Genomic DNA, 144,179 nt, shown 5'->3' with positions numbered 1-144,179 from the left:
GAGAACAAAAGAAATGTTAATCATGATTCCATAGACTCTAATGTTGGATCGAAGACCCACCGTATTCCAAAAATCGATATGAGGAAGTTTGATGGCAAGGACCCCACAACATGGATATTACAGATGTAGCAATTTTTCGATCTCAATAATGTGCAAAACACACAAAAGGTACGTATTGCAACTTTATATTTAGAACCAAATCAGTTTGTATGGTTTCAATGGCTTTGCTCTCGTAAAAAATTATCACTTGGGAAATTTTTACAGAAGAATTGACAACACATTATGAGGACACAAAAAGCAACACTTTTTTTAGCCAATTGATAAGTCTCAAACAAAAGGGTTCAATAATGGAGCACATTGAGGAATTCCAAAAATTGAACATAAGATTAAAAAATATTCCAGAGGAGCATAGGATTGATGTGTTCATAGGGAATCTAAAGGATAATATCCAACATGATGTTCACCTTTGGGAACCTGATTCATTAGAGAAGGCATTCAAGTTAGCAAGAAAAATGGAAAGCAAAATTATGGCAACCTGGAAGCATGCCAATCACAACTATAGATATGGAAGTGTTGTTACCCCTAACCTTCCACAACCTATAAGGTTGACACGACAAAAATTGGAAGAAAAAAGAGCAAAAGGGCTTTGTTACAGTTGTGATAGAAAATACACTAAAGGTCATAAGTGTGCTGAGAAGAAATTATTCTACATAGATTGTGAAGAGGAAGAAGAAAAGGAGCAAGAAAGGTCAAAAGAAGAGGATATACTCCAGGAACAAAGCCTAGATAAAGAAGAAATGATCCAACCATATCTTGTAATGCATTGGCTGGAATTACCACTCCTCAAACCATCAAGATAGAAGGAAAAATCAAGAAGAAAAAGGTAATAGTGTTGATTGATTCAAGAAGTACCCACAATTTTATTCATTGTAAGGTAGCAAAAGAATTGAATTGCTTCCTATATCCAACACTAGAGTGTCAAGTGATGGTTGCAAATGGAGGAATGATAAATTTCTCTGGAAAGTGCCATAATATCAAGCTATCCATGGGAGAATATGCATTGACTAGCCAAATGCTTTCCATTCCAATGGGAGGTGCTAATGTTGTACTAGGAGTCCAATGGCTACAATCCTTGGGTACAATAGCTTTTAATTTTCAAGAACTTTTCATGAAATTTTTTGTGGAAGGAAAGGAAGTTGAATTGAGGGGTATTGCAGGGAAACTGAGAAAGATAATCAGCTCTAATGGTATGACAAAGCTTCTAAAAAAGGAACAAAGAGGTGTAATTGCACAATTATGTTCGCTAGATGTTTCCACATCAGAATCATCTATTTCTCTAGATCTCCAAAAGGTCTTGGACAATCATTCCAAGGTATTTGAGACTCCCAAAGGTCTCCCACCTATTTTCGATCATGATCATGCTATTCATATAATTCCAGGAAGTGTTCCTCCAAACATCAGGCCGTACAAATATCCCTATGCCCAAAAGAGTGAAATTGAACATATGGTTGCAGAAATGCTAGAGGCTAGTATAATTCAACCTAGTCAAAGTTATTTCTCTGCTACAGTAGTATTGGTGCACAAGAAGGATGGATCATTGCACATGTGTCTGAATTATAGGGAGCTCAACAAGCTCACTATTAAAGATAAGTTTCCCATTCCTGTCATTGATGAATTACTGGATGAATTGCATGGATCAATTTACTTCACCAAGTTGGATCTTCATTTAGGATATCATCAAATCAGAATGAAGACTGAAGACATTCTAAAAACAACATTTAGAACTCATGAGGGTCATTATGAATTTTTGGTCATGCCTTTTGGCCTTACCAATGCACCTTCTACATTTCAAGGTTTGATGAATTCCATTTTCAAACCCTTCCTTAGAAAATTTGTGTTATTATTTTTTGATGATATACTAATCTATAGCAAGTCTTGGAAGGATCATGTTGAACATGTTGACAGGGTGCTACAACTATTGGAGGAGAAACAATTATATGCAAAAAGATCCAAATGTTTCTTTGGAGTACAAGAGGTGGAATATCTGGGTCATATTGTATCTCATGAAGGAGTTAAGGTAGACCCTAGCAAAATTAAAGCCATTAAGGAATGGAAAATCCCCACATCCATAAAGCATCTGCGAGGATTTCTCGGGTTGACAGGTATTATCGCAAGTTTGTTAAGAATTATGGGAGAATAGCAGCACCTCTAACAACATTATTGAAGAAAGATGCATTTTCATAGACTCCAGAAGCAACAAAGGCCTTCGAACATCTTAAAGAGGCAATGTGCCAAGCACAGGTCTTAGCTACACCAGACTTCACAAAAACCTTTATTGTGGAAGGTGAAGCTTCAGGAAATGGAATTGGTGTTGTTTTAATGCAAGATGAAAGACCCATAACTTTTGAAAGTCATCCAATCAAGGGAAAGTTTTTACACAAAGCTATTTATGAGAAGGAAATGTTGGCAATACTACATGCACTTAAGAAATGGCGACGCTCCCTAATGGGAAGACACTTCAAGGTAAAAATGGATCATGATAGCCTTAAATACTTTTTATAACAAAGATTATCCTTTGAAGAGCAACAAAAGTGGGTCACAAAGATGTTGGGTTATGACTTTGAAATCATCTATAAAAAAGGGAAGCAAAATGTGGTGGCAGATGCACTCTCAAGAAAGGATGAGGATGTGGAAGCATTGTTGTGCACTATTTCTATTATCCAACCAGATTGGATAAACGAAGCAAGGGAGGAATGGAAGAATGATGAAGAAGTGTGGGAACTTATTCGAAAGTTACAACAAGATTCTAGTACATTTGATACATTTAGCTAGAAAAATGATTCGTTATGGTACAAAAATCACTTATACCTTTGTAAGAATTTCCAATTCAAACAAAATATTCTTATGGAATTGCACACTTCTCCCTTAGGAGGGCACTTAGGATTTTTAAAAACTTACCACAGGGTTAAGAAGGAATTTTTTTGGGATGGCCTTAAATCGGATATTCAAAATTTTGTGGGGGAATGTTTGGTTTGCCAACAAAATAAAGTTGAAACAATTAAGGCCCCAGGTCTATTACAACCTTTATCCATTCCAAGCCAACGTTGGGTGGAGGTTTCAATGGATTTTATCACAGGTTTACCCAAGTCTGAGGGAAAGAGTGTCATCATGGTGGTAGTTGATAGACTTACCAAGTATGCACACTTTTGTGCATTATCACATCCATTTAAAGCTAGTACAGTTTCTACTGCATTTATGGAAACAATTCAAAAGCTACATGGAAACCCAAAGATTATTGTAAGTGACAGAGATCCCATTTTCACTGGAAATTTTTGGACAGAATTATTTTCTTGTCTCGATACTCAGTTAGCTCATAGCTCATCTTATCATCCTCAATCTGATGGGCAAATTGAGATAGTAAAAAAATGTTTGGAAGGATATCTTCATTGCTTTGTATTTGATAAACAAACACAATGGGTCAAATGGTTGCCTCTGGCTGAATGGTGGTATAACACTTCTTTCCATACAGCAACAAAAATGACCCCATTTATGGCACTTTATGGATACTAGCCACCATCCATCACATCATATTTAAGAGAAAATTCTAAGGTTCAAGCAGTGGAACATCACATCAAACATCAACAACAAGTCCTCCAACTCTTAAAGGATAACCTCGTGTTGCCACAGAATAGAATGAAACAAGAGGTAGATCAACATCGCAGCGAAACAAGTTTTAATGTAGGTGATTGGGTATTCCTATGGGTACAACCATATAAACAAATGTTCCTCAAGCAAGCTAAGAAGGATAATAAATTATCACCAAAGTATTATGGTCCGTACAAGGTGTTGCAAAAGATTGGTACTATGGCATACAAATTGGAGCTTCCTGCAGCGTCTCGAGTGCACCTAGTTTTCCATGTTTCATGTTTAAAGAAGGTTATAGGTGACAAGCTTCCAGTTCAAACAATATTTCCAGAACTTGACGAGGAAGGAAAAATTATATTGGAACTGGAAGCAGTCACAGAAACAAGAACTCAACAACTATGAAATCGATCAATTTCAGAGTTTCTCATCAAGTGGAAGAACTTATCCATTGAAGATTCCACATGTGAGGATGAGAATTTTATATAGAAGCATACAGAACTACTCAAGCTTTGAGGACAAAATTTTTTCAAGGAGAGGGGCATGTTAGGTCCCTATAATACTAGCGATTACCCCATTACTGTTGTAGTTGTATCCCTTATTAACATTGTTGCACCCCTATCGTCCCGATATTTTTATTACTGTGCCCTATAAAATCCCTTTATTGTTATTTTTGTGGCCTTATATTATTATTGTTAGGTGGGCTGGGTTATATTGTGACTCCTTGGACTCCTATGTATAGAAAGGAGGTTTTTTCATTTGAATCATCCAAGAATTGTTCATTTGTGTTTTATAAAGGAGGTTTCCCCCTCGAAGAGGCTGAATTCTAAGGAGTTCAACTATCTTTTCTATCTTTTTGTGAGCTGGTTTCATAACAGCATATGCCTCCAAGGAAAGGAAAGGCAAAGATTACAAAAGACCCGGACCCTAAGAAATTTACCATTTCCACAACCTTGCTGCCTGGGAAGGTGCCTTTTGAAGGTCCGCGACTCACGCGAGTCCCCTTATTGAAGATGGAGGACTAGGACCTAGTGTATCACACTAAGTTCCCTCACTTAATGACTAACAAATACATTTGAGAGTGTATTATGAACACACATGTGTTACAACACTGGAAACAGAGGAATGGGTTCACGGTGTTGAGCAATCAAGATTGTGCAACTTGCTATGGGTGCCACATTACCACTACACCCCCATTAATACAATTTACATATGCCAGCTGCTCACTTTCATGCATGATGGGTGTTTATGGCTAGAAGGGCCTATCCCCATCACTGACATGCTGATTCACAGGATTATGTACTTGTGTCATGAAGGTATGAATTCAACCAAGGAGTTTGGCGGAAAGACAGGGGAGAATGAGTGGGTAGAGTGAATGAAAAAAGATTATGAACTTGTGAAGAAGGCGCTAGGGCATTCCATCCTCTCAATAAATGACTACACAGTTCATTTGGCCACTCAGATATTGGCTGGAAAGGTGATGAGAAAATATTGCGTGGATGAAGTTCCAATGCCTGTAATATATCTAGCGGCTTAGTGTACGAAAGGCATACTATTTAATTAGTCCAGATGCATATGCCAAGAGTTCCTCGTGAACTACCGTGAGGCCTAGGATGAAACCAAGCTATCTCATTATGCTTGGTTAGTGCTCTCCATTATGTTGGTTGCATGGGAGCTGCCAGAGGACAGTTATTTTCCTCCATTGGAAGAAGGATTTCCAAAGGTAGTGTAGTTTTCCTCCCTATGGGATACAAAGGATGTCGCGCACGTCACAAAGACAGAAATCTTTTGGGTCCTGATGGACGCTAGTCTCCGCACGGCAATTAACCAAAGCCCAAGGTTGTCCCCAACCTTGTACACACAACTATTAGCCTACACAACCTTCAAGGCCGACTTTCATAGACTATATATCCAGGCGTGTAAGGATCCAGTATAGAAGTGGCATAATTTTCCATACTTGGTGACGGAGACCGATGTGTAGGAGATAGTGGTGTGCTAGCGAGCCGAATAGCGCGCCCCTTCAGATCTAGTTATTGGGCCAAGCATAGGTACGGAGAGTGCATCCACAAAGAAAAGGAAGGAGGAAGCTTAGTAGGCTACAGAAAAAGAAGGATGTTGTAGAGAAGGCTAAGGTCGAGAAGAATGTGCTACCAAGGAGAAGGTAGAGTAGGAGCAACGCGAGACGTAGAAAGGTGACAAGTCAACTTTGATAGAAAATGAAACCGAAGAGCTTACAAGGCAAGGCGTTGGAGGCGAGGAAGGGTATCCAACCCCTTTCAAGCTAAAAAGGCGAGGATTGGAACAACAAGCTAGATTGAGGAAGAAACAAAAGGATTAGAAAACACAGATTGAGCCCCTGGTGGTCACAAAAACTAATCTGGATGAGATTGATGATAAATTTAGGGACATCACCATAGAAGTAATGCAGCAGTTGGAACATCATTACATTCAAACCTTGGGAGGAGTTAGAAGGATCTTTGGGAGTTGCAGCTCCAAACAACCAAGATCCAAGAAGATGTTAGAAAAGTGAGTGGCATACAAGGTAGTTCAGCGCAGGGTCAAAGGACAAGTGTGGAGATAATTCCATGGCCATCGATGGATGTGCGAATCTTCCCCCTGCCTGTAGGTTTAGTCCACATTGACACCGAAGAACAACACACCCTCCTTGATATGGTCCCAAAGATGGGCCTAAAGCTTTCGCGATGCAATTGGTGTCATTACATGTGATATTACAGGGAGTCATGGAGGAGCTTCACATTTGGGAACAGCAAGAACTAAGCGCTGCCAATGAGATCAAGGTTATTAATTTGTAATTATTCACCATGAAGATGCAGATTCTAAAGGAAAAGAAGGTGCTCTAGGTGCACAGTTCACGACTGGAGTTAGAAGTTGCGGAGGCATGCTGAACAATACCTCAGCTTCATATTCCTGAAGATGCACAACCGAAAGAAAAGATTAGGAATTTTTCCACTGGTGTGCACGAAGCAAAGGCAGAGGTTAACAGAGTTCAATTTGAACTCAACATGAATATCACTGAGCTGCAACTAAATATGCAGCCATCAACTCCGCAGAGGTCTAGGAGCAATGCAGAGCCACAATTAGGGAAGGATTGGCCACTCTGGATGCCACAATTATAAACTACACAACATTATTTGAGCAGGCAATGGAGTTGGTGACAACTCTATAGGAAAAACCAAACTTTCAAATATTAAACATAGAGGTCAGGGAGGTGCAGAATCAGTATGATGAAGTTAGAGCAATGAAGCTGTCTATTGCCCCAGTGCAACGCCTAGTCAAGTTGCAAGAGGGGAAGCAACTCCTCGCGCAAGTACAAGCAACACAAAATAAGTAGGCTTTGCTTAAGGCCAGGCTAGGGCCTTGGTTAGACAAAGCTTACCAGGTCACGACCAACATTCAGGAGAAGCTAACGGGCTTGCAACAGACACAACAAACAATGAGGCTAGCCGTAGAAGGACCAGCTACAGAGAAGCTAGTGGAGGAGATCAAGCAGGCAACCACTCAGAGCGCTGCCAAAGTTGTTTTAGTTTAGGTGGAGCTGGGGGATCTTTGCAGCAAGACTGCAGTGCTAACCGAGTGGCTCGAGGGTGAGTCACGATCTTTACGTTGGGGCATGTTGGGATTAGGTCCAATGTGTTAGTTTTGGGTTAAAAACCCAAGTTTTGATGTATAATTTGTAAATGTTGTAAAGTCTCTATGATTTGTGGATGTAGAGTGCGTAGATGGTTAGGAGGGAAATGGGTTTTAGCCCCTTGTTTATGTAAAATTTGAACTAGTTTTGAGATCCACCCTTGGTCCATGGAACATAGAATTGTATGTAACAAGCTATAAATAGGTGTGTCTTAGAGAGTCTAAGGCAAGTCACGATGGATAAGGAATGAATTCCTATAAGTCTTAGTGTAGATAAGTGGGTTAGATAGGAGAGAAAGGCTCTATAGCTAAGTGCACATAGGCCTAGGTAGGATCCGCAACTGAGTGCATAGACCCCTGCAGCTGAAGGCGTAGGGAAGTTTTGAGTTTGTATTCTAAACTAGAAATCAATAAAGAAGTTGTTTCTGGAAAAATCTTGTGTATTTTTGTTTACTTCCATTTATAACTTATGTTGTTGATGAATAATATGTTTATGAAATATTGATCTAATGATGTAGGATTCTATTGAATAACTATTAGATGATGTACGCAATCATGTTGATGTAATTCCATGAATAATTTGATGAATTACATAATGTTTAATAATAACACAATCTTATCTATGCGAGCCTAGTCTAGAGGTTCTCTCTGATGCATGTAAGTGGATAAACAGATTGATAAGGGTCTGCAAAGACCGATAGTGGACCTTCGCAAAGGTTTGAAGGTTGTTTTAGTAGAGTTATAGTACCGAGCCTTAGGGGCTTATTGGTTTGCACGAAGGTAGATCTCAGGTGCTAAAAGACATCACACTCATATATGGATGTAGAAACTTGATTCTTGCATCCCCCCATACTGCTTCGGGTGAGACTGCAGCTTGTGCTACACGGGTTGTTGCCGAAAGGGCCCAGTGGTGTAAGGATTTGATGGTTGGCGCAACTAACTATGAACCTGGGTCATGACCCCATAAACAACCATAACATCAGACCTTATAGATATCCCTATGCCCAAAAGAGTGAAATTGAATGTTGTTCTCAGAAATGCTAGAGGTAGGTATAGTGTTGGCTTATTGGGGCCTGACCTAGGTTCAGAGTGAATTTAGCCAAACAAATCCTTGTACTAGTGGCCATTTCAGCAATATTCTATGGAGTGTGGATTCAGGTCTCACCTGAAGTAGTATGGGAGGGTACTAGAACCAGGTTTTCACACCCTGGAGATGTTTGAGGAGTTCAAGGGGTCTCCGGTTTGACCCTGCGCACAGGTTGCTTCACGCACTTTCTTGCACCTCGCAGCCTGATATACTGCCTTCGTGTGGCCCTACCCAGGGGCTGAATGTCGTGCTTTGTGTTATTACCCAAGACCTTACTGGTATTCCAATGTTAGATGATTATCTTAGCCTACTTGCGTGCTTTAAGTTATACTTAACAACATAAACCATTCATACAGGTGCGCGTAGTAAATAAACAATATATTTTCCAATTATATCAAACATGCATTAACCCAAGAACAATTACACAGAATTATGACAAAAATTATCTTTATTAATTCCTTCCTTAGTTACAGACTCAACTCATCCTGTGCACTCAGCGATAGGGGTCCGTGCACTCAACTACGGACTACTAGGCCTCTGTGCACTCAGTTGTAGAGCCTTCTCCTCCTCTACGACCCAAAGACACACTTAAACTTGCGACTCAATCACTCAGACTCTTTTTCCTCTACTTCTTTCTTTACACTTAGAGCCTCGCTCTATTTATACAATCCCATGGTCCGCAGACCATGGGTAGGTCTATCCAGTCTACATTACATTACAAAACTAGGGCGGACAACCCTGTGACTCTATCCTACTTTCGCGCCACACACTCACAATTCGCGGAGCTTTACAACAAGATTTTGTCAAAACTTGGGCTTTGAGCCCCAAAACATTCCTTGGGGGGATTGCATGCCAAATAGGCCCCCAACACAAACATTGTGACTCACCCTCGAGTCACTCTGTCAGTGTAGCGATCTTTGCACAGAGTCCCTCCAACTGTTCTCGAATTGCGTAGAGGTCAGCGACGCACTGAGCTGCTGCTTGTTGGATGTGCTGAATATGCTATTCCAAGACCTCTGTGTTGGGAGTGCTTCTTTGTATCAATGTGTGCATCCCCTATATGTGTGTGAGCTTTCCTTCGATGTCTTCCATGATGGCAAAGGCCTCGTTGGTCCAAGGCTAGATGCGCACTTTTAGGACTGCTTCCTTATGTCATGCAATGTCCACCTGTTCCTTCAGTGCCTTAGCTTGCTGCATCCGTGCAAGCCTCTGGGTGAGGACCACCATCTACGCAGTTCCTCGGACACTATCATACTGTTGTTGGAGTTCTCACACCTTTTTCTCTAAGCACTGGAGGTTGGGGTCCTCCTGCAGATTTGTGAGGACCTGTAGTGATTCTTCCAACATGCTGGTGCAGTCTCGCGCTGCACCTATGATTTCCTCCAATCCAACTATGATAGAGCTAGTGCGTTGTTCTCTGACTTCTAGGGGAGTGGATGGCTGTGCCTTTAACAACAGCTCAACGATCTAAAGATTCAGCTCCAGCTGAACCTTTGTCATTTCCTCCCTGGCCTCGTGGACTCCTGCTGCTAACTTGTGGATCTGCGCCTCCACTGGTATATCTGCTGGGATGGCCAACTCCGTGATGCTTTGAAAAGCATCATTTATCACCTGTACCAACTGTCGATTTTGTGATACCAATTCATCGCGCTGCAAGCTTAGCTATTCCATATTTATTTTCTGCTCACTGAGGACCTAGAGCGCATGGCTCTCCCTAGCTCGCAGCTCTGCAGTTATTCCATCCTGCAACACATATAATGTCTCGCAGGAGAGGGCTACTAGATTAACACTGAGACCTTTCAGCGCACTAACCGTAGGCCTGTTGGCCTCATTTGATGTCACTAGTGCCCCTTCCTGCAATACTATTGTGTTCGTCATCCATGCACACAACATTTGCTCTACTGCCATGGATCCAACCTGAGGGGGGCGCGCCTGTAATTCCTACAATTGTGCTCTAAGGGCCCCCAACACAATCTAGTTCTCCTGCATGAAATATTGGAGAGCCTCATTGGTGACATCATGCACCATCTCGCTGATGTCATGCAGATCACCCTGGGTTAGGGTGATCAGGTCAATGGACAATTTAGAGGCCTTGACTTTCTTCCATAACATTGCCCACTCTGCTGGGTGTTAGAGTTTCAATTGTTTTGATGTGGTTCATGGGTCCACACCTCCTTCTTTTGTTTCTGCTTCCTCTTCTTCCTATCCATGCGAAGGCGTTGTTTGGCCCTGACCCACCTTCGTGGCTACTTCCTGTGTTATTGTTACTACTGTAGCCTTTTCCTACTTCGCTGCTTTCGGTGCTGTGTCCCATGCTGCCCGCACTTCTGCTACTACTATTACCTTCATTTTTTTTTGTCCAACTGTGCGATGTGCAGCTTGGCATCTTCTTTTTTCTTTTGTTCTATCGACTTCTCGATTTCTGCAATGTTTGGGGCGCGCCATTCTGGTGGCCATGCCTCCAAGACATTGAAAATGACATCATTGGTGGCTACAAAGGGTAGCTTTGTCCACTGCTTCGTTGGGTCCTTGCACGCCCTGATATATATTTTATGCATGTCTACCTTAAATTTTTCATAACTTTGCAGACTGTTGTAAACCGTGGGTGACAACTGCGGCTTATGGTTGATCCACATTCTGATGTTCATCTCCATGAACAACCATAAGATCTTGTTGTCGCCTATTCTTTTAGCATCCTTTGTGGCCCAGAGTGAAGCGTATTTCATGGCCTCTAATAAATCTCTATCAATTATGGGGAATTGACTATCCTCCTGCAATTCCCTAGCTACAAGCACTCTGGATAGTGACAACCATGCATAGTGGAACGTTTTGCCCTGTTCCTGGGCTTCGTGACATTTCTCTAAAAATCCAGTGTAGAGGAATTTGGACTAGTTAAATTGGACTCCCTTTGCGCACTTCTCGGCCAATGTGACCACTAGCACAGGTACCTCGTTTACGTGACACTTGCGCATAACTTTACCTATGAGGATTTGGGTTGCCACGTGTACTGCTTTGTCCTTGATGTCAGAGATGGTGTATCCCCTCTTCTTCTTTTCCAGATTGTACTTCTTCTTCATGGCCTCTGTGATGGACAAATCACTGCCCTTCCCTTCCGATATGGTTGTGGGGTCCTCTCCTTTGTATGGAAGCTGGGAGACACGATGAATCAAGTTTTCCATGATGGGGATGGGTTCCTCCATCCATAGACACCCATCAGGCACCAGGTAGAGTAGCTGCCTAATGACGAAAATGGTTATTGGGGCATGGTGGAAATGCCGCACCCAGAGTAGGTTTAGCAACCCAACCTTTTCCACTCCATGCAACCACTTCCGTAGCTCTAATGCTATCACCACCCCCATAGTGATATACTTCATGATGTTTTTGGTCTCAAGGTGAGGGAATTTCTCATGGTCAGTGAGGTCCCAATCTTTGAATTTCAGGCTCAGCACGCGGCCCAGGTGCATGCCTTCAAAAATAATTCCATCTGGGAGGAGCAAGGTCTAGAGCAAGCTCTTGGTCTCATCCAAGTCCTTGGGCACTTTGTCCTTCCCTTTTCGTGGGGGGACATAGGCGGGTAGTTTTGTTGCGGAGTGCATAGGCTGAGTATCCACCTCCATGCCTTCATCTTCATCTTCTACCATGATAATACCTTGCAGAACTTCTTCTTCTTTGTCTATTTCTATAGTGAAAACTTCCCCTTTCTCCTCCATTGACAGTTTGCTGTGCAGCGGGTTCTGCGGGGACATGCATACAGGAGCCATTGTTTGTTTGTCCTTCTTGGGTCTTGGCGTGTGCGGTGATTTCATGATTTCTGCCACAATCCCGACACCTTTTGGAACATCCCCCAGAGTTACGGCCTGTGTGGCCTCCTCGTTGGTCATTTTAGTTATGTCCATAACATCCTGGGTAGTTGCCATCATACTCATCCAGAAATATAGCACTTGTGAACTCAGGGGCTTAATCAATGCTCGGCTCACAACACTCAGGGCTCTACTCAATCATTCAATTTGTAAATGACCAAGTGTTGTTTGCTGGGAAGCCCTTTGTATTTTATAGTGCTTTTTGAATTCGAATTCGACCATTCCCCCCAATTCCGATTCATTAATGCTTTCTTGGTAGCAAATTTTCCCAAATATTGCCCATAAAATCGTGTCTTAAATGCCTACCGCCCACTCCATTTGGCCTCAAGTCAAGTACCCCATCGTGAATAGTGATCTCAATGGTTATTTTCTGACCAACCCGAGCGACAACACAGCCCCCCATGCATGGTCGCGAACCTTGAGACTTTTTGTGTTTGCGTGCAAATTCCGGGTAGAGTAGTTTATAGTCCTGCACTTCCTTTCAACTGCTTGGGGCACTAAGACTGTACTTCCTTTGGCTAGTCAGGTGGTCGCACCACTCGTATAGAGTTGCATCCTGTCCTCTGTAATGGTTCCTAAAGAATCCCCACATTTTATTGTTACGTTCGGCATCGTGCACTTCACCTTTTGTAACATGCTACCATGGTAACTATGCTTAGCAATATGTGGTCCAAGCCAAGGAATTAGACTAACCAATTCATGACAATATGTCTCGAACTTGTCAGCATGATCATACGCACCTTGTCTTACCATCCTAGTTTTTTGGGCCATAAAATCTCCCTTTATCTCATCCTCCAGCTTCTTGACTTCCGCGTCCACCAGTGCACTTTTTATTTTTAACCATACCCTTTCTTATTCAAGTTCTTGGAGTCTAAGGTTTCCCTGTTGGATTTTGGCTTCTAAGGTTCCGCGAACCATCATCCCTACCAGGGCTGGATTAGGCTTTTCAAGTACTAGAGAGCTTACAACATTCATCTTATATTCCATCCTTAGCGGTGCCTGCGTGGTCAGGTTCTTGCACGTGGTCATATATGCCCATAGAACTGCTAGTACACACAGGTCCCAGTCAGTTTGTTTTGCATTGTGGACCCTGTTTAGTTCTTTGAACACTTTGTGAAAGGCTTCCACGTGGAGAACCTTATGTGCACTTGGTCTTATCATACCTCTTGGTCCCAAATGGACGGGTTGTTCACACCAATGTCTTGTCCACTCCTGCTTCCCGATCGTGTTTCCTACCGTGCGGATGGTGTGCCATCGTGCAGGTTGCACACCATATGCCTGTATCCATTTGGGAAGGTGGGCGCATGGGTCATTTTTCTGGCATACTTGGCTTTTATCCGCATCTAAGGCTTCCCAAATTGTAGGTGCATCATCCTTCTGCATTCACACTAGTCGTCAAAATTCTACTGGTATGTATGCCACCACCTTGTGGGCATGGTGCACAGTACCCATTTCAGAGTGTCAAAACGCCGCTGTTCTGGTACTTCTCTTTCAAAAATTTTCAAAAAATCATCCACCTCACTCAACCCATCATACATAGGCAAATCTCTTACCTCAGTTTCCACGCAGTGCAATGACCTTGTCATCATGTTATAGTTGAGCGTGGTTACCTCGTGTAACCGGTTTTTCCATCATTCTATTTCCTCGTCCGAATCTGAGGTACAAGATCTTTTGTGCTCCCATGAGAGTCTGCCATCCGCTGTTGGATTTATCCAGTCCTACTCCTGTGTGGTTATCTTGTATATACAGTCTACATCATTGTCACTATCGTAGTCACGCACTGGCTCTGTGTAGCGCGATCCTTCCGCAGGGTCTAAAGGTACCACTACACACAGTGACTTTTTCTCAAAAATCATCTTGCGCTTCTTTAGATTTATTACTCCATTCATGTCAGTCTCCCAATATATTCCCAGTAGCATGGGATAGGGATTGCTATCATCAACAATCTTTATCACTTCAAAATCTTCTAGTGCGCTCGCACCTTTGATATCTACCGTTATTCCCTGCAATATTCCCATAGGTAGGATCTTTTGTTGGTTCACCATTCACAATTGAATAGGAGACCATTGCAACGCAGGCCTACCCATGCGCTCCCATGTCTGCTTTGGCAGGATGTTCATGTCCGATCCTAGATCTAGAATCACTTGATCCATCTCATATTCCCCGATCTGCACAGTGAATCTCATCTCTCTTCCTATTCGCGTTGTGTTCTTCCCAAGCTTCCGAACTACGCGCGGTTCTCCTAGCGCGATCCCAACACATATAGTTATGAGTTCTTGGAGCCCCTTCACAGCCTTGCTGTCGCATAAAAGCTTCATTCATATCTCTAAGAATGTATTAAGCATCAATGGGTCCATTTCTAGGTCCAGTTTTTCTTTACTTCCTGAAGTCGAGGCATTCGTGAAGCTCCTCTTAGCTTCCATGAATGTTTCTTTAGCGCACTCTATATCAAATTCTGGTTCCTTTGTTGGAGCCCTGTGAACCCAGGTACACTCTTTGAGCTACTTGTCTTTGTCATGTCCTATCGTGATACTGCTTCAGAGCATGATATTTACATTTGGGTCTTCCTCGTGCGGCTCAGACCTCATCATTTGCAGGTTCTAAGTCAGGGGAAGTTGGATTGCTCCTTTATCACACAACCTCACTATCAGCGTGGGACAATCCTCTATCTCATGATCAAATTGGGTACAATATAAGCATGGTGGTCTTGTCGGATTTTTACAATCGCGGGCATAATGGCCTGGCCCTCCATAATTGTAAAAAATCAGGTGTCTACGACCTCTTCCTGGTCCCATTCTAGCTTGACCTCGTTCGTGCCCCTGAAATCCAGTGTGTGCCATACTTGCATTTTGATCGAGGTCTTGTGTTTCGGTCTGAACTCTATAGGTAGGAGTCCGATCCATCATCAGTTCATAAGTTCTATAGGTGCGCTCATCGTGACCTACTGACCTACAAAAATTGTAGAACAACTGCTACGAATTCTATGTATACTTCTGTAATAGATGGAAATTATTTGTAGCATGCTTCCCTCCTATTTGAGAAATTTCACACCATAATGTAGGCGCCGCGCTCAGTCCTGCTTGTGCCTCCGGTCTCAATGGCATTTGTCCTCCTCCCACCAAGTAGTTCGCAAAGACAAGAAAATGGTCCTTGTCATGTCCCTAGCCTTTGCATGTTACGCACCATACCTCCTCGTGCGCTTCTAGGCAAGCTTTCCTATCTCGTTTCAAACTATGCATCTCAAGGAACAAGTTTTTCAACTGTGTGTGGATCTGTTGAACTCCCAGGTTAGGATATTGTATCGGGGTCTCGTGTAGTCTCATTGTGATCTCCAAGGCCTCAACCTAAGTGGTTAGCTTCTTCTATGACAACGTCTTCCCTAGATGTGGCGTTAGCGATGCTACAAACCATGCATGGTGTTGTCCTTCTGTCAAGGTCATATTGGCTTCACGAATTGTACACTTCAGTCTCTGATCCAGCTCCTGGGGGGTCTCACTTGGAAGCATCATGATTTCCTTAAATCCAATGTTCGATTGTGTCTCTGATTTTGGCCTGCTAAATTCCTTGTTTAGCACAGCTTGGATATCTGTGATCCTTGCATTCAGATTGTCATTGGGATGCTTAATGTACCAAGTTAGTGCCCGATCCTGTAGAGCACTGATCAACATTTCTTTCTTTATATTGTCATATGTGACTACCTACACTTCCTAGACAACCCTTACCATGACCCAAAACTGGTCCGGATCTTCATTCCTTGCTCCTTTGAACACCAACAACTTTATCGCACTTGCCATATTAAGCTGTGGTGGTGGCAAAGGTGGTGTGGGCAAAGACGGGGTTGAAGATGGTGAAACTAGTGATGGTGTAGGTGAGAGTGGTATGCACGGAATTCCCTGCTTTATCAAACTAATTGCACTTCTTGGTGAAACCTTCGCGAGCTCTTCCTCACTTTCTCGTGAAGGTGAAATCAAGGGGATAGTTTCTAGTTTTGTGCTACCTTAATTTCTGTTGTTCTTCCCACTTCATGTAGCCCCAAACATCGATTTATTTGCATAACCTGCTTTTCACACAGTAGCATTTTAATTCAATTGTTCAAAGATTTAACGTACCTACCTCATGGTCCTTTGAGGAAGTGTCGTTCCACCTTGCTATAGCTAACTGAAGTATCTACCATGAACTCGGTGATAAATCCTCCTATAATTCGATCGAGCTAGTGATTCATAGTGCACGCGATCTTATCTTCCGATGCTTCCAGTATATGCACCAACTCTGGAGTCCACACAATAGGTTTGTCGAGCCTACATCTTCCTTAACTGTCTTCTAGGTTCGCGATCCACTTGTACAACTTAGAGGAGAAGGATCCAAAGAAAATTTCATGGACTTTTATATATAAGTAGCAATCTAACAACTCTTCCTTTGATAATCGTGGATTCCTATTTTCTTGTGCTGCGAACTCGTGAATATTTCTTTCCAACCACTCTTCAATTCCTTTCTTTGTCAGATTCCAGTGATACGACATCAAACATCTCTATGCAGATCCCAGTCGCCGCAACGAAACCATTTGTTTGCTTATTGAGGCCTGACCAAGGTTCAAAGTGAATTTAGGCAAACAAATTCTAGTACTACTGGTCCTTTCAACAACAGTCCACTGAGCACAAACTGAGGTCTCACCCGAAGTAGTATGGGAGGGTGCTAGAACCAGGTTTCTGCACCCTGGAGATGTATGATGAGTTCAAGGGGTCTACGTTTTGACCCTACGCACAAGTTGCTTTGCACACTTTCTCGCACCTTGCAGCATGATATAATGCCTTTGCGCATCCCTACCAAGGGGCTGAACGCCATGCTTTGTGTTATTACCCAAGAACTTACTAGTATTCCAATGTTAGATGATTATCTTAGCGTACTTGTGTGCTTTAAGTTATAATTAACAACATAAACCATTATTTTTTTGGTTAGGTAAGCACCCACGGGAGATTTGAACCAGTGACCTATTGCAAGGAGTGCCTTAACAGTGCACCCATTCATCATCAATCCAAAGTCCCATGGGCTTAACAACATAAACCATTCACATAGGTGCATGAAGTAAATAAATAGTATATCTTCCAAGTATATCAAACATGCATTAACCCAAGAACAGTTACATAGAATTATGACAAAACTTCTCTTTATTAATTCCTTCCTCAGTTATAGACTCGAATTGCCCCACAAACTTAGCTGTAGGTGTCTGCGCACTCAGTTGCGGACTACTAGGCCTCTGCGCACTCAGTTGTAGAGCCTTCTCCTCCTCTACGACCCAAAGATACACTTCAACTTGCGACTGAATTACTCAGACTCTTTTTCCTTTACTTCTTCCTTTACACTTAGAGCCTCACTCTATTTATACAATCGCATGGTCTGCAGACCATGTGTAGGTCTATCCAGCCAACATTATATTACAAAATTAGGGTAGACAACCCTGTGACTCTATCCTACTTTCACGCCCCGCGCCCGCAATTCATGGAGATTTACAACAAGATTTAGTCAAAACTTGGGCTTTGAGCCCCAAAACATGCCTTGGGGGGATTCCATGCCCAACATATAGTTCAACCTATCCAAATTTCTTTCCCTTTTCCAGTAGTATTGGCACACAAGAAGGATGGATATTGGTGTATGTTTCCATATTATAAAGATCTAAATAAGATCACTATTAAAGATAAATTTCCCATTCCTGCCATTGATGAATTTTTGGATGAACAACATGGAGAAACTTATTTCACCAAGTTGAATCTTCATTCAAGATATCATCAAATTAGAATGAATACATAAGACATTCTTAAAATAACATTCAGAATTCATGAAGGTCATTATGAATTTTTGGTCATGCCTTTTGGCCTTACTAATGCACCTTCCACGGTTCAAGGTTTGATGAATTCAACTTTCAAAACATTCCTTAAAAAAATTGCATTGGTATTTTTTGATGATATACTAATCTACAACAAGTCTTTGAAATATCAAGTTCAACATGTTGTTAGGGTGCTCAAACTATTGGAGGAGAAACAATTATATGTAAAACCCTCCAAATGTTTCTTTGGGGTATAATAAGTGGAATATTTGGGTCATATTGTATCTCATAAGGGTGTTAAGGTAGATCCTAGCAAAATTAAATCCATGAAGGAATGGAAAATCCCCACAATACTAAGACATATTCGAGGATTTCTCGGGTTGGTAGGGTATTATCATAAGTTTGTTAATAGTTATGGGAAAATAGTAGCACCACTAACAATATTACTGAAGAAAGATACATTTTTTGGACTCTAGAAGCAACTAAGGTGTTTGAACATCTTAAAGAGGCAATGTGTCACACTCCAGTCTTAGCTACACTAGAGTTCACAAAAACCTTTATTGTGGAATGTGATGCTTTAGGAAATGGAATTTCTTTTGTTTTAATGCAAGAAGGAAGAACTATTTTTTTTGAAAGTCACCCAAGCAAGGGAAAGTATTTACAAAAACCTATTTATGATAAGGAAATGTTGGAAACAATACATGCTCTGAAGCAATGGAGCCCTTACCTAGTGGGAAGACACTTCAAGGTAAAAACAAATCATGATAGTGTTAAGTACTTCTTGGAACAAAGATTATGTTTAAAATATGTTAGGTTATCAATTTTAATCATCTACAATGAAAAGGAAAGAAAAATTTTGTTGCAGATACACTCAAAAAGGGATGAGGATGTGGAAGAATTTCTCTGTGCTATTTATATTATCCAACCTAATTGGATAAGTGAAGCAAGTGATGAATGGAAGAATGATGAAGAGGTGTGTACAATCATTCAAAATTTGGAGCAATATCCCAATGCATATGATACATTTATCTAAAAAAATGATCACTATGGTACGAAGATCGCTTATATCTATGTAAGAACTGCCAACTCAAACAAAAGGTTCTCTTGGAATTGTACACCTCTATTATAGGAGGATACTAAAGATTTTTAAAAACTTACCATAGGGCGAGGAAAGTTTTTTGAAATGGTATTAAATCTGATATTTAGAAGTTTGTGGTAGAATGTTTGATTTTCCAACAAAATAAAGTTCAGGCAATTAATACCTCAAGTATTTTACAACTGTTATCCATTCCAAGTCAACATTTGGAGGAGGTATTAATGGATTTCATTACAAGTTTAACCAAGTCAAATGGAAAGAGTGTCATCATGGTGGTAGTTGATATAATTACCAAGTATCCACACTTTTGTGCACTATCTCATCCTTTCAAAGCTAGTACAATCGCTACTACATTTGTGGAAACAATTCAAAAGCTACATGGAAACCCAAAGATTATTGTAATTGATAGAGAACCCAATTTCAGTGGAAATTTTTGGATAAAATTATTTTCTTGTCTTGATACTTAATTAGCTCAATTCCCTCTTGTATTGATAAGATAGGAACCCATCAGTAATATAACCTATGAACATATAGTGTAGTATCTTTCAGTTTACGAAGATCCTAGTTGATTATTTAATGTTGAATCTTTAAGAAATTAAATTGATCGACATTTTTTGAATCATTTATAGGGAGATACTAAGGAGATTTCTACATTGATGGTTTTTTTATATTTAATTTTTGCAATCAGTTGTGCGAATTTATTTTAGCACTAGCATTCTACGTCCAACAATTTATGTCTTGGTTATGAAAGCGATGTTAGGACTATGAATAGGGATATAATTATAGACATTACGAGTATATTTACAAGAAGAGAAAATTTAGTTACTCTTAATAAGAAAACCCCCCCAAATTTGGACCTACTGGAAGGTACATCAAAAGGAAGAAAAGTAGGAAGAAATCCATTATGAAATCCAACATTTAGGGAAGGTAATTTGAGGATCCAAAAGAAAGCAGTTGGGGCTAGAAATTTCACATTTCAAAGGTTAACAATTAAGACCATAGTATAAGTTCCAAAGTGGGAGTCTCATAGTCCAAAAATCCAGAAATTCAAAACAAGAAGAGACATAGAACCTGTGAACCTTCGGACAAGACCCATAGTAGATGAAACCATTATAGGGAGTCAACTCTAGTTGTAAAAATTGAAATAAAATCTAACCCAAGTAGATATTTGGAGACTCCTCCAATATACATGAAGCTTAGATATATTGGAGGGATGAATAAGGAAGGAGGAGGTGAATTCCATATTTTTGCAGACGAGGACATGTACAAAAAATATGAGGAAGAGGTAAACCGTAATATTTGGATTTCCTATTGTAGACCCTATTATGCATGTTTAAATGAAAAATATACCCCCATGAATTTTGCGTCATTTTCACGGTATGGTCATTGAAGACCTTGAAGAATTTATCTTTGAATTTGATATTCATAGCTATGATTATTCTAATGATGCAAAAAAAGTTAACTTATTCCTTTCCACTCTCAAGGAATCTACCTTGTTTTGGTTCATGGGATTGGGAGAGAATACCATATAAGCATGGGATGAAATGTGTAACATGTTTCTTGGAAAATATCAAGATTAATATAAAGCTAGCGACTTAAAAAAATATATTTTCAAAATGGGAAAAAAAGAATGAAGAAATTATAGAGGATTATCTTGAAATATTCTTGTATAATACTCAATGATATAGAAAAAATAATCTTGACCAAGTGTTGGCTTGAGGGGCCTTGGACCCAGGTTCAAAGGTAGTTGTGCTAACCAACAAAACCCTACACTATTGGCCCTTTTGGAAACAACCCAAGTAGCATAGGTTGCAGTCTCACTCGAGGTAGTATTGGGGGATGCTATAACTAGGTTTCTGCATCCAACGGACTATGTGACATGTTTATCTCAAATTTAGGGTTTTCTTGACCTATGCAAACCCTAATCCTTAAAACCGAAAATTGAAGTAATTAATAGTTAGCAGATTTATGCCCTTCGCCGATTACACTAAAAATTCATAACATTATATAGATGCACATATTTAAGTCGTCACGAATGTATTAAGTTCTTTTCATGATTAATTTAATTCGATGGATCAAAACATATAGTAAATTCAAAGATAAACAGTGAAACACATATACATAGATAATTATTCAAAACAACCTTATTACGCTTAGATCCTCAATTACAGTACTTTCCAACCCTGTGAACATAATTGCAGGGGACCGCACACTCAGTTGCAGACTTACCAAGGTCTCCATGCACACAGCTACAGGAGCCTTCCCCTTTGCTCAAGTATAGGATAGAAAAAACATACCCAAAACGTTTCCTTCTATGCTCTTCATTCCCTTTCTATGACTCTTCTATGATGCATTTTTATATGATTCTTCATTACAATACCATGGTCTACAAACCATGGGTGGGTCACAAAATAGCTTGACTCATAACTAACTAAGGGGATTTGACCTTCTAAAATCCCCTTTGACTCCTAGCGACTTGCGCTACTCACGCTCCACTCCTCAAAATGCAGATACTTTACAATGTTTAAAAACACTTTAAAAAATTTGATCCCAGGGGACCCCATCCCAAGAGACCCCAACACAAAGTGGTGACTCATCCTGAGTCACTCTGTTGGTGTTGTCTCGATCTTTTCTTGCAAACCAGTAAATTCGATCTTCAAGGGTTGAATATCCGTTGTTCCCTATGCGGCGGCCTGAGGAAATTCTTCAACTAATTTCTTTGTGGGTGGGCCTTCAGCTGCAAGGCCCATAGTTCTCTATGTCTATTACAAAGCCTTTAACTTTCTCTAGACTATCTGTGATAGCCAACTTGCTTCATCAGCCTAGGGCTGCGTGCTTGAGGAGATAATGGAGGCATTCTGATGCAACTCATCAATCTGGGTCTAGATGAGCTTTCCCTCCTATAGTCTGGTGAACCTTTGCACAGGTGCTAAGGTCTGCGATGTTGCCTTGATCTCATCACACTGAAGTTTGTTTTCATGTATCTCTGCTTCAATTTTCTGCAAGTGTGGATCCTCTTACAACAAGGTCCACATCTCCATCGTCTACTCAAACAATTGGCTACAATCCTTGACTGTAGGTTCCAGGGTAGTCATATCTTCTTTAATAGTAGCCTTAGTCTTCTCTCTGACTTTTGAAGGAGTGGTTGGGTGTAGCTTAAGTTGAAGTTATGATATCTGCAGTTGTAGCTCAAAGCGAACCTTTCCAATTTCCTCCTTGGACTCCTTCACTGCAGCAACTAACTTCATAATTTTCTCTGCTGAGGCCGCCTCTACTGGAATTTGGAGCTCAGGGTGTTCACTGCATAATTGGTTGAGGGTGGTCTCTGGATATTGATTTTTTTGTATTCCCTCATCGTGGGCCTGCAAGGCCTACACCTTCTCTTCAAAAATCTATTGATTATTAGTTTTGACCTCGTTGATAATCAACAATTATTTCTTCTCCCAGACGTGGAGCTCATCTAAAATGCCCTAGTGTAGCTCATGTAAAGTGTGGATTGGTAGTGCTGCAAGGTTGAGGCCTAGGTTCTTCCAGAACTATGCATGCTCCTGGTATCTAGTTGTCTCAAACTAGAGAGAACCCCATGGTAGTGATACTTGGCGAAGCCTGGACATGATTTCCACTGCACTAATGCTCAACAAGCTCGCTTGACCAGTGGTCACGTCCCACGCTCGCTTGGATTACCCCTTCCTGGACCTACAATTCCTTCAAGTCTTGTTGTACCTTATCCAATACTTGATGGTACTGGTCCTTGATGTGTCCCCAGATAGTTTCAGTGGTGTTGTGGATATCATCCCCTATCTCATTAAGGTCCCCCTTCGCGAGGACCAATAGTGTCGCATTGCAGACTTATCAAAATTCTGCTTCTGGTGAGCCCTAGTGTTGTTGGGAAAAGTATCCAATACGGAATGACCCTATCCCACTCTAAGGGTGATAGTACCTCAGCAACAACTGAATACAAAGCTATTCAAGATTACTTCTTTATGAGATGTAAGAAAGAGGAGAAAGGGATCCACTAACCGTTATCTTCCGCTAATGGTTGATCCAATCTTCCCTCTTTGCTGCTTGCTCCTAGCTCCTTGCTCTTTCACCGGCCCAGCTACACAAAGATCCTGTAAAAGCACAAAGAAAGGAAACTACAAGAAGCATACATCCATAACTGATTCAAGGATTAGAATAAATCAAATATACAAGCATCAATTCACCATAGAGACACATGCATATAGAAGAACCTCAAATACTTTATTAATAGAAGAAGTAAAGTTCTAAGAGTGTTACAACCATAATAGGCCCAATCCAGCAACACCTCCCAGCAGAAAGAAATCTCCTCTTCACCTCCTTCAAAGAAATCACCCAATAGTTCTATGCACAAACCAACAGCACTTCCTTACATTCACAAGATTCCAGCCTCCCTAGACCTCATGAGAGAGCTCTATATATAGGAGTTTTGGAGAAAGGATGAGTCAGCTTGAGGCTGGCATGAAGCTGACTAGTGTCCTCTCCCACTTCAGTTATACTTCAGTTCTTGAGTCCACTTGGAGTTTCTTGCTTCCACTTGGAGATCTAGATCCTCTTACTCATCACAAGGCGAATTCCCTGATCCAAGTGTCATTTTGGAAGCTTCCTGGGCATTTGACACCTTGCAGAATGATTGTGCCACTTGGCCAATCTCGCCCAGCGCAGGTAGCCTTCATTTCTTTTGACATTCAGCACAGGTACAGAGTGGAGCAATTGACATTCAGCGCAGATGCTCAGTGGAGCAGCTGACATGATCCAGAAATAGCTTGTTTTTGAGTGTTTTCAGGTGGAGAACTGATTTTCAGTGCTGTGGTTTGCTGACCTTGTTCCTCTAGGGGTAGGAACAACATGTTTAGGGACTTTGGATCCCTCAGATTATCGACATTTCATGCTTCATGCTGTAAGGCACAAAAATGTCTATAACAGTTGCCCCCTAAAGTATGAGGTCGTTTATCGGGTGAAATGCTTTATCAGGAGGATCCGAAGTTCATTCAATCGCTGAGAGGTGCCCTGTAATAAAATACAATACGATACATTATTTTTTCATTCTGCTTTCATGATCTAGCTGAGGCGGGCATTCCCATGCTGAGCTTTATAAATTCATTTTGGTACATAGAACAGATGATCGTCTGATGGTAGACTGATAATTCTCTGCTGAAATTATCATCCTTTGAGTAGGATGATCATCTGTTGCAATTATGTACATAACAAATGTCTTTATATCCTGAATATATATATCGTAGCCCGGATGGATGAAACTAGATCCGGGGTCTTCAAACTCGTTCGATCTTCACTCTAAGTACAAGTCGATCCATGTGAGAATTGCGCTGAAGTCGAACATGGAAAGACATCGCTTGATTACCGGTCAATAATGTAAACCGTTAACAAGCGCGAGAGGAATCACCAATAATGACAATGACCCTCAAGGTACTGCAGTACAATTCACGTGGTGTGAATAAAGGACTTGGCGTCGAACACCACGCAAAATCTTCTGGTCGAAGGTCATTGATGTATACCTGTCGCCGGAAGTGAGAAACTTGCCATTGAGGCATGCAAGCTTCAAAGTACTGGGGGGGTGTGTTCCTAGATCAACTTCTTGGATAATGAGCTGAAGTCGACAAGAAGCGATCCATCAAAGGAGGGCCTTAATGAATCCCACATCAATGACACGGAACGGAGCTAATGATTTTAGTGGAGGTGAAAACAATCTGTGAAATATGATTCAGGGTGGCGATCATGGGTGGATGAAGGATAATGTATGGCAGCGGATGGGACACGGTTGACTCTTTCTGAACAACATCTCTTGAACATATAACGACACTGATGTGATGGATCGGTAGCATTACCCCAAATGTGGATGGTTTGGCGAGGACCATGGTGATGAGACCGGTGAATGAAACAACCCAACCCAATGTGATACGGAGGACAAAGTGTCATGTTCAAGAGCGACTTGCTACCATTAAAGCTTTGAGGTTCTCCCAATTTTTCCCCAGTCATTTCTGACCAGTACCTCTTTATTTTTGTCAAGCTTGAGGAGCATAACATATGCTTGTTCTATAACCTGCCCTTCGGGCAAGCCCATCGCTATGTTTTAACGAGCTTAGCGATAGGGAAACTCGTTCTCGTCTAAAGACAAGTTTGTCGCTATTTAATCATTTTAACGAGTCTAACGACAAGGAAAACTCGATCCTTTTCATTTTTAGAGAGTCTGAAAAGGCACAGAAATTTAACTCCAAAATTCCTTTTTCGTCATCTAATCCCTTAAGTCCGAAAAAGTATAAAACAATACAGAAGGGATGAGTTTTCGACAACTTTAACGAGCCGAATAAAACAAGCGCTCGACCTTTTTGTGCAATAATCCCTCAGGTCCAAAAAGATTAAAATCTAGAGGAGGGATAGCTCTTCCGGTCACTTTAACGAGCTGGAAGGCCAAAACTCGGCAAACTTTTCATATTTTACGAGTCAGGAGAAAAGAGCTCAAAGAAGACTCGTCTTTTGAGGAACGAGTGATAAACAGGGATAGCAGCGGATTCCAGGTACAGGTTGGAATTTGTCACACGGAATCTGTCAAGGGTGCGGACACGACACTTTTCATTCACCTGGGTTGGGAAATCTTTTACCTCACAGTTGACCAAATCACTTTGAAAGTCTTTAACCGGGTTCCAGGGGTTAACTTTGAGTTATACGTCACCAAGCCATCTGTTGTGTCGTTATGTGTTCAAGAGGTCTGCAAGCAAAAACTTTCATCTGCAAAATACTTGTCATCCATTTGACCATCCCTGAGTCAGTCCTTACAGCAACATTTCTTCAACTTGAACAATGATTTCGTGTTGCGGGCTTGCCTGCAATGGGTCGCTTTCTATCGACATCGACACATTATCTAGAAAGATGACTTAGGAATCGACAGTACCTTGAAGTCTGCATGCATCAATGGCAGGTTTCTCGCCTTTGACGTCAGTTTACATCATTGACTTTCGGTCAGAGAATTCCGTGAAGTGTTCGACATCAAAACATCTATTCACATTTCACGGGTTGTGCTTGGTACTTTGAGAACCATTGACATTACTGGTGGTTTCTCTCACGCTTGTTAACAGTTTACATCATTGACTGGTAATCAAGTGGTTTCTACCATGTTCGACATCGAATCATTTAATCACATGGCTAGAATCGTACCAATTCGGGAAGTAGAAGTGAAGACCCTGGATCTAGTTTCTACCATCCAGGCTGCGAGGAGTTTTGTATTCATTATCTATGTAGACTAATCATAAACAGATGGCTGCGTCCATACTGTGTCTACAAAAGTCTATAAAAATGATGTACTGCAAGATCATTCCTGTATCAGAATAGTTAGTCCATTAGTTAAAGTTTTGAATCTGAGTATGGGAATGCCTACCTCAGTGATGATATAATCTTATCCATGTATTTTGTGTTGAAAATTGCAGGTTCCAACCAGGCCATCCACAAGGCAATCCTTGAAATGATAAAGCGCTTCACCCTTCCTAGAATTACAAAACCCTATTCTATTCCAGGCTTCGCACTTTAGGGGGCAATCTGTTACACTAAAAAATGTCACCTTGACTACTTACAGTTAGTATGGCTCAAATCAACAGTCATGCTACCCTCTTAGGCAAGTCTCATGCCTCTGTTATCCATCTCAAACTCAAAGAAGAGAGAAAGTCTTGATCTTTAAAAAGTATAAAATAATACCTGGGGGAACCGCTTGATCTTGCGACCAAGGAGTACTTTCATAATAGTGTCGTTGACCTGAAAAGTAAAAAGTGATCAAGGACACGTCGTTTTATTTCCTTATCGAGTTTGAAACGACAAAAACCCGGCAATCTTTTCCTGATTTTGCGGTCAGAAAAGAGCTAAAAGGGGACCGTCTTTTAATTCCGTTTTAACGAGTGTAAAAGAAACGCTCGGCAATCTTTTCATGTTTTAAGAGTCTGAAAAGGGCTTAAAAGAGAACTCCAAGGTTTCACTTTTTCGTAAGTTTTAACGAGTTCGAAAAAGGGATAAAAATGTACTCATGGTTTTCACTTTTTCGTAAGTTTTAACGAGTTCGAAAAAATGATAAAAATGTACTCATATGGCCGACTTTCAATTTAATTTACGAGCAGGAAAAGACGGAAAGAACTCGGCATTTTCATTTGTTTTACGAGAATGAAAGATAGCAAAATAATCTCGAGATTTTCATGGGTTTAACGAGTCTTGAAAACAACTGAAATTGACTCGAGATAGGTTTCATTTTTACAAAAGCTTGAAACAGATAAAAACTATGCTTCAAATTAGTTTCATTTTTACACAAGCTTGAAACAGAGATAAAACTGTGCTTGATGCCCCCTAAGCATAACTGTTAGAGCACATGCCCCCCAGCTTCATTTCATTCAACTAAGGTGGATGAAATGAAGGTTCAAGAACGAGATCATTTGAAAGACTCGACCTAAAACTGTAAGAAAATTATGCAAAAACTGAAATAACTAACCTAAACGTACAACCTAACATCTATGAGGTCTAGTCAAACTCTCGACTCAATTAGAGGAGGATTTGTTTCATTTTTTAACGAGCTTGACACAGGAAAAGAACTATGCTCGGATTCAGTTTCATGTTTATGCAAGCTTGAAACGAAAAACTATGCTTGTTATAAGTTCACATGCCCCCAGCATAATGACGCAAAACGAGGTACATGCCCCCCAAGCTTCATTGCATTCAATGAGGTGGATGGAATGAAGCTTTATTTTCAAGATCTTGGAAAGACTTGTGGGAGTTGTTTCATTTTTTAACGAGCTTGACACAAGACAAGGAACTATGCTCATAACTACTCTCTACAATCTACCTAACAAGAAACTCTACTCTAAAAACCTTGATTCATTTTTTAACGAGCTTGACACAAGACAAGGAACTATGCTCTAAAATCCTTGATTCATTTTTTAATGAGCTTGACACAAGACAAGGAACTATTCTCTTGACTACTATCTACAATCTACCTATTTAACCTACCCTTGTTTCATTTTTTAACGAGCTTGACACAAGACAAGGAACTATGCTCAAAAAGTTCGCATGCCCCCAGCATAATGATGCGAAATGAGGTACATGCCCCCCAGGCTTCATTGCATTCAACCGGCTGGATGAAATGAAGGTTTACTTTCAATATTTAACTTGAAAAGGGAGTTGTTTCATTTTTAAAGAGGTTGACACAAGAAAAGAACTATCCTCATACCTGATTCATTTTTTAACGAGGTTGACTCAGTAACAGGAACTATCCTCAAACCTGATTCATTTTTTAATAAGGTTGACTCAGTAACAGGAACTGTCCTCAAACCCTACTTTCTACAATCTACCTACATATCCTAAAATCTAGCTGATTCATTTTTTAATGAGGTTGACTCAGTAAAAGAACTGTCCTCATTACAGCCTATTTCATTTTTTAACGAGGTTGATACAGGAAAAAACTATCCTCGTCAACTGATTCATTTTTTAACGAGGTTGACACAGTAAAAGGAACTTTCCTCGGAACTAGCCTGTTTCATTTTTTAATGAGCTTGACACAAGACAAGGAACTATGCTCATGACTTCCAGTTTCATTTTTTAATGAGGTTGAGACTAGAAGAAACTATCCTCACTACATTGATCATGGCTTTCAACTGGAGGAAAGACATGTCAATGGACACACCTTGATCATGGCTTCCAAGAGGTCTTCATCCGAAGGAAGAATACTTCTTGGGAAGGAACACATGTCAAGGGACTCAAAAGGGATAAGAACATCGTGTTCAAGTAATCCCATAGAGTTTTCCATGTCAATTACCGGAGCTAAATCAAAGGAAGATGAGCAAACAGTGAGAGGCTCACTTACATCGGTAACTGAAATCATGGGACCGGTTGCCACATAATTAACCCGTGGCAGGGTAGATACCACTTTAGAATCAGGAACATTTAGGGGTGTCATATTATTGGTAGTTGAAAAAAGACTAGGGAACGAAAGCTGGTCTACAGTCACAATACTGCCATTGTGAGGGAAAGACATCACGCGAAAGAGTGTCGATACGACAGCTTTCATTGCATAAACATAGTCTCGCCCAAGGAGTAAATTGAAATCCAAGGGACCTCGAACTACCATAAGATCAACACAAACAGTTTTACCTTCCAAGGTAATAGAAAACTTAGGAAGGATCCCTAAAGGTTCACTAATTGTTCTGTTAAAAGCTTTCAGATTCTGCGTAATAGGCGCAAGCTGAGGGGAACCCAAAGCTTTCCAAACAGCTGAGGATAAAATACTAACAGAAGCACCTTCATCTACCTGAGTACGATGTATGTCCCTACCACCAGCCTTGACAATGATTTGGAAAGGGATGGAGGAAGGAAGACGAGGTTCTGTCAGTCTATTCCAATCAAAGGAAAAGACCTCAGTACTTGGAGGGGGTTCTGTAGAAACAGGTGAAATACCCCCCGGCATAGAAGAATCCGATGTAACAAGAAGAACTTGAGCGGTATGAAGTTCACTCTCTAAAGTGAAAGTGGGATCGACTCTTTGTGAAATTGAATCGACCACTTGATCAACTAATTGATCATCAACCGGAGTGACATGAGTTTCACTCTCCAATGGGAGAGTGTGATCGACTGTACTTGAATTTAAATCAATCACTCCGTCAGTTGACGGTAGGTTGGGAGAAACTTTACGGTAACCAGTTGGAAATTCTTGCTGTGGAACAGTAAGGTTTTCCAACAATGTTGAGGCTTCATCCATGTGAGGGCAAATGTGAGTTTGATGACTCCCTTTGCATAACTTACAAGGAAACCTAACTTTACCCTTTTTCCCAGGAACCTGACTATCACTGGTTGATGGATCAACGGAAAGTTGATTAGATTTTTCTGACCATACTTCCAAGACCTTTGGAATGCCAGGACAATTGACAAGGAAGTGGTCACCCTTACAAAGCCTGCAAGGGTATTTGGGTTTACGATGCATGTCGGAATTTTTCTCAACACAACTAACATTTACAACCGTGGTTGGTTGGTTGACTTCTTTCTTAGCTTGCTTCTTCTTCTTCTTCTTCTTCCCTTTCTTCTTCTTCTTAGACTCCTGGTTACTAGCATCAAGGCTTTTACCAGGCGAAGAGGAAGAAATGGAGGAAGAAAAATTAGGCGAAGAGGGTAAAGGGTCAACAGAAGGTTGGTGATGTTGAGATGGTGAACTCTGTTGAGGTGAAGCATCCGGTTGAGATGGAACAATTGGAGTATTTTGGGCCAACGAAGTTGAAAATAACCATATCGGTAAACCTATTGTAAATCCAGGTAATGACAAAGTAGCCATATAAGGAGGACCAACATTTCCAAAGTAAGGAAAAGTACTAGGATTCTCATTAGGAGGGGTTCCTAGGTTGATAAATTCCGAAACATTTGCCATTATATTCAACTTCAGTGAATTTTATTAACAATTTAAAACTAAAATTAACAATTCACAATTCACACTTAACAACTAAAATTCACAATTCACACCTATGGTCTCTAAAAGTAAAAACAAACAAATTAACACGCGCTATCAAATCTAGGAGTCAAACCACACACAAACAGTAAGCTCTCCGGACCGAAAACACTAGTTGGTGATGAAGCCCAACCTCGCAGAATTCAGTACAGAAATGGCGGGTGGAACAGTTACCTCGGCAACCTGCTTAATGAATAGACCGGCACAAGTTCCTCCACTTTAACCGTCTCGAAGTGAAGTGAACCCCCCGGAAAATCCAAGTGAGTATAACCGACGTCTGCTCCAGGTACAGTGGGACCTTCCCTCCACCGTCACCTCGGTAGAACCCTAAAGATTATGGTCACTAAGGTCACCAACAGTAACAAATACACCTGGGGGAACAGTCTAAACTCCGACAGCACGCAAGGGCAGAGTAGCAAGCTCAATCCCCTTACCGGCTCCTTGACAACAATCCAAGGTTTACCGATAAGTGACCCCTGGCTCCTCGACAATGGTTAATCCGAGGTTTACCGTTTGTAATACGTACTATCTGGCGTCGTTCCCAACGAGGGGGGAATGATCCCCTCACTGGTTCGGACACGAGCTCGTGCTTCTCCTTTAAGAGGAGCTTTCCCAGAGTGCAATTGAAACAATTGGATTTATTCTACTCAAGATAAACTATCTGTTTGGTTTTGTAGTCTTGGAGAGTTAAGTACTTACCTACTCCAAGACCCTAGCCTAAGCTATGTTGGTGTTTCAGAGCCCTAGAAATGTAAAAATTACTAGATGAATTTTAATTCAGCGCTGTGTTATTAAGGCTGTTATTACTCAAATGGGTAAATGGATATGAAACCAATGGTGTTATGACCCGACTCAACTGAATGCAATCGAATATGATAATGTAATCTTTTCAATTCGATGAATCCTAACTAAAGTAAGGAGAGAGTTTCCATTCACTTCCAACAATGCAAAAATTGATCACTAAGAGAAAATATAACAAATTCTCTAATGCACTAATTTCATCAAGAAAAACTAATGCAAATCAATTCCAAACCATTTTTTATTTTTTTATTTTGTGTAAATCCAAATCAAAGAAAACTGATCTAAATCTACAATTGATTTTTCAGAATGTAAACTATGCAATTGTAATCTATGCACAATTCACTTGAAAAGTATGCAAATGTAATCTATGCACATTTTTCAATAATATTCTGAAAATGAGAATTCTAATTGTGCAAATGTGATCTATGCAAAAGAATTCTCAAACACAAGACGATTCTAATGTGATCTAAGAACCAATCAAGTGCAAATTGAGAAAATTGGGTGAGAGTTCCAAAGATCAAAACATAAAAACACTCAAAGGCGATTAACACTCATACACAATTTAGCCCCCCAAGACTGAGACAAACCTCCAAGTAATGATCAAAGGAAATCAAATCAAGAATTTCTCAAGAAAGAGACTCAAAACACCCAATTGATGAAAGCTAAGAGCAGGAACAAGCTTAGGTGAAGATTCTGGACAAGGGACTAATGAATCTGGGCAGAAAAAACTAAGAAAAAACAAAATCTAAGAGCAAAAAAGGCAAAAAATGGAATTTTCTCAAATTTTGGCAGGGGACGCAGGCAACCCGTTAGCACAGGTGCGGGCCCGCTCTGTGCACGCAGCAAAAGTGCGTCCAGGGACGCACTGTGCAGCACTCAGAGGGTGCGTCCGTCTGAAAAACTCAAGAAAAACCAAAATAAAACTAATCCTAAGCTAACCCACCCAGAGACAGAATCACAGAGCCAAAACCAGAAAAATAAACCAATTTTCTCAAAGCAAAGTTCACATAAAGGAAAAGACTTTTCTCATCAATGGAATCTATCCCCAGTGGAGTCGCCAATTTGTCACACGGAATCTGTCAAGGGTGCGGACACGACTGACCTTCCTAGAAGTCTAAGACATTCTAATGACAAACAAGACAAAATGGAGTGATCTTTCTCTAAATACACCTTTTACAACATGAAAACTACAAGTGTTTAGGCTTACCTTATTCCAAAACGTTGTTGTTGAAGTCCGTTCTTGACGATCCGGATGAGCTCCTCCTTCAAGTCAATTCCTGCAACCACAAACAATCAAACAATTACCAAGCACTTGCATTTCATATAATAAAACATATATTCAACATGCAGACCAAGGAACACATGAAATAACTCATTAACACAAGCTATTGAGAAAAATAAACCAGTTTGTATTAATAACGAAACAAAGAAACTCTTACAACCTGGCCTTGGTGTTGTGCAAGTTCCTCCCAGGGTCCATCAAGGGTTTTCCTCTACTTTGACAAAGCTCACCCTCTCCCAAGTAGAATCAAGTGAAGACAATCTCTCCTCACAAAGGTTCTAATGGAAGACCTAAATCCTGCAGCATTTACCCAAAGAAAATGTATAGCTCCAACCTCCCCTCCTTCTGGCTCAATGCCTTTATTTATAGTGCTGTAAAGAGGTTATTCAGGTCCACTATCAATGGGATCATCCCCCTCTATGGGTGGGATAGCTCCCTTATTGATGGGATAAGTTCCCCTTTAATAGAGATACATGAACCAACTGGAGGCGCATCCATTTCATCAAACCGACCTCTAGAATGTTCCAGAAGTAACCACAAGTAACTTTTTCAAGATAAAACTCGCGCATTTTGCCTTTTACAGAGGGACGCACCTGTCCCTTAACATACAGAGCGTCCATGGACGCAGATTTTGTGAACATGGTCAGCGTCCCCGCAGGTAAGGCTAGAGAGAACCTGCGACCCCAGAGATAAACATAGTTTTTACAAGACTTTCTCTCTTCTTTGAGTTTGAGATGGATAACAGAGGCATGAGACTTGCCTAAGAGGGTAGCATGACTGTTGATTTGAGCCATACTAACTGTAAGTAGTCAAGGTGACATTTTTTAGTGTAACAGAATTTTCCAATCACGGCAGTGTCACAAGGATGGCTAAGTGAAATCACTCTTCGCAGCTGTTCCTCAAAATGGGTAAACAATCATATGGAGGTGAACGATTGGCCAAATGAAATGGAGGTGGCGGGTGCAAACACGACCAAGGCTTTTATGGCTAATAAATTTACGATCACAATGGTTATTTACCGGTACTGAGTTCATTTTTTAAAGAGCTTGAACACGCCAAAACACTACTCAAAAGCTTATGTTTATTTTTTAACGAGCATGAACTATGACGCTAAAACTGCTCGGATCTCGCTTTTCTATTTTTTAACGAGCATAAATTCCGCGGTAAAACTGCTCGATTTATATGGTCAAAATTTTGATTTTTACCATTACTAGCTTTTCTCTCTTCAAATATAGTATTGCTTTTTCAATTGCTGCAACAAAATTTGTTAGAAATGAATAATATTTGCATGAAAATGAGATTATAACCCTAATATTTCACTTTAAACTATGTAAAAAGCCATTAAAAGGTGTTTTTACCTCTCATTTACCATTTCATTTGCATTTGGTTTGTTGGAGCTCTGGAGGTGCCTCTTCCCCCTTGATTTTCACCAGCTGATTCCGGGAGATTCTGCGGACGATTTTCGGTGCCGTCTAGACCAGGTAGGAGCTAAACCCTAGCTCTTTCTTTTCATGGTTTTCTTTTCTTGTTTTTGCCTGTTTTCCGGTCTTTTTAAGCCCCTGGGGTTTTGCCAGGGCGCCCTAGGATCAGCGCAGGTTTCCCTTTCGAAACCTGCGTTGAAGGTCAAGCTGCCTTAAGGCAGCCTGACCGTCAGCACAAGTGGGAGACTTCCTGCCTGCGCTGGGCTCAAAAGACTGAGCTTTTAAGGTTATTTTTGATGAATTTTTCGCCAGTTTTTCATCAAATCAGGAATTCACTCTTCCTCTTGTTTGCTTTGCAGGGAACCTTGAACAAAATTTCCCTTATATGGCGAGAACGAGAACATGAAGAGGAGGACATGATTGCCCTCCATGACTCGGTCACGGTGAACGCGCTGCGGAACTGTGGCCTGCTGAAGTTCTTCCGTATCTCTAGCATGAGAGCACAGATTTCTTTACTGCAGTATATGCTTGATGCTTGGGATCCTATTAACCAAGTGTTCCAGATTAGGGGGAAGACCATCCCCTTGACTATAGAGGACATGTACTTCTTGACTGGGTTGTCAAGACGAGGTGCCCTCATTTCCTTATCAGGTACGGCCCGGGGGACTGATTCCACCAGAGATTATGTCCGCCAGTATTACAGGGAAGGTTCTCAGCCGAGCAGAGACGGCAAGATTGTTATCCGTGAGATTACTGATCGGGCTCTCAAGTCCATTCTGTTCACTATTGGTAGGATGGTCGGCAGCGCAGCTTTACATGTTGCCAACAGGTCTTATATGCAACACGCCTTGGAGTGTCTCCAACCGAAAGTATTCAACTGGTGTGATGCAGTACTTGTTCAGATGAAAAGTCAATTGACCAAGGTAAAGGACGGGAAGCTGAAGAACTTTGGATTTGGTTCTATTCTGACTACCTTCACCTTGGAGAAAATCCCACTGATGCAGCCTCAGTACATCATACTTGACTTGCCTTCTCCGACCGAGCCACGCATGCAGAGGTGGGTTGACCACATGTCTAGGCATGCAGGTCAACCTCATATTACTTTTACTGAGGCCTTCTTTAGGTGGTTCGAGCGTCAGGAGATGGCGCTTTCTGAGTATCCATATGTGGGTATGGATTTCCGAGGTGATCTGGATTTGGTGCTACCAGATGGCAAGCAGTGGAGTGCCATTGGTAAACTCTTTGACCATATTACTATTTATTGTTCTTACTCATAATGTTGTTGTGCTTTATTCTATCAAGACTTTTAATTGTACTCTTGGGTGCATGCAGATATTGGTCCTGTTCGTCCAGCAGTTCGTCCGAGATCGCCAGCTGCTGCCCTGGCAGGGGAGCCTGCTAGGAGAGTTGTTATTCGCGATCTTGATGACACCGAGACCCTTACAGCTGTGCAGGAGTAGGTTGAGAGCCTTACTCGTGGCCTTCCGGATGTACAGATTGACGAGTTACCTTTACAGATGCAGCGGCATACCATTGGTGTGCCTAGACGATGGACTCGTCTCTTGCGCATGATTGCACAGGCCGTGACGTACTATCATGAGCACCACTAGGCTAGGGTGCCCCCTAGCATCTTTTTGAGTTCTTAGGTCATATGACCAATTTTGTCTTGGTTACAGAACATTATGTATGAACTTATATAAACAGCTTATATATTTTGATTTTCGGGTTTTATTCTGGTTGATTTACGTGATCCATATGTACAATTTTGGTGATGTGTCCCCTTTTTTTTTTATAAATGTTGCAAATGTCTATCTAACACATAGTTCACTAATGAGTCAGTTAATGTGTTTAAGTTTCTTGAAATATGTTGATATTGAATTGAATCAAATCGTCTTTCCAAGATCTTAACCCTTAGGAACATGCGATAAATAGCTAGATTGCGAACATAATATATACCATTGAGTTGCAGTATTACGAGCTGTGAGTCTAGCCTGACAATTAGTCGGTGTATGCCACGTGTGATGGCATCAGAGAGTAGTTCTATCAACGCGCTATACTCAGCGATGTTATTCGTTGATTGCCCAATACATACACCTCTGAAACTTACTAACTCGCCGCTTGGATAAAAAATGGCCCAGGCTGCGGAGGACAGGTTCCGCGAACTACGACTCGCTCCATCGGCATATCCAACACATGTCTCCAGAAGGTTCGACATCTGCAATGGAAAAAAGGTGGATCACTCGACCAGAACAAACACTTTAGCGAAAACAAAATACAACAAAAGCATGCAGGTTACTATTTAAGCATAGTAACGCTTGAGGTACAACCCGTTGCGGGGCTGCGCGAGTGGAATTCCATCGTAATCCATTAACTCGTAGGCTCCTTTTGCTAACACCCTTTTAACAATATAGGGGCCCATCCATAAGGACTTGAATTTACCTGCTCCCAATTTATCGGATTCTTGGTCATAAAGCAAGACCAAATCACCTTCTGAGAAGACACGGGGTTTGACATTTTTGTCAAACTGAGCCTTGACTCGTTTCTTATGAGCTTCGTTAGCCAAAGCGGCGTCACGACGGGTTTCATCCAACTGGATTAATTCCAAGAAACGAGCCTCTTCTTCTGAGGTTCCGGGGAGAAGATCAATTGCGAGTTTAAGCGACGAAATTTCGCACTGGATCGGTAAGATTGCTTCCAGGCCATACACCAATTGAAAAGGTGTGAACCCGGTTGCGTTCTTTACCGACGTTCGGTAGGCCCACAAGGCTGAGTACAGGATTAGGTGCCACCTTCTTTTGTGAACCCCGATCATCCTTTGCAACATACGCTTTAGGACCTTGTTGATTGCCTCAACTTGTCCGTTGGCTTGCGGATAGTATGGGGTAGAGCTGTCGTGAGATAGCCCTAGCTTGGCAGCTAATTTGACCATCATGTGATTGTGAAAATGCGACCCATGATCTGTAACAATAGCCTGTGGTACACCGAACCTGACGACTACATGATTAAAAAAGAAAAGGGCGGCTATTTCACCAGTGTTATCCAATGTAGGCATTGCCTCGGCCCATTTGGTAAAATAGTCAACAGCGACTATAATATACCCATGCCCCCCGGTCGAGGTGGGGTTACATTGCATGAAATCGATGCCCCACTTGGCGAAGGGCCCAACAGCAACTATCGGCTGTAAAGGTGCGGGTGGTCGTCTGGTTTTGCTATCAAAGATTTGACAAGCATGGCAACTTCTGACTGCGGTTATGCAATCTTTGAACATGGTTGGCCAGAAGTATCCTGCTCGTAAGATTCTTTGTGCTGTTGCATATCCAGACTGATGCCCCCCACACGCGCCTGAATGACAATCATTCAGGGCTTTTTCGGCCTCCTCATGGGTAAGGCACCTCCTCAGAACTGTATCGACACCACGACGGTAAAGTATCCCCAGCGGAGTCGCCAATTTGTTGTTGGGAAAAGTATCCAATACGGAATGACCCTATCCCACTCTAAGGGTGATAGTACCTCAGAAACAACTGAATACAAAGCTATTCAAGATTACTTCTTTATGAGATGTAAGAAAGAGGAGAAAGGGATCCACTAACCGTTATCTTCCGCTAATGGTTGATCCAATCTTCCCTCTTTGCTGCTTGCTCCTAGCTCCTTGCTCTTTCACCGGCCCAGCTACACAAAGATCCTGTAAAAGCACAAAGAAAGGAAACTACAAGAAGCATACATCCATAACTGATTCAAGGATTAGAATAAATCAAATATACAAGCATCAATTCACCATAGAGACACATGCATATAGAAGAACCTCAAATAATTTATTAATAGAAGAAGTAAAGTTCTGAGAGTGTTACAACCATAATAGGCCCAATCCAGCAACACCTCCCAGTAGAAAGAAATCTCCTCTTCACCTCCTTCAAAGCAATCACCCAATAGTTCTATGCACAAACCAACAGCACTTCCTTACATTCACAAGATTCCAGCCTCCCTAGACCTCATGAGAGAGCTCTATATATAGGAGTTTTGGAGAAAGGATGAGTCAGCTTGAGGCTGGCATGAAGCTGACTAGTGTCCTCTCCCACTTCAGTTATACTTCAGTTCTTGAGTCCACTTGGAGTTTCTTGCTTCCACTTGGAGATCTAGATCCTCTTACTCATCACAAGGCGAATTCCCTGATCCAAGTGTCATTTTGGAAGCTTCCTGGGCATTTGACACCTTGCAGAATGACTGTGCCACTTGGCCAATCTCGCCCAGCGCAGGTAGCCTTCATTGCTTTTGACATTCAGCGCAGGTACAGAGTGGAGCAGTTGACATTCAGCGCAGATGCTCAGTGGAGCAGCTGACATGATCCAGAAATAGCTTGTTTTTGAGTGTTTTCAGGTGGAGAACTGATTTTCAGTGCTGTGGTTTGCTGACCTTGTTCCTCTAGGGGTAGGAACAACATGTTTAGGGACTTTGGATCCCTCAGATTATCGACATTTCATGCTTCATGCTGTAAGGCACAAAAATGTCTATAACACCTAGAACTTCTCTTCTACCTCTTCCTGACCCTAAAGGGGGGTTCCAATTCTGTGCCCCCTTCCTCTTCACCTTTGGTCTCGACCTCAATGTCGGTGCACTCCATTTTAGGTTCTTCGAGGTAAATAGTGACCTGCGATGTTGCTGCAACTTTCTCCTTTGGAACTTCCTTCTCTTTTGCAGTAACCATTTCTTTCGGCACTTATTTATCTTTAACATAGGTGTTTTCATGCTATTCTTCCCTTTCTTTCTGCACTACCTTCTGTTTCTGCACAACCTTTCTTTATGCACAACCATTTCTTTCTACGTGGCATTTTCTTTTGTAGAAGCCTTCTGTGCTTATTTGTCTTTGTCTTTCTTAGCCACTATAAGAACTACGCCCTCATCATATGGGGCGAGCCATTCACTTGACCATTTGTTGATGACCCCTACAATTTCTTCCTCTATGACCAAATATGGCAACTTATGCCATGTTTGTGTGGCATCCTTCTTTGCATATAGACAAATTGTGAAAATATGCCTTGAAACTTGCAATGTTTGAATACTACGCATGTAAACTCAGTGATAACCACCGTCGTTGGTTGATCACAATATGGTACTCTATCTCGAATAAACCCAAAAGATCTTTGTTTCCATGACTCGATCAGGATCCTTCGTTTCTCATAGCGAGGCAAATTTCACAGCTTCGCACAAATATGGATCCTGATTTGGGAAATGGCTCTCCTCAGGCGTTCTCCATGCCACCAGTGTGATCAATAGAAGTAACCATGCATAGTGGGATGCCTTTCCATCTTCTTGGGCTTCATGGAAATCACCCAGGAACTCATGACAGAGATACTTAGCCCAATTTTATTGGACCCCTTTGCTGCACTGCGCAACTAGAGATACTAGTAGTGCCAACAATTCATCTGCGTGACACTTCCTCATTATTTTTCTAGCCAAAATTTATGGAGCAAACTAGACAGTGCCATCCAATATGAAACTAATGGCATAGCCGCACATATTCTTCACCAAGCTGAAGTCACTCTTCATTTGATTGGCTAGCTTCTTCTCATGCAATTTCTCCACAAAGGCACCTGCAGGGTTCACAGCTTGATAAAGAAACAAGGTAGTTCGGTGGGTCAACATGTCATCAATGGGAATGGGTCCTCCCAGCTAGAGGAACCCATCATGAACCGTGCCAACAATTTTTGCACATAGATAGTAATAATTATGCTTCGGCTAAAGTGTGGTAACCACAACATGTTAAGAAATCATGTGCACTCAATCCTAGCCACCCACTTCATTGGATCGAGTCTTGTAACAGTCGACTCTTCATGGTATACCATCTTCAGATATTTGCTCCGTTCCAACTGTGGGAACTTCACATCATCTCTTAGATCCTAGTCCTCCATCTTCAAAAAAGGTACCTGGGCCAACAAATCACCCTCCATAGGTATGTCCTCTAGTAAGAATGGTGTGAATACCTTATATTTTGGTGAGTCTGGGTCATTAGTCACTTTGGAGTTGGATTTTTGAGGGGATACATAAGGTGGTAGCCGAGTAATCAAAACTACTTCCTCTGCATCAATATCTTCAATCCCCATATTCAATTCTTCTTCATCCAAATCCAAAGGTTCCATCAGTTGCTTTCTTCTGTCCATCCGACCCTTTTGTCTAACCTCCACAGTGATTGCCGCACCAACGCTTGTTGTGGTTTCTTTTTCTTCTTTTCTCCTACCACGAAGGCAGTGGGTTTAGGCCTTGACAACCTAGGCCTTTATGGTAGGTATTGGTAGTGTTGCAATCATTCTTTCCAAGAATATTTTCTTCTATCACTTAGGTGAATTCACCTCCCACCCAAGTCCTTGCGGTGAAAAATTCTCCCTTCTCTCTTTCCTATCTCGTCTAGACATGAATCAATTGTCTTGGCACAAACTAAGGCACAAAAGCTCAAGGAAATTTCTATGGAAGCAAAGTGTTCAAATGTGGAGTGGGATGTTGTATTTATAGCCTATTTTGAATTAAAATCCATATGTACCCTCCAAATCTCCTTTACTAATGCTCTTTTGGTGGTAGATTTCTAAAGATATGCTCCTTAAATGCTCCCCCCGCTCCCTTTAACGGAAAAATAGCCATCCAATCATCTATAGTGTTATCAAAAGTTACTTTTTGGCAAGGTTGCATGATACCTACCATGCTAGCACAACTCCTTCATCATTGCTCACCTATGCACCATTCTTCTAATCGTCACGCAACCCCGTCGCTTCCCTAAAATATTCTTCTAGCAGTGTAGTTTATAGTCCTGCACTTACTTGATATTTCCTGAAGTACTAAGACTGTCATGAATCCATATAGTCATTGCATAGGGGCGGGATCACCCCTATACAATTTCAATCGATTCCCATTGAGTTTTCCTGGAAATAACTCCCCATTCAGCTTTGCGATATGAACTACACCTCCATCCATAATATACTTGATGATGTATGGTTCCAACCAATGCATCTGAAACTTTCCTAGAAACTTCATAAACTTGTTATCATACATTAGTACCAAAATCTCCATTTCTGAAGGTGCGCTACTTAATGTGGTGATCATGCCACACCTTTTGTCAAGCCTTCTACACATGCTGATGAAAACCTTCCAAGAAGTGATCTTCTTTAACTCAACTATCTGCACGAGGCATTCTTCCATGGTATCCTGATCGACCATCTCTATCACTGTAGCAATCCTCAAACTAGGCACAATGTACTACATTGGCATCACTGCTTCTTGTCCATAAACCAACCTAAATGGTGTCTGTCTAGTCAAATTCTTACAGGTATTTCTATACGTACAAATAACAGCTGGTATGTGCACATCCCAATAATTCCTATCTGCATTACAGATCTTCATCAAAGAATTCTCCAGGATCTTATTAAAGGCTTTAACTGTGCCATTTACTTGAGGATGATATAACATGATTTTTTGATGATACATCTGGAATTCTTCAAGCAATGCAACAATTATTTCATTCAAGAAATGTGAACCCCTATCTGTCATCAGAATCTTAGGACAACCAAAACTAGACAAAATATGTTCAAATATAAACTTCGCAACTATAGTCATGCTGCAATCCTTCATGGGCTACGCCTCAACCCACCTATTCAAGTATTATGTTGCTGTGATGATGTATCGTGCTCCTATTTTTTTTTCCTGGTGGTTGAATAGGTCCTGCAAAATCTAGTTCCCATTTATTAAATGGTTGTAGTGAGACTTGGGGTTTAGAGGTAATTCATACCTTCGCGATGACCTCCCAGTCCTTTGACAGACATCACACAGCCTACACTATTATTTGGAATCATTGTGCATAGTAGGCCACCATAGCCTAGCCCGTAGGATCTTCTACACAGTCACTCTTCCCACATAATGTCCTCCAACAACTCCTCCATGCACTTCAGTGAGGATACTTTGTCTTTCATAATTCGGTACATACCTGCACAAAACTTCATCTGATCCAATTTTATGCAGATGCCCTGCAAGGATAGAGAAATCCGTAGCTTTGACTAGAAATTCTTTCTTCTATTGCATCGTATATCCTTGAGGAGATGTACCTATAGATAGGAATTGGATTATATCTACAAAGTGTTCATCTGCAATGCGCACAACAAAGATATGTGCATCAGGCAATCCTTCCTCAAGACTTGTAGGATTTTGACCATCCTCAATCCTAGAAAGGTGATTCGATCCAACATTTAATATTCCTGGCTTCACAGCTACCTCAAAGTCATACTCCTGGAATAACAATAACCATCTCCAAAACACCCCCCCCCGCAACATAGGCTTGTTGACAAGGTACTTCAAAGTTGAATGGTCTATGTACATTTTGAAGTGCGCACCTAACAAATAATGCCTAAAGTTCTGGAGCGCATATACCATCACCAACCCTTCACGCTCCATGGTTGAATAATTCTTCTCTACCTAAGCAACTTTTGGCTCGTAACTGAAATTGGATGGTCGATATCTCCCACATCTGGTTGGGTTAACACTGCTCCTATTTCTATGCAAGACACATCTACATGTACATTGAATTATTTTTTCCAATCAGGGAACACTAGAATAGGTGTTGTAACCATTTTTTCCTTCAACACATCTAAGCTTTTCTAGCAATCATCATCCTACCAAAACATCGCATCCTTTTTCAATAAATTTTCCATGGGCGCATTGATCTACACATATGCCTTGATGAACTTCCTATAGTATCTTGTATGGCACAATGTTGCGTGCATCTGTTTTACATTCCTAGGAGGCTCCAAATTGATAATCACCGCGATCTTAGCAGCATCCACCATCAACCCTTGCTTACAAACAATATGGCCTAAAAGTATCCCATATGGTATGAAAAATATGCACTTCTTTAGATTAAGGGATATCAGATACTTCCTACAAGTGTCCAGCATTAGGTGAAGACTTGCAATTTTCTTTTTCGCCAACCCAAATACCGTCAAATCATCGAAGTAAACCTCCAAAAACTTATGAATAGATTCTTTAAAGGCCATGAATACCACCCTATAAAAGATCGCAGGGGCATTCTTATGTCTAAAGGGCATAACTGTATACTGAAAAGAACCCCATTCTGTAGCGAAGGTAGTCCTACTTTGATCTCCTGGTGCAATCTTGATTTGGTGATATCCTGAGAACCCATTTGTAAAAGAGTAGGCTTCTCGACCACCAACGTTATCCAATAATTAATCTGTGAGCGGTGTAGGGAATGGATCATGTACACAAGCATCGCTTAACTTCCTTAGATCTATGTAGATTCAAATTTCGGCCTTTGTCTTTTTCTCCTGAACAACCATAGGGATAGCCTAGTCTGATTCTTCTATGGGCTCAATAATCTCTGCTACAAGCATCTTATCCAGTTCTTCACACACTTTTTCTTTGTATTTAGGATTCAACCGGTATGGGCGCTGCTTTACTGACTTCGCATTTGGCTTCAGATTGATCTTCATAACACCCAGATCACCTACTATCCCTTTTTAGATTAGATAATTTTGTTGGAAAAAAGTTGTGATATTCCCGCAATATCTCCACAACTTTGTCAACTATGTCCTCATCTTAGTATTCACCTATATTCACAAACTTCGGCTGCACTTCCACTATCCCTTTTTAGATTAGATAATTTTGTTGGAAAAAAGTTGTGATATTCCCGCAATATCTCCACAACTTTGTCAACTATGTCCTCATCTTAGTATTCACCTATATTCACAAACTTCGGCTGCACTTCCGACCCAATTTTTACTTGCTTGGTTTTCAATGGCTTTGAGATGTCAAGGACTTCTACCTTAGGTCCAATGACTTCATGTTCTCCCTCTGACTCAGGGATACAAATATTCCTGGGATTCGCCTCGCCTTATTCTATGGTAACATTGTAGCACTCTTGAGCATGGCACAATTGTGTACTCCAATTTGGTTGTCCCGATGCAACGGGTTATATAGGAATTCTGAATATCATAGCTTTGATTTCATGTAATGCTTAATCAATACATACGAATCCATCCTCAAAGCTAAATGTCAACATAAATATTTCATTCAAAACATCCCACTCTGTGATTCCATGTCGCAACTCTGTTTCTAGATACCAATTCATTGAAAGAGTACCAAAGTGTGGCAGAATATGTGCACCCATTCAGGCTATGGTTCCTATCCCCATGCTTTTGTCCAATGATCAAATGCTCGCGCGGATCATCCTTCCCTGTATACTTTTTAGTAATGCAGGTATTGGCATATCCAAACCGTAACTTCATCATCCTACGTACTCCTTCCAATTTGCAAAAATATTCTTATGTGTACCCCACCATCTGGCAGGCGTAGCTCTCAGTGTGATGTCCAATTCCTGGAACCAATGGTCCTCCACTACATCCCTTTCAAATTTATTAAGAAACAAATTTACATATTCGAAGGCATCATAATATGTTAAATTGCGTACCTCAATGGATATAAATCAGAGTGATTTAGTAAGCATGTTGCATCACATTGTTGATACTCCATGCAATCTATTCTGCCGATGCTCGATCTCCTCCTCAAAATATGAGTTGCATGAGATGTCCTTTCCAGAAAAGTAATTCTTCCATCCACCATAGGGTTGATTCAATTCTCATTCCATGCATTAAGCTTATGTATATGCTCAATATCATCCTCTTGATAGTAATCCCAGACTGGTTTAGTATATTGCACACCCTCTACTGGATCTATTGGAATAATGACTCTCAGTTCCTTCTTCTCAAACGTCATACTGTGCTTCAGGTTGAAGACTGCATTCATATCAAATTCCCAATAAATTCCAAGCAACTCTAGGTATGGATTACTATCATCCACTATTTTGATTACCTCAAAATCAATGATAATGAGTGCCCCATAGGAATAATATTTTGTTGGTTTCCATTTGTAGCTGAATTAGAGACTACTGGAGTGCCAAATTTCCCATTCTTTCCCAAGTCTATTTAGGAAAAACATTCACATCAGATCCCAGATCAAGGGGCACCTGGTCCATTTCAAATTCCTTGATTTGTGTAGTCAATCTCATCTCTCGACTAGTCCTTTTCTTACCCTTGTCTACTTTATGCATTGTGTGTTGTTCAGGCAGTTACTTACCCTTGCCAGTTCAATTGTCTATCAAATTTTGCAGTCCCTCTACTTCGTTCTGGTCCCTTAGAAGCTTCATGCAAGCCTGTAAGAAGGATGTTAACACTGAAGGATTTTTTTCCTGCGCACCAATGACCTCTTCAGGCTGCTCTGTTAATGTACTATGAGCCTTTGATGTTGAAGCACCTGGATCCGCACAACTCTTCTTTGCCTCCATAAAAGTTTCCTTTACGTTATGAAGATCAAATCCATCATCTTTGTTAGCAACCTTGCACACCCATATATATTTTATTTTATTTATTTTTTTAAATTTTTTTTTTATTTTTAATTTTTTTTTTTTTTGCTGGTTGTTTCCATTTATCATCCCTGGTAGCTATACTTCTTTGCATAAAGATATTAACACTGGGACCACCTTTTCATGGTTCTAATCTCATCATCTAGATGTTCTGGGTAGGTTGCTGGTTCTTCTTTTCTTGCATATTTACGATGAGCACAAGACAATCTTCTATAACGCGGTCAAACTATCGGCAATATTGACAAGAGGGGTGTGTCGGGCTCTAACAATCTCACACAAAGTCACCTGGTTCACCACAATTGTAACAAATAATCTATCTGCAACCTCTTCCAACTCCTCCCCCTCGTCCTCTTTCTCATCCCTAGAATCCTCTGCGCACTGCAGGTGTGCCTTGATCCTGCTAAGGACGTGTCTCAGCATGTACTCTATATGTCAGAGTTATGTCCATCATTAACTCATAGCTTCATTAATTGCACTCATCATGGCCTACAAACTTAGAAAAATTGCAGAATAGTTGTTGGGGAGTCTGTACAAACTTCTATAACAAATGGCAATTGTCTGTTGTATGTTTTCTATTATTTGGCATATAGTGCACCATGGAACCACATCGGTGCTCAACCCAACGTTATTTTCTGGCTTCAGGGGGATAGGACCTCCCCTAATTAGATATTTTTGATACAACGGGCGATGATCCTTGTTGTGACCATGCCCCTTGCACTTTAAGCACCATACTTCCGTGCGAGTCTCATTTTGTACCTCTTTCCCCTTTTTGAGATCCTACAACTCCATATGCAAGCTAGCCAACTAAGACTGAATTTGCTGCACTCCAAAATTCGTATCCTAAATAGGTGAAGCCTCCAACTTCATAGCAATCTATAGTGCTTTAGCCTGCGATCCAACCTTCTGCTGTGACAATGGTAATCTCAAATGAGGTAATAGCGAAGAAGTATACCAATCCTTATGTTGCTCATCTGAGATCTACAAATTAGTCTATTTTAGTAGACATTTCAACCATTAATCAAAATCCCATGCAGATTCATTCACCTTCTTCTTAATTTCTTTGACCTCAATCACACACTAGGCTTGATACTTAAGCTTTCTGAACTCATTATTCAATGCATATTTTGTGTCTTTCAACGATGCAGCTAGATGAGTCGTACTATACTTAATATATGGTCCAACTCAGCACTGTATCTTGCAATGTTGTGACCAACTGTGATTTCTTCAAATCGACATCCATGATCTACTGTGACTTCCACAGAACATCTGCTACAAACCAGAATTATTTAGGGTCTTCTATCCCTAGACCCTTGAATATAGGCATCTTCATAGAATTCGCCATACTGAATAGCGGAGGTGGAGGTGGAGGTGGAGGTGTAGGTGTGTGAAGTGGAGTTGATGGTGGAGGTGGAGTGGGTGGATGTAGTATTCCTGAAATACCATAATCTATTGTTTGTGGCACACCTTGAGGCGTCTTTAGAATATTACTTTCTTCGTCACTATCAGATGCTCCCAACAAATGACTGTACTCAACACTTGAATCTAGATTTCTTTTGAATGGTCTCCCACTTCGTGTAGCTCCCGTTGAGTCTCGTCTAAACATCAATTTAATGGCATAACATGTTTCTCACACAATAGCATTTTAAGCCAAGTTTTCTGAGAATTCAGATACTTGCCTCTTGGTCCTTTTGGAAAACTGGTGTTCAGCTTCACTATAATTGATAGATGTATTAATCACTAATTTAGTAATAAATCCACCTAAAATACTATTGATCCAATAATCAACAACCTTCGTGACCTTGTTTTCTCATCCTTCCAGGTGCTTCACTAACTCTGGAGTCCACATAATAGGGTTATCCAACTTCCACATAGGTTGATCATCTGTTGGGTAGCGGAGGTCCCGCGTAACTGTTTTGGGGCTTAAAACCTATAGGTTAGGATAATAATATTGTAAATCTTCGAAATATGTGGAGCACGAAATGTAATAGATCGAGTCAAAGGGTTGTCCGCCCAAGAAATAATATAGAATAATAGGAATTAAGTCGGCCTGCCCATGGTCTGCGGACCATGGGAATGTATAAATAGAGCAAGGCTCTAAGGGTAGAAGGTAGTTCGGGGTTTTGGTGGATCTTAGTGCTATGGGTTTGTGAAGAAAGTATTTTCTGCATCTGTAAGTCCGAGTCAAGGGTGTTGGTAGGTAGATAGAGGCTCTACAGATGTGTGCAAAGAGGCCTGGTAGAGTCCGCAGGTGTGTGCGGGGACCCCTACGGCTGAGTGCACAGGGTAGATCTAGTTGTATTGGCAAAAGAATTGAATAAAGATAAATTGGTTCTAAAATACTATGTTTATTCTGAAATATTGTGGATTTGGTTAATTTATGGTTTATATATATGTTTGATTTGTGCGCTTAGTCTTATGTTCTGAGTTTATGCAAATCTATAACATTTATGGGTACACGCTCTGGTTATCTCTAGTAAATGTTTTCTTAAAGACTGTAAGAAGTTGATCTGATCTATAACAAACTCATTAATAATAAGTATTAAGGAATTGCCTTGTTCCAGATATACACAGAAGCAGAGTGGCACGAGGCCGTAGAACGGTGTGCAACCCCTCCAGACCCCATCAAGACATCCCAAGGGTGTGGAAACCTGGTTCGAGCACCCTCCCTTGCTACCTCGGGTGAGACCTTATTCCACGCTCTGCGGGATGTTGCTGAAAGGGTCGGTAGCTATGGCATTTGTTTGGATAATAACTCTTTTGAATCTAGGTTGGACCCTAAAGCGCCAACATCATCAACCAATTTAGCCAACCATTCATATAATTCACACGTAAAATAGCAAAATAAAATTTTATGTTCCTTTGTATACAAGTATCTCTGCAACCAATCTTCTTTTGACAGTCACATATTCTTGTTTTCTTGAGCTGCAAACTCATGAAACTTTTCATCTATCTAGTTTTCAATCTCTTTCTTAGTTAGTATCAACTTGGACCACATCACACATTCCTTAGATAGATCCCAGTCCCACCAATGGAACCATTTGTTGGCTTGAGTGGGCTTTGACCCAGGTTCAGAGTTAGCTGCGCTAACCAACAAAGCCCTACACTACCGACCCTTTCGACAACAAACCACGTAGCGTAGTTTGCAGTCTCACCTGAGGCAATATTAGGGATCCTAGAACTAGGTTTCTGCATCCAAATTACTATGTGATGTGTTTCTGTCAAACTTAGGCTTTTCTCGACCTTTGCGAACCCTAACCCTTAAAACTCAGAAATTGCAGCAATTAACAGTTAGCAGATGTATTTCGTTCACCAATTACACTAAAAATTCATAACATTATATAAATACACAGACCTAATTCTTCACGAATCTATTAAGTATTTTTCATGATTAATTGCATTGGATGGATCAAAACATACAATAAATTTACAGATAAACAATGATACATGGTTACATAAATAATTCATCAAAACAACCTTTATTATGTTTATATCCTTAATTAGAGTCCTTTCCAACCTTGCACACATAGATGTAGGGGCCCATGTACTCAGCTGTGAACTTACCAAGGTCTATGTGTGCACAACTACAGGAGCCTTCCCCTTCGCCCAAGTACATAATAGACAAAAAAAACCCAAAAACTTCCCTTCTATTCTCTTCATTCCCTTTCCTTGACTCTTCTATGATTCCTTTTGATATGATTGTTCATTACAATATCATGTTCTGTGAACCATGGGCGGGTCACAAAACAACTTGACTCTTAACATGCTTAGGGGATTTGACCTTCTAAAATCACCTTTGACTCCTATGGACTTGCGCTACTCATGCTTTTCTCCTCAAAATGCAGAGACTTTACAATATTTAACAACACTTTACAAAATTTGACCCCAAGGGACCCCATCCCAACACCAAGATACTATTAGAACCATATTGTTGAGACAATTTTCTGATGAATCAATTAATGTTATTAATATGATGGGATCAAGAGATGTGTTGCAACTAATCTATGAAGGAATTAATGATATTTGTAGAAGACACTCAAGGATTCAAGCTAGACCTAGTAAGGGAATTCGAGAAACCTTTTTAAAATTTATCAAAGAATATTTAGGATATTTATTAGAAAATTTAAAAAATAATCTTCTTGGAACTCTTAGTATGAATTTGGATACCTCATAACTTAAAATAAGAAACAAGAATATGAGAAATTTTCTTTTTCTATTTTCTGTCCTAACTGAAGAAAAAAAATTCACTTGAAGAATGCCCTTTAAATAATATTAATGTTTGTGTTATTTTTATAGATAAACATTTGATAGAAATTTGTCATTCTCTACCTCACTAAAGGAAATATACCAAGGAGAGTATCAAGTAACTAGCCATTTCTGTACATTAGCACCAAAGAGGCCTTATAAGTTTAGAACCTCAGGTATGATCCCTTAACCTATGCAATAATTTCCTTCTTATTATCATCAACAATATCCATCTTCATTTTATGATTCTCTTCTATCTTGGAAAGCATGACCACCACATCTAGTTCCACACTATCCTTGGAAACATGTATAGTGAGGTCCTAAAGTTTGAGGTATGCATACATATCAATACCATATGAAACCTAAACAAACTTACCCTACATAACCACCTCCAATATTGCACCAACAACCACACTATTTACACAAACAACAACCCAACCATTGGCACAACTATTGCTATCTCCACATGCCACAGAACTACATTTTACACCTACTCAACCCCAAAATCCAAAGAAATTACTTTCCCATCCATTAAACAATTCAAACAAGAAGGTGACTCAACCTGCATATAATGTTGAGCCATCACGCTTTCCTACCTACTTAATTACCCCTTGTAGAGTTGTAGGATGTACACCTATGGTCATGAAGGGTTCTTAATAAAAAATACCCTATAGTCATTGAGGAACAATATAAGGAGGATACCCTCATATAAAAAATTAATAATGAATTCAATGCATTCCTTCAACATCGAAACCCCCACAATAATCTAGTTGACCTCCTCATCCATAGAGGCTAAGCTTCGAAAATTCCATTAAGCAGACAAAAAATGTGTTGAAAATAGAACTAATGAATAATTTCATCTAGGTTCCCTCACTAAAATCCATTATATATATCCCCATTTATGCCAAAAATATTAGGAACCTCTATATGAAAAAACTAGGAGCGAGAAAGGTTGAACCTAAAACTATCCAATTCGTAGGGAAAGCAACAAATTTAATGATAAGACAACCCTTTATTGAGAAATATGTAAATCCTAATAGTACCATTTTTTTAGTCCATATTAATGGATTCCTCATCTCAAATGTTTTGATTAATCTAAGGGTAACCATTAACATAATGGCTAACTAGACCATGGAGAAATTCCAACTACTTAATCTTTATCCCACACTAACTATTTTAGAACAAGATTTTAACTCTAAAATAAAACCTAAAGGTGTGTTGGATGATATCATTGTTTCCCTCGATTCATGGGAGTACCTTGTGGAATTTATAGTATTGCAACCTAAAATATCCATAAGAGAACACTCTGTAATCTTGGGTAGATCATCTGGAACCCTTAAAAGACTATGATTCCCATGATTTCTCACATTTTCACGAAAATTTGGATCCTCATAATTAACCATGACTATTAGTGATTGCATCATAAATGGAAACTTCCAAATATTTTCCTATAACTATAAATATTGGTCAAGCCAAAAACCTCTACATAAACACACAACATTATCAGTCCCAACAGGAAGAATTAATCAACATGTCGTGAAACCACACTAGTACACTTTCATATAACTACCATGATATAGGTGGAATTCATCCCAATACATGTACACATCGCATATATACCTACGAGAGTGCTCACCCCATTAGACAACCAAAAAGAAAAATTAACCTAACCCTCAAAGAAATAGTAAAGGAGGAGTTGCAAAAACTATTGGATGCCAATTTTATTTACCCTATTTTTAGATAGCCAGTGATTTTCAGCCCTGGTTATAGTTACTAAAATGAATGGAAAGTGGAGAATTTGTGTGGATTACAAAGAATTAAGTAAGGCCACTTCAAAGGACTATTTTCCCCTTCCTTTCATTAAACAAGTTTTGGATACTTTTGTTGATAAGAAGTACTTCTCATTTCTTGATTGTTTTGTTGGATATAACTATATACATATAACCATAAAAGACTTGGAAAATAACACTTTTACATGTCCTTGGGGAAATTATTCTTACCGGGTGTTACCCTTTGGGTTATGCAATGCTCCTGCTACTTTTCAAAGAATTATGTTAGCCTTATCTTCTGATCTTATTCACGATTGTGTTGAGCTTTATATGAATGAATGTTTTATGTATGGTAAATAGTTTCATGAAGGCTTAGAGAATATTGATAAGATTTTAATTAGGAGTCAAGAAATTAACCTTTCCTTGATAAATATAATTTTTTTAATGATGTATACTATAGGGGTTGTTCTTGGAAACTATATATTTTATTCAAGAATACATGTTGATCCCACGAAGATTAAATTTATTACCATACCACCAACTGCAAAATATCCAAGGGAGGTGAGAAGATTTTTAGGACATGATATTTTTTATAGGAGATTTATAGAAAATTTCACAAAAATAGTTGATCCTCTATTTAAATTACATGCTAAAGATGCTAGCATTTCTTGGGATTAACATTATCAAGTTTCCTTTGAAGGGTTGAAAGATAAGCTCACCAAGACACCTATTTTAAGGGGATGTAATTGGTCCCTCATGTTCCATATTTTCATGAATTCCTTAGGTATAACCCTTTGAGCTGTCTTAGGATAATAGGAAAGTAAATCATCTTATGTAATTTATTTTGTTAGTAATAATTTAACACCTGCTGAGATGAATTACATAGTCATAGAGAAAGAATTGTTAGCAATAGTACATGTATATTATGGAAATTTACACATAACCACAGGAGTTATTTCTCCATACTTGTGGCCTTGACCAGATTACTAGATCGAGGAGTATATGGAAAGAAGTGAAGAACTAAATATATCCCTAAACCATACAATCAAATCAATCCTTCATGCATAGAATTCTCTATCTAGGGTTTGATTTTGGTACCTAATATCCACGGATGTTGATGGCGAGTGTTGGAATTGATGCAAAAAATTCTTACTTGAGCCAAGAGGTCTTGTCATCTACAAGAGATCTGAATCCTGCACACAAGCATCACCAAACAATGCACACAAATGGTTGTTTGTGGAGGACCGTAAACTCAAAAAAATAACATGAACATGAATAAATGATCATAAACATAGATTTGATGGAAATGAACCTTCAATTATATTAATCTTGAAATGAAATGAGTATAAAATGTATTATACCATCATATGGATCTTCTCCTCTAGATTCTTGCAGAGTCTCCCCTTCTCTAAGAAATATGACCTTGAGAAAAAAAAGGCTCACAATTTCTCACTGAATCAAAATAGCAACATGAATCTATAATTCTCCAAAACTCTCTCTAGCTTGACCCTAAAGGATGGACCAATATATAAAGACTTGGAGGGCTTCCAAGGAGAATGAATGTAGATGCTTAGGGTGAAGATAAGTTAGGAAGCATATGTAATAATTCACCCAAGCCAACTCGAAGGGATAAGATAAGATATGGTTTCAAATTGATCTCCTTGGGAAGGTAGGCCTATATAGCATAAGCCAAGGTCATGGGGACCAAACTACAAAAGTTTGACTCCATTCACTACGAAGATAGGATGCACCTTGTGGGTGGGGAGCTAGAACCACTATGTCAGACATGAAGTCCGAGTGGTTGTGGATAAAACTAGGTCAAAAGAAGGGTCGAAGATTAAGAAAGTGGAAAATAGTAAAAGGATTGATGAGTACTGACTCTAGGGAGAAAAATAGGCTAATAACAAATGCCCCCTAATGCCTAAGGTTTTTATTATCCATCAATGGATGAAATACATTACAATAAAACTCAAAGGTCAAAATTGGAGGAAGGAGACAAAACCAAAGAAACATATTGGAAGAATCCAAATGTTTGAGTCTCATATGTGCTAAAAATATCCGTAAGACAGGAATACCCATGCTCAGTCATAAAGAGATACTAAAAATGGATACTAAGCATACACTACAAATCCATGACATTAAATGCAAGGACATGGCCACCAAAAATACATAATCGATCCACGTGACTCATCATAAAGATCATAGCCACCAACAAATATAGTGTGGATCTGTCACAATATACATTAGTAGGACTATGGACACATAGTAGATAGAAGGTGCCCCTAATTAGTCCTTAAAGTACATAAAGGAATACGTAACTCAAACACAACCTAGGAAGGTTGCCTTATAACAGTGAAATGTCCATAACCTAGGGTCTTTGACCAAACCCTCATGGTATGAATCTACGACATGTGAATTGATGAACTAAAGTAAAAAATCATGGTAGAAACCATTTGATTATTGGTAAATGAGGTATACGATTAGTAGACGGGAGGAGACACACCAATGATGAAAATGGACGCCAAGGTACCTACTACAATCCACTATGTGTGAATAGATGAGCTGATATTGAAAACTCACGGACTCAACTAATCAGGAGTCAATGATGTAAACCCACTTTTGATTGTGAGGAAACCTGACAATAAGATCTGCAAGCTCCATGGTACTACTGGCTCCTAGATCGAGCTGATTGATAATGAGTTGAATTCAAAAGGAGAATATCTATCGAAGAAGGGCCTTGATGTATCCCCCATCAATTAACATGGAACAAACTGCGAGATTATGTAATGAATGGATATAGTTGTGAAGCAATGAACTACAACATACATAGGGATGACCAACTGAAAAAGGTCAACAAATAATTGTTGATGGCTGACACAAGCTGAGACTTCCCTTGAATGTATAATGGCATGACACAAGAGTGACTTGGCAAAATGACTAATGAGAAGCACATGATACTGTGAAATAATGTAGGAGTCATTGAATCACACTCCATAGTGATTGGAGTAGTAACTAGTCGTAGGAGTAGACATACTGATATGTATGGTACGAATCCTAGATAGGCTAAAACCTAACTATAAGGTAATGATGTAGATAGGTGCCATATTTAATGGGGATGTGATTGATGGTGCCATTTTGATGACTAAAAAAAGCAAAGGTTCCCTTGGTTTTCTCTTTTTAATATCCTTCATGGTTTAATAAGCGTGAAAGAGAATACAAGTATGCTCAAAAGGTTCCTTTTTCATAAATTTTAACGAGGCCAAACAAGAGTTAAATTTAAACTCTTGCCCTTCTCACGGTTTAATGAGATTTGAGAATGGAAACGATATTGCTCATTGAATTTTGATTTAATTAATGAGTAGGAAAAGATGAAAAGAACTTGAATTTTTCATGTAGGTTTTACAAGCATGAAAATATGGCAAAATAAGCTTTGCATTTTCATAAGTTTAATGAGTCATGAAAAGGGGAGAAAAATGATCTCAACATTTTCATTGATTAATGAGGATGAAAACAAGACTAAAAGGAGATTGATGCCATTTAAGGTTTAATGAGCATAAGAATCACACTAGGGAAGCTCATATTGAATGAATGAGTAGCATAATAGGTGGTAACAAGTTCCGATATGATGGAACTGCTCGAAGCATAAAAGGGAAAAGAGGATAGAAAATAAGACCACTCATTACAACAATTCCTCCAAGAAAGGGTAAACACCAATATAAAGTGGATGATAGGCCAAGAAGATTATGAAAATGGAATTAAGAAACCAAGGCTCATCATGCAGAAATAGGCTAATAGAATGTGGTAATCACGAGGGATAGAGTGTGGAATCCTCCTAGTTTAAGGCTAAAAATATGATAAAGAAGAGGACATGAGGCTCAAATTCTAGGTAATGGAGTGTCAGAAGGAGGGATTATGTAAATAAATGAGATATTACATGGACACCAAATGGCAAAGAGGTGCTACTCTAGGGCATCCATGATCATAAAGGATCTACTGCCAAGCTATGATATGCATCGAGAAGAGTGGCCATTGCCACAACTTGAAGGCCTCAGACCTAAGGCACGACGATAACACTGACAATCAATAATCCATTGATGATGGTGATATGTGACCTATCCCTAAATTTTAGTAATAGATACGTACCTCAAAGTTATTGATGGAAATGGGACCTCGAAAGAGAAACTAATAAAAAGAAAATTCCCCATACTCTAGTAAATAGGTTGTTGGATTAAGGGGGCCTGACCCAGGTTCAGAGTTATTCATGCCAACCAAAATAACCCTAATTGTTGGCCCTTTCGAAAACAACCTATGTAGTGTAGGCTGCAGTCTCACTCAAAGTAGTATTAAGGGATGCTAGAACTAGGTTTCTACATCTAGAGGCCTGTGTGATGGTCTTCCTGAGGATATTATAGCTTAGATCTTCCTTTGTGTATATCTATTCCTTCTGACTATCAACTACGAAACACTTTCAAAGTAACCTTCAGACCCTCGTGAGGGTACTTGAATGCAATCAACATGCATAAAGGATTCAGATTCACTACTTTCATGCAATAAACTATATATTCTGAAACCCTTATGGCCTAGATCTTCCATAGTGTAGATCTACCCTTTGCAAAAAACTAACTACTGCAGATCTATCTAATGAATTCTTGATCTCCATGAAAGTGGTTAATTATACTCGTTGTGCATAAACATTACAAATCTATCTATTTCGTGCAGAATTGTAGCATTAATTCACATAAAATAGATCATAGAGCGAAGATACATAAACTTAACGGAAATAAATAAACAAGGCATAGATTCATCTCAAAAAATCTTTATTATTAATAAGCGTTCAATTACAGACTTCTCCTCCTGCGCACTTAGCTGTAGGGGCCCACACACTCAGCTTGCAGACTTACGAAGGTTTCTGTGCACTCAGTTGCAGGAGCCTTCCCCTTTCGCCTAAGTACATGAAACGCAATTTTCCTGCCTTAGCACCTTTCCCCTTACAATAATTCTCTATCAAAAGGTATCTCCATAGACTCTCTATGAGTCAACTATATATAGCCTTTTCATTACAATACCATGGCCCATAGACCATGGGCAGATATCAAAACCATCCTATTACCTACCCATACAAGGGACTAATGCCCCTTTGACTCTTACTTAGCTTCATTCTTCATGCTCCGCTTCCACATTTCACGGAGACTTTACATTATTTAAAAAAAATATTATAGAAATTGACTTTATTGACAAAAATTGACCCTAGGGATCCCATCCCAATAGGCACCCAACAAAAATATGGTGACTCGCCCTCGAGTCACTCAGTTGGCTTGTCCACTTTATTGCGGAGGTCATTGAACTCTAGCTTCAATACTTCAAGGTCCGTTGTGCTTTGTACTACGGTTTACTACACTTCTTCGACTAGCTTGTCTGTGGTTGGCCCCTCCATTGCGAGGCACATGGTCCTTTCTTTCTACTGGAAAGTTGTCAAATTTTCCTAGATGGCCTAAGTAATCTAGCTTGCTTCCTTTGTCCATGGTTGAATCTGAGCCTTCAAAATGAATTGTTTGTGTTGGAGCTCCTTAACTTGTGCCTATATCAGCTTCATTTCTTGTAAGCACGCGAAGCGCTGGACTAACGCAAAAGTGCGCGCAATCACCCTGATCTCGTCAACATGTTGTTGTGCCTCTCTGATCTCTGTACGTAGTCACTGTAGGTTGGAGTCCTCCTACAATGTAGTCCATAGCTCCATTGTGGTTTCAAAAATACCATTGCAACCCGATACTGCATTCTCCAGAGTACACATGTGTTCTCTGATCATTGCGTTGGGTTGCTTCCTGACCTATGGTAGAGTAGTCAGCTGCAGTTTCAATTGCAGTTCCGAGATCTTCATCTGAAAATCAAAAGTAACTCGGCCTACCTCTTCCTAAGACTATCATACTACAGTTTCCAATTTCTAAATCTTTTTTGAAATTGCATCCTCTGGAATGTGTAGTTCCGATAACAAATTACATACTTGTGTAATTGCTTCTTCGAGGCTCTGGCTTCACGCTACTAGCTCTTATTTTTCCTTAAGAGCCTGAAGCTTTTCGATGAATATATGCTCATTATTTATTTTGAGTTCACTTTTCACCGATATCACATGCTTTTCTCTAGTCCGAAGCTCCTTTAAGACCCCCTGATGAAGTGCGTGGAGGGTCTCAACTGGAAGCGTGGCTAAATTCATACCCACGCCTTTGATCTTTACAAGTTTGGTGCTGTCTTCCTATGAATCTATGTAGACTGTTCCTTTGGGCAAGGGAATGACTCTGAGGTACAAAGTCCATTCTGGTTCCATTAAGCTTATGCTTGATTGCTACAGGCTTGCATGAATCCTGCTCGCTTGTCCAATGCTTTCCTGAACTCTACCTGCATGAATCTCCAACTCACGTAGATCCTTCTGGACACACCCTAGCGTCTGCATGTACTGCTACTAAAATTGAGTCCACAACTCTATTGTTGTGTCTCTGACCTTATCCCTGAGCTCATCCAAGTCCCCCTCAGTTATGATCATTGGATCTGCATGTGCGTGCTTTTCCGATTTTTGCTTCTTCCTGGGTCCAAAAGTTAGCTCCTTGGTCCACTTCTACTATTTGAAGGGAGTCCTCTGCTTGTCACCCCTACCTCCTTCCTACTCGGATTGTTCCTATTCTTTAGTATGCTGGGAAGCCGATGCTTCAAATTATACCATGGCCTCTTTTACAGTGTACTCTTTATTAACAATTGCCTTAGGAGTAGCTACTTTAGCATCAACTTATTTCTTCTTATGATGGACCAATTCCCACGTTGTTGCATCTGCTACTTCTTTCCATTTCTACACAAATGTTATCTGTGTAGAGGAGTTTTCTTTGCCTTTGATGGTACCTACACCAAAGATCTGTGGATTTTCACCACTCCACTAGCCATGTCCCCACAATCTCTTGTACATCAACCTCTTTAACTAGGTATGGAAACTTGTGCCATATCTTCTTGGTGTCTCACCTCGTGTGAACAGATACATTATGAAAGTTGACCTTCAATTCTGCGTAGGTTCACAACTACTCAAACAAGGTTGGACATAACCTTGGCTGCTGACTAATCACCATGTGGAGGTCCATCTCGACCAGTGTCCAGAAGATTTTTGATTCCATGATCCTCTCTAGATTCCTTGTCACCCATGGCGGAGTGAACTTCATGCCTTTGGTAAATCCTCATTCTATGGAGGGAACTAACTATCCTCCAAAAGTCACCATGCAATGAGTATAATAAAAAACAGGAGCCAGGCATAGTGAAATGCCTTTCTTTCATCCAACACTTTGGGGGAATTTTCTAAGAATTCCTTCCAAAGGTAGTGTGCCTAGGAGTACTGTGCCCCCTTTGCGCACTTGGCGACCAATGAAACTATTGGCACCGGAACCTCATCCGCGCAACATTTTCTCATGACCTTACTGGCCAAAATATGACTGACAAAGTGCACTGCCTAGACTGTAATAGAGCGGATACAGTATCCACGTGAATTCCTGACCAGCACAAACTCAGTTTTAATTTTATGTGCAAGTTCCTTCTCCTTGCTTTTTCCTCCAAACTCCTTAGCTGGATCCACTCCTTTATAGGGAAATTTCATATCTGCTATGGGGATGGGTTCACTTGACCATAAAAACCCATCGTGCACTAGCACGGGCAATTGCTGCACATAGATAGTGTTGATAATTGACTTGTGAAAGTGTGGCACACACAACATATGTAGTAATCTGGTTTACTCAGCCCCTTTTAACCATTTCATTGGTTCCATATTTGTGACCATAGTCTCTTTATAGTAAATCTTGGTCATGTGCTTATTGGTGGCCAAATGCGGAACTTTCTTGTGATCAATGAGATCCCAATCCTTCAGTTTTAACGTAGGGATACGTGTTAAGAGAACACCTTCAAATACGACTTCTTCCGGCAGTAGCGGTGTAGAGATCATGAACTTGCCTGAATCAAGGTCCTTGGGTACCTTCACTTTCCCTTTTTGCGGAGGGATATACACTGGGAGCCTAGTGATAGGCTCACCCTCATCAACATCCAATTCCTTAACTCCATCATGAAGTTCTTCTGCGTCCAAATCCATGGCTTCATATGGATACTTTTCCTTGTCCATCCTCCCTTCCTTCCGAAACTCTGCGGGGTTCTTCCTCGATGACTGCCTCACCGATAAAGGTTGTGGTCTCTTCTACTTCTCCTTAGTAGAATATTTCTTTGGCCTAGGTGACTATGGTGCCGTAGGAACATATGGCATAAATTCCATTGATGCAACTTCAGGGGATTTTGCTTGAGAGACATTAGCTTCGAAACTTACAAGCTTGGAAAACATCTATTCGAGGATAATCTTCTAGTTCCACTAAAGCAGTTTCACAAATGTTAAAAAATGGGGATTATACGCAACTTGCAGAAGGCAAAGTGTTCTACAACATTCCAACATGATATATTTATAGGTGATTTCTAATTCAAATCAGACTGTTCCCTCCATTTTTGATCATAAATGCATCTTTGGTAGCAAATCTCCAAATATTTTCGCCATAAATGTCATCTGCCCAGTCCCCTTAATGGGATTTTTTGCTATCCAATCATGAACATTGACTTCAACATCTACTTTTGGATCCATTTGTGTAGCACCATCATCCATGGCACAACCATCCTGGTACACCTCCTTCTAGAGCGTTGGTTGCCTTCCTCACGCAACCCCCTTACTATATTTTCCTTTTCTTCGGGTAGTGTAGTTTATAGTCCCGCTCTCCGTTGTAGCTTCCTAGAGCACTAAGACTATCCTTCTATCATGTAGCCATTGCGTAGGGGCAGGATCCCCTCTATACAACTTCAACCGACTTCCATTCACCGTTCCAAGGAATAATTCGCCATTTAGCTTCGCGAGTTGAGCTGCGCCACCATCCATGATTTCCTTAACAACATATGGGCCCAACCAGTGCATTTGGAACTTTCCAGGAAACTTTGTAAACTTACTATCATAGAGAAAAACCAAATCGATCAGTTTGAAAGTGCGCAACTTAATATGCCTATCATGTCAGGCCTTCTCATGTTCCTTTTGCACTTGCTATTGAAATCCTGTAAGAAACTAGTCTTCTTCCAACTCCATCAACTGCACTAGCCATTCCTCCAAGGTCTCACGATCCATCATCTCTATCAAAGCTGCATTGGCACAATATATTCCATGGGCATCACCGTCTTGATCACATATACCAACATAAACAGAGTTTGGCCTGTCAACTTCTTGCACATCATCCTAAATGCCCATAGGACTGTTGGGATGTGTACATCAAAATCATTTCTCTTCGCATTACAAACCTTTGTCAATGCATTCTATAGAATCTTATTGAATGCTTCCACTGTACCATTAGATTTGGAATGATAGGGTGTACTCTTTTTATGGTAAAATTGGAATTCTTCGAGCATCATGCTGATTATTTCATTTAGGAAATGTGTACCCCTATCACTCATCAATATCTTAGGGCACACAAACTAGGTTAATACATATTCAAAAAGGAACTTTGCAACTATAGCAGTAGTACAATCCTTCACTAGTTGTGCTTCTTCCCATCTAGTTAAGTACTCCCCCGTAGTAATGATGTCCCGTGTGCCTATCTTCCTTCTAGGTGGTTGTATTGGACCTATAAAGTCAATTTCCCATTTGTCAAATACTTGTTATGAAACCTAAGGGTTTAAGGGAAATTTGTCTCTTCACAAAGGCTTTCCCATTCTTTGACAAGCATCGCATGCTTTATTGTGAAAATTGGAAACTAGGGCCAAAATTCATGTGGGTCACCTTATTCATGGATGATTATATTTCTCTTGTATTCCTCTCATTGAGAGGGGTAGGATTTATCTAAATACCATCTGATTCCGATAAGTATTTATGGAGATATGAATTTATTTAGATTATGGACTAATTGTCAAAGTCGGCCAGCAACTTATGTAGGCTCAGAAGCCCAACAAACACATCTATTCATCACCAACGTTTTGCATATAAATAAAAGGAGCATTCTCCTCATTTGCACACTTCACTTCTCATCACAGATCTCTCTCTCCTATGTAGAAAAAGATCCTCTTCTCTCTCCCACGCAGAAAAGTCTCTCTCTCACACGTGAGAAGGAAGGACACAATTTTCTAGGGTTTACAAGCTAAAGATTGAAACTTTGACCAGCATTGACTAGAATTCTCTCTCTCTGACTGTGCAGTAGGTCAAGCTAACTCTCCTTGGAAGGACGCATCTTTTGGCATAGGAATCAAGGTGATCCAACCTCCGATTTGACAAATATTGACTACCCTAGTTTAGGGTTGATGCCCCTGATGCTGCTAATATAAATCAGACTTTTGTACTATTTCTCTCTGCTGAATTATTGAAGATAAAAAGAAAGACAAGTAAACTGCTTTAAGCATAGAACATACCATAATTTAACATGGTATCAGAGTTGAGGTGAAGACAAAGCCCAAGCAAGAGCAAGAACAATCACCAAAGAGAAGGTTGGCAAGGCTATCTAAAAAGAAATATGGGGTCCTCAACACTTTTCCCCACTGAAGACAAGCTCCGTGAGAAGTCTAACTATCATGGATGGATGATGTGTCTCGATCTAACTTTAGAAGATCGGGAAGTGTTGGACCATGTGAAAGGCAATATTGTTGAACCTCCATCGAATGCATCCACTGTTGCCAGGAACAAATGGAAATTTGGATAAGTCAAAGCAAAGAATATCATCCGGGACTCTATCGAAAAGCACTTGGTGGCCTATGTTTATGATTTGAACACCTCCAAGGAAATATACGATAGACTGGTGAGTTTATTTAAAGTTAATGATGCAAATCAAGTTCTGTTTCTTAGAAATAAGCTGAAGGAAATTAAGAAGGGAAAAGATGAAAATATGCAAGAATATTTCTTAAGAATCACCGAGATCAAGAACGATCTCCTATCTACTGGGGAAGTAATTCCTGACAAGGAAATGGCGCTCACAACTCTTGGAGGACTACCATCTGAATGGTATATATTCAGGACTACTCTCCTCAACAATAATGTAATTCCTGGATTTGAGGAATTAATGGAAAGATGCATTCAAGAAGAAGCAAGGATGGAAGAACAGGAAATTCCCACACTTAAAGGTCACCTCGCTGCCTTTTCTTCTCTTGCTAAAAGAAGAAATAATTCCGAGGCTAAATCCAAAGGAAAGGCAGGACCAAAGGGTGGAAGAAAAGGATGATGTTACCATTGCAATAAACCAGGTCACTATGCAAGGGAGTGTCCTGATAAAAGGAACTCATACCGGGATGATGATCAAAATCCCTCTCAAGGCAATCAAAGAAATGGCAGGTCAAATGGCCGAGGTGAAAGGAGTGCTGGAAATCAAGGAAGAGTAAAACCATTCAAGAAGGCAAGAAATTCTAGGTATGAATCTACCACCGTTGATAATAAGAAGGATGAATATTATCTACCTCTACTCCTTCAGACTCACTAGGAAATTGGCATATTGATAGTGGTGCCTCAAGGCACTTCATTGGTTACAAAGAAGTTCTCCATAATCTGATAGATAAAGAAACAAACCTCAAAATTGTCCTTGGAGATAATATGAAATATCCCATGAAAGGTGTAGGCAATGTCTCTCTTAAATTGAATCAAGGTAATACAATCCACCTACAGGATGTATTATATGTACCTGATCTCAAAAAGAACCTGATATCCATTTTGGAAATTGAAGACAAAGGCTACAAGGTGGATTTCAGTGATGGAAAAGTACATGCATGGAAAAGCAATATTAAAGATGCCTTCACTCTTGGGTTTCGAGTTGATTCATTATATCAGGTAAAAGGAAGTACGCTAGGTGTCATGTCTTGTGACACATCCCTTCAGTCCAAACTATGGCATCGGAGGTTTTCTCATCTTCATTATAAAGCTCTACCTGATGTAAGGAAAATGGTGACTAGGATTCCCGAGTTCAGATTAGAGAAAGAAGGTTTATTTCTTGGATGTGTTGAAGGAAAGCTAAAAAGGGGACCATTCCCATCAAGCTAAAGCAAGACCTTCGATATATTGCAGTTAGTTCACTTAGACATAACTGGTATGATGCTTTTGAACTCCTTGGGAGGATATTCATATTACCTCTTTTACAGATGATTCTCACAAGACTTGGATATGCTTCATGAAAAAGAAGGATGAAGTGTTCTCCTAGTTTCGACACTTCAAAGCCCTGATCAAGAATCAAACTAGAAAGAAGATCAAGATCTTAAGGTCTGATAATGGGACTGAATATGAATCTAATGAGTTTCATGACTTTTGTAAAGAGGTTGGCATTAAGAGGGAGACTACTACACCATACACTCCTGAACTGAATGGTGTGGCGGAAAGGAAGAACCGTACAATTGTGGAAGTTGTCCATGCTATGCTTCATGATCAAAGACATCCGAAGTTTCTATGGTCCGAAGCTACAAACACCGCCGTATATGTACAAAACCAAAGCCCCTATCAAGCATTGGATTCCAAAACTCCCAAAGAAATGTTCACCAATAAGAAACTTGATGTATCTAATTTTAGAATTTTCGGAAGCCCTGTATATTTTCATGTGCTGAAAGAGAAAAGGAATAAATTGGTTGCATCTGGAAAGAAAGGAATCTTCATGGGCTATAGTGAAAATACTAAGGGCTATATAATATATGTAGCCGATCAAAGGGAAGTCATGATTAGTCATGATGTCACCTTTGATGAAGATATAGCTCTCAGCAAGGTGAACAATCTTCCTAAAGTGAGGAGCACTCAAGAAGCTGACACCAGGGAACCAAAAGAAAAATATGATGAAACAATGCCTAATGTGGAAGAACCCATGGATCCTATTGATCCTCCTCCACCTGAGCCTTCCTCTTCTAGGAAGAGGCCTTCATGGCTTAGGGGGACACTTAATGATGTTGAAGGACACACTGCACCCTAAGGAACCTTCCGTGACAGTAAGAAATCAAACAGGTATCAGGGATACCTGACCATCATGAGCATGATTAGATAAAATGAGCCTTCATCATTCTCAGATGCTGTCAAGCATCAAGTATGGAAGGATGCTATCACTGAAGAATATGAGTCTATTATGAAGAATGATGTCTGGGAAGTGGTTCCCAGACCCCTGGAAAAGACAATTGTCACTTCTAAATGGATTTACAAGATAAAGCATGCAACTGATGGAAGTACAGAAAAGTATAATGCTCGTTTTGTCGCTCGTGGCTTCTCCTAGAAGGAAGGTATAGACTATGATGAGATATTTGCACCTGTTTCTAGATATACCACCTTGCGCTCGATCATAGCCCTTGCAGCTTCACAAGGATGGAAAATACATCAGATGGATGTTAAAACCACGTACTTGCATGGTTCAATCAAAGAAGAGGTCTACGTGGAACAACCCAAAGGATTTGAGATTTATGATCGAAAATATCATGTGTGCAAGTTGAAGAAGGCCCTCTATGGGTTGAAGCAAGCACCGCGACCATGGTATGAGAGGATTGATAGCTACTTGATGAAGCTGGGATTCACTAGGAGTGAAGCTAATCCCAACCTTTACATTAAGGTTGAAGATGACAAACCTCTCATACTGGTGTTGTATTTTGACGACCTCTTTCTAATAGGTGCAGACCCTCTCATTCACAAATGTAAGAGGGAGTTGGCTTCATTATTTGAAATGAAGGACCTAGGACTGATGCACTATTTCCTAAGACTTGAAGTTTGGCAGAAGCCAGGGGAAATTTTCCTATCTTAAGGAAAATATGTGGTGAAGATATTGGAAAGATTTGGTATGGTGGACTGCAAGCTCGTAACTACCATGATGGAGCTTAACTTCAAAAAGTTAAGCAGTAGTGCTACTGGACCTATTTTATGAAATGCCACCGAGTATCGTCAACTCATCGGAGCATTAATGATCTTAGTGAAGTCCCATCCAGATATATGCTTTGCAGTCAACACGTTGAGTTAACATATGGTTGAACCCCACCACATACATTGGTTAGTTCTAGGAATCTGTTGAGATATCTTCATGGTACAATTACTTATGGGTTAAGATACACTGCCAGAGATGTAAGACTACTTGGATATACTGATGCTGATTGGGAAAGTAGTGCGGTGGACCGTCAAAGGATTTTTGTGTGTTGTATCTCCTTAGGATCTGCTTTGATATCCTCGATGAGCAGGAAGCAAAGTGAGATATTTGGATTTACATTGGATACCACCGTGATTCTATGTGACAACCAGAGTAGGATTCGTTTATCAGAAAATCCCATATTTCATGATCGCTCCAAGCATATTGATATCACGTACCACTATATTCGATATATGGTGCAGTGAGGAGCAATAAGGCTCTAACATATCAGTACAAATGAACAGGTCACCGACATTCTGACAAAGCCCCTAGGAAAGGTCAAATTCCTGACTTTCTAAGAACAACTTGGTGTCATTCAGAGACCCTCTGATGATGGTCAGGTATGATGTATTGAGCTCTAGGAGCTCCAGGGGGGTGCGGGGTACTTCTTGGAGTGACATATGACCACAAGATGACTCATCATCCCCTGTTGGTGCACTTTGTACATGATAAAAGGTTCAACCTTCCCCTGTGACACCCCGTGGAGACTATGGAATAGGATGATTAGTTCTCCTGTGGGCCAGGATGATTCATTCTCTTATAGGCTAGGATTATTAGTTCTCCATGGAATCCACTAGATAGGATGATTCACTCTCCTGAGGATAGGATGATTAGTTCTCCTGTCAAGGCATCCTACCCATGCAGTCTAGGACTCCTGGGAAGTACCTCTCATTTGATCAATGAGCAAGGAAATTAGGATAGGGACCACAGTAGGACTGATGGACGCATCATTGTATCTATCGTAATCCCTATGCCAGGATGACCTTCATTGATCTGGGATCAATGATACTGGTCTGGGACCAATGAGAGTGGTACACACTCTGAGACTGACTTCAGGTCAGTGGAGGATGGTATGATACATCCTCAATAATTTATTCTTCTTCATAATTCAAGAAAAGCAGAGCAGAGAAAAGCAGAGTAGAACCGAGGAGAGAAAAGCAAAGCAAAGCAGAGCAAGTAGGGTCAAGCCATACCGAACAGTGCATTTGATGGATGGACAGCAGCGATAGTCTAATAGATTGTAGATTAAATTCTCCCTAGTTGAGAGGGAGTGTTAAAATTGGAAACTAGGGACAAACTTCATGTGGGTCACCTTATTCATGGCTGATTATATTTTTCTTGGATTCCTCTCATCGAGAGGTGTAGGATTGATCTAAAGATCATCCGATTTTGATAATTATTTATGGATATATGAATTTATTTAGATTATGGACTAATTGTCAAAGTCGGCCAACAACTTATGTAGGCTCAAAAGCCCAACAAACACATCTATTCATCATCAACATTTTGAAAATAAATACAAGGAGCATTCTCCTCATTTTCACACTTCACTTCTCATCACACATCTCTCTCTCCTATGCAGAAAAAGAGTCTCTTCTATCTCCTACGTAGAAAGGTCTCTCTCTCACACGTGGGAAGGATGGACATAGTTTTCTAGGGTTTACAAGCTGCAGATTGAAACTTTGACCAGCGTTGACTAGAATTATCTCTCTCTGACTATGCAGTAGGTGAAGCTGACTCTCCTTGGACGGCCGCATATTTTGGCACAGGAATCAAGGTGATCCAACCTCTAGTTTGACAGATATTGACTGCCCTAGTTTAGGGATGATGCTGCTGATATAAATCAAACTTTTGTACTATTTCTCTTTGTTGAATTATTGAAGATAAAAAGAAAGATAAGTAAACTACTCTAAGCATATAACATAGCATAATTTAACATTTACAAAATGTCTTAGAATCTTTATGCACTATTGGCCACCATAACCCTACGCGTTAAATCTTCTTCACAGTCGCTCTACCTGCATAGTGTCCTCCCACCACTCCTTCATGGGCATTAGTGAGGATACTAGTGCACTCAAACTCCAGAACATATCGGCACAATATTTCATCTATTCCCATATTATACAAATGTCCCGCTATAAGAGAAAAATTAGTTGCGTGGATCATTAATTCCTTTTTCTATTGAGTAGAATAGCCTTCTATGCCGGTACCCATGGTAAAAAACTGAATGATGTCAACAAAGTGGTTGTTATGAAACCAGCTCACAAAAAGATAGAAAAGAGAGATCCACGCCTTAGAATTCAGCCTCTTCGAGGGGGCAACCTCCTTTACATTACATAAATGAACAATTCCTGGATGATACAAATGAAAATACCTCCTTTCTATATATAGGAGTCTAAGTGGTCCCAATACAATCAAAGCCTACATAACAATAATATTGTAGGGCACAACAATAACAATAGTGGGCTTCTATGTGGCACAATAGTAACAATATGGGCACTACATGGGTACATCAATATAAATAAGGGGTATAACTACAATAGTAATGGGGTAATCACTAGTATTATAGGGACCCAACATGCTCCTCTCCTTCAAAAAAGTGTTGTCCTCAATGCTTGAGTAGTTCAGGATACTTCTGCATAAAATTCTCATCCTCCCATGTGGAATCTTCAGCGGATAAGTTCTTCCACTTGATAAGGTACTCTGAAATTGATCGATTTCGTAGCTGTCGAGTTCTTGTTTCTATAACTGCTTCCGGTTCCAATATAATTTTTCCTTCTTCGTCAAGTTCTGGCAATATTGTTTGAACTGGGAGCTTGTCGCCTATAACCTTCTTTAAGCATGAAACATGGAAAACTGGGTGCAATCGAGAAGCTGCAGGAAGCTCCAATTTGTATGCCATAGTACCAATCTTTTGCAACACCTTGTACGGACCATAATACTTTGGTGATAATTTATTATCCTTCTTAGCTTGCTTGAGGGACATTTGCTTATATGGTTGTAGCCGTAGGAATACCCAATCACCTACATCAAAACTTCTTTCACTGCGATGTTGATCTGCCTGTTGTTTCATTCTATTCTGTGCCAACACAAGGTTATCCTTTAAGAGTTGGAGGACTTGTTGTTGATGTTCGATGTGATGTTCCACTGCTTGAACCTTAGAATTTTCTCTTAAATATGATGTGATGGATGGTGGTTGATACCCATAAAGTGCCATAAATGGGGTCATTTTTGTTGTTGTATGAAAGGAAGTGTTATACCACCATTCAGCCAGAGGCAACCATTTGACCCATTGTGTCTGTTTATCAGATACAAAGCAACGAAGATATCCTTCCAAACATTTGTTTACTATCTCAGTTTGCCCATCAGATTGAGGATGATAAGATGAGCTATGAGCTAACTGAGTACCAAGACAAGAAAATAATTCTGTCCAAAAATTTCCAGTGAAAATGGGATCTCTGTCACTTACAATAATCTTTGGGTTTCCATGTAGCTTTTGAATTGTTTCCATAAATGCAGTAGAAACTGTACTGGCTTTAAATGGATGTGATAATGCACAAAAGTGTGCATACTTGGTAAGTCTGTCAACTACCACCATGATGACACTCTTTCCCTCAGACTTGGGTAAACCTGTGATAAAATCCATTGAAACCTCCTCCCAACGTTGGCTTGGAATGGATAAAGGTTGTAATAGACCCGGTGTCTTAATTGTTTCAACTTTATTTTGTTGGCAAACCAAACATTCTGCCACAAACTTTTGAATATCTGATTTAAGGCCATCCCAAAAAAATTCCTTCTTAACCCTGTGGTAAGTTTTTAAAAATCCTGAGTGCCCTCCTAAGGGAGAAGTGTGCAATTCCATAAGAATCTTTTGTTTTAGCTGGGAATTCTTACAGAGGTATAAGCGATCTTTGTACCATAACGAATCATTTTTCCAGCTAAATGTATCAGACGTACTGGAATCTTGTTGTAGCTTTCGAATAAGTGCCCACACTTCTTCGTCATTCTTCCATTCCTCCCTTGCTTCATTTATCCAATCTGGTTGGATAATAGAAATGGCGCACAACAATGCTTCCACATCCTCATCCTTTCTTGAGAGTGCATCTGCCACCACATTTTGCTTCCCTTTTTTGTAGATGATTTCAAAGTCATAACCCAACATCTTTGTGACCCACTTTTGTTGCTCTTCAGAGGATAATCTTTGTTCTAAAAAATATTTAAGGCTATCATGATCTGTTTTTACCTTGAAGTGTCTTCCCATTAGGTAGGGTCGCCATTTCTTAAGTGCATGGAGTATTGCCAACATTTCCTTCTCATAAATAGCTTTGCTTAAAAACTTTCCCTTGATTGGACGACTTTCAAAAGCAATGGGTCTTTCATCTTGCATTAGAACAACACCAATTCCATTTCCTGAAGCATCACATTCCACAATAAAGGTTTTTGTGAAGTCCGGTGTAGCTAAGACCGGTGCTTGGCACATTGCCTCTTTAAGATGTTCAAAGGCCTTTGTTGCTTCCGGAGTCCATGAAAATGCATCTTTCTTCAATAATGTTGTTAGAGGTGCTGCTATTCTCCCATAATTCTTAACAAACTTGCGATAATACCCTGTCAACCCAAGAAATCCTCGCAGATGCTTTATGGATGTGGGGATTTTCCATTCCTTAATGGCTTTAATTTTGCTAGGGTCTACCTTAACTCCTTCATGAGATACAATATGACCCAAATATTCCACCTCCTGGACTCCAAAGAAACATTTGGATCTTTTGGCATATAATTGTTTCTCCTCCAATAGTTGTAGCACCCTGTCAACATGTTCAACATGATCCTTCCAAGACTTGCTGTAGATTAGTATATCATCAAAAAATACTAACACAAATTTTCTAAGGAATGGTTTGAAAATTGAATTCATCAAACCTTGAAATGTTGAAGGTGCATTGGTAAGGCCAAAAGGCATGACCAAAAATTCATAATGACCCTCATGAGTTCTAAATGCCGTTTTCGGAATGTCTTCAATCTTCATTCTGATTTGATGATATCCTGAACGAAGATCCAACTTGGTGAAGTAAATTGATCCATGCAATTCATCCAGTAATTCATCAATGACAGGAATGGGGAACTTATCTTTAATAGTGAGCTTGTTGAGCTCCCTATAATCCAGACACATGCGCCATGATCCATCCTTCTTGTGCACCAATACTACTGGAGCAGAGAAAGAACTTTGACTCGGTTGAATTATACCAGCCTCTAGCATTTCTGCAACCATACGTTCAATTTCACTTTTTTGGACATAGGGATATCTGTACGGCCTGATGTTTGGAGGAACACTTCCTGGAATCAGATGAATAGCATGATCATGATCACGCATAGGTGGGAGACCTTTGGGAGTCTCAAATACCTTGGAATGATTGTCCAGGACTTTTTGGAGATCTGGAGAAATAGATGATTCTAATGTGGAAACATCTAGCGAACATAATTGTGCAATTACACCCCTTTGCTCCTTTTTTAGAAGCTTTGTCATACCATTAGAGCTGATTATCTTTCCTGGTTTCCCTGCAATACCCCTTAATTCAACTTCCTTTCCTTCCACAGAAAATTTCATGAAAAGTTCTTGAAAATTAAAAGCTATTGTACCCAAGGATTGTAGCCATTGGACTCCTAGTACAACATCAGCACCTCCCATTGGAATGGAAAGCATTGGGCTAGTCAATACATATTCTCCCATGGATAGCTTGATATTATGGCACTTTCCAGAGCAATTTATTGTTCCTCCATTTGCAATCATCACTTGACACTCTGGTGCTGGATATAGGAAGCAATTCAATTCTTTTGCTACCCTACAATGAATAAAATTGTGGGTGCTTCCTGAATCAATCAACACTATTACCTTTTTCTTCTTGATTTGTCCTTCTATCTTGATGGTTTGAGGAGTGGTAATTCCCGCCAATGCATTACAAGATATGGTTGGATTTATTTGTTCTTCATCTAGGCTTTGTTCCTGGAGTATATCTTCTTCTTTTGACCTTTCTTGCTCCTTTTCTTCTTCCTCTTCACAATCTATGTAGAATAATTTCTTCTCAGCACACTTATGACCCTTTGTGTATTTGCTATCACAATTGTAACAAAGCCCTTTTGCTCTTTTTTCTTCCAATTGTTGTGGTGTCAACCTTGTAGGTTGTGGAAGACTATGGGCAACAACACTTCCATCTTTATAGTTGTGAATGGTATGCTTCCTAGTTGCCATAATTTTGCTTTCCATTTTTCTTGCTAACCTGAATGCCTTCTCTAATGAATCAGGTTCCCAAAGGCGAACATCATGTTGGATATTATCCTTTAAAGACCCTATGAACACATCAATCCTATGCTCCTCTGGAATATCTTTTACCCTTATGTTCAATTTTTGGAACTCTTCAATGTGCTCCATTATTGAACCCTTTTGTTTGAGACTTATCAATTGGCTAAAAAAAGTGTTGTTTTTTGTATCCTCATAATGTGCTATCAATTCTTCCATAAAAATTGCCCAAGTGATAAATTGTTTACGAGAGCAAAGCCATTGATACCATACAAATTGATTTGGTTCCAAATATAAAGTTGCCATACGTACCTTTTGTGTGTTTTGCACATTATTGAGATCAAAGAACTGCTCCATCTGTAATATCCATGTGGCGGGATCCTTCCCATCAAACTTCCTCATATCGATTTTTGGAATATGGTGGGTCTTTGATCCAACATTAGAATCTATGGAATCATGATTAACATTACTTTTGTTCACATCATGAGTTTCCTTTACAAACTTTTCACCATTAGTAAGTATCTCTTGTAGAAAATTTGTCAAATCTGTCTTCAAATCTGCCATGTCTGTCTTCAAATCTGTCTTCAAACTTGCCATGTCTTTCTTCAAATCTGTCTTCAAATCAGTCTTCAAATCATCCATCTTAGCTTCCATGCCCTTTATCTTAGCATTTGTTAGCTTTTGTGAGCGTGACATTTGTTGCACTTGTTCTTGTAATTTTGATATATCATGTAGCATTTCTTCCTCTTCTTCATGAGTCATGCTAGAGATTTCAGGTTCCTTACTAGGCGTTTGCATTTTCTTTCCTCGGGGCATCAGTTACCGATAATAATGCTTTGCTAGGCCCTTTGAATTCCTTCAAACCAAGTTTATGCAAAAATAAAAAATAAAAACTACACACCTTTTTTTTACTTTGTAGAAGCCTGATATTGAATCTGATGTACCTCTGTAATTTCGAATCATCCAATTCTAAAATTGTGATTTGTAGTAGCTTTCTGTGTCCTCTTTCCAATGCCACTAGTCTGAACCAAATTGGATTCTCCAAGAAAGAGTTATGCACAATCTCCCGCAGTGACCTGATTATAGATTGTTTCAATAGAGCAAACTTTTATGAAGTGCCACGTGTCACTGTTTCAACCCTTGACTCTGAAAAATATATAAACGAAAACTACAGTTCGTCCTCTTTCTGTAACTTCTTACGAAATTTCAATCCGATGCTCAGAAAGAAAGTTATGACGATTTTCCCCAGGTCACCTGTTTTGAGTGTAATTCAGGAGTCTGCAAAAAGACCAACTTCCGCAGATCATATCTCCGAAAATATTGCGCAAAAAGATCTGAAATTCAGACCCAAGGTTCAGCGTCAATTCTTCTCAAATGGGTTTTTTTTGTGACTTCTGAAACGTCACAGAAAAAAGGTTATAGCGAAAATTCCATGATGGCCTGTTTGGAGCAGCGAAACCCTAGAATCCAAAGCTCTAATACCAAATGTTATGAAACCAGCTCACAAAAAGATAGAAAAGAGAGATCCACGCCTTAGAATTCAGCCTCTTCGAGGGGGCAACCTCCTTTACATTACATAAATGAACAATTCCTGGATGATACAAATGAAAATACCTCCTTTCTATATATAGGAGTCTAAGTGGTCCCAATACAATCAAAGCCTACATAACAATAATATTGTAGGGCACAACAATAACAATAGTGGGCTTCTATGTGGCACAATAGTAACAATATGGGCACTACATGGGTACATCAATATAAATAAGGGGTATAACTACAATAGTAATGGGGTAATCACTAGTATTATAGGGACCCAACAGTGGTCATCCACAATGCGCACACCAAAGGGCTTCACATCATAGAATACTTCTTCCAAATTGGTTGGTTCTTGAACTGTCTCAATTCAGCTTAGGTGATCTGGTCCTGTGTTCAACCGTCTGGGCTTCACTATTACTTCAAATTCATACTCTTGGAACATCAACAACCACCTACATATTGCCCCCCCAACAGAGGCTTATTGACCAAGTATTTGAGAGCGGATTTATCTGTATACATCTTGAAATGTGTGCCCAACAAGTAATGTTGAAAATTCTATAGCATGTACTAGACCATTGCTAACCCTTCGCACTCTGCAGTGGAATAGTTATTTTTGGCTTTTGACAACTTATGACTTGCAAAGGCTATTGGATGATCAATATCACCTTCGCCAGGTTGGGTCAATACCACACCCAGCTTAATACATGAGGCATCTACATTCACATGGAACTCTTTCTTCCAATCTGGAAATACTAAGATGGGCACAATCACCATCTTGTCCTTTAACGCGTCAAGACTCTGTTGACACTCCTCATCCCAGCAAAAATTCACATCCTTCCTTAATAGTTTCTCCATCAGTGTGGTTATCTGGGAATAAGACTTGATAAACTTCCTATAGTAGCCTATGTGGCCCAGCGTTGCGCGCAACTGCTTAACATTCTTGGGAGATTCTAAATTTACAATCTATTTAATCTTCGCAGGGTCCACCATCAATCCCTACTTGCATACTACATGGTCTACAAAAATTCCAAAGGAACACAAAATATACACTTCTTCAAGTTTAGCATGACCTCGTATCTGCGACATTGTTATAGACATTTTTGGGCACTGCAACCCCAATCAAACATGTCCATAAACCAAGGGCTCCTAAGTCCCTAAAAGTGTTGTTTCATACCCTAAAGGAACAAGGTCAGCTGATTACATCATCTCCCAGAAGTTCTCCATAGGAAACTGCTCAGAACTGGTCAAAATTAGACCATCTCACCTACTCCATGGTCAAAGTGCGATGCATCCCACCTAATGCACATGGGAGGTGCGATGCATACTGAAAATCCCTTCTATGGGGTGTGATGGGTGAGAGTGGACAAATGGCAGAGATAGTTTGCGAGGTGGATGATCATGGAATCTTCTAGAAGCTTCTCTTGTGACACTTGCCTCTCTGAATTCACGCAGGGATGAGTAAGAGATCATCAATCTCCAAGTCAAATCAAGAACTATCAGAGAGAGGACACTATTCAAAATCCCAGAAGCTGACTCACCCCCCTGCAATCATCTATATATGGATCCCTCATCCCGGAGATCCGGAGGCTGGAATTTTGTATCTTGTAAGGAAGTGATGTTGGTTTCTCATTGGAATATCATAGTGTTGGGTGATATAAGCTTTTCATCAGGTGAAAGAAGGGCTTTCATACTAGAGGATGACGCTGGGTCAGAAAAATTGGTTGTAATCCTCTTTGCTATTCTTGATATTAATACAACTATTCAATTTTTCCTCCACATTCTTGTATGTTTGATGATAAATGCATTTGTGTGGTCAATATACATCTAGTCCTATATTGTTTATGATTGTATATCTTTGTTCTTCGATAGTATTATGTTGTTTTGATTCGACAGGTGCTCTTTGAAGCTGGGTAGATGAAGGAGAAGCGGCAAGGATCTGTCAGAAGGGAGAGGAATCAAGGAAGGAACCAAGCGCAAGACTGAGGTTGGTGTCCTTCATTCCACTCTTATCTACATCTCATAAGGGAAAACGAAAGTATTTTTAGTTTGTTTGTTTCTAAGATAGCTACCAGTATTAGTGGGACTAGCAGCTCCGAGTGGACACTAGATTTCCCGATAAAAAAATGGCAACTCCTTTCGGGAGTGAATAGATTGTTTGCCTGTCTATATTTGTTTGTTTTATAAACTTGTAGATGGAGCCTGAATTCAAGCCAGCTAGCCTTCGAACTGCATTTGCTAGGCAAGTGCAAAGTAGATCAATTCTGCTTCAGTCTATCTCCAGGTTTTTTTTATAAACTAAACAGTCGATTTGCAAACTTTCTAATTGCCCTAGTGGTGGCTCTAGTAACCTCATTAGATCACCCCCTATGATTTCTATTTACTGTACATCACTTGCCCGACCTAAATCCCTGAACTGAGTTGCAAACTGTGACCTGGAACCTAGTGGAAGTCTCATCCCTGGACCATCACACCTTTTACTCTTGGGAATCTGGATGCATCACACTTCCCGTGTGTAGTAGGTGCACTACATTGCACTTTCCCTGTGTTACAGGTGCGTTGATCAGATAGGACCTCTTCTGCTCTTAGATTTTGGTTTATGTGTTCACTCTCTTCAGCACTATTCAAGAGTTTTGCTATCTATGATTAGTATACCACTATGGAAACCCCCTTCCTTTCCATTATTCCACCTCTTTTGTGCAAAGAACTGTGAATGTTTTTATGTATTTTCCGCCATTTTCAGTTCTCTTTTACAAAGTAGTAGCATAGTCGAACTGTCATTTTTTGAGTTGAAAGTGTCGCAAGTGTCGTTTTAAGTCAAAGAAAAGAATTCTATTGTTCTTAATGGTCAATTATATAGTTACCCTTGTATTTGATTTGAATTAGTAGTTTTTCAAGTGTCGAAAGCAGTTTTCAATTCAAAGTAAAGTGTCGTCATTATCTTCCTTTCGTTTTTGAAGAGAAATTTGTTAGTACTGTCTCTTTGAAAAGATAATTTAGATTTGTACTTAGCATTCTTCTTGTCATTCACACATTAAGAAAGCTGAAAAAAAATACATGCATGTGCATTTGCATTTAGACTACTTGTTGGTTTGATTTAGGACAATGCATCTAGTGTGTGCTCTCTGCTTTATGTTGAAAGAATATCATCTCTCTTTCTTTAGTAGCTAGGATTTTCATTGCAAAAAGAAGATTAAACGATTTCTTATCATCTTAGATTGCATTTTAGGAACTGTACATCTACATCACACGGTGAACCTGAAAGAAAAATTTCTTAAGAAAGATCAACTTTAAAATAAATTTAATGAACCTAAAATTGCTTTGGAACCTAACGCACAACATCTAGAAGTCTAGGCTAGAGACGTATTCCGGTGTCATAAAGCCTGGTAACTGTCTCTTTAACTGTTGGTTGGGTGATTCCTCCTCTTTGAGACGACAAGTGCCAGTACGGACTTGTGCTCCCATATACCATCGAGTATATATTGGGAGACGATAATAGGATATATCCTTTATCCATAGGAAGCCATGTCTGCTGCCCTATCGATTGGAATGCACTGAACACAGCATTCGGGAAGATTTACTGCTGTACCATAAAAAGTATTCCGCGGTTTTGCAATTGGTTTGGTAATCCCTCTGTCTATATTTCCAGAGTAGTCTCTTTCGTTCCTTTTCAGACTCCTTAAAGGAAAAGTTCCATCTGAGCACTTGTCACTTTAGGCTCATTAAAAATCAAAGGCAACTAGAGTCATCTTTTGTTTTTTCTCGACTCTTAAAAATTGAAAAAACAAGTTGTGTCAAAGCGTTTAAAATTCATTTAATTTGAAAACATTTTCCCCTTTATTTTTAGTTGATCTAGTAATCCGCAAGCGTGGAAGAAATTCAATTGAAACCCCGTTGTTCGCGGAGACTTACGAGTAAACCGTCTTTGTCCCCAGAATCAAAACTATTCCAGACAAAGCAAACTCGTTTAACCGGCTCAAAGTCCCCTGGTCAGGTTGGAACAAGTGTTCCGACACCCTCAGAGACTCCGGTTACTCCAAACATTTCTGGTACCCCTGCCTTTACAGAAGAAGTTCTGTAGCCGCAAGAGGATACTAGAACTGATCCTAGTGTGAGGGTAAACACTTCTATATCTAAACCGGGTCCATCCATAGCTGATTCGGAAGGTATTGTTCCCCAAACATCAGTCACTGCAGAATCTATACCTTCTTCGACACCGGAAATATTTTACGGACCTGACGGTCTGCCTCTTCCACCCGGTTTGATTGCTATAGAAGATATTTTGGAGGATCCACCATCTATTACTCCATCGCAATTTAGGGTAGAGGTCACTCTATATCCTTCTTCGTCAGAAATTAGTCTACCATTATTAGAAGTTCCTGTAGAATCGCTAGGAAACCTTTTGGATAGACTAGATATGTCTGAAAAACCGTCGACATCTAGGACTATGTCATCTGACATAGTAGCGGTAGAACTTCCTACTGCTACTCTGACAATGTTCGTCGGCATACCATCTGCAGCAACTAGCTCACAATCATTGGATGGGATCCATCCAGGGGCTGTTTCGACAGTATGGTCTGTTCCCGTTTGTTCGTTCGGAATAATACCTAGAATCTCTTATGTTGAGTCTCAGCAAATTGATCCTTTGCAATATCAATTTGGGCAGTCCAGTCCTCAAAGGCAAATAATTCCCTTAAGCACCAGATTACTGCCATATGGGGGGAAATATGCCCTTTCATTGTCTCCTCCGGGAGGTCAAACATACGAGAGTTCGCAACATAATTTAGGTTATGCTGGAATTACATCCAGTGGTTGGATACCAATACCACCTCAACAACCAAGAGTTGCATACTCAATGCAACAAAGTATTCCTATGTCAAATATCCCCACTACACTGGCTATTGTGACAGTGTCGCAAGTACAAGTGTTACCTATTGTATGCCAACCTCAAGTCTCTCAGGTTGCAATCCAACAACCCCTTGTCCCTGCGACGCCACCACAATCATTGGTTAGTGGCTCCTTAACTGGAGTGACCCAGGCTCAAACGGGTACCATTACCCCTCATCTCGGTCAAATAGCCAGTATTGGGCAACAGCACATGGTCTCACAACCATGGCTAGTGCAATATCAACAACCACAATTCCAACAAGTTTACCAAGGATCTGAGCACCAAGTCTTTGCAAGTAATGGGCATCAACCATTTCATAATGGTTATGTCCATCAAACTTATCAAAGTTATCAGCATCAAATGCACTATGCTGGTATGCAAAGACCCACTTCTCAAGCAATCCCATCTTATCTTGGGTACGCTTCACCAAACCTGAATCAATAGTTTCCCTTCGTGGCAACTTTAGAGTTACCGGATCTAAACCAACTAACAAATGATCCAATCGCTTACACCCCTTGGTGGCCAACAATTCCTCATAAAATTTTGTCAGATATTCCTAAATTTAATGGAAATCCGGGTGAAGACCTGTCAAATCATGTGATGACCTTTCACCTGTGGTGTTCATCTAACACTCTAAATGATGATTTTATCAGGCTTTGTGTTTTTCAGCGAACGTTAACTGGTCTGGCAGCAAAATGGTATATCAAATTGCCTAGAGCTTCATTTGATAACTTCAGCACCCTAGCCACAACATTTTTAACCCATTTTCAGTTACCCATAAGGTACGAAACGGGAACAGAGCTTCTTTCCAATTTCAAGCAAACGACGGCCACTCACATATCTGATCATATTCATGAGTGGCAACGTCGTCGTAGAATGGTAAAAACATATGTTCCTGATCAGCTATTGGCTGAATGGTTTATTAAGTCGTTGTTACCTTCTATTACGGAAGATGTGGCAAAGGGAGGAGTCATCACTGAAGAGAAAGTAATTGCTCGTGCGCAATATCTAGACTTGATCTATACTTAGTCTAGCACGCTCTACGATAAAATCCCTGATGCTCCTAGACCGGAATTTTCCGTTCCTCCCTCTCCTAAATCAAACAAAGACTCTCATGTTGGGGATGGTGTGATAGGAACGACTAGCACAAAAACCGTAAAGGCTAAGTTGAAAAAGGCCCGTACGATTTCAAGTCAAAATACAAATGAAGAACTTCTTGCCTCGGAAGTAAATGTCGTATTGACTGACAAAGGCAAAGAAACCAAGCAACGAGGAGGCAAGAAGAAAAAGAAAGGGAAGAAGAAGAAACAGGAAGAGTCGTCCCCTGAAAAATCTTTTGCAAACCCTTCTGGAGATAGGAAACCAAATTGTCCATGCCTAATATGTGATGAGAATCATTGGACAAGAGAGTGTCCGTATAAAGCTGAGCTTAGAAAATTCTTCAAGAATTCAAACACCTCGACAATATTGACTAATCCGTTTCCAAATCCAGAACAAATCTGGATGCTAGCGACCATGCTTCCCCGTCCCAAGTGCTAATGTTGTTAGTTTCAAAGCAGCAAAATGATGCTTTGATATCAACAAGGAATAAAGATTACAGGAATCCACAGCTGTCGGAAAACAAGGCCAATGATCAACCCAGTAGTTCGACAAAAACTTCGATCGAAGTTGTGCCACCCATCATTCCTGAACTAACGATAAAGCCACCAAAGGGAGTAGTACACAAAGTGACATTTAATCCTCATGCCAGAGCAGCACAACATTATAATATAGTGGAGGATCTGGCCCAATCGCCATCCGCTATGTCAACACTTGAGGTGCTGCAAAATTGCCCCTCTCAAAAGCAGGCTTTATTATCAGTGATAGGTGGGATTGACCCAACGGATTCCAATCTTGTGTCCTTTAATCACAAAGGATATGACCCTCAGTTACCAGCTCAACTAGCTTTCCTTGTTCAAGTGAAAGCCCTCAATAAAACTGTTCATCGAACAATTATTGATGAGGGGGAATCTACATGTATTATGTCAATGAGTTGCTGGAAAACTTTAGGATCTCCACCCTTTTCGCGATCTTCGACAACATTAAAAGCATTTAATGGATGAACATACACCCCATACAGGATTTTAAGTAACTTGCAAGTCAAACTGGGGGGAAAAACAGTAGAAATAGATGTTGAAGTAGTTGACGAAAACCTCGATTACAACATCCTATTGGGAAGGCCCTAGATATATCCTATGGTAGCTGTTGTGTCGACCTATTTCAGGAAGATTGCATTTCCTTTTCAAGGAGTAATTACAATCTTCGACCAACAAACATTTCTCCCCAACAATTCACAAGTTACGGGAAGCATTCCGATGATCCACGGAAGCCCTCACTCGCTTCAAAATATTGGAGTAGGCCTACTAAAAGACCCTATATTAATGGGGACTTTTGCCCTACTGCCTCCAATAAATCTAGCGGAAGTGGCAACAGTGGGAACCTGCAATATGATATCTTCTATTCAAAAGATCTCTGAAAACGATATTAAAATGGATCATCTGTAGGTAGTGCCTCCAAGCCCAATAGAAATCTTGTAGCAATCAATTTTTTCGGCATGGGAGGCAAACCCAAATCAACGCTCATCAAGCGTTTGAATAGATAGGTCTAAGGAATATGGTACCCCTTCAGATCCTTGGTCACAAGCACATTATACAGATGAAGGAATTGTTCAGTCAATGATGATTGATGGGGCACCATGGGAAGATTACCACCATCATTCCCATCTTTTGGATTACAAAGAAGATACTCATAGTGACCTACATCATCCATCTGTTTTTTATTTTCTATCAAATACTGTAAACACAGTGGATTCTAAGAAAAACTTGTCCAATATTAAAGAGACTATCACCATAAATATCTCGACCAAAACAGATGTTGTAGAGAATATTCATGTTGGAAAATCTTATTCTCCTTCAGAATTGGAAATATACATCGCTCTTTTTCGCGAATTCAGAGATGTCTTTGCTTGGTCGTATGATGAAATGCTAGGCATTGACTCGAGAATAGTTGAACACGAAATTAATATGTATCTAGATGTCAAACTGGTACGACAACAGCTATGGCAGGTGCACCCCAAGAAAGTTGTTTCCATCAAGGCAGAAGTTGAAAAACTTCTCCATGCTAGTTTTATTTACCCGGTTCCTCTAACCGATTGGGTATTGAATATTTTTCCTGTAACGAAAAAACAAGGAATGAATAGAGTGTGTGTAAATTATAGGGATGTAAATCAAGCTTGTCCAAAAGAAAACTACCCTACACCCTTCATTGACCAGATAATTGATGAATGCGTCGGATGTGAAATCTTCTCATTTATGGATGGATTTTCTGGGTATAATCAAATAAATATCTGCCCACAGGACTAGTCAAAGACTGCATTTATTTGTCCGTGGGGCACATTTGCATATCGCAAGCTACCCTTTGGTTTAAAGAGCGCAGGGGAAACATTTCATAGGGCAATGAATTATGCCTTCCATGACATCAAAAACATCATTCAACCATATCTCGACGATCTTCCGGCTCATTCGCGAAAGTGGACCGATCATCTGCAGCATTTGAGAGTGATATTTCTACGTTGCCGACACTACAAGATATGACTCAATCCACACAAATGTCTATTCTATGTCAGTTTTGGTCGTTTACTTGGCTTTGTGGTCTCAAAGGACGGGATTCGTCTCGACCCATGTAAGGTTTAGGCAATCATTAATTTGCCTCCACCTTCAAATTTGCTTCAGATTCAGAAACTCCAAGGGAAAGCAAACTTTCTGAGGTGGTTCATTGCAAATTACGTTGAACTTGCTAAAGGTTATACTCGTCTATTGAAAAAAGAAGTACCCTTCATCTGGGATTAGGTCGCGCAAGCTTCCTTTGATGCTTTAAAATAATCCCTAATAAAAGCGTCATTAATGTACGCTCCTAATTATCAAAAAGACTTTAACCTATATCTAGTTGCAGCGGATACAACCATCGCAATGGTTTTAGTTCAAGAAGACAATGGAATTGAACATCCTATATATTATTTAAGTAGAAACTTAAATGATACAAAAATCAAGTACTCCTACGTTGAAAAGCTAGCTCTCACAACTATTCAAGTGACACAGAGATTTCGACACTATATTCTCTTTCGAAAAACTACCATTCTGTCAGATTGCAACCCCATGACTTATATATTGTCACGACAGTTACTGGGGGAGAAATATTCATAATGGATAGCAATTCTACAAGAGTTTGATCTGGAATTTATAAAATCCAAATTGAAGAAATACCTAGTTTTCGTGGAGTTACTATGTGATCTCCCATCATCGTCCAACGATGTAACATCAGAAGAAGCAATCATGGACGAATCTTTGTTTCTGATATCTTCAAGCAATCTGTGGTATGGAGACATAATAATCTATCTCCAAACCCAAACATATAGGTCTAATACCTCCCGCTTGGAACAACGACGCATTCAATACCAAGCAAAAGACTACATGATCGTCAGTGATACACTTTACCGTCGTGGTGTTGATACAGTTCTGAGGAGGTGCCTCACCCATGAGGAGGCCGAAAAAGTCCTAAATGATTGCCATTCAGGCACATGTGGGGGGCATCAATTTGGTTATGCTACGGTGCAAAATATTTTACGAGCAGGATACTTCTGGCCAACAATGTTTAAGTTTGCATAACTGCAGTCAGAAGTTGCCATGCATGTCAAATCTCTGATCGAAAAACCAGAATACCACCCGCACCTCTGCAACCAGTAGTCGTTGTTGGGCCATTTGCCAAAGGGGGCATAGATTTCATCACATGTAACCCCACCTCGGTTGGGGCGCATGGGTATATCATAGTCGCAGTAGACTATTTTACCAAATGGGTCGAGGCGATACCTACATTAAACAACAACGGCGAAACGGCTTCCCTCTTCTTTTTCAATCATGTAGTCTCCAGATTCGGCGTTCCACAGGCCATAGTCACAGATCATGGATCGCATTTTCACAATCACATGATGGTTGAGTTAGTTGCCAAGTTAGGGTTGTCCCACGACAGCTCTACTCCATATTATCCGCAGGCTAACAAACAAGTTGAGGCAATCAACAAGGTCCTGAAGCGGATGCTGCAAAGGATGATTGGAGTCCACAAAAGGAGTTGGCACCTGATCCTGTACTCTACCTTGTGGGCATACCGGACGTTGGTGAGGAATGCAACTAGGTTTACACCCTTTCAATTGGTGTATGGCCTGGAAGCAATCTTATTGGTTCAGTGTGAAATCTCGTCCCTCAAACTCACAGTCGATATTCTCCCCAGAACTTCAGAAGAAGAGGCTCGTTTCTTGGAACATATCCAATTGGATGAAACTCGTCGTGATGCTACTTTGGCTAATGAAGCCCATAAGAAACGAGTCAAGGCGTAGTTCGACAAGAATGTCAAACCCCGTGTCTTCTCAAAAGGTGACCTGGTCTTACTTTACGACCAGGAATCCAAAAAATTGGGAGCAGGTAAGTTCAAATCCTTATGGATTGGCCCCTATATTGTTAAACATGTATTAGCAAAAGGAGCCTATGAGTTAGTAGATTATGATGGGATTCCACTGGCGCAACCTCGCAACGGGTTGTACCTTAAGCGTTACTATGCTTGACTCAAGATACTAACCCCTATGCTTTTGTTACATTTTTGTTTTCGCTAAGGGTAATTGTTTTGGTTAAGTGATCCGCTTTTACATTTTTTGAAGATGTCGGACCTATTGGAATCATTTGTTGGATATGCCGACGGAGCGAGTCATAGTTCGTGGAACCTATCTTCTGCAACTTGGGCCATCTTCGATCCAAGCGACGAGTTGGTGAGTTTCAGAGGGGTATGTATTAGTCGGTCAACAAACAATATTGTTGAATACAGCGTGTTGATAGAGCTCCTCTCTGATGCCATTACGCGTGGCATACACCCACTAGTCATCAGGCTAGATTCACAACTCGTCATCCTACAGCTCACTGGTATCTACTCTGTACGGAATCCAACTATCTATCACATGTTCCTAAGGGTCAAGATTTTGGAAAGGCAGTTTGATTCTATTCAATATCAGCATATTTCCAGAAACTTAAACACATTAACAGACTCATTGGCAAATTATGTGTTATATAGACATTTGCAACATTTATAAAAGAAGCATTTCATCAAATATTTGCATCAAGATCACGTAACTCAACCAAAATAAAGCTTCGAAAATAAAATATATATATATATATATATATATATATATATATAACTGTTTATGGTTCATACATAATGTTCTGTAACCAGGACAAAATCGGTCAAATGACCCAAAACTCAAAATGCTAGGGGGCACCCTAGTCTAATGATGTTGGTGATAACAAGTCACCGCCTGTGCAATCATGCGTAAAAGCCTAGTCCATCGACTCGGCATGCCAGTAGTATGTCGCTGCAACCTCAGGGGCAGCTCGTCGGTCCTCACATCTGGAATACCAAGAGTGAGGCCCTCGACCTGATCCTGCAATGCTGAAAGAGTCTCGGCCACATCAAGGTCGCGAAGGATAGCCCTCCCCACAGCCTCTCCTGCTGGAGCGGCAGCTGGTACTCTCAGACGTACTACTGGCCGAACTGGTCCAATATCTACATGAGCACATGAGTTTTGATTAGTCCTGATAGAAGAAAGCACAAGAACATTATAAAAAGAAACAATGAACAGAGATATGGTCAGAGAATTTACGATAGCACCCCACTGCTCACCAGCCGGCAACACCAAATCTGGGTCACCCCGGAAATCCATACCAGCATATGGGTACTTGGAAAAAACCATCTCTTGATGGTTGAACCACTTGAAAAAGGTGTCAGAAAAGGAAACCTGGGACCGACCAACATGTCGGGCCATAAGGTCAACCCATCTCTGCATCTGTGGCTCAGTCGGTAGAGGTAAGCCAAGTGCGATGTACTGCGGCTGTATCAGTGGGATATTTTCCAAGGTGAAAGCGGTCAAAAAAGAACCATAGCCAAAGTTCTTCAAATTTCGATTTTTTACCTTGGTCAGTTGTTCTTTCATCACAGGGAGTACTGCATCACACCAGTTGAACACCTTTGGTTCAAGGCATTCCAAGGCGTACTGCATATAGGACCTGTTAGCCACGTGAGGAGCCGCACTACCAGCCAGTCTAGCAAAAGTGAACAGAATGGTCCTCAAGGACCGGTCATCGAGATCTCGGATGTTGATCTTGTCGTCCCTACTCGGCTGAGATCCCTCTTTGCAAAACCGGTGAATATAATCTCTCACGGATTCTCCCCCACGGGCGGAACCTGATAGTGAAAGAGGGGCACCACGCCTCGATAAACTAGTCAAAAAATAGATGTCCATGACATTCAAGGGGATAGATTTTCCTCTGATATGAAACACCCGGTTGGTAGGATCCCATTCATCGAGAAAATATTGCAACAAGTTGATTTTTTGCCTCATGCTAGAAATGCGGAAAAACTTGAATAGGGCACAGTTCCGCAGTGCAGTTACCATAACTGGATCATGTAGAGAAAGCATGTCCTCTTCTTCATGCTCGCGTTCTCACCATGTAACAACCATTTTGCTCCGATAAATCTCTTCAAAACAAGCAAGATAAGAGTCAGGATCCTGATTTGGCAAAAAATAGGCAAAAATTCCATGAGAAAACAGTGCAAAAATTTCCCTTCTCGCACCCATCGCACCCCCAACAGTGTATTGGGTGGGATGCATACTGACTGGCCAATGGCCAAGCTAGTATGCATCGCACCTTTTGATATAAAAAGGGTGAGATGGAGCCAGGGTGAATTTTTCAAACCCCAGAGGCTCAGAAAAACAGGGAAACATGCACAAAATTCAAAAAGTAAGGAATGCAATTGAAGAGCTCAGGTTTAGCTCCTACCTAGTCCAGACGGGGCCGAGAATCATCCACAAAATCTCTCGAAATCAGCTGGTGAAAATAAAGGGGGAAAAGTACCTCTAGAGCTCCAACAAACCAAAGTTCAAATGAAATGGTAAAATGAGGGATAAAAAACCACTTTTAAATTACTTTTCACGTAATCCAAGTAAAACATTAGTGTTTTAACTCATTTTGAAACATATATTGTTCATTTCTAATCGGTTTGATGAAGCAATTGAACAGGCGGTACAACCTTTGAAGGAACAAAGTGATTAACAGTGAAATTAAATCAATGACGATTATCACGAGCAGTTTTTATGTGGAGTTCAAGCTCGTTAAAAATTAAACATAAGCAATGAGAAAACATTCCCCCAAAGTTTAAGCTCATTAAAAAATGAACCAATTTCTGGTAAATAAGCATTGCGAATGCATTATCATTAGCTTTTGAGCCCTGGTCATGTTCTCATCATCACCTCCACTCTGTTTTTAGCCGATCATTCACCTCCATTTGATTGTTTACCCCTTTTGAGGAACAACTGCGAAGAGTGATCATGTTAGCCATCCTTGTGACACTACTGTGATTGGAAAATTCAAAACCTTACCTGGAATCAGCTGCTACCCGAAATTATCACTCGTTCCTCAAAAACGAGTCTCCTTTAAGCTCTTTTCACCTGACTCGTAAAACCTGAAATATTGCCGAGCAATTGGCCTTTCCAGCTCATTAAAGCGACCGGAAGTGCTATCCCTCTAGATTTTAATCTTTTTGGACCTGAGGGATTATTACACAAAAAGATCGAGCGCTTGTCTTGTTCGGCTCGTTAAAATTACCGAAAATTCATCCCTTTCGTATTATTTTATACTTTTTCAAACTTAAGGGATTATATGAAGAAAAAGGATCATTGGAGTTTCCTTTACGTCCCTTTCAGACTCTCTAAAATTGAAAAGGATCGAGTTATCTTTGTCGTTAAACGCGTTAAAACCGAATAGTGACAAACTTGTCCATACAGACAAGAATGAGTTTCACTGTCGCTAGGCTCATTAAAATATGGCGATGGGTTTGCCCGAAGGGAAAATTATAGAACAAGCATATGTTATCCTCCTCAAGTTTGAAAAAAATAAAGAGGTACTGGTCTGCAATGATTGGGTAAAAATTGGGAAGAAAACTTGAAGAAACTTTAGTGGTAGCAAGTCGCTCTTGAACATGACACTTTCACTCCACATCCGAGTCGGGTTGGATTGTTCTGTTCACTGGTCATATCACCATTGGTCCATCACACCATCCATATTTGGGGTTAACGCTACCAATCCATGTCATTTTCGCCAGTATGTTCAAGAGAAGTCGCTCAGAGAATTCACCTGTGTCTCATCCACTGCAATACATTCACGCTCCATTCTTTCATGACCGCCACCCTGAACCCTGTATCATCAGATCGTTTTCACCTCCAAAATCATTTACTCCATTTCATGTCATAGATGTGGGATTCATTAAGGTCTCTTATGGCAGGTCGCTTCTTTTCAACAACAACTCATTATCCAAGAAGTCGACTTAGGAACAACCCTTTCAGTACTTTGAAGCTTGCATGCCTCAATGGCAAGTTTCTCACTTCCAGCGACAGGTTTACATCAATGGCCTTCGACCGAAAGATTTTGTGTTCGACCCCAAGTCCCTTATTCACACCACGTGAATTGTACTGTAGTAAATTGAGGGTCATCATCATTATCGGTGATTCCTCTTGCACCTGTTAACAACTTGCATCATTGGCTGGTAATCAGGCGATGTCTTTCCATGTTCAACTCCAGAACATCTTTCACATGGATAGACTTGTACTCCGAGTGAAGATTGAAAGAGTTTGAAGACCCTGGATCTAGTTTCATCCATCCAGGTTGCGATATATTTAGGAAAATAAAGACATCAAATGTACATTGTTGCTGCACAGATGATCATCTGAATCAAAGGATGATGATTCTATTAGAATCATCAGTCTCCTGCACAGACGGTTGTCTGTCTCATGTACATGAAAATAAATTTATAAAGCTGAGCATGGGAATGCCTGCCTCAGCTAGATCATGAAAAATATTATGAATATAATGTATTGTATTGTATCTTATTATAGGTCGCCTTCCAGCTTGAAAAAACTTCGAATCCTCATGATAAAGAATTTCACCCGACATCAAAAGATTAACGACCTCATGGTTTAGGGGGAAATTGTTATAGACACTTTTGGGCACTGCAACCCCAATCAAACATGTCCATAAACCAAGGTCTCCTAAGTCCCAAAAGTGTTGTTTCATACCCTAAAGGAATAAGGTCAACTGATTACATCATCTCCCAGAAGTTCTCCACAGGAAACTGCTCAGAACTGGTCAAAACTGGACCATCTCACCTGCTCCATGGTCAAAGTGCGATGCATCCCACCTAATGCACACGGGAGGTGCAATGCATACTGAAAATCCCTTCTATGGGGTGTGATGGGTGAGAGTGGACAAATGGCAAAGACAGTTTGCGAGGTGGATGATCATGGAATCTTCTAGAAGCTTCTCCTGTTACACTTGCCCCTCTGAATTCGCCCAGGGATGAGTAAGAGATCATCAATCTCCAAGTGGAATCAAGAACTATTAGAGAGAGGAAACTAATCAAAATCCCAGAAGCTGACTCACCCCCATGCAATCATCTATATATGGATCCCTCATCCCAGAGATCCGAAGGCTGGAATTTTGTATCTTATAAGGAAGTGTTGTTGGTTTCTCGTTGGAATATCATAGTGTTGGGTGATCTAAGCTTTTCATGAGGTGAAAGAAGGGATTTCATGCTAGAGGATGACGCTGGGTCAGAAGAATTGGTTGTAATCCTCTTTGCTATTCTTGATATTATTAAAGCTATTCAAGTTTTCCTCCACATTCTTGTATGTTTGATGATATATGCATTTGTGTGGTCAATATACATCTGGTCCTATATTGTTTATTATTGTAGATCTCTATTCTTCAATAGTATTATGCTGCTTTGATTCGACAGGTGCTCTTTGAAGCTGGGTAGACGAAGGAGAAGTGGCAAGGATCTGTCAAAAGGGAGAGGAATCGAGTAAGGAACCAAGTGCAAGACTGAGGTTGGTGTCCTTCATTCCACTCTTATCTAATTCTCATAAAGGAAAACGAAAGTAGTTTTAGTTTGTTTTTTTCTAAGATAGCTACCAGTCTTAGTGGGAATAGCAGCTCCGAGTGGACACTAGATTTCCTGATAACATACATGTATCCAGCATGAGGTGCAGACTTGCAACGTGGCACTTCACCAATCCAAACAAATTCCAGTAATCAAAATATACCTTTAATAATTTATGAATGAACTCCTTAAACACTGTGATTACTACCCTAGAGAAGATTGTGGGCACATTCTTCAGCCCGAATGGCATTACTGTATAATGAAAGCAGCCCACTGATTCGTGAAGGTTGTCTTACTGGGATCCTCCTGTGCAATCTTACTTTGATGGTACCCTAATAACCCATCAATGAATTAATAAGCCTCCTGTCCGATAACATTCCCTAAAACTTCATCTATAAAAGGTATGGGAAACAGATTGTGTACACATGCATCATTCAGCTTTCTCAGATCCATGCATATTCTGATCCACCCTGTTGCTTCTTTTCCTAAACCACCATAAGGCTCACCCAATCAGATTCTTGTACTCTTTCAATGATTCCTTCCTCTAGAATTTTGTCCAGTTCTTTGCACACCTTTTCTTTATACCTCGGATTGAGCCGATAAGGTCTTTTCTTTACGGCTTCGAGTCAGGTTTCAAAGCAATTTTCACTATGCCCAAATCTCCTACAATACCCTTTAGGTCTGAGAACTTCCTTGGGAATGGATCTTGGTATTAGCACAATAGTTCAACCACCTTATCGACTATATCTTTGTCCCAATAGTCTCCTATCTTCGCGAACATACGCTCTGCATTAGATCCAATATTTACTTACCAGGTTTTTAGTGGCTCTGTTACATCAGGGTTCTCTATCTTAGGTCCTTCAACCTCGCACTGACCTTTAGTTTATGGAATGTTGTTTTTTCTTGTATCATCTTCTTCTTCTTTAGAAGTCACATTGTAGCATTCTAGCACATGGCACAACTGTGTACTCCAGTCCGGTTGAACCCATTATGTCATTTATTTAGGTATTCGAAAGATAATGGCCTTAATCTCCTCTAACGCTTCATCAATGCACTCAAACCCATCCTCAAAGCTGAAAGTTAATAAGAATCTTTCCCTCAAGATATCCCATTTAGCCATCCCATGACGTAGCTTTGTTTCCAAGTACCAATTCATGGGAATGGTATCTAAGGTTTGACAGAAGATGTGCGCCCATTCCTGCTGTGGCTCTTCACCGTATGCTTTAGTCCATTGTGCCAAGTGTTCACATGGATCATCCTTTCCATTGTATTTCTTAGTCATCGGGTATTAGTGTACCCAAACCGCAACTTCATCATTCTCTTGTATTCCTTCCAGTCAATGAAACTTTCCTTTTGCATACCCCACTAATGGGAAAGTGTAGTGCATAGTGATAATTCAAGTGCTTGGAACGATGTTCCTTGGGTACTTCCCTTTCAAGTTCATCCAAAAATAGATTAACATCATTCAAACCATCATAATGCGGAAGTTGTCTTACCTCCATAGATATGCACCACATTGATTTGGTCATCATATTGCAACGTAGCATAGATACATCATGGAACTAGTTCTGCCAGTGCTCAAGCTCGTCATCTAAGTCTGAGGTACGTGAGATGTCTCTATCCCATGTGATCCACCTTTCTATAGTGGGATTGATCCAATCTTCATCACACAAAGTAATGTTGTATATTTGATGCAAATCATTGTCCTCCTCATAGTCATGGACTGGTTCAGTGTAGCACGCTCCTTCAATAGGGTCTAGTGGCACAATAACCCTAAGTGCCTTCTTCTCAAATGTCATCCTTCACTTCTTCAAATTAATAACCGCATCCATATCAAAAGCCCAATCAATTCCTAGCAGTGCAGGTCAAGGATTGTTGTCATCCACTATTTCAATTACTTCAAAATCATCCAAGGCAATTACTCCTTCAATGTTCATTGTTACCCCATACAAGCGCCCCATAGGAATGCTATTCTGTTGATTAGACATGCGCAGCTGTATAGGAGACCATTGTAGAATAGGTCTTCCAATCCTCTCCCATGCCTACTTAGCTAGTACATTTGCATCAGAACCCAAATCCAGGATGACGTGGTCCATTTCATACTCTCTGATCTACGAGGTTAACCTCATCTCGTGCCTAGTTCGCTTCTTATGTTTACCTAATTTCCTCACAACACGTTGTTTTTTAGGAATATTAATTTTTCCCGTGCAATTGTCGATCAGCTCTCGAGCCCTTCTACTGCTTTATGATATCTCAATAGCTTCATACAGTTTTTTAGAAAAATGGCTAATAGTGAAGGATCCACATCTTTCATTTCACTATTCCTAGCTAATTTCTCTTAACTCCTGGATGTGTAAGCTTAAGTGAAGTTCTTCTTAGCTTCCATAAAAGTTTCTTTACCTCGGTTGAGGTCAAAACAAACTTCCTTTTCAACAACTTTCCCTTGCCTTCACTCATGGCTATAAAACTGCACGTTACTATATTAACATTTTGATCTTCTTCATGAGGCTCCACCCTCATCATATGGATATTCTTCATAAGCTACTAGGTCTGCGTCTTCTTTTCTTGCATATTTGCTATAAGTATCGGGCAATCATCTATCACATGATCAAATTGTAAACAATATTGACAAGATGGATGTGTTGGGTTCAGATAGTCGTGTGTGAAATGTCCAGCTTCACCACAGCTATAGCAAATAACTTTTCCATGACCTCTACTAGCCCCTCATCCTCTTCCTCTTCCATGGCCTTGGAATCCTTCGTGCATGGTGCTGATTTTCTACTGGAATTCAGTAGGTAGGAGTCCTATCCATCATTAATCCTTAACTTCAACAATGGCACTCATCACGACCTACAGATTTGCATAAATTGTAAAACAACTGATGAGGGGTCTGTACAAACTTATGTAGAATATGAAAATTGTCTGTCACATGCTATCTTGTAACTTGATAGATAGCGCACCATGGTGTTGCTCTTGTGCTTGGCCCAACAGTATTTTCTAGTTTCAGGGGGACAATCCCAACCCCCCCCCCCCGCCAAATAATATATTTTTGATAAACTAGGAAATGTTCCTTATCATGCCCATGGACCTTTCATTTCAAGCACCAAAATTCAGCACACACCTCAAGCTGGGCTTCCTTTCTCTTCTCCAAGCTCTGCAACTCCAAGTATAGACTTACCAGCTATGAGTGAATCTGTTTTACTCTAATTTTCATATCTTGTATTGGCAAGGCTTGTAACCTCATATCAATCTCCACAGCTTCTACTTGCGTTGATATATTTTGTTGTGATAATGGTAATCTTAAGTGGGGCAACAACGAAGCAATGTACCAATCTTTGTGTTGTTTGTCTGTGATGTTCATATTAGCCTGCCGAATCAGGAATTTTAGCCTCTGATCAAAATCCCACGAGGATTCATTCACCACTTGATTTATCTCCTTAAACTCTGTAACAGACTGCACCTGAGATTTAGGATTCTTAAACTCGTGGTTCAATGCTTGCTGAGTATCTGCCAACATCGCGATAGGGTGATCTTGACAGTACTTGATATACCAGGTCAATGCTCTATCCTGAAGCATTGTGATTATTTGTGCTTTCTTTAGATTATCATCAGTGATCTACGACACTATCCACACAGAATTTGCAACGAACCAGAACTGTTCAGGGTCTTCACTTCCTACCCCTTTGAAGATCGACATCTTCATTGCGTTTGCCATGTTGAATGGTGGAGCTAGAGGTAGAGGTGGAGGTGAAGGTGTAGGTGTATTCAGTGGAGGTGGAAGTGGAGGCGGAGTGGATGGATGAGGTATATGTGGGATACCCTGACTTACCAACTGCAATGCATGTCATGGTGTGTTAAAAATTGTTCCTTCATCATCGCTTGAAGAGGATCCCAATAGTAGACTATATTCAGAGCCCAATTATGTCTTCCTTCTAAAGGGATTTCCACTTCACGTAGTCCCAAACATCATGGTAATGGCATAACTCATTTTTTGCACAAAAGAATCTCAATACAATTTTTTTAAAGATTTTAAATACTTACCCTATAGTCCCTTGAAGAGCTTGTGCTCTTCTTCACTATAAGTGACATATATATCAATTGCAAGCTCAATGACAAGTCCTCCTATGATACAGTCAATCCAGTGATCAATAGCCCACATGATGTTATTTTTTTAAGCTTCCAAGTGCCTTACCAGTTCTAGAGTCCACACAATAGGACCATCAAGTCCCCATGTACCCTGACTACCCGCCAATATAGACAACCTCTTGTGCAGTTTGCAAGGGAAAAAACAAAAAAAGTTTTCAGTTTCGTCTGAGTATAGGTATCTATTCAACCACTAATCCTTCGATAACTACAATTTTTGTTTTCCTCAACTACAAAAGTGTGTTCCTTTCGATCGACCCACTTTTAAATTTCTTTATTAGTATGGAAAAACTTATTTGACATCACACATTCCTTAGATAGATCCTGATCTTGGAAATAGAAGAATTTGTTGGCTTAAGGGAGCCTCACCCAGGTTCAGAGTTATTCGCGCCAACCAATAAAACCTTAACTGCTGGCCCTTTCTTCAACAACCTGAGTAGAAAAGACTGTAGTCTCACTTGAAGTAGTATTTCGGGATGCTAGAACTAGGTTTCTTCATCCAGAGGCATGTGTGATGGTATTCCTAAGGATAGTATAACTTAGATCTACCTTCACGTATATCTATTCTTTCCGACTGTCAACTACTACAACTCTATCGAAATGACCTTCAGAGCTTTGCGATGGTATGTGATTGTACTCAACATGCATAAAGGATACAAATTCACTATTTTCACACAATATATTGTATATTCTGAAGCCCTTATGGCCTAGATCTTCTGTCACGCAGATCTACCCTTTGCGAACAACTAACTATCACAAATCTATCTAATGAATTTTTGATCTCTACAAAGGTGGTTAATTATACTTATCATGCATAAAAAATATAGGTCTATCTGTTTCACGCAGAATTGAAGCATTAATTCACATAAAACATATCACATAGTGAAGATACATAAACATAACATAAATAAATAAACAAAAAATAGATGCACAAATTCGGCTCAAAATAATCTTTATTATGAGTATGCGTTCAATTACATAATTCTCCTCCTTGCGCACTCAGCTACAGGGGCCCATGCACTTATCTTGTAGACTTACCAAGGTCTCCGCGCACCCAGCCGCAAGAGCCTTCCCCTTTCATCTAAGTATAGGAAGCAGAATTTTCCTGCCTTATCACCTTGCCCCTTACAATAATTCTCTATCCAAAGTTATCTCCTTAGAATCACTATGACTCAATTATATATAGCCTTTTCATTCCAATACCATGGTCCTTGGACCATGGGCGGATCTCAAAACCATCATATCACCTACCTATACAAGGGACTAATGCCCCTTTGAATCTTACTTAGCTTCATGCTCCGCTTCCACATTTCGTGGAGACTTTACATTCTTTAACAAAAGTATTACAAAAAATGACTTTATTGACAAAAACAGACCCCAGGGATCCCATCCCAACTGATTAGAAAAATAACATAGAAAAACCCCACAAGCCGAAAAATAATTGAAAAGCTAATATTCTCAAGATGTTTATTTATTTTTATAAAATAGTCACATACCTCTTCATTTTACTCATTGTGAGGTGAAGAGGAGAGGAGAAGAGAAGGGTTCCCAAACATTGTGAAAGGAGGGCAAGGAGTAGCAAGAGAATCAAAGAACCTTCCCAAGCCAAGGTAAGTCAATTTTCATCCCTCACTAGTCAATCTGCACATGAATTTTATCATGGTCGCAAGTTTAAAATTATTTATTTTTTCTTATGTATCTTCCCAGTTGTCGGGACAAAACAGGGAAATTTCGGCTAAGAAGCCCTAATCGCATTGTTGTGGTCTAAAATGGGCCTCCTAAGGAATAGAATAAAATAATAGTGGAAATAATAAAATAATATTAAATTACCTCATCAAATTTTGGAGGGAAAAAAAAAAAAAAAAAAAAAAAAAAAACTACTTTTTCAACTTGTCTTTTCAACATATTTCCCTACGATTTTACTCAAATTTCAAGCTAGAGCACTCATTGGATGCAGATGCGATCACATTTTTTCATGTATTTCACATTTTTTGTGTAATAGGGTCCATCAAAAGTATGAAACATGGGTACTCCTTGGATACAAAATTAAATTTCGTATCCAACGTGTGCTCTCACTTAAAATTTAAGTAAAATCGTAGGGAAATAAGTTGAAAATATGAGTTGAAAAACTAGTTTTTTTTTATCCTTTTACCTTTTTACTCCAAAAATGGTGAATCATCCTCCATGGTTGACATCATCATATTTAATCCTACTGGTCCTTATAAATTTATTTTTTGTTGTACATTTTTGTTTTGAGGCCCATTTTTTACCTAAAAATTTCTCTAATGAGTGGGTTCCCTTCATAATCAACTAACTCATACATCCTTTTTCAAGAACACGTTGAATAATATAATTCCCATGCCACATGGGTTCAATTTTAGCTATTCCTAAATTCTCATGGTGTTCATCATAGACCCAAAACAAATGACCTTTTGAAAATACATGAGGTTGAACAAACTTATCATATTGGTTCTTTATGCATTTCTTATGAGTCTTGTTAGTGATTGCGACATAAAGCATTCTTCATCAACAAGGGAAAGGTACAACAAATGCTTTTCCTTGGAAGAAGTGTCAGGGAATAGTTTAACAACTCGTTTTAAAGAGGGAATTCAACACTTAATAGGAAGAACAACCTCCACTCCGTAAACCAATTGGAAAGGAGTGAAACCTGTAACAGACTTGACTAATGTTTGATATACCCAAAGAGCATAGAAGAGCATAAGGTGCCAGTTTGATTTATGTTTCCCTACGATATGGTGTAACATATTTTTCAAGATGTGATTGAAGGCCTCTACTTGTCTCTTAGCTTGGGGATAATAGGGGGTTGAGTGTTCATGGTGAAAAAACAATGTGGAGCCAATTCCTGTATCATATGGTTTTGAAAATGTGCATCATGATCAGTAAATTCATTTGGGCACACTAAAACCTAGAAATGACATGGTTGAAGAGAAATAAAACATGTATGGGCTCATCATTATAATATGTAGGCAAGGCCTCAACCCACTTGATGAAGTAGTCAACAATAACAATGATGTAGCGATGACCATGAGTGGAGGGTGGGTTACATTGCATAAATTTAGTGCCCCACTATGAAAAATGACAAACAACCACCACAAGGTGTAAAGGAGTAGGGTGGGCACACATATTCCAATAAAATATTTGACAAGGATGACATTTTTGGACAACAATTATACAATCTTTGAAGATTGAGGGTCAAAAATACCCAACGTGAAAGATTTTACGAGTGATGGAAATCCCAAATAAATGACTGCTACATGCTCAAGCTTGACAATCCTTATGGAATCATTCAAATTATTCATGAGTAATACATTGTTGTCAAATGACATCAACTCCATGGTAGTAAAGGGTATCAACAATGATAACATATTGTATGATTGGTGGCAGATGTGCCAATGGCCATCATAGGACAAATTAGGCTAAAAACATTCATTGTGAATGCCAGGGATTTCTTAGACTTAGCAACCACAAATTCCATGTCAAACTCATGAAGGCTAAAAATACATTAAGAATATTTCCCCCAATGATTTAATGACTAATAATGTTCTTCATGGGGTTGGAATCAATGATTACCGTGGTCTTCTTCAAGAGTATGTAGTGTCTCAAGCATTGGAAAGAAACAACAGCTGCCAAATTCAACTTCTCAATATTGGGATACAAAGCTCAAGACTAGGAAGGCATTTTCTAAGATAATAAGTGGGATGTTCATTGCGCATCTCTTATTCTTGGATAAGAACCATACCAATGGAAAAACCAGAGGCTGTGAGATATAACAAGAAATCTTGGTTGAAATTGTGAGGGATGTGCAAAGGTACAAACCATAAATCCTATGTAATAGAATCAAAATAATGTTGGGCTTGGCCATCCCAGATAGAAAGGCAACCATTTTTTCAACAAACACATGAAACCTTGGGTAATTTGAGCATAATTAGCAACAAACATATGCAATAAATTAACCTTCCCTTGTAGTTTTTGAAGGTGGTTGATTGTGTGTGGAGGAGGAAAGTTGACGATAGCCTCAACCTTAGAGGGATCAACAAGAATGCATTCCTTGGATACAATGAAACCTATCAGTCTCCCATATCGAATGCAAAATACACATTTATGAGGGTTAAGCTATATTTTATAATAACGACATTGGAGGAACACCTCTCTAAGGTGTGTAGAATCATCCTTACAAAGTAAATATTGAGTAGTAACATCATCAAGATAGACTTCAACGATGTGTTTGATATCATGAAACACATAATACATGGCCCACTGGAAAGTGGCACTAGAATTTTTAAGACCAAAAGAAAATTTATGATATGCAAAAGTCCTTGAAGATAAAAGCGGTTTTATGTTGATCGTTCAGTTTGATTTGGATTTAATTATATCCATAGAAACCACCCATAAAGTAAAATATATAATTCCTAGCATATTCATCAGGGATCTAATCGATAAATGTTGTAGGATAATTATCCTTAGGACAAGCCAGATTCAAGTCTCGATAATCTACACAAACCCTAATTGTCCCTTGATTCTTATACACCATAACAGAATTATAAACCCATTATGTCAAGGGTACGAGATAAATAAAACCAACATCTAACAGTATTAGAATATTTTCTTTAATAGAAATTGCCTTCCTAGGATTGACTGGTCGAAACTTTTTCCTAATATGTTTAGCTCTAGGATGAGTTTTAATCTCATGTTGAGCAATCTCGGGCTCAATGCTAGGCATATATTCATAAGAAAAAACAAAAATATCCTGAAAATATTTGAAGAGGGAAGTATAGGTTTTAATTTCTTGAGGAGTATAGTTTTCCCCCATTATGATATTCCTACGACACCTAGTTTCGTGGTAATATTAATAGGGATAGTTTCTAAAATGTTCATCAAATCCTCATCAAAAGAAAGAGTAAGAGCCAACGTAGGGGAAAGGGAATAGTTAGTGTTGCAAAATGAAACTAGAATTTTAGTTTATTCACCCATACAATCTACCTAATGGAGGAAAGAAGACTGATGATGAATATCCACCCAGGGATGATCAAAGATCGACATGAATTTCATAATAACTTCATCGAAGGGAAGTGGAATATCTAGAAAATCAGCAGAGTGAGGATGGTCAATGGCCCAAACAGTCACAAGGTAATCTTTAAGTAGTTCACAAGGCGTGTCACTTAATGTATCAAATGTAGATGCCAAATGGATGCATTTATAGGAAATCTCATCTAGGATTAAAGAATTTTCTCACCATATTGATCAATTTTAGAAGTAGAAGGCACCACCCAAGGATCATTAGAGATCTAGGATCCATAGGTGTGAGAAGAGATCATATACATGGGAGAAATGGTAGTTGAAATAGGAATGTCGGACAAGGGTAAAGGAAGGACTCCCACGAGAGAGGGGTTTAACGAATAATGCACAAACACTTTGATAACTACCAAGGTTGTCTCCAATGAATGGTACAATATTACCCATAGTATTAAGTTTAGTCGACTATATATAATAATCAAGTTGACTGATCATAACAATCTTGCCTTCATGGGGATATAAAATCACATGAAACATCAAAGACATAATAGCACACATGGCATAATACCAACTACATCTAAGGAGAAAATTATAGTCTAAGGGAGCATCTACAAATTCAACATCAACCTAAGTAGTATTTCCCCCTAGATCGATCGAAAATTTTGGAAGAACCCCCCAAGGAACAAAATTGTGTCCATGAAAGGTTTGCAGTGTAGTACTAGACTTTGTGAGTGTTGAAAAACTAATATATTTCCATCATGATGCTAACATAACTCAATTGGAAGACCCTTCATCCACCAAAATGTGATATACATCATGATTGAAAATTGACAGTATGTTCTGAAAGGAAACCTAATGGGAAAGTCTACCACAAGGTGCATCAACATCAAAGGTAATAAAACTAGACTTTGAGGGCTCCACCCCTACAATGACAGTCAACAAGGCTTTGCATTGCTAAGGGAAGCTCTACAAAACCTGTGAAGCAGAAATTGCACATGGTGCTTGGGCAAGATCCTCAATAATACTATAGTGTTAGGTAGCCTAAGCATTGGGGTTGTGTTGACATTCATACTACACACTTGGGTGGGTGATATACTAGTTATACAAGCTTATATAAAATATCATGACTCTGAAAAACCTTAAAATTTCAACTTTTTTTAGCCATGGAATTAAAAAAAAATATCATGACTATAAAAAACCTTAGATTTTAAACATATTTCAAGATCAAATATCATGACTACTTTAAACCTTAAAAATAAATATCTAAACAAAAAGTTATTATACCAAATGCTAAAAATATAATTATTTTAAAATATTAGCCTAAGACAATTTAGCACATGGCAACGAAAACTGAAATCCAATCATAAAATTGACACATAGTGGGGGCATGTTTGATACATTGCAATGCAAAATTAAAAATCAACCATCAAATTAACACATAGTCGAAGCGAAATTGATTCATTGTTAAAAAAAAAAAAAAAAAAAACATATAAACAAACAAACAAACATGGAAAACAAAAAAAAAATATCAAATGGACACATATTGGGGTCACGTTGCTATTAGAACATTGAGGCAACTCCTACAACAATAAATAAGTATATAAATAAATCAATTAAAAAAAAACATAACAAAAAAACATATTAAATAAAAAAATTAAATTAAATTAAATTAAAACATTGAGAAAAGGTAAATTAAAAATAAAAAGTGATAAAAAAAGGATCAAATATAAGAAAGTGTATAAAAGCAAAGAAAAGCAAAACATAAAATAAGGAACTTGTAGAGAAAGGTGTCCCTCCAAACATAGAACTTGACCTGGGTTGATATGTACTGCCATAAACACATTTCCCCCCATCATGACTAGAGGAAATGGGTGACCCTCCCGTCATGTTTCCCTAGGTAACGATGCACATACCCTAGTTAGGAACCATAGGTTGTGATGAACTATGAGTAAACATATTGACTAAACATTGAAAAATGATAAATTAAAAATAAAAAGTGATGAAAAAAAAAAAAAAAAAAAAAACATAAAAGAAGGAAGTTGCAGAGAAGGTGTCCCTACAAACATAGAACTTAACCTCGGTTGAGATATAATTCCATAAAAAAAAAAAAATCTACCATTATATCTAGAGGTAATGGGTGACCCTCCCATCATGTTTCCCAAGGTAAAGATTCCCATACACTAGTTAGGAACCATAGTTTGAGTTGAACTAGGAGTAAACATCCCGACTCCCATAGGTTGACTAGAGCTTGTCCCTGCTCAAAACTCAAAGTTAGGAAAAGGAAATGATACTAAAAGGGATGGAAAAGTTGATGAGGTCACAAACGTGATAGCTGGAATGCCCCAAGTAAAAGTAATAGGTGTAGAGGCAGCTAGAGACCTTGCCATACTAAATGGTAGTAATGATGACATGGTAGCAAATACTACTACTTTAGAAGGTAAAGTTGGGCATGCACCCTCGGTACAAGAAGAAATATTTTCATTGGCCATGAAATGGAATCATATATAATAAAGCTCACTATTGTCAGGTCTCAACTGCAGTAAAACTGGGTCGAGAGGGTCAGTCAATGTGGATTAAAATGTGGTAAGGGACTTTCAACGACTAACTCAAGAGTAACAAGATCGTCCTCCCTAAGACTCTTGGGAAGGGGTCCCTCGGGTAAATTTTGATAATTTTTGTAATTTATTTTTGTAAAGATGTAAAGTGTCTGTGAAATGCGGAAGTGGAGTGCGAAGCTAGTCAGAGTCAAATGGGCTTTAGTCCCTTAGGAGGGTAGGTGATAGGAAGGTTTTGAGACCCTCCCATGGTCCTTGGTATTATAAAATAAAAGCTATAAATAGAAGAGTAATAGTGAGTCTAGGAAATAACTAATTGGATAGATATCTTTGTAAGGGAAAATACACTAAGGCAGGAAATGTCTATTTCCTGTAATTAGGCGAAGGGGAAGGCTCCTGCAGCTGAGTAAACTAAGTAGTATGGGTGAATATGCTTCCCTGATAATCTTTTAAACAATATGATAAATCAACCTCTCTCTATGTAAGATTGGTATCTCCACTACGTTGAGCTTCTTTGACCAATGAAGACACACCATACCATGATAACCTACCATTATTAACTTGTTTGCATCTTTCAATCCATACCTTCATCCAATCTTTATTGTTTGCAATGTATACTTCGACCAACTCTATTAAAATAAAACAATTCACATATATATAATTAGTTACCATGTTATACCTTCATATTAATTTATTATACAAGAATACTAATAATTTAATAAGTACGATATACATAAAAAAGGAAAGTCAAATGTGTTATAAATCTCGACTATCTACTTACATCTCACTTTTCTCATTCTAGCTTTCCCCAACAGGTGTTCCACTTCAAAATCGTCCACAGAGTTGACATCTCAAATGCGATCCAATACATTAATACTTTTACCTATTTCATCACTATATTGAGGAATATAGACAATGGTTTGATATACCATATATCCATCTACCATAGAACCCTGAGGATGTGCTCTTTGTCTAACCAAATCCTTCAGTGATTTAAAATGCCTCTCAACCATCCACATTGATCTTATGTGTTCAAGTCGACACCTTGCAGTCCCCTTGACGTGGTGTATGAGGTAGTGTTCTTGTGCATTGAAAAGTGTTAGAGTTAGATACTTTTTCATTTCACACATTAGATGAGGAATTTATTTTCTCCAATAATTTATATCTTCTTTATCAATTTTTTTAGATGACAACCATCTACAAATGAAGCAAGAAAATTATAGGTTCCAAAAAAATAAAAATTATAGTACATCATGACAAGAAAAACACATGCAGTGAAAACTATGCAACACAACAACTTATTGAGCAAATTACACTTTGCACATAAATCTCCACTTACCTCATGTATTTACAAAGATCTCATATAACTTGTTTGATATTGTTTTCAAAGTTTTCTGGGAGAGATAATGGTTGAATATGTATACTGTAACAAAAATAATGACCAGTCATTATTTTTTCACAAATTAGTAAAAAAAACACTAATTAACAATATGTTTCACCAATGTATCAAATATATATACACCAAAATAATTACCTTGATTAACATATTCTAATCATGACTTTTTACCCCACCTAATTCACCTTTGTTTAATATGATATTCTTTATGTTTGAAGAAAATATAGTTGGAAATTAAAAAAATTTCAATAACCTCTTTAACATGCTTGTTTTGTTGCTCTGTCAATAACCATGGAAGGGTGCTTATATTTTGGCTGCCTCAATTGCTATTTCAAATAGTCACACTTTGCAATGAATGGTCGGCCTCCTTAATTTCATTACAAATCTTAACAATTTTTCTTTATCTCTCCTTCCATCTAAGATTTTCCATAAGGTCTCTATTAAATTCTTCCAGATGCTCATTATATCAAACAATTGAAAAATTTCTAGGTGTTCATAGTAGGGGAGTCTATTGAATTGGTGAGGATAAATTTTCATTCATTGTGAAAGTGCCATGTTATTAATTCCTTCACAACCTAGAATGTGAATCATTGTTAAATCTATTATAACAAAAATATAAATTGTCCATTAGTATAGTGAAGAAGATGCCATAAAAAGATAAAATAATCCAAACATATAATGTATATAGATACATAGGCAATTCAATCCATACCTTGAGAGCCTCTATTATATTGCAACTTCCATGCATGGGGTGCCATTCTCCATGGTCTTAATCTTGTCTCTTCTTTCTCATTAAAAATATGGTTTTCAGTACTTCGATACCTATGGTTCTTAGAAAGGAAGTGCATATAATAATCAAACACCTTCTTTCCTAAGCCTCTTAAATGATGAGATTTCATCTTAGGACCACAAACTGGAAAAACAAATTTACCCTTTGTTTGAAGACCTACAAGAAATGGAATCATTTTTATATCAATTAGTTTATGTATGTACAATGAATTTTGAACTATTTATAAAACATACTTGAAATAAACTTTTTAAAATTAAACACTATTAAAGTGCAAGGTAACGTTATAACATACCACAAAAATGTGTGAGCCCCGAGGAATCCTGAATTGTCCATACAAACATTGCATGGAATTGAAATTCCCTTCATACAACTACTGGTCTAGAGATATCATACATAGTGACGCCAATCCATAACTCCACTAACTCATTGATAAGACGCTCGATATATACATTCATATCTTTGACCTGATACTTACCTAATTGATTGAACATACAATACATAGTTACTACATATATGAGTAAATAAAATATATCTATCTATCTATCTATCTATCTATATATATATATATATATATATATATATATATATATATATATATATATATATATATATATATACGAAATAATTATGAAACAAACAAGAAAAATGAGATGTTATTATGCTAAAAAAAAGTTATTCTAAAAAAGTTAATACTTAGAACAATCATTGTCAACATTATGTGCTCCTTATTTATTGACTTCCACAGAAGAACACACCAAGTAACTAGATATGGTTTCTTCAAATAGGTTGACACTGTCAGTTGCTAATGAAAGCCTAAGATTATGGGGTTGTCTTTTAAACTCTGGCCACTTTTCCTCTATGTTCCTAAATGAAGATCCATTTGCAGGCATTCGAAGAACACCATCTTCATTTCTATTCCTTGCATGGTAATCCATACATTTTTCTATGCTTTTCCACCTGAACAATTGTCGTAGATGTGGAATTATGGGAATATAACAAAGAACCTTGCAAAGAACCTTTTTTTTACTTTATCGATTTGATATCTACTCTCATCACATTTTGGGAATTTGTCTTTCAATGCATGTTCTTTATAACAGAGAATATCATCATTGCAAAATGCATGAATAACTTGATACTCCATTCCAATATCTTCATAATGACATGTAAATCTCGGTACATACGAGGTAAAACATTTGACGTGGTAACAAAAAATTACCTAACAATCTACAACATAAAAAAATAGTATTTCTTAATGTGTTAGACAATATTAATCATACATATTGCATCGAAATGTTACAAATTAATAAAATGATGTAGATGAAAATAATAACATTGAACACAATGGAAAAGTATTTATTTTATCATGTATATAGTACTAAATGTCGCAAAATATATTACATACATTAGGAGTTGTGTCACACATGTGTTTGACAAACCATTCACAACCTTTAAGTTGACAAATGACAATACATCAGATAGAAGAGATGTGTTTGAGCATTCATAAAAAGGTTTAGTTTCCATCTCAAGTACAGGTAAATCAAAAGGAGGGTCATCATACTAGTTGTCATCATCATCCATTCGGAAATTATTAAATGTCTCCTTGGTCAATCTATTTATCTCATCTTCTTCAACTATGTTATCAACATCATTATATTCTTCCATAGGATCATTAACTTGATCCTAAATATTAATCGCTCCATGTTCTTGAACAGGCGCTTGTACTACAACCACCTCTTCCTCATCAAGGAATGCCTAGGGGGCAATACTATATAATTACAATCAATAAAGAAATATTAGTGTATATAAAAAATATGGAAATGTTGATATAACAATAGTTTACAAATATAATATATAAGGAAAACAAATACAACAAAGACAAGACAAAGAGAAATACAACTAAGTAGGTGAGATCAACAACAAAGACAATAAATCAATGATGATGCTTGTGAAATTTATTAAGATATTTAGAATTTGTTGAAAAATATATAAGAAATATGTTACTCTTCTTTCTAAGCAAAGTGTAATTTGTTCAATAAGTTGTTGTGTTGCATAGTTTTCACTTTACTTAGAAAGAAGTTACCATTGATGGTAAGTTAGAAAGGTATGATTCTTGATGCCATAATGAATGATACTAACTTGACATGATTTGACTTGACCAATGATCTTATTGCATATATCAACAGTAATCTCCATCAACCTAAAAGATATTCTCAATATAAAACAATAATTCCCTTACCATAATTGGAAACTATAACCACCAAACCCCTAGCAAATTACTCAAATGACCTTGTTTCCATATAACGTTAGAAGTAAAAGTAGAGAGAAAAAAATGGGAGGCTCACTAAATTGATGGTATCCCATAGAAACTCTATTGTTGTAGGAATATGACCACATTTGGGTTATTTTCCTCTATGGAGGATGGATTTAATATGCTCATAAACTACAAGGGTATGACGATGATGTACCATTAGACTTCGCTTTGAATTTATGTGAAAACATGTAGGTGGTAGGATAGATGGTATTTTAAGTGAATTAAGAAATCTTGGAAGAATAAATAAGGCTACCATAAGTTGGGGAGTGATGGTATTGCATGAGGAGGTCAAAACCTTAAATTATGGAACAATCTCTTAAGCCTAGAGAAGGTTTAGTCAGAAAATGCATTGGGTTTGTTCATAAATTGTAGCCACTTCCTTGTGAAGATTTAGCCATAGTAGCACATAGATATTTTAAATTTGGGGGTTACGAAATGTTAGTATACTTGCAACAATTGAGGTTGTCAGGTGAATTGAGGCATGATAGTTTGATCAACATACCTTTCATGCTCTTCAAAACACTTCAAACAATTAAAACCCTTGTTTAGAGGTCTATTTTATCCAAGGATTACCTCTCCCATCATGAACTCATAAAACACATGGTCAAGCATGCACTTCATATGGTAGGATGCCTCTAGAGTGAGCTAGTGAGGGCATTAAATTAAGAGGAAGCTTCCGAAACTCCACCTAAAGTTGCAACTACTACAACTCCACGTAAATAAATCCCTATTGTAACTTCAAAGGTTGAAATTGTCACACATCCTTAAGGAATGTCTTAGACTTCCCTACTACAAGTATTTTAGAAGAAGACATCCCAACTATAACTCATATGCTTGAAGAAGGCCATATTGCAAATTTGCAGCAATAAGAAAGGAGCCACAATAATTCTTTGGAAATGATTGGGAGAAAGTCTCTGACAAAGATGTTGAGATAGATGACAAAGAGGCCCATGTATGTCACATCACCAAGGATAAAGAAGGAAAGTTACACCAAAAAGGTATAGTTTTATCTCATTGTTGCAAGTTAGGAAGAAGAGAAAGAAACCCATATTTCCACACAAGCTCTTGCAAGGGAGGAAAAGTAAAGGGAACCTGTTGCAATGAAAGAGGAGAAACAATTTCTATCACACAAGAACCAATAGGGGTAATGAAAGAAGAAACTCCTATTGTCATACATGAACCAGTAGGGAAATAAAAAAATTTTGAGGGACCATAATTGGAGGAAATATGGAAGTTACAAACTTTATTGCAACACAAGAACCAACAATGGAAAATCAAGTTGATGACATTGTTGCAACACATGTACCAGCAAAGGGAAAATTAGAATAAGGCATTGCTACACCTTTGGAAATTGTTATGGGACAATAAAAAAAGGAATAAGTGACTTCAACACCTAACACACCAATAGAAGTACGAGAATTTACTACTACCCTAGAGCTAAAGACAACCTTGAAGGTAAGAAAGCATAGGAAAACCATAGGTAATATTTCCCTTATGCCTTTTTATTAATCTCTTCTTAGACTCAATAAAATACTTGAAATGAAATAAAGCTTCAAATCTCAAAAAAAATATTAGGAATTATACTAAGGGAAGATATTCCCTTTGGAAAGTTGGATTACCTTTCTTATGTAATAGGTTTCCTTTTTGCTAAAGAAGTAGGGGAACCTCTTCCTAAGGAAAGGGAAACAACACAAGTAGAATTAAATAAGAAAGTGTTGGATACCTATACTAATAGGTTTCATATTTCATGATTGACCAAGGAAAGTCCAAATATGCTCTGCTTTGGTATTACAAAGATCCCATATTTCCTAGAGAACAAGAGGTGTGTAATCTGTTTCAAATATTGAAGACCTTTATTTCAATTTTGTGGATGATTCAACAGTCTAATCTGGATCATGCCATGTGTTCAATTTTGAGTTATAGAATAGAGAAAGAAGTCTGTCCAAACTGTTTAATCTTGGCAGACAAGTAGTTTAGGTAGAGAAGCAAAGGTTCCCAACAGCTTAATCTGGGACCTTGGAAGAGATAAGGGTAGAAGTAGATAGAAAAGAATAAAGAAAAAGCCAAAGAAAAGAAAAGGCAAGTGAGGGTTTGCAAGCCTAAATGCACCCTCCAATGGAGAAACAAAAAATGCTAGGAAAATAGCTGGGTAAGCAGTTGTGGTTGCAGAAAAGGTATTTTCACCATTACACATATGTCAAGAGGTGTTTTGCCAAGGCAAAATCCATTAATGGACAAAGTGGTTAAATCCATCAAATTACAGCAAGGAGCATAACTAACCTCCCCCTTCCCCTCTATTCCATTACTAACACTCCCTTTCTTTAGCTGAGATTTATGAAGAGAGATCATGGTTTTATGATGGTTCTTGTTCTTTCAGAAGCCACATTTCTTGTCTAAGATCTTTTCATTTTGATCTACTCTCAAAACTAAATCAACTTTACATAAACTCAGTAAAATCCCCTTCATTTGCTCCCCTCATTCATATTAACCTCTAATTCTACTATATAGCTCCCTTATCTTACCCTTCCCCTAATAATACTAACACTATGGTGTATAAAGCCCTAAATCTTATAAATACTCCCTCCCCTTGGCATTATAGCCATACGTTCTTCACAAGGGACCAAAATGACCTCTGGTCACTTTGGTGAACCTGTCACATCCCATTCCCCCTTGCTACAAGTCAACTTGCTCCTCAAACCACCATTTGCATTGTAAAAACCCTTGTAAACCCTCTTTTACCCTTAAAAACGTTGCAAAAATTACCCAAAGTCTAAAAAAACCCGCCTCTGGCATATTTCCAAAAGGTTAGCGCTTTGTTTGTTTTAAACAAAAACATCAAAAAACCAATGAAAAACCCACAAGCCCAAAGTTTTCCGCCGCGCATATAGCCTGAGCATGTGGATGCTCCGCCCACCGTCGGATCAGATCTTAAAGATCCGACGATCCACAATGATATCGGAGCAGCCCCCGCAGCCGTCCTTTACCGCCCGAGAAGGTGACGTTGCGTCACGTCAGGGCCTCTCCACGCGTCAAACGTTAAGGACTCTCGGAGCCGGGTCTGACAGTTCTGAGACCGTACCTAAACCGCCCCGAGAGACCGTAGCGGCTAGCCCTAACCGTAACCGCTACGGTCCTAACCGCCAACTGTTTTCCGCCAACGCATCGCCACGTCACGTTCGCTTGTACTCGCCCCTGCTATTCGTCCACCTGGCCGCTGACATGGCTGCCACCTCATCGCCCCCTTGGACCAATAGTCTACCGCCACGTCACCCGATGACGTCAGCTGACGTCACCTCACCTTGACCCGCCAATGACGTCATGCTGACGTCATCACTAAAAAGCGCCAAAATGGTAAAAAAAGTCCATATTAACCCAAAAAAGCCGTGTTTTTCTCACTTTTCACTCCTGTCGCCACTGTTCTCTCTGCATGACCGTTTACGTTCGAATTTCCGCCAACCTGCTGAGTTAACCCGGGCGACCTCCTCAGCAGCAACCGTGCACGCCTGCGCAACCTCTGTTCGTCAATTAACAGGTACTTACCGTTGTTCTGCCCTCCATACGACTGTTATTGAAATTTAAGTTGCTCAGAAGGCTAAGGACACCTTACAAACTATATTTGCACCGCCCATTTCCCTCTGCACGTCCACAATTGTAACTGTGAAGTCTAAAAACACCAGCCAAGCCATAATACCTGTAATTTCACTCAAAAAACAGCGTTCACTACGTATTCCCAGCAAATTCCTTGTTGACCTTAATTCACCCGCTGAAAGAGGGCATAGTGACACCCACAGTAGCCTTGGCTCCTAGTATAAGCAGTATTTCAATTGCTGCTGTATAAACTCCTCCTCTGATACTTAAATTTCAAGACTATTCTTACAAAAAACACTTCTGATTCTGTGCTGGTGCTTTTACAAGCCACTTTATTACAATTGTTGATCTTCAAAGAATCATGGAGACTCCTATTGCTCTAAATATCAAGCCCCTCAATGCTCCTCACCAGGAATTAGCATGGAAAGCTCTGGGAGACATGGATTACCAAATGCTGGACTGGTTCCCTATGGGAACCAAATACAATATCCAGATGATGAATGAGTTAAAAGCCCAGCACCTGAGTGGGGCAGATATCTTGGGAATTTGGGACTCAAATTTGCCCATCTACAACCTTCCCCAAGTAAATCCTATGCCAGAACTGATCTACAGCTGCCAGGAATGCTATGACCCAAACCAAAGAGCTGTCATCAGCCCCACAGGCTCAGTCCTTTTCCAGATTACCCCAGAGAGCATAAATGAAATGCTGCACTTCCATACTGCCAAGCAATTGACCCCCCTCTATATGCAGAATTTGATAAACAAAGGGAGCAAGCTGTCAAGTGACCAGATCATCAAAATCAATCAATTGTTTGTCAGGCCAGGCTCTGAATCAGTCAGAACTCCTCCTATTGGGTATCACTACTTGAATGATTTGGGCAGGATGTTAGTGGATTTAATCAGTTATGTCCTAGGATTCAGGGGGATGGAGGATGTGGATGATAGCCTAATGGCAATGCTGTCTATATTCTCTCCTGGTAAGCCCCCAGCTGTACATTATGACTATGCAACCTATATTGCAGATAAAATCCATGAGCAGTTTATGAACTTGAACAGGGAAAGACTATTCAGGTATACTTCATATATATACCATCTATTCTTGTTCTATCAGCCAGCCACCTTCTCTTTTCCTTTGAAGCAACTCAATGCCCAGGGAAATCCAAGATCAGTTGTGTTCTGGACTTCTGTTTTTCATCATACCTCTGTATCACCTTACACATACACTGAGTTTATTGACTTATTCATTTACCCAGTCATGACAGTATTGCATGGTACTCCTCCTCCTAGACTAACTGATGACATGAGAAGAATTCTCCATTTGAATAAGTCCTACAGCATTGGTAATTGGTACTTCTACCAAAACCACACAGTCATCAGGATATATGGCTGTGAGTTGACCCCTTTTAGGTTGCCAAGGTATGTCCCCATGAGGCTTTTTGCCTTGGAATATTTCAGACAGTTTGGGAACTCAGACTACCTGCATTTTCAGAGCAAGAACAAGAAGTCACAGCTAAAGGTGAGGAGCCAGCTGGGTTCTTTCCTATATAACAGAAAAGAGGAAGGGTGGAAGGAGGCAGACAGTATCCTAGAGGGCCTTAGACTGCAAACCAGCTTTGAATGGATACCCTATGACCCCAATCATTCTATCTCCCTCAGGAGGATTAGATACAAATTGGGTAGCTATACACACAAGAGACAACCCGAGATTGAACAGTATGCCAATGCATCAAATTGGGAAGAGGGTACCCTAGAGGAGGAAATTACTAATGAAGAGTTACTTGAGAGAGAGGCTAGAAATATGCAAAAGGAAGCTGACTTGGAAACTTGTGGACAGGTGCCCCTCTCCTACAAAAAGCAACTTGGAGCAGCTGCTACATCATCAACAGCACAGCAGCAAACTGCCGAGAAAGCACCACAGACAGCAAGCAAGGATAAAGGGAAGCAGGTGGAACAGCCACCTCCATTGACAGAAGAACAAGTGGATACATTGCTACAGCAGCAAGAAGAGATGGAGCAAGCAGAATGAGGCAGCAAAGGAAAGAGAGGTGAAAGCTCTAAAAAAGAGAATAGCTGAACTAGAAAAAGAGCTTGCACTAGAAAAAGTAACAGCAGAATTGAAAGCAGTCCTCTGGGGCAACATTGGTCGATCCATCACCAATCAGTGGCAGTATATTGAGACTATGGATGAGCAAATAGCACTCATCACGAAGGCAAACAGGGAGGTACAGAGAGCAAGAGCAAGCCTTGGCCACATGCCAGATGCTGCCAGCAGAATGATCAATATTTTGAATAACAAAACCAGCTCTCAACTAGCCACCATGGGAATTACTAACAGGACTGAAACAATTTCAGTAGTTAAAAGAGTCTTGACACTAAGAAGCCTAATTGGAACGCTGGAGAGGAGAACACAGGATATGCAGACCGAGATCAACAAATTCCTGGACAGATTTGTGGCATTACAAAACAGAGGCCTCCCCAGCATATTAAGCAGTGTAGGAAGGCTGCTTACTCTGGAAAATTACATCAAAAGGGTTGATGCGCAGGCTGCAGCACAAATAGCAAAACAACCCAGTACCTCAGCTGAAACAGGGCCAGCATCAGGGCAGAATTTGTATGATAGGGTGGATAACCTGTTTTTTATCATGAATGAAATTGATCACCTGTTTGATACACCACCAAATTTCTTTAAGTATACAGAAGCAGATGAGACTATGGGGGCAATCATAAGACACCAATTGCCCACACAGGAAGAGTGGAGGAATTTGACACAGGTAATCTTATCAGGCTCGAACCCGTAGGGTTGGTTTTTTCTCCAGTTTATGGGCAGTCATGCACAGGCAGAATTTTGATAGATAAAATCTACAAGGAAGAGACAGATACTGAGCCAACTCAGCAGAGCTATTTACTCACCACAGCAGCAGTCACAATCACAGGTGACAAACCCAGAATACAGCGTACAAGCCATAAAGTCAGGTTCCCCAGCATTTAATCAAAGTATCTCAACCGACTCAGCAGATCCCAAAGGCCAAAATATCTTCTGAGAGAACATTAAGACGCCTTTATCTTGTATTCAATGCGGTAATAAATTTCTGATAATAATATCTCAAAAGTTGGTGAGAATATTAAAGTCTGAGATAACTTAGAACTCAGATATTTTGTAAACAATCGCAAGTATATATTCACCCCTCGCAGAAGCTGAAGGGGTTGTTGTTATTTTCCTTTTGGAAGTCTCACTTGCTGTAAGATTCTCAGAGAAGTAATACAAAGGGAGAATGGAATTTCCAAAGCTTGGTGTATTTGATGCGTTGTGATGAATGGTGAATGTTGCAGGATTCCAGAGTGTTTCATAAAACAATAAGTTTTCTTAAATCTCTGTATTACATGTTTTCGAGTCTTTTGTTCTCTTTTGTTGTTTAAATGTTTTACACTTAATAGCAAAGTAGAAGAATGGTTCCAGGATTTAATCTATGATTACCCTGAACTCAAACTAAGCTATTATCCATGTTTTCTTCAGATACAGTGAATGAAGTGTAATTCTTAATTGCTGCACTTTAAAACTATATCTTTTACAGTGATAGACATCCCCAGGGATTCAAGTTTTGCTCCTGAGGCATCTATCTGTTTCTCATACCTAGTTTGGTGGAAATACTCGAATACTTTAGTGAAAATTCTTAATTGCTTTCACTGGTTTTTTCACCTGTTTGTGTTATAAATAAAAAATTTTGTTGTATGAAGTATCCAAATGGCCCTGTAAGTTTCACCAGTTCACCTCAAGGTTTCTAGACACCTATACAGCCATAGACTCCATTGCCCAATGATATTTGACTCTTCGAATATTACATCATAAGACCTAAAAGAAACTCTTCAACCAAAACATAAACAAAACCTGTGCATAATAGCTAGCCTAAAACCCTATCATAAACAGTTACAAATCATAAAGAGAGAGCCCTCTCTGATCACAGTTTGGCTAGAAACAGTGATCCAAAGATTGGTTAGTGGTTACCCCGGCCGTATTCCCTTGGGAGTCATAGGGAACAACCTGGGTGTTAACATAATTGGCGACTCCACTGGGGATTTCTTAAAATTTTTCAATTACTATCTATCTCCCAAAGCTGCCATCAAGCCTGAAATTGGCCAAGAGGCCTTAGAACTGTTTCTGTAATACAGGGACAGCTTGAAGGAAGAGCTAGTTAGGGAATCTTAATCCTAGCTTTGGAAAATATATAGCCATTCCAAAATTTTCATCCAGTCCTTGAATATATAAACCTTGTATACAAGTTCTAAAGGAATAATTAGAAGCTGGCTCCCAAAAGAAACCCAAGGCACACCAGGGCAAACCCTGACCCTAATCAACCTATCATTGTTGATAATCCAAATATCATTCCAAAGAACGTAAGGAGACAGCAAAAGCAGGAGAAGCCTGCTGATTCAGATATAAGTTCACACCAACCTATCCTCATTCCAACTCCTTGCAAAGTCCTTTTCCGTTCCACACCTAATTCCCCTAGTTCATCATCAACCCCTCAAAGTCCTCCTCTTCCATCTTCACCATCTGCACATACTCTTTTAACCAGCCCCCGCTTGTTACCCATCCTATTAACCCTGTTACACCTGTAATCCCAGCTGTCCCATTTGTTCCTATTAACCCCATAAACCCCATAAACATGGCTAACAGATATGCACCTCTGCAGATACCAGCCAATGCTCCAGCTCTACCCCAAGACTACCAAACCAAAATCTCATTTTTTGACTCCCATGGCCCTTTGACAGCTGTCCAGCATGCTAAGAAGATGCAAGACCACTTTGAGACCTATGAAATAGATGATGACAGTGTCAGGATGAGAATTTTTGTTCAAAGCTTAACTGGGGATGTCAGAACTTGGTTTAGATCCCTGAATGCAAATTCCATTGCAACCCCTGAGGTCCTGTACCAAGAGTTTACCAACAGATGGGAGAAAAAGAAAGATCCACTCCACATACTCGGTGAATATAACACTATTAAAAGAGGTCCCCAAGAAACAGTTTTGGAATATTGTGCTAGGTTTAACAATGTATATAATGCTATCCCCCAGAACTTAAGGCCCCTCCTGATTTGGCCCTGTATAACTTCCCTGACGGTTTTGACTCTGATATGGCCTATCAGCTGAAAGAAAGAGATCCTCCAACCCTTGCAGAAGCTCAAAGAGTTGCAGTCACTGTAGAGGCCAACCTAATTGCCAAGAGAAACAGGGCAAAGCTGGAAAAGAAGGCTGGTTTCAGAGAAGAGCCCTCGGGTTTTGATCAAAAGCTGGATGCAATACTAAACAGCATGAAGAGATTGGGTGAAAGAGTGGAATCAGTTGAAAGAAAATCATCATGGGAGACATCACAAAGCAACCCTCCTAGAAACCCAAATTTTAGGAGAAATCAGAACCCAAACATAGGAAAAACAAGTGCTGACCAAGACATTAGACCCCCTTTTCAAGAAAACTATGCAGAAACCTCCACAGCCAATCAGCTCAATGAAGATCCCGAAATTAACTTAATGGGTCTGGATGGTAAAAGCCATGTTTTCTTAACACAAGAAGACCATGAGGAGGATGAAAGCAAAACATTCCAAACTAAATCAGGAGAATCCTTTGACTTTAAACAAGGATATGATACTGCTGTCTATGAAGTCCATAAACAATACAAACTAAGGAGTAGGACTGTAAATGTAAATCAGCCTGAAAAGGCAAAGGAGAAACAACAGTCCAAAGAAACCATGGTCACAGAACCTAATCACAACACAAACGTGCCTACAAAAGAAGTAGTGGTTGAGGAGGTTACTGAACTACTATCCCCACTACAACAGCCCACGACAACCTCGTCCTCCCACCCAAATCCGAACATTACCCCTCAAGACATGAGTATGAGGGGCAGGTTTCGAAATCAAGATGAAATCCAACAAGAAGATTTAGTGAACAAAGAAAAGACTGCTATCCGTGACTCTAAAACCCAAGTTGACAAACCTTTTGACCTAGGTACAGAGATTGGCAAGCTAAAGATAGCAATTCCCCTTTCAGAGCTAGCCAAGCATGACATCTATAAGCAACAGATCAAGAAATCCCTTCAACTCACTACCAGCAAAGATGATGTAAATGTGCTAGATGACACTCCAGAATTACTGTTTGGCCCAGAGGTAGATGGAAAAACAGTAGTCACAGGGGTTTTACCTTTTTATGTCAGCTTGCATGTTCATGATAAAATACTGCATAATGCAATGTTCGACTCAGGTGCCTCTCACAACCTTATGCCAAAAGCAGTCATGGAAAGATTGAACTTGGATATAACAAGACCATACAAAGACCTGTTTTCTTTTGATTCCAGCCAAGTCAAATGTTTAGGCCTAATAAAAGATTTATGTGTGTCTCTGGTTCAATATCCCAACAAGACTATTCTAATGGATGTTGTAGTTGCTGATATCCCGCCCAAATATGGGATGCTGTTATCAAGATCATGGGGAGCCAAGCTCCAAGGCTCCCTGCAATTAGACATGTCATATGCAACTATCTCTGTCTTTGGGCAACCAAAAAGACTTTATAGGGAAACACTCATGAAGTATATGGTCAGCAGTGAAGAAAAGCCTCAAAATTTTCCAATATATGCTGTCCATTCGGACATAGACTCCTTCATCCTTTTCAATGATAGCGCAGACCTTTCAAACAATGAGATTAGGACCGAAACACTCATACAAGAACAAAACATTGATCAGACAAGTAGCACCTGCCAAACATCAATCAGCCCAACAATACACATTAACCCTCCTCTAGTTGTTAAAGATTGTCAAACAAGTGATAAAGCTGTCCTAGAAAACAAATGGGGGAAGAAACCCCAACTCCTGCTCACATTTCCATCTCATGAACAGAACTTTAAATCTTCTGTTCAGCAAGATATCCTGTGGGTCCTAGAATTTGATGGGTCAGTCAACAAGTTAGGGGCAGGAGCTGGAGTGTGGATATATAATAAAGAGAAAGGCTATGCAGAAGGCAGGGCTTACAGATTGAATTTTAGGTGCACTAACAACATGACAGAATATGAAGCTCTCTTGCTGGGCCTAAAGCTAGCAAAATCACTACAAGCTCCTAAACTCTCCATTATGGGAGACTCTGATCTAGTAATTCAACAAGTGAAAGGACATTTTGTCACCAATGACAAAAGATTGAGGTCCTACAGATCTGCTGTAATTGAAATATTAGAAACCTTCTCTGAGTTTGTTATCACAAAAATTTCAAGGGGCCACAATCTCCATGCACACAGCTTGGCAACGTTTGCCAGCACCTTCAAATTCCCATTAGAACCCAATAATTGTTTCACAGCCGAGGTCAAATATAGACCCTCTATTCCAAACAATGTCAAAGAATGGCAAGTATTTGAGGATGACATGCAAATAAACAATTTCTTGACTTTGCAACAAGAGTTCATAGGATTAAATATTGATCTTGATGGAGCAAGTCAATCACAAATACTTGAGGGAGCAAGTCCATCACAAATACAGTTTCAACAGTCTGCTCACCCAATGTCACCTAGAACAGCAAAACAATTACTGAGTCCAACCATTTTCGACAATGAAAACATTCAGCAAATTCACCAAATTGACTGTGAAGAGGTGAGCAATGCTGAAGACGAAATCATACAACTCAAAGACAATTTCCTTCCAGCAGGCCTTACCCCACTAGAGGACATTTTTGACTCAAATGATGTCCCCAGGAAACCAAAGATGCAACCATTAGATGCAGCAATTGAAGAATGCAACATTGGTACTACTGACAAGCCTAAAATAATAAAACTATCTGCTGCTTTGCCCCCTGATCAAAAACCCAAATATATTGACCTCTTTAAAGAGTTTCAAGATGTTTTTGCTTGGGGTTATGAGGATCTAAAGTCCTATGATACCTCTGTTATCCAACACACCATTCCCCTCAAGCCTAATCAAAAACCATTCAAACAGAAATTGAGAAGGATCAATCCTGTGCTCCTTCCTTCCATTGAAAAAGAATTACATAAAATGTTCAAAGCTGGTATCATAGCACCAATCAGATTCTCTGAATGGATTTCAAATTTGGTCCCTACAAGAAAGAAAACTTGTGAGATTAGACTTTGTGTAGACTTAAGGAATTTGAATCAAGTATCACTCAAAGATAACTACCCTCTACCCAAAATGGATCACATTCTTCAAAGAGTAGTAGGGGCTTCAAGGATATCATTGCTTGATGGATTCTCAGGCTTTAACCAAATCCTAGTACACCCTGATGATCAAGACAAAACTGCATTTACAACCCCATGGGGAACTTTCAAGTATGTGAAAATGCCCTTTGGATTGAAAAATGCAGGGGCAACGTTTCAAAGAGCAATGGACATTGCTTTTGCAAAAGAAATTCATGACTTCTTGGTCATTTACCTAGATGATCTTACACCCTTTTCAAAATCAGACCAAGAACACTTGAAACATTTGAGACAAATTTTCATAACATGCAGGAAATATGGCATTTCCTTAAACCCCAAGAAGTCATTATTTGGCTTGGAAGAAGGGAAACTTTTAGGACACATTATCTCAAAAGATGGCATAAGAATTGATCCAGATAGGATACAAGTTATCCTATAAATGCCTCATCCAAGGAATGTCAAGGAATTGCAAGGATTCCTAGGGAAAATCAATTTTTTAAGAAGGTTTATCCCGAATTTAGCAGAATTAATCAGATTACTAAACAATATGCTAAAGAAAGATTCAAAGGTCAAATGGACTGTTGAAGCAAAACAAGCCTTTGAAAGCATAAAATTGGCCTTGACTCAAACCCCAGTGTTAACCAATCCACAGTTTGACAGAGACTTTATCATTTTCTCCTTTGCCTCCCAACATACTATTGCTGCTGTTTTATTACAGAAAGATGACCACGGGAATGAGAAACCTATTGCTTTTTTCAGCAGAGCTCTTAGAGATGCCCCCCTAAAGTATCAAATTATGGAAAAACAAGCCTATGCTTTGATCAAAGCTATTAAAGACTTTAGGATTTACATCCTTTACTCCCATGTTGTGGCTTATGTACCAAGTCCTATTGTCAAAGACATTCTCACCCAAGAAAACTTAGAGGGCAGAAGAGGAAAATGGATTGCCAATATACTAGAATTTGACATTGAAATAAAACCTACAAAGCTGATAAAAGGGCAAGGTTTGGCCAAATTAATGACAGAAGCAAATTTCCAAGCCTTAGATATCAATCAACTGGACAGTGAAGCAGAGCTGGCAACTCCAAAGATCAATGTAGCCTTTGAACAATCTCCTTGGTACTCTGATATCTGTTATGTGTTACAAAACCTGTGTGCTCCCCCAGGACTGTCCAGAACTAAGTGTAGGTTCCTAAAAATGAAAACATCTAGATTTTGTGTGATGGATGGAAATTTACTTTGGAAAAACCATGAAGGTATCTTGCTGCACTGTCTAATAGAGAATGAAACTAACAAAATCATGCAAGATTTCCATGCTGGAGATTGCGGTGGACATTTGTACTGGAAGTCCACTGTGGACTAGATATTGAGGGCTGGGTACTACTGGCCCATTATGTTCTCTGAGGTTAAGAAATTTACAGCCTCATGCCACAAATGCCAACTGTTTGAAGGCAAAAGACAGTTGCTGCCACTTCCTTTGAAGCCCATTGCAACAGAGAGACCTTTTCAACAATGGGGCTTGGATTTCATTGGGGAAATTCATCCCTCATCTTCAGGGCAACACAGATGGATTTTAACAGCAACAGACTACTTCACCAAGTGGATTGAAGCTGCCCCATGCAGACAAGCAAATGATTCAGTAATTATTCAGTTTTTGGAAAATAATATACTGGCTAGATTTGGCTGTCCGGACAAGATAATAACAGACAATGCTGCTGCCTTCAGATCCAAGAAAATGGTGAACTTCTGCCATAAATTTCACATTACTTTGGGCCATTCTACGGCTTACTATCCTCAAGGAAATGGCCTTGCTGAATCATCAAACAAAAGTTTGATAAATATCATAAAGAAAGTGCTGGAAGAGAACAAAAAGAACTGGCATAAGAAACTAGTAAATGCTTTATGGGCAGACAGACTAACAACTAAAAGATCAATTGGGACCAGCCCATATGAGTTAGTCTATGGATTAGAGGCCAGATTTCCTTCATCACTAGGAGTGCCGGTTATGAAACTTCTGCAAGAAAGCCAAGCAGAGCCAAATGACATGCAAAGAAGGATTAACCAGATAATTTGTTTACAACAGACCAGAGAACAAGTTTTCAGCAGAGTACAGATACTACAAGAGAAACTGAAAAAGGCCTTTGATAGAAGAACCAAAGCAGAAGATTTCAATATAGGGGACAAAGTTTTAAAGTGGGATGCAAGAAGAGAAGAGAAAGGGAAACATGGAAAGTTTGACTCTTTATGGAAAGGACCATTTGCTGTCCAAGCAGTGCAAGGTAATAACACCTACTTCCTCAAAAGTTTGACTGAAACTGACTTGGATGAAGGTCCTGTCAATGGCAGGATGCTGAAGCACTACTTTGACTGTTCACTATGAGTGGAATCCAAGGATTCATTGTATATATGCAGATGTACATATTGTTTTCTGTTTTAGATTGTAAAAAGCAGTTTTCCCAAGTGATTCACCAACCAGCTAGAGGCAAGTAGAATCAGAGGTCTTCCAAGAAAAAAGCACACAATTTTGACACATTTTTGCAGCAAATTTCAAAGACTGGGATGGGCAGTCAAAGAACAAGGCAATCTGACCTGCTGTTCTTGGTCTTTCAGAAGAAAAACCATCCCCATGTGGAGCCACTGTTGGATACCTATACTAATAGGTTTCATATTTCATGATTGGCCAAGGAAAGTCCAAATATGCTCTGCTTTGGTATTACAAAGATCCCATATTTCCTAGAGAACAAGAGGTGTGTAATCTGTTTCAAATATTGAAGACCTTTATTTCAATTTTGTGGATGATTCAACAGTCTAATCTGGATCATGCCATGTGTTCAATTTTGAGTTATAGAATAGAGAAAGAAGTCTGTCCAAACTGTTTAATCTTGGCAGACAAGTAGTTTAGGTAGAGAAGCAAAGGTTCCCAACAGCTTAATCTGGGACCTTGGAAGAGATAAGGGTAGAAGTAGATAGAAAAGAATAAAGAAAAAGCCAAAGAAAAGAAAAGGCAAGTGAGGGTTTGCAAGCCTAAATGCACCCTCCAATGGAGAAACAAAAAATGCTAGGAAAATAGCTGGGTAAGCAGTTGTGGTTGCAGAAAAGGTATTTTCACCATTACACATATGTCAAGAGGTGTTTTGCCAAGGCAAAATCCATTAATGGACAAAGTGGTTAAATCCATCAAATTACAGCAAGGAGCATAACTAACCTCCCCTTCCCCTCTATTCCATTACTAACACTCCCTTTCTTTAGCTGAGATTTATGAAGAGAGATCATGGTTTTATGATGGTTCTTGTTCTTTCAGAAGCCACATTTCTTGTCTAAGATCTTTTCATTTTGATCTACTCTCAAAACTAAATCAACTTTACATAAACTCAGTAAAATCCCCTTCATTTGCTCCCCTCATTCATATTAACCTCTAATTCTACTATATAGCTCCCTTATCTTACCCTTCCCCTAATAATACTAACACTATGGTGTATAAAGCCCTAAATCTTATAAATACTCCCTCCCCTTGGCATTATAGCCATATGTTCTTCAGAAGGGACCAAAATGACCTCTGGTCACTTTGGTGAACCTGTCACATCCCATTCCCCCTTGCTACAAGTCAACTTGCTCCTCAAACCACCATTTGCATTGTAAAAACCCTTGTAAACCCTCTTTTACCCTTAAAAACTTTGCAAAAATTACCCAAAGTCTAAAAAACCCGCCTCTGGCATATTTCCAAAAGGTTAGCGCATTGTTTGTTTTAAACAAAAACATCAAAAAACCAATGAAAAACCCACAAGCCCAAAGTTTTCCGCCGCGCATATAGCCTGAGCATGTGGATGCTCCGCCCACCGTCGGATCAGATCTTAAAGATCCGACGATCCACAATGATATCGGAGCAGCCCCCGCAGCCGTCCTTTACCGCCCGAGAAGGTGACGTTGCGTCACGTCAGGGCCTCTCCACGCGTCAAACGTTAAGGACTCTCGGAGCCGGGTCTGACAGTTCTGAGACCGTACCTAAACCGCCCCGAGAGACCGTAGCGGCTAGCCCTAACCGTAACCGCTACGGTCCTAACCGCCAACTGTTTTCCGCCAACGCATCGCCACGTCACGTTCGCTTGTACTCGCCCCTGCTATTCGTCCACCTGGCCGCTGACATGGCTGCCACCTCATCGCCCCCTTGGACCAATAGTCTACCGCCACGTCACCCGATGACGTCAGCTGACGTCACCTCACCTTGACCCGCCAATGACGTCATGCTGACGTCATCACTAAAAAGCGCCAAAATGGTAAAAAAAGTCCATATTAACCCAAAAAAGCCGTGTTTTTCTCACTTTTCACTCCTGTCGCCACTGTTCTCTCTGCATGACCGTTTACGTTCGAATTTCCGCCAACCTGCTGAGTTAACCCGGGCGACCTCCTCAGCAGCAACCGTGCACGCCTGCGCAACCTCTGTTCGTCAATTAACAGGTACTTACCGTTGTTCTGCCCTCCATACGACTGTTATTGAAATTTAAGTTGCTCAGAAGGCTAAGGACACCTTACAAACTATATTTGCACCGCCCATTTCCCTCTGCACGTCCACAATTGTAACTGTGAAGTCTAAAAACACCAGCCAAGCCATAATACCTGTAATTTCACTCAAAAAATAGCGTTCACTACGTATTCCCAGCAAATTCCTTGTTGACCTTAATTCACCCGCTGAAAGAGGGCATAGTGACACCCACAGTAGCCTTGGCTCCTAGTATAAGCAGTATTTCAATTGCTGCTGTATAAACTCCTCCTCTGATACTTAAATTTCAAGACTATTCTTACAAAAAACACTTCTGATTCTGTGCTGGTGCTTTTACAAGCCACTTTATTACAATTGTTGAACTTCAAAGAATCATGGAGACTCCTATTGCTCTAAATATCAAGCCCCTCAATGCTCCTCACCAGGAATTAGCATGGAAAGCTCTGGGAGACATGGATTACCAAATGCTAGACTGGTTCCCTATGGGAACCAAATACAATATCCAGATGATGAATGAGTTAAAAGCCCAGCACCTGAGTGGGGCAGATATCTTGGGAATTTGGGACTCAAATTTGCCCATCTACAACCTTCCCAAGTAAATCCTATGCCAGAACTGATCTACAGCTGCCAGGAATGCTATGACCCAAACCAAAGAGCTGTCATCAGCCCCACAGGCTCAGTCCTTTTCCAGATTACCCCAGAGAGCATAAATGAAATGCTGCACTTCCATACTGCCAAGCAATTGACCCCCCTCTATATGCAGAATTTGATAAACAAAGGGAGCAAGCTGTCAAGTGACCAGATCATCAAAATCAATCAATTGTTTGTCAGGCCAGGCTCTGAATCAGTCAGAACTCCTCCTATTGGGTATCACTACTTGAATGATTTGGGCAGGATGTTAGTGGATTTAATCAGTTATGTCCTAGGATTCAGGGGGATGGAGGATGTGGATGATAGCCTAATGGCAATGCTGTCTATATTCTCTCCTGGTAAGCCCCCAGCTGTACATTATGACTATGCAACCTATATTGCAGATAAAATCCATGAGCAGTTTATGAACTTGAACAGGGAAAGACTATTCAGGTATACTTCATATATATACCATCTATTCTTGTTCTATCAGCCAGCCACCTTCTCTTTTCCTTTGAAGCAACTCAATGCCCAGGGAAATCCAAGATCAGTTGTGTTCTGGACTTCTGGTTTTCATCATACCTCTGTATCACCTTACACATACACTGAGTTTATTGACTTATTCATTTACCCAGTCATGACAGTATTGCATGGTACTCCTCCTCCTAGACTAACTGATGACATGAGAAGAATTCTCCATTTGAATAAGTCCTACAGCATTGGTAATTGGTACTTCTACCAAAACCACACAGTCATCAGGATATATGGCTGTGAGTTGACCCCTTTTAGGTTGCCAAGGTATGTCCCCATGAGGCTTTTTGCCTTGGAATATTTCAGACAGTTTGGGAACTCAGACTACCTGCATTTTCAGAGCAAGAACAAGAAGTCACAGCTAAAGGTGAGGAGCCAGCTGGGTTCTTTCCTATATAACAGAAAAGAGGAAGGGTGGAAGGAGGCAGACAGTATCCTGGAGGGCCTCAGACTGCAAACCAGCTTTGAATGGATACCCTATGACCCCAATCATTCTATCTCCCTCAGGAGGATTAGATACAAATTGGGTAGCTATGCACACAAGAGACAACCCGAGATTGAACAGTATGCCAATGCATCAAATTGGGAAGAGGGTACCCTAGAGGAGGAAATTACTAATGAAGAGTTACTTGAGAGAGAGGCTAGAAATATGCAAAAGGAAGCTGACTTGGAAACTTGTGGACAGGTGCCCCTCTCCTACAAAAAGCAACTTGGAGCAGCTGCTACATCATCAACAGCACAGCAGCAAACTGCCGAGAAAGCACCACAGACAGCAAGCAAGGATAAAGGGAAGCAGGTGGAACAGCCACCTCCATTGACAGAAGAACAAGTGGATACATTGCTACAGCAGCAAGAAGAGATGGAGCAAGCAGAATGAGGCAGCAAAGGAAAGAGAGGTGAAAGCTCTAAAAAAGAGAATAGCCGAACTAGAAAAAGAGCTTGCACTAGAAAAAGTAACAGCAGAATTGAAAGCAGTCCTCTGGGGCAACATTGGTCGATCCATCACCAATCAGTGGCAGTATATTGAGACTATGGATGAGCAAATAGCACTCATCACGAAGGCAAACAGGGAGGTACAGAGAGCAAGAGCAAGCCTTGGCCACATGCCAGATGCTGCCAGCAGAATGATCAATATTTTGAATAACAAAACCAGCTCTCAACTAGCCAGCATGGGAATTACTAACAGGACTGAAACAATTTCAGTAGTTAAAAGATTCTTGACACTAAGAAGCCTAATTGGAACGCTGGAGAGGAGAACACAGGATATGCAGACCGAGATCAACAAATTCCTGGACAGATTTGTGGCATTACAAAACAGAGGCCTCCCCAGCATATTAAGCAGTGTAGGAAGGCTGCTTACTCTGGAAAATTACATCAAAAGGGTTGATGCGCAGGCTGCAGCACAAATAGCAAAACAACCCAGTACCTCAGCTGAAACAGGGCCAGCAACAGGGCAGAATTTGTATGATAGGGTGGATAACCTGTTTTTTATCATGAATGAAATTGATCACCTGTTTGATACACCACCAAATTTCTTTAAGTATACAGAAGCAGATGAGACTATGGGGGCAATCATAAGACACCAATTGCCCACACAGGAAGAGTGGAGGAATTTGACACAGGTAATCTTATCAGGCTCGAACCCGTAGGGTTGGTTTTTTCTCCAGTTTATGGGCAGTCATGCACAGGCAGAATTTTGATAGATAAAATCTACAAGGAAGAGACAGATACTGAGCCAACTCAGCAGAGCTATTTACTCACCACAGCAGCAGTCACAATCACAGGTGACAAACCCAGAATACAGCGTACAAGCCATAAAGTCAGGTTCCCCAGCATTTAATCAAAGTATCTCAACCGACTCAGCAGATCCCAAAGGCCAAAATATCTTCTGAGAGAACATTAAGACGCCTTTATCTTGTATTCAATGCGGTAATAAATTTCTGATAATAATATCTCAAAAGTTGGTGAGAATATTAAAGTCTGAGATAACTTAGAACTCAGATATTTTGTAAACAATCGCAAGTATATATTCACCCCTCGCAGAAGTTGAAGGGGTTGTTGTTATTTTCCTTTTGGAAGTCTCACTTGCTGTAAGATTCTCAGAGAAGTAATACAAAGGGAGAATGGAATTTCCAAAGCTTGGTGTATTTGATGCGTTGTGATGAATGGTGAATGTTGCAGGATTCCAGAGTGTTTCATAAAACAATAAGTTTTCTTAAATCTCTGTATTACATGTTTTCGAGTCTTTTGTTCTCTTTTGTTGTTTAAATGTTTTACACTTAATAGCAAAGTAGAAGAATGGTTCCAGGATTTAATCTATGATTACCCTGAACTCAAACTAAGCTATTATCCATGTTTTCTTCAGATACAGTGAATGAAGTGTAATTCTTAATTGCTGCACTTTAAAACTATATCTTTTACAGTGATAGACATCCCCAGGGATTCAAGTTTTGCTCCTGAGGCATCTATCTGTTTCTCATACCTAGTTTGGTGGAAATACTCGAATACTTTAGTGAAAATTCTTAATTGCTTTCACTGGTTTTTTCACCTGTTTGTGTTATAAATCAAAAATTTTGTTGTATGAAGTATCCAAATGGCCCTGTAAGTTTCACCAGTTCACCTCAAGGTTTCTAGACACCTATACAGCCATAGACTCCATTGCGCAATGATATTTGACTCTTTGAATATTACATCATAAGACCTAAAAGAAACTCTTCAACCAAAACATAAACAAAACCTGTGCATAATAGCTAGCCTAAAACCCTATCATAAACAGTTACAAATCATAAAGAGAGAGCCCTCTCTGATCACAGTTTGGCTAGAAACAGTGATCCAAAGATTGGTTAGTGGTTACCCCGGCCGTATTCCCTTGGGAGTCATAGGGAACAACCTGGGTGTTAACAGAAAGAAACCCAAGAAATGGTTGTTCAAATAGATCGTGATTGTCTCCATTTGTTGGATCTTACCACTCAGATAGATCTTGCTTTGATGAATGATCAGGAATTTCACGTGAATCGCTTAGACTAGAGGGACAAAGCTAACGAAGTTAAGTAGAATGGAATACTAGATTCCTATGAGGAAGGAGTAATGCATATTAGGGAACACCAATAGATTTTTAGGAACCTCAAAGATATATGGGAAGAACATTTTGAAATCCACAAAGTTGGATAGGATCAATAGAGGAAGCAAATGGATGATGAACTCAACAAGACTGTAAAAACCTAGAAATGGGTGGAAAAGCTAGAAATAAAGAATATATAGCTTGGGATATTGGTACAATATGTGCTTAGCTATAAATTTTCTTCCCCTATGTACATGATCAACTTACATGAGAAGTAATTAAATTTTTATAGGAAGGATAACATAACTTCCAATCCATATGAGATCACTTCCCCAAATACATTCTTGGAAGCTTATTATGCTTGAAAAAATGAATAAAATAACATACTATAGGAGCTATAAAAACACAATATTATGTTGCATCATGACCCAATCTAGAACCCTTACCATTTTGCGGGAGATTTTTAGCTCAGAGCTTTCGCATCTTTCTTCAACCATACCACACTGACTAGTCAATTACTTATTAGGTAGCTAAGAATAAATTCAAAAATCAGTATTTGGATTAGAAAGGAGTATTAGAGAAAAGGATGTCCTCCTTGAACATTATAGTTGGGTGATCTCCCTAAGACATTCAAATTTTATAACCCAAAATAGGAAAGATCCCATTGATCATTGCAAGACATAGATTGAAATTTTATTAAGGATAACAATATAATGGCGTATATATGCATAAAAGATTCACTCATCTGTAGTAACCTTATAGTGGCTCCAAAGGGAGTACACCAATACATTAAGTGTATGGAGAGTGGTGGAAACCATTTGGTAGGCCTCAACTCTCACTAACCAATCGTCTTCTTTGAATCCAAAAAATACCAAAAATACTACAATAGAACCTTCATGTTGGAGGGAGGTGGAAGAAAGGAAAGGATATTATCATGCCCATGACCTAGAGGAGGTTGAATATTGTTGAGTGTCAGAATTTAAATTTAATTGAACAACTTCAACACTTAATTTGTCAAATCAGGGGTACATAAGCTTCGAGGCATAGCACAAGAAATGCCAAATATTATTGGATTAACGTTTGCAAATCCTACTTCTAATATACTAATTAAATCATGTAGAATCAACAAGAAATAAATCATAAAGAAAATCTTTGAGAAAAATGACACCAAGCCACTCTATATACTGGATTCACTCAAGAGATACTCACTAAAGACTTTCATAAAAGAATAAAGCACGATTTGCACTCAAACCTAAAAAAACATAAAAGAACACAATTACGTCCCTATGGTTGAATTCCAATGCTTAGAAAATAGAAATGATAGTTTATTGTATTCTTAACTCTGGTTCCTGTACTAGAAAGTTCTCATTCTTGTGCTAGAAAATTCTCATTCTTGTACTAGAATAGTTATGTTCCTGTACTAGAATGGATTGATTCTTGCACCATAATACTCTATTCCTATACTAGAACACTCTGTTCTTGTACTGGAACGTTCTATTGTTGTACTAGCACAGATTTACATTTTGATAATCCTTCACTCATAAATCATTGTGATATAAATAGCAAACAAGAAATTAACAAACGCAGAAATTCTCACAATTGTAGAAACAACAAACTCATGCATTTCAATAAAATATCACTATTTGATCCAGGAGGCTCTTGTCAGTCTAGTGTATCCGGAGAGTTCAGGTCATCTTCAGCTTCGTCAACTTCGCTAATGCTCTTCAGTTCTTCCAGTGTTCGTTTTGTCATTAGTTCTTCATGGTGGAAATGTCACAATGTAACAATTTATTGTATATGGTTTAATTACTCATCCTCAATGGGAACCTAACTTATTGTATTTAACCTACGCTACAAACCTATGGTGAAAAACCTAATGCTAAACCTAATACTTAAACCCTAAGTGCATTAAAACACAAAAACCCTAAGTTAAATCACCCTCTTGGACTTTGTATTACAACCAAAAAACATTACAAAACAATAACAATACATAACCACAGTCGTAATTGCGGAGGAGACCGTAGCGGAACTGCGACTGATGTGAGCAAAGGTAGAGTTAACTATAGCATCAAATCTTAAACCATCAGTCTTCAAACCGCGCGGGAAATTAACATGCATGTGACAGGGTTCATCACAGAGTTTTATGTAATCGCATCGGAGATTGTGAATGGTGGAAATCCGCCAGGTGTAATCGCAATAGCGGAGGTAAGTGGACACATGAAAAACCTTCAGAGAGATGGTAGCCATAACCGTCACGTGGATAAGCCACTAGGTGGCAGTCAAACAGTTGATCGCCGAGAGAACTAGCCGTTCACATGGAAATAGTTAGCCAGCGCGCAGGCAACCTAACCACCAGTGGTTCTATTTTAAATATATGGTTATTTTTGGGTTTTTTTGAAATTTGTTAAAACAAATTAATTTGAAGACCTAGAAGCCTATCCTATGTGTCAGTTCACAACTAGACCGAGACTCAAAAACCACCCCGAATGAAGCTAATTCATCTCGAATTTAGCCAAAGAAGGTTGGAGTGTATTTGCAGGTCTTTTAAAGGTAGTTTACTTATTGAATACATTAGAGTGGTTTTGGAGTTTCGGTATGCATATTCTAGGAGTGAGAGGTTGTTTTGTTTTTAGTGTAATAGGAGCATCAGGAGTCAGAATTGGGAACCATGATTAGGCATTGGAAATCTAGTTCAGAGAGCTTCCTTTTGACAGTGATGAGAATTTCCTATGTGCACATTTAGTCTGGTCTATTCTCTGTGTAATCGAACTCCTTGGTTTCAATCCTAATAAAGTGGTCACCCATCTTGAAAGCGGACCTGGAGACGTAGTCCATCAGGGACAAACTTCGTAATAAAATTTTTGTTTGGTATCACTATGCTTTACTGTTTTCACTTTTTTCATGCATCTTACTTATGTTTAATCAACTATCATAATGTCTTTCTTCTCAAGTATTTTCCTCGATTTCCGCACTTTCAGTTAACAACCAATTCAATAATGGGTAATCAATTCTACATCAGTTTTAACATATGATCATTTCAAATCATATAATTTGGTATTATAGCAAGTTGCATTTGTATAATTTTCCATTGAATGTTAACCATGTCAAAGTCACAATGAGGAAAAGGAATCCTTGAGCAGATTGATCCAGAGATTGGAAAGTGACAAGTCGTTCATATGTCAACCATGACAGGATCTGATGTAGGTGAAAATACTGAAACTAAGATGAGTGATGAATAGTTTCAGCAAGCATTCTTGACTATGTAGCATATGTTGGGAGAACTATATGAAGACAAGAAGATGAGAGATGCAGCTTCTTCTCCAAAGACATCGAAGAAGGAAAAAGGTAAAGGAAAGGCTGATAAACCACCTTCACCTTTATCACCTCCATCATCTCCTTCTTCTTCTCCCGGTACAGAATCTAAAACAGAGAAGAAACTGAAGAAAGCCTCTCTTTTGAAACTTGATGTAAAATTTGAATTACCTATTTATGTTGGTGAAATGAATCTTGAAAAGTTAGATAACTAGATTAAGCAGATAGAAGTCTATTGTCGTATTCAGAACATCTCTTACAATAAAATGAAAATTCAGTTATCTACACTTAGAATGGGGGGAACAAATTTAATTTGGTGGGAAAGTAAAACTCAAATAGATGTAAAGCGAAAAGGAAAAATCATCTCTTCATGGTCTAAGTTTTTAAAAGCTCTTAGGAAATAGTTCTATATACATGTAGTAAGCTATTATTGATTGGCAGCATCTGAGGCAAGGTAAATGGAAGAGTGTTCATGAGTTTACTCAGGAATTCATAAAGAAAGCATTGGCTCTTGGAATTTCATTGGGTACACGTGAAACTTTATTAAAATACATCGACAGTTTCCATTCATATTTGTAGCATACATTATTGATGTTTAATCCTGATGATTTTGATGAAGTGTGTGTTTAGGCCATACATATTGAATCAGGTGGAAGACCATTCAAGTTTTCACAGAAACCATCCAGAGAATTGGAAATCAAGGATTCGAAAGATAGCAAGAAGAAGGGTAATCTAAATGGAAAGAGATCAGCAACAGATCAGAAGGAAGGTGAAAGACCTACTTGTACTCATTTCTAGAGGATTGGACATGATGAGTCCAAATGTTGGAAACTTCACCCAGAACTCAAATTGAAGAAGTTTCAGAAGAAGAAAGGTGAAAAGAAAGCCAATATAGAAATCCAACAAGATTTGGGCTCCAACTCAGGTGATGAAAGTAAAATATCTGCAATGGTTTCAACAGGTAAAAATTATGATACTGGTTAAAGTTCTAACACTTTTATACCTTGTTCAAACCAAAATCATCTAAATGAGGATAAAAGGGTTGAATTATTTCACATAAGGATAACTTATAAGCACACAAATATAGATACATTATTTGACAGTGGATCACAGGAAAATTTAATATCTAAAGATTTAGTTAAGAAATTAGGTTTGGAGACACATAATCATCCAAGACCATACCCTCTAGGTTGGCTAAATAAAGAGACTCAGATTAATCTCACAAAGAAGTGTGGATTAAAGTTTTCCATAAAAAATCACTAAATTGATGAAGTAGATTTAGATGTGATTCCAGCAGATATATGTGGAGTAGTGTTAGGAAGTCCTTATCTCTATGATCATGATGCAGTGTTTTATAGGAAAGAGCATAAATATCATCTTAATTAAGATGGGATTGAATTTATTGTTAGGGAACATAAACTTAAAACACACTTGGATTTAGTTTTAGTTAATCAGATGAAGAGATTAATAAGTTCAAGTAAGAAATATGTACTTATGGTTGTGAAAGAACAACATAAAGATTGACATGATGCTTTTTCAAGTTGTGAATCTTAGTTCAAAGATAGATTGGTTAAAGTGGTAGACTCTTTTTAGAATCTATTTAAGGAACCAAAAAATCTTTCTCCAAAAAGAGAAATACAACATAAAATACAATTAATGTTAGATGCCCCTCTTCCTAATATTAGAATTTATCAAGGTCATCGAGGCGGCGTAGTGGTAAATTTGGCTTCATCATGACGGACCGGTCTTGTGTTCGATCCCGAGCAAGGTCGTAGCTCGTCGTGTGAGTAGTTAGTCTAAACCGAGCCAAGGCCACTACCTTTTTTTGAATCTACAACTGATTTAAAAAAAGATGACAGTGGAACAATGAACGCAGTGCTCTGGAACTAGGGTTCTGAAAACCCTACGACGGCGCAGACTGCGCAGCCTGCACATTCCCTGCTCCCTGCAGAACGATCGCCTGTCAAAAAGTAACAACCCTTCCCTGGTCTACCAACGCAGCAATGGAGCTTTCCCAGGGGGGGCCTCAAAGCCCTCCCCTACACCCAACCGCGAGCCTCCAGCGCAACCAAGCTCTCTGTTCTCAGAGCCAGTGCAAGAAGATGAGGTCCACGAAGGCTCTCCACGGCAAAACAAGACAAAAGCGTCCACGCACCAGACAGAAGAACGAAGAGAAACCAGAGGAGAAATCAGAGTCAGAAGAACAGCGCAGGGTCACATCGAAGACTTGCAAACCAGTGGCTGCTGAAAGGCCCAAGATAGAACTTCCCAGCCACAGGATCAATGGGAAAATCCAGTTTATGAAGGATCACGTACTTATTGGAAAATTTATCGGCTTCTGGCCGACGGAAAAGGCACTGCAAGGTTGGATCTCAGCCAAATGGAAGCCTAAAGGCCATGTCACCCTGCAGCTAGGACCGAAGGGGTTCTTTACTGCGATCTTTATATGCATAGAAGACAGAAATCGAATCATGGATGAAGGGCCCTATTTCTTCAACTCAGCAGGCCTATATTTGAGAGAGTGGGTGGAAAGATTTAACCCAGACAAGGAGGACCTCAGTTGGGCTCCAGTATGGATCAGGATGTACTCGCTTCCAGCGGAATACTGGGATGAAGATTCGCTCAAAGACATAGGAAATGGGCTGGGGGAGTTCGTAAAATTGGCGGAAGAGACAAAGCTGCGCAGATACACATCCTATGCCCGTATTTGCGTCTTCATGCGGCTGGACAAACCCCTCCCAGATTCGGTAAGTCTTTCTCATGATGATTATGAATGGGTGCAACCTCTGGACTATGAACATGTCCCCTTTCGCTGTCGAAGGTGTCATGCTCTGGGGCATCTCTTTAGAGATTGTCCTCTAAACACCAAAGCCCAACATTCTGATCCCTCAGTAAAGCCGGATCAAGATGGTTTCATCAAAGTTGCCAATCGTAAAAGAACTCACAAGAAACCCTCCACAGGGAAAAAGCCCCAGCAGAACCCCTCCTCCTTTCCTTCAACGAGCAATAGTTTTGAGGTCCTTGCTAACCCCTCAGATGACCATCCTCTGCATGCATCGCCCAACCCTAAGCCCCCTTCCTCCTCCACTATCCCTCATCCCACTGGCTCCTCCTCCAAACCTCGTTCCCCTATCATTGTCGCGGAATCCCCAAAGGAGGCCAGCAAGATCTCAGATGGGAAAGCAAAAGAAATGGATGTTGATGGTGATCCCAGTCAATCTTTAAACCCAGCAATCATTGTAGATGAAGAAAACCAGGTCCAACAAATGGATGAAGAACCTGAGAGCATTGACTTCAATGGTCTTGACATTCTAGAGCTCGAGCAGATATGCAAAAAAAGGGACTATGATAAGATACCAGAGCACCAGATTAGCAAACTGGAAGTCATCATCTCCAGGGCTTACCAGCAGCAGCAGCTTGGCATCCAACCGGGCAGTTATTGGGACAGTGGCTTACCCCCCAAAGACTCCAAAAAGCGAGGGAGAAGAACAGATCTCCAGCGAACTATCGCCCTAGGGAAAATCCTGGTGGATTCAGGCAGGTATGCTAAGCTAACTAAGTACTACAAGCCCTCCCACATTAGTGAATCATGAAACTTATTTCATGGAATATAAGAGGGCTCAATAGCCCGGGAAACTCAGATTAATAAAAAACATGCTAAAGCAGGAGTAGCCACAGATTTTCTTTCTCCAAGAAACGAAGTGTAACAGTACCACTCTTGGGAACATTCTTTCCAAGGCATGGCCAGGTTGTCACTCGATAGCGGTGGATGCCTCTGGGGCCTTGGGTGGTTTGGCTATCGCATGGAACACTCAAGCGATTGGGCTGACAGACATCCATGCAACGCAACACATTATTCAAGCCACCTTTCACATTCTGGGTACCAACATTCATGGTCATCTAACCAACGTTTATTTCCCTCAGGTAGCTAGCATCAAAACAGTTGTTCTAAACACAATCGCAGAGCTCAATTTCAACAGAGTCCACCCTCTTTGGATCATGGGGGGTGATTATAACATGATAACCAAGCTAGAAGAAAAGAAAGGCGGGCGAGCTAGGCTGGAACAAGCAGATGCCCACTTCAAAGAATTCATCCTAAATAACTCTCTAATTGACATGCAATTTTGCAACGACACGCATACGTGGAGCAATCGAAGAACAGGAAAGCAGCAAATCGCATCCAAACTTGACAGATTCCTCATCTCTGACAACGTGGTACATCTTGGAGGAGATCTTTCTTCATCAATACTCCCTTACTCAGGATCGGATCATTGGCCTATCGCCCTCCAATGGCAAAGACCAGGTGATGTCACAAGGCGACCTTTTCGCTTTGAAGCTTTCTGGCTTTCACACCCCGCTTTCAAAGACTTCATCAGATCTACTTGGACCTCTTTCCCTCAGCCAGATGGTTCAAAAATGTTTCAGTTTCAGCAAAAGCTCAAATTCCTCAAAGGCCAAATCAAGCGCTGGAACAAAGAGACATTCGGCAACATCTTTCAAGCGCAGTAGGAGTTAAACAAGGAAATGAAAGATCTCCAGCAACAAGTCATCTCAGGGGGACATAATGAAGAAACCCTTGCTCAGGAACAACGCATTCATAACCAATTGGAGGAAAGAAGGAAGCAGGAGGAAATTTTATGGAAGCAAAAGTCCAGGATTAGATGGCTGAAAGAAGGAGAGAGGAACACCAAATTCTTCCATCGAACCACAATTCAGTGAAGAATGCACAATACCATTTCGTTCATTCAGAATCCAGAAGGGGAGAGAGTGGAAAATCATGCGGAGATTGAGCAGGAGTTCCTTAGACACTTCCAGCAGGTTCATCTAGAGCCCCAAGCGGATAGGAGGCCTGCTATAGACAAAATCATTTCAAATGTGCCTAAAATCATTACAGCAGAGCATAACAAACTCCTTCTACGCCCTATCACGCAACAGGAGGTGGACACAGCTATGCACCAACTCAAGGAAGGCAAAGCCCCTGGCCCGGATGGCTTCACCACAACGTTCTTCCACTCTTTCTGGGAATTGATAAAAGAAGAAGTCTGGCTTGTGGTGGAGGAATCGCACTCCCTTCATTGGCTTTTACCCTCACTCAACTCAACCTTCATTGCGCTGGTACCTAAAGAAGAGATCACCAGAACTCCGGACAAATTTCGTCCAATTGCGCTCTGCAATGTAATATATAAAGTGATTTCCAAGGTAATCGCCAACAGGTTAAAGCCGTTACTGCCCTTGCTCATCTCGCCAGAACAGTCGGGCTATGTGGAAGGAAGACAGATTCTGGACGGCATCATCCTCTCTCATGAAATCATACACTCCCTCAAGCATTCCAAACAAGTAGGTATGATTCTCAAGCTCGACCTCTCAAAAGCTTTTGATAAGCTCAATTGGACTTATATACAAAAAATGTTAACTGCTTTTGGTTTCTCGCCTATGTGGGTGCGGTGGGTTATGAGCCTTATCTCTTCTACTTTTTTCTCCATCCTCATAAATGGCATCCCTTCCCGTCCTTTCAGCCCTTCTAGAGGAATCAGGCAAGGCGATCCTCTATCCCCTTTCCTTTTTGTGCTAATGGCAGAAGGCCTGGGTCGCCACATCAAGCAAGCCCTCCTCTCTCGGCATCTCAAAGGCTTATCCATCCACAATCTGCCAGCTATATCCCACCAACAATTTGTGGATGATAACATGCTCTTTGGGTACCCCTCCGTTCAGGAAGCTTCTCATTTCAAATCCCTACTAAACGATTTTTCAGAAGCCTCAGGCACCAATATCAATCAAGCTAAATCGCAAATACATTTCTTCCATACCCCCCCTGTTACCCAATTTGCTATCACTCGAATCTTGGGCTTCACCATTGGCTCTCTTCCCTCTAAATACCTTGGAGCCCCCCTCATTGCTTCTACCCTAAAGCACGCATCCTGGCGTATGCTCCTTGAGAAGCTTGAATCTCGCCTAAATCTTTGGACTCATAGAACCCTGAACATTGCTAGTCGTTTGGTGCTAATCAAAGCGGTCCTTCAGGCTATGCCACTATACCTTTTCTCTATCTTGGCAGCGCCCAAATGGGTTATCAAAAAAATAAGAGCTCTTCAGCGTAACTTCCTCTGGGGCACAACAGGAACTAATCGCAAATGGGCATTGGTAAGGTGGACCACAGTCTGTAAGCCAAAAGAACAAGGGGGCATAGGTGTAAGGGACCCCAGTCACAGCAACACAATCATGTGCGCAAAGATTTGGTGGCAATGGTTAACTGCACCCAACAAGCCTTGGGCAACCATCTGGACCGCCAAATATGCCAACCTTAGACCGCAGGAAGACCTGATCAGATATACCCCCACAGTTAAAGGCTCTCTTATATGGACCGCTGCTAAACAACATTACTTAATGATCCAGCAACATAGTTTCTGGGAAGTGAGAAATGGTCGATCGGCGCGGTTCTGGATGGATGCGTGGAACCAGCTACCGAAGCTCTACAGCACACTTGAACAGATTCCAAACCATTACAGGGAAGGGCAGCTACAAGAAGAGGTATGGCAGAACTGGATCCAGGAAACTGAACAGGGATACAGACAATGGAAGCACAGTAATCGAATAATTGAGAACGCAGATCAGCACACTCAGCAGCTTCTGGAGAAGGAGCTCCAAAATCGACGGATCAGATACTCGGAGGACAAGGACATCCTTCGATGGGGTTACTCGCCCAGGGGAACCTTTACTACAAAAGAGGCTTACAAAATCATCTGCTCGAATCTGGAGCCCCTGGATCCCTTTTGGAGTAGATTATGGGCTGCAGGCATTTGGCCCAAAGTCTCTCTTTTTCTCTGGCTGGTCGGGCACCGGAAAATCCTCACTTGGGACAATCTCAGATGAAGAAACTTTCATGGACCCTCTATGTGCGTCAATTGCAAATCCCAGGAGGAAACCTTTCAGCACCTCCTAGACTCATGCTCTCTTGCCAATCAATTGTGGGAGAAGGCTAGCTTTCGGTGTCAGAGAAACTGCCGAGGGGCGGAAGACATTCTCGACTCACTGCGCTAGTGGCAACAAAACCCCTACAAAAGTGGAATTCTCAATCACTTATGGAGGATAATTCCTGGTCTCCTCCTCTGGACTATCTGGAAAGAGAGGAATAAGCGCATATTTAAGGATCAGAGCACTCCGCATGAAATTCTATGGGGCAACTTCTGCCATAACCTCAAGGAGACCCTGGCGCTTCGCAATTGGGCTCAGGACGACTTTCCCTCCACTGCAAACGAGAAAGCCATTTGGGCAAATTGGAATCTGCAACTCCCACAGGGAACTCACTCTCCTGCCCCGTCTGTGCGCAACAACAGTAAAAAGGACTCATGGACTCCTCCCCCAAAGAACACCATCAAGCTCAATTTTGATGGCGCTTCCAAGGGCAATCCAGGAAATGCAGGATTTGGGGGTATTTTCAGAAATCATGAAGGTTCTCCCATCCATATTTACTTTGGAAAGTTAGGCTGGGACACTAACAACTCGGCGGAACTGGAGGGGCTTTGGCAAGGGCTTCTCCTATCTAGGTGTCTCAACTTACAGCCCCTGGAAGTGGAAGGCGATTCCCAAATTCTCATCAACATGGCAAAACAACTTCAACATGGGACTCAGGCGAGGAAAATAGCCAAGAGCTGGAGGCTTGAGGCCAGGCTGGAGGCCCTAGAACAACTTCTCCACAACAATCAAGCCATTGTCTTCAATCATGTCAAACGGGATGGCAACAAGGTTGCTGATCTCCTCGCTAATTGGGGAGTGGAGGCGAAGCACACTATGCTCTCTGGTACCATAGACATCATTCACAATCATGATCAAGCCCAGGAATGCAATGCTCTGGTTCAGAAGGACGCAGCTCCCCCGGATGCGGGTGACTGACGCGGCATTCAACATGATAGGACTGGGGTGGGGCGAGGCAGCTCGACACCTGCCCACCCAGTACGAGGTGTTAAATACAGGTGAAGGGAAGAGCACCTGGCATGCGCGCAAGGCGAGTCATTACATTCCCCCGTCAAGTGATTCTGGCTCATTCTCTCTGTCCTCTGCAATGGATCCTCCCTCCGCACGCTGCTACTTGCAAGAGATGACGGTGATCATCAATGCAACAGTTATGAATGTGGTTTTTCGTGACAGGTTTTGCAAGCTTAAGGAGTGGCACTGTCATGTGTTCACGTTCAAACCTTGCGAGTTGTTTCTTTGGGCTCATCCCCTCGCCTCTGTTCAAATTTCGGTCCTTTCTGTAGTTTCTGTGCCTCTGACGAGGAATCTTTTTTTGGCCTTCCAAGGGCAGCTCCCTTGGCTCATATCTTTCCATTGGGGGGCTTTGGGTTTAAATCTAGAGGTTCTTGAGTTGGTTTATCATCTCGTTTTCTCTGTTCTTGCCATCGGTTCTTGTGGAAGGCTTCTGAGCAATCCCTTTACAGTTTTTGTCCCCCTGTTCAACCATTTTGTCTTCTGCCCGTCTTTAAGTTGGGAGGGAGGGAGACTGGTCTGGGCAATTCAAAGGTAGCCCAAAGGCTCCCGCCTGTGTCTGGAATTCAAGGGCTTTCTCCCGGGTCTCCGCGTTATTTTTGTTCTGCTTGCCACTGGCTTAATCCTAGGTCCACTACCCAGCCGATCTGCAACCTATCCATTACTCCTTCATCAATGGCTCGTCTTCGTCAGAGAATGGGGTGTCGTAGAGGCCAACCCCGGCGTGCTCCGACTGGCCCTTCATCGGACTTCCCAGCCCCCACCAGTGAACTATTCACTGGTTGTTATCCTAGAACCCAAAGTGGGAGCGGGAGGCGTCAGGCTTCTAGCCACTATCGTCGGCCTCCATCCTCGACAAGCTTAGCCATTTTCACTTTCAACAGCACTCTGCATCGGCCTCGGATAACTACCCACATATCCATGTTCTTCTATGAGACAACTCAGTTGGAAGGCTCAGATTCTCTTCCGAGAGGCTCAGGGGCAGTTGCAGGTCCTTCTTCTGTGATTCAACTTGGAATTGGAGTGGCGCCGCAGCATGGACAGGATGCCCCATGATGCAACACTCAGGAGGCTAAGATGTTTCCAGTAGATCCCGGACCCTCCAATCAGACCGCCGCTCCTGCTGCTAATGTGCCAGATTTCGGTTGGTGCCAAATCGTGGAAGAACCGCTTGCTGACTAGTCTTCTCTCGCTGACATGGGTTTGTCTTTTTGGTTTTGTAATGGCTTTTTTCGGGCATGTCTACTATAGTAAAAAGGCGATGGTCTGCCTATGTTTTTGTTGTTTGGGTTTCTATGGTACTCCAGAAAAGCATCATCCCGATCCCCTGCGTGGGTTCTGCTCTTGGTTTCCTTATCTGCTTTTTCTTGGGAATTATGTCTCTTTTCAGAGCAATGCACTGAATTCAGTCCTCATGTAAATATTTTTCCTCTTTTTAATAGAATTAACCTTACTTAGAAAAAATAAATAAATAAGCAAAAAAAAAAACAAAAAAAAAATTAAAAAAAATAAAATAAAATATTGGAATTTATCGCCTATCAGTTATAGAGAACGAAGAAATAAAGAAAAAATACAAGAATTGGTTGAAAAAAGTTTTATTCGGCCTAGTTCATCTCCATGTGGCTCACCCATAATTTTGGTTCCTAAGAAAGACAAGACATGGAGAATGTGTGTCAACTTCAGGGCCTTAAACAAAATAACAATCAAAAATAGGTATCCTCTTCCCAGGATAGATGATTTACTTGATCAATTGAAAAATGTTGTCTATTTCACTAAGTTAGATTTAAGAAGTAGGTATCATCAAATCCGCATAGCAGAAAATGACATCTGGAAGACTGCATTCAAAACTAGACAGGGACTATTTGACTGGTTGGTAATGCCTTTTGGTTTGTGTAATGCACCATCAACATTCATGCGGGTTATGAATGATGTTTTCTGCCCATACGTTGATAAATTTTTCATAATCTACTTAGATGACATTCTAATTTTCAATTCCAGTATAGAAGAAAATGTTAAGCAGGTTTTCGAAGTATTGAATAGAGAAAAGTTGTACCTTAAACTTTCCGAAAACTTCACTAAATTATCTTGGTTACATAGTTGGAGGTGGAAGTTTAAAAATAGATCTAGCTAAATTCGATGTGATTGTTAAGAGCCAAGGCCAGAGAATGTGACTGAAGTTATAAGTTTTTTAGGTGCAGTATTGGAGAAAATTTATTTCTCATTTTTCTTTGATTGCTTCATCGTTACATGCTTTATTAGGTTTTAAAGTTCCCTTTCAGTGGGGAGGTAAACAACAAAAATATTTTGATACACTTAAGAAGAAAATAGTCACAACACTAATCTTAGCTTTACCAGATATTCAACAGCCATCAGATGCTAGTGGTTATGTAATGGGTGCAGTCTTACTTCAAAAAGGGAAACCAATTTGTTTTCATTCAGAAACTTTTTCTCAAGCAGCAATGAATTATCCGACATATGATCAATAACTATTTTCTTTGGTTTAAAGTGTTATGAAATGGAAACATTATTTCATGGGTAAGGAAATAGTGATTCACATAGATCATCAGTTGCTTTAGTACTTATAGTCTCAAATTAAGTTGCAACAATCTTGTCATTATAGATGGATGGGATTTCTTCACCAATTTCACTTAGTAATTAAGTACAAGAAAGGTGTCAAAAACAAAGTAGCTGATATGTTATCTAGGCCATCTTTTAATGCTTCCGTAGTTCTACATAGTAGCTCTTTAAAGCATGAAATTTATATAGAACAATATAGAATGGATGTTGATTTCAAAGATATTTATGAATCACTAACTCATGGTGCTCAGGTGGAAGAAATCAATTATCATGTTCATGACACGTTGTTATATCATCTGGGTAAGTTATGCATACCACAAACATAAAGAGCGCATGTTATTCGAGAAGCACATTCTTCTCACATTTTAGGACATTTTGGAGTAAGAAAGACAATGGCACAAGTTCAAAGGTATTGTTACTAGCCTCGTATGTATGAAACTATTGCTAAATACATTAAAGGATGTGTGATGTGTTCAACCAGCAAACCATGCAATCGAAAGATTAATTTATACATGGCACTTCCAGTTCCTTTGCGACCATGGGACAACATTTCCATGGATTTTGTGGGAGGACTTCCTATGTCCAGGAGAGGGCATGATTGCTTGTATGTTGTGGTCAGCAGATTCAGCAAAATGTGTATTCTTGTTCCCTACAAAAAGCAAGTGACAGTTGAATAGACTACAAAGGTGTTCTTCGATCAGGTATGGGTTCATTTTGGGTTACCTACTTCTATTATTTTTAATCGAGACACTCATTTTGTAGGAAAATTTTAGTCCACCTTATGGCAACTCATGGACACAAAGCTGAAGAAGAGAACATCTTTTCATCCACAAACTGATGGACAAACTGAGGTGGTAAACACGAAAGTCATACATATTCTCTGAGGGTATTGCAATAAACATCCTAAATTGTGGGATGAATCTTTATATTATGTGCAACATGCTTACAATCAACCCTTACATTCACCATTTGAAACATGTTTTGGGTATCTACCAAAGTCACCAATGGATTTCATATTTGGTGAAGAGGATAAAGTGGGTGAACATGATGATGCGAACAAAGAAGTTAAGTTCATATAATGGATAAAATAGATATATGCAACAGTGCAGGATTAGTTGGATAAGAGTCAGGCCAAGTATAAAATGCGCCATGAAAAGCATCAAGTCGATCATAAATTTCAAGTCGGCAATCAGGTATGGTTGCATATCAGTAAAGACAAGTTGAAAGGAGGAGGTAAGAAATTGAAACCCATCAAGTATGGCCCTTTCAAGATTATGGAAAAGATTGGAAATATTGCTTTTCGATTAAATTTACCTCCTTACATGAAAATTTAATCAGTTGTAAATGTGGAAAATATGAAATTGTATGAACCTATAATTCTCATGGATCCCGCGGAAGATACATAGATTCCGACTATTGATGATTTGGCACCTGATTATATGAATGAGTTGTAGGAAGATATCATCTTAGATAGGAATATTCGATCTTCAAGACATGGAGATGTTGAATATGTTCGAGTAGGAGTCAAGGGTATGAATTCGAGCAAGGCAAGGTGGATGGAGATCATAAAAGTGACGGAACTATACCCTCACCTGATAGCTACTTAAAATAAAACTTTTGTGGTCCAAAATCTTTCAAGTGGAGAGGATTGATCCAGGAGGATCTTGTTAGTCCTGTGTATCCGGAGAGCACGTCGTCTTCAACTTTTCCAGTGTTCTTTAGTTCTTCCGGTGTTGGTTTCGTCATTAGTTATTCATGGTGTAAATGTCACAATGAGACAATTTATTATATATGGTTTAATTACTTAAAGGTACCCATCCTCAGTGGGAACCTAACTCATTGTATTTAACCTATGCTACAAACCTATGGTGAAAAACCTAATGCTAAACCTAATACTTAAACCCTAAGTGCATTAAAACACCAAAACCCTAAGTTAAATGACCCTCTCGAACGATGTATTAAAATCAAATACATAACCAGAGTCCTAACTATGGAGGAGACCGCAGTGGAACCACGGCTCATGTGAGCGGAGGTAGAGTTAACCGTCGCATCAAGTATTAAACCGTCAGTCTTCAAACCGTGTGGGAAGTCAGCAGGCATGTGACAGTGTTCATCGCAGAGTTTTATGTAACAACGTTTGAGGTTGTGAATATTGGAAAGCCGTCATGTGTAATCACAACGGTGGAAGTAAGTGGACACATGAAAAACCGTCAGAGTGATGGTAGCCGTAACCGCAGGGAGATAAGCCAGTAGGTGGCAGTCAGACAGTCGACCGCGAAGAGAACCAGTTGTTCACATGGAAATAGTTAGCCAGCGCATAGTTAACCTAACCACCAACGGTTCTATTTTTAATTTATTGTTATATTTGGTTTTTTGCGAAGTTTGTTAAAACAAATTAGTTCAAATACCTAGAAGCCTATCCTATGTGTCAGTTCACAACTAGACCAAAACTCAAAAACCACCCATAATACAACTAATTCATATTGAATTCAGCCAAAGGAGATTGAAGTGTATTTTCAGGTCTCTTTAAAGGCATTTTACTCATTGAATACATTAGGGTGGTTTTTGAGTTTCGGTATGCATATTCTGGGAGTGAGAGGTTGTTTTGTTTCTAGTGTAACAGGAGCAATGGGAGTCGGAATTGGGAACCATGATAGGCGTTGGAAAGCTAGTTCAGAGAGATTCCTTCTGACAGTGATTAGAAGTGCCTATGTGCACATTCAATTTGGTCTATTCTCTGTGTAATCAAACTCCTTGGTTTCAATCCTAATAAAGCGATCGCCCATCATGGAAGCAGATCCAGAGACTTATTCCATTAGGGATGAACTCTGTAATCAACTTTATTGTCTAGTATCATTGGGTTTTTAATATTTTCACTTCTATTATGCATCTTACTTATGTTTAATCAGTTATCATAAAGTCTTTCTTCTCAAGTAGTTTCCTCGATTTCCACACTTTCACTTAACAATCAATTCAATAATGGCTAATCAATTCTACATCAGTTTTATCATATGATCATTTCATATCACTATTCAAAAGATCAAACTTAAACCCTTTTCTGAATATCTTTCATAGTGTGATATATATAAATACTTTGCATAACAATGAGTTTAATTTAATCACATGAAGTCTTTAAATTCAGAAAAGACCATTAACGATTCTTGTACTAAATATTGTTTGATTTAAAATCATTCAAGGATATCGCAATAGCTTAAATTCATACACAGAGAGAATATCACATAGCTACAACTTCGTATTTTAACTAGGGTATGCTTCACCAAAAAGGAAATAAACAGAACTTAAAACATTAAAATATGTGATCCTAACTAACTTCCAGAAATGACTCAAGAAACCCTTCAGAAAAGAAAGGACATGTTGCAATGTTTCAAGAAAAAATAAAAATGATGGAATTGAATTAAAAACCACTCAATGATCACATGCAAAAGAAATACACCCACAAGAGATTCACCACACCTTCAAGTTCAAGTGTAAAAAATCACTCTGTGTAAACAAACATTATTGTATTTAAGCACATCGAAATAAGATGGGGACAACTAGATGGCTTAGCTGGGCCCTAGTCAACCAACTCGTTTCCATTCATGAAAACTCTAAACTCAAACAAACAAAGGAATCATTATAAATATTAACAGGAACAATAAGTTAATTAAAGTGGCATTAGCTCGTCCTTTATTTAAAGATCTCTACAAATATAGATAATAAAACCTCAAATCTAGCCCGAGAGGGTCAAGAAGATATAATATTTCAAAATTACAACAAAAATACCAAATTCTCTTTCTGGTATCACTAACATAACCTATCTCAGAATCCTAATTTATACATGAATATTTGACTCTTGGCCGCAATTGATGACTTAATAGGAAAATTCAACAAACGTGACTAACCTTCATCTTTATCATCTTCGTAACACTCTAAGCTTGATACAAGAAGCGGAACAACTCCCCCAGTCATACGTGCATGCCACTCCTTAACATTTGTGATATTTTTGGAGTCAATTTGTAGTGAATCAGTTGATTGTCCATCTGGTGTAGGAACTACGTTGGGTACAAGAATATCGGGTCCTACAACAACCAACTCCAACTTCGATTAATGACAATTTTTCATCACACCTTTAATTAAATGTAATATAGATAAGTTACAAGGAAATACATTCCTATTCAACCTGTTTAATTATTAATAAGCTTATGTAATCCATGTCTAAGAAAATCATAACAAGGAACCAAGGACCATGTGTAAAAGGCTTAATTTAATTGTTTTTTAAGTGGTTAGGGT

Source organism: Pinus tabuliformis, chromosome X, assembly GCF_031772625.1.
Source record: "Pinus tabuliformis cultivar Carrire ecotype Pingquan chromosome X, CPIR1, whole genome shotgun sequence".
NCBI classification, from domain to species: domain Eukaryota; kingdom Viridiplantae; phylum Streptophyta; class Pinopsida; order Pinales; family Pinaceae; genus Pinus; species Pinus tabuliformis.
The sequence above is the reverse complement of the archived record's forward strand: the minus strand, read 5'-3'. Positions refer to the sequence as shown.